At 42.5% G+C, this 144,179-nt stretch overlaps 1 protein-coding gene across 1 annotated transcript; it reads right to left on the bottom strand.

The window, feature by feature from the left end:
• Nucleotides 1-56,969: 56,969 nt before the first annotated feature.
• On the bottom strand, nucleotides 56,970-133,158 carry UMODL1 (uromodulin like 1). The gene is made up of 19 exons (XM_075197844.1): nucleotides 133,086-133,158; nucleotides 101,323-101,565; nucleotides 97,507-97,668; nucleotides 96,867-96,985; nucleotides 95,547-95,733; nucleotides 93,694-93,816; nucleotides 93,419-93,523; nucleotides 87,898-88,155; nucleotides 85,556-85,668; nucleotides 81,510-81,711; nucleotides 77,362-77,496; nucleotides 74,234-74,275; nucleotides 72,654-73,190; nucleotides 71,348-71,616; nucleotides 70,793-70,938; nucleotides 63,509-63,745; nucleotides 62,748-62,907; nucleotides 61,762-61,849; nucleotides 56,970-59,135 (listed from the first exon to the last, which is right to left on the bottom strand). The coding sequence occupies exons 1-19, from the start codon at nucleotides 133,156-133,158 to the stop codon at nucleotides 58,948-58,950; spliced, it is 3,387 nt and encodes a 1,128-aa protein (XP_075053945.1). The 3' UTR covers nucleotides 56,970-58,947.
• Between the last annotated feature and the right edge of the window lie 11,021 nt (nucleotides 133,159-144,179).

Raw genomic sequence — 144,179 nt, 5'->3', positions numbered from 1 at the left:
TCTTGAAAGACAGGTATTTGATTATAATTGTGCTTTCTGTTCAGCAACGCACTATGACATACGCAACATTATATAAGCTGCTATTTAAAAAAAACAACTCAATACACAGCGTATTTTCTTAAGACTATAGAACCTCAAAGGCCATGTTTTCACTGATGCCTTCAGCATTGTCAGCAAAACAAAGGCTTTTTCTTAGCTATCCTACCTCCACCCTGTAGTGTGACAATTGATTATATACTGTAAATACGAGGACATTCTAAGCTGCTGAATAAGAGTCATTACACTGTAGTAATGATGTTACTTGATGAAAGCTGAGGTTCCTATCTCAGACACAATGCAAAGAGCGCATTGTTGTCAGCATTTTAGAATAATTTTGGCAGGACACTGATGGCGAGCCTGCCCATCCGGTACAGAATTCATGTTTTCAGGAGGATGTTATATTCCATGACGTGTGGACTTTTAAATTTACAAATACAGAGCCTGATTCACGGAAACGTACGATTGGGTAGCGTATTTTGCCTTTTTTCGTGCTGCGCAGGCCCAGAAAGCGAACATACGCAAATGTAGACCTAGGACATTTTGGCACTTATGACTCCTTACTAGAGATGCTCAGGCTCAGTTCCCCAAGAACTGAACATACCCGAACTTAGCAGATCCAAGTACCGAGCCAGCTCGATACCTTCGTGCTTTTTCGGATTTGAAAACGAGGCAAAACGTCATCGTTACGTCCTCGGATCTCGCGATTTTTGGATTCCTTTTTATAATTCAACATAACGGTAGGTGGGAGGAAGGGGGGACCTTCATTTTTCTTTTCTGCCACTGCTGTGTGGAGGGCCATCTTTTCCATTGGGCACGATGGGCAGGTGCCCGGGGGCCCCACAGGCAAGGGGGGCCCATAGACAGGGCTCTTAAGTAAAATAAATAATTGTGCAAAAAAAAAATTTAAATCCTGCAAATATATCTATATCTATATCTATTTATATCTATATATGATACACATATATAGAGGTAGGGGCCCCGCTGCACTGCTTTGCCCGGGGGCCCATAATGTTGTTAAGGTGGCCCTGGCTGTGTGCCAATGTGTCCTAGATGTGCTAGGAACTGCCGTGTGTTTGTGTCGTTGCTCTGTCGCTTACCATCCAGCCAGGTCGCTGCAGTATTTGTCCGAAAGTGTATGAAAATAATATTGTGATCTGTGAGGTGGTCAAAATTGATTGCAAATTACATGAAATTAATGCTATTGAGGTTAGTAATAATGTAGGAACAAAAAAAGAGCAAAATTATGTGATTTTAGCATATTTTAGGATTTTTTCTAAAAAATCCAAAACCAAAACACACGAGGGCGGTTTTGCCAAAACCAAAACCAAAACACAAAGCTAATCCAGATCCAAAACCAAAACCAGTTCACGGGGGTCAGTGAGCATCTTTACTCCTTACAACTGAAGAGGGAGGGAAAGGGTCTCCTAATGTAGACTGAGTACAGTAAGGACGTGTTCTTGCAATACCGTTCCAGACTGGGAAATAGACGCAGATTCGGCTGAGTAATTTTATTTGCGTTTAGTAAGAAGCGGGTGAAGGTAGCAGATGATAATGATGGTGATAACCATAACTAGTGAACCGCATGGAAATAAATGCTTGCAAATAATTCGTAGACTCTTATTGATACTTTAGTAGTCGCTCGGTTATAGATTAGGATCTCACAAGCGTGTTTTAGCAATTAAAAAAAAGGTGGGGTTTTGTTGGAAAGCATAACGGGAAGTTGACCCTGCTGTATTAGGTAGATTATTCAAGATTAAATGATACCCCATTGCATTTGCATTCGTAACATAAAAAATATGTCACAAGTGGGACCTAATTCTGCCCACAGTGTGTAACGCCATTGTGCGGAATGACGAGGCAAAAGCAAAACTTGTATACTTTGCACCTCGAAAAAGGCTTGACCCACAACAAAACTCAATCAGTGCTACATCTCAACACAATTTTGCTTATCTGTAGTCCCTAGGCAAAGAACAATTTATGAGCCCCAATATATAAGCTTAGAAATGATTGACAGGAGGTAGGTGGTCACCGTGTATAAGAATGAGCCCAGTTCAAATGCCCAGGGACAGTTTAGTCTGCCTATTTTTGTGTCTTAATGTATGTTTGTTTTTTATTATTTTAAATCGTTTGCTGTTTAGAAAAGTTTTCATTCTATCATATTTGAAGCGCTAGGCTGCCCATGCTGTCCTCCCTTAAAAACGCCTGTGATGCCGTGCGCACCACTGCGCGTGGCTCCCGTTCACCGCTGCTCTGTCATGTAGATGTCCTTAACAGGGTGGCGGGAAAGAGCCCTCAAATCAGGACTGTGCTGCCTAAATCGGTATGTTTGGGAGGCATGCATAAACACATGTATTTTGACAAAATGCAAATTGTAAATCAAACACATTATTTAAAAAGAGAAAACAAACCACACATTGTAACTAATGCATTGCACATCTAACAATGTAATGTAAGATACAGGCAGGCGCGGGCTGGGAGAGGGAAGCCCTGGGGGCACACAGGCAGCCGCATCACATGTCATCAGATGCGGCCGCCGGTGAAAAGGTGGTATATTGCATCCGGCCGGCCTACCCCTGGCCCTAACAGCGGTCTGACGGAGCGGCCCCCCTGCCCCCAGGTCAGCCCGCCCCTGGATACAGGTTCTTCAAGAGCGTCCTAAAAGTAGCATTTTGGCACTTACAATTCTGGATTTCACATTGGCATTGTGCGTATTTATATGCGTAGAATTTGTGCTACATCTACGTGACTGATGTACATGTGAAAGGACCCTACGTCCTAACAATAGCCATGTTTGTCTCATGCCAGTGGTACTGCCTTAGTAAACTTTATTAATACCTTTCATATTGTTATTATTAATTTATAAGGTGCCGCCAAGGTTCCGCAGCACCATACAATGGAGGAGAGCAAACAACATTAAGTGACACAAAGACAATACATAGTGCATACATAGTGCAATCATATAACAGTTATATATTAGGGCAGAGATACTGTCAGTAAGACAATGAACAGAGCAGAAATTAGTTGCATAGTACAGATGGGGGACGGCTGTACAGAGGAGGAAAGGGGGTAAACAGGGAGCTTCCCAACGTCAATCAGGTCAGAGCCCAAGGGCAGAGAATTAAGGGCCAGGAGCACTGAGGAAAATTGGGCAGCACATTGGCTCAGTGGTTAGTACTTCTGTCTTACAGCACTGGGGTCATGAGTTCAATTCCCGACCGTGTCCTTATCTTTGAGGAGTTTGTATGTTCTCCCCGTGTTTGCATGTGTTTCCTCCGGGTGCTCCGGTTTCCTCCCAAAACATACTGGTAGGTTAATTGGCTGATAACAAATTGACCCTAGTGTGTGTGTGTGTGTGTGTGTGTGTTAGGGAATTTAGACTGTAAGCCCTAATGGGGCAGGGATTGATGTGAGTGAGTTCTCTGTACAGCGCTGCAGAATTAATGGCGCTATATAAATAAATGGTACTAATAATTACATGTATATCGCTATATTTAGTATGGAACGATATAACCCACCTCTCTCGATTAATCAGTAGATATTGAACTGTCCAAGAGAGTTGGGTGATTATTCTGTTACCATAGACACTGTATAATAGGCCAATATTAATCTTGAAGACATTCAGTGGAGAGATTTACCTATTCATGTACTACATTGATCGCTACCAAGAGTAGTAACAATTTTAAACTGAACTGAACTGAAAATTGTGCAGAGGATTTGAAGCGCTAATGAAAATGGACCCGATTTAATTTAATAGACTTTAATTGGAATCCATGTACTACTTCCTATCGTACAAATAAACGTGCAGTAGACTGTAAGCTTTCAGGAACAATGGTCGTGTGTTTAACCTCATCTAACTACACCAGCGCTCAATGAGTAAAATGTGTATGTTTTAGTTGTATAAGAACATTTATCCACTGATCTAAATGAAATGAATATATTGCTGTGTAAGAGGTAATAAGGAAAATGTATTTATGATCCTCAACTGTTACTAATTAATAATTCGTTTTTAGGAGTTAGTTATATAGTAATATATAGAAACAGGATTTTACAGTCATTTAAGATTAATTGTAGGTAAATAGAAATATTATTAATTGACGTAGGCAAAAATCCATCTTCGGCAGTGCAGCAACATAGAATTAGCAGGGTGATTGATCTATGGTTAGAGGTTAATTAATGGGATTAAGTAATTGACTCAAAGAAACTAGAGCATAAATCTATTATACTCTTTCTGAGATTATGATTGTTTTGTGGTGTTATGTTGCAGTTTCATTGGAACTGAAGAATTACATTGGTGAAATCTGCCGATCAGTCAGCAAGATAGCGATACAGCAGGTTAATACTACCTGTTAAACTGGTTCCCTTTACTGCTCCGTGGCAGCATACATTATGGGGTTAATCCCCCCTTGTACGTGAGTCAGGACAGAAAAGAAGACACACCCGGAGGGTATACAGGGCCAGGTCTCCCTCCTTCCTGTGTCTTCAGGTTCTCCCCAAGCTGGAAAATATCTTAATGCCATATAAGAAACAACAACAAAAACTTAGGGCGGGCAGTAGGGAAGCCAGTTTACCTCCTCCTCGTCCATGGCAGCATACACTATGGAGTGATGCCAAAGCTGCATTTCACATAGGGCGGGCACCATCATATAATTCAACTGAGGCTTAATGGGTTCAACTTGAACATGTATTATCTATCCATCTATATATATGTACAGATAGATAGATAGATAGATAGATAGATAGATAGATAGATAGATAGATAGATAGAAAGATAGATTTTTTATTTTCGTCATATTAACGCACTTAACAATTTCGGCATCTGCTGAAGCCTGGACATTGAACCGATTGGTGAGAGTATGTTTGGAGGACTCGACTGCTGCCTTCCATGACTCCTCCATAGAGGCAGATTTCTTATCTGCCCATGAAGTCTCCATGGTTCTTGTTGAATGAGCTCTTAGACTGTGAAGCTCGTCCAACCTCTTTACTATGTATGTATCTCTACTGCGAGATTTTATCCACTGATGCCTTTGAGGCTGGTTCATCCTTTTTATTTCCACTATTTAAAACATATAACTGGTTTGTTTTCCTGAATTCCTGAGTCCTCCTCAAATACATTTTAATGGCACGGGCCAAGTGCAAACAATGAAGTCTCCTTTCTTCTGAGTTCTTTGGTTTTGGACATAGAGAGTAGAACAATTTTTTGATTAATATGGAATTGTAACATTACTTTTGGCCGGAACTCTGGATTGGTTTGGGGTTGGTTTGTCATTGACAATACAAACTGAAATGATGTCATGAACCACTGGAAACGTAGGTCAAGTTACCTGCTAGTAGTTGATGCTACTGAGCAAAGAGGCGCACACAAGGAGTGTAGCACGCCCCCTGTGTTCACAAGGGCCCCCTCAAGGAGGTTTGGTGTTAGCTGCATGGGATGAGCAGGTCACGGATCTCAGTGCTGGTCGCTAACAGGGCCACCATCATGGTGGTATGGGGGAGGGATAGATGTAAGAGTTCCAAACTGCTCAGTGGGTCTGGACTGGTCAAAGACTGGTTAGAGGGCCTGGTGCCCCCCAATGATCCCGGCAGTGACCCAAACTGCTATTGTTCCTGGAAGAAGTCACAGAACCACAATGAACTGCATTGGAACAGGCACACATTAATCTAACATAAGGTGACCCAATGCTGTTTACCCACGTTGGTGGTTCATGGACCAGTGAATGTGGAACAGTATGTGTGTCCTCGATTAGCATGTGTGTAGCAGGCGCCCTAGACATCGCATCAAGTTTAGATTGCACTTCAAGGGGCATACTTAATAAAGCACGATAGTGCTTTTAACGGGTCATTAAGGTCCCACAGTGTCCTCCGCAAATTTATTAAGGGGGCATCGCAGCAGATATCATGGATATCTGCTGCTTTGCATTCCTCTTCGTTTTTGGGAGCAGTCACCATTCAACAGAATGGTGACTGCTCCTGGCCGCAATCTAACAAGTCTCGAAAAAGCTGCAGCTGGCGTACATCATCCGAATTGAAAAAATCTAATGCTGTCAGCTCTGCTACGGAGAGCAGAGCTGGACAGCGCATGTGTGGAGGGATCACATGATCCCTCCCTGTCACTCAGCGCTCTCTCTCTGCAACTATCGTTGCAGAGACAGAGAGGGGATCTGTGTGCGCATGTCCAGTTCTTGGAACTGGACATGCGCAATTGAAGAGTGAAGAGAAGACCCGAAGACATCGCTTCCGAAGAGGGGGGTAAGTATGATTTTTTTTTATCTCTGAAACAGCAGTTTTTCGGAACTGCTGTTTCTGTGCAGGGCTGTACATAAATGTGAGAAGTAGTTCAATCCTTATCATTGCGATAAGGATTGAAAACTACTTTTCACTTTATGTGAATATTGATAAATGTGCCCCCGAGTCACTATAGCTATCGGACTAACCTTATCCTAGATGCTTTATATATAATATAGTAAGGGGAGAAAATTCCATGTGTACCAAAATATGTCACACCTCCCCGTGGAGTAAAAACTCCATACCTCTTACCCAAAGTGACCGGACTTATGATCGGGTCCGTATGTGAGTCGATGGAAACCCAACACCCATTACTTAAACGGTCATTCTAAGACCTCTGACCTTTAGTCAGATGGCAAGCATCTCCACACTATATCAGTCTATAAATCCCATAGTTGTAGTCGAATCCCAGATTTCAAATTATTTAGCAGTAATAGTATCCTTTCAGTTAATTCTAACCGTATGTATAGGCACAAGAACAGAATAGCTTTACCAAAGTATAAGAGCAGACGATGTTACAATGTGATGCACATGCTAAAGCTCCTGAATGTTGTCATGTAAATTTACCACGAGATAACCTCCAAGGCATTCCTCTCCAGTAACATGAACCTATAGAATCTCAATGAATACAGTGGTCCAGCGAAGTTATTAATATGTGTAAAGTGCAGTGGGCAAATTTGGACCTCGGAACGTTCTCAATGTTATAGTATTTGTCTAGAATGTATGTAATGATATATCCTCAATATGGAAATCAGTGTAGGGTAAGAAAAATTGAGGTAAGCAGGTCCCTAAATTAGAAAATCAGCGTCAGCTAAATAAATGAGATAAGCTCCCTGGCTATCACTGAGTAAAGATGTATTTATGCTCTGCAATCACGAGATTGTTGAACAGCTGTGATTTTCTTTATTGAGTGACACAAGTTTAGATAATGGGCATATTAGTATCACCTCAGACTGAGCCAACTGTGTATTACAAATTGTATAGAACAACTCCAGGGCTCCCATCTGGTGTCGCGCAAGACGGGTGGCAGTAACAACTCGAACTGCCTGAACCCTCATATAGCAGACGGCAGTGAGACACGATGAGAAGGGAGATCGCCCACTCGTTGAAACAGTGGGACTCGTGGCCGAGGCCAAGTCCTGGGGGGAACGGAAAACGGTCCTGCGGCAAGGTACTATGGTTTGAATGACTGTAGGAGGTTGGATGGGAGGGAGAAGGGGCACTACAAGGAGGGAGGATGGCAGTGAAGGGGCACTATAGAGGGGGAGGTGGAAGAAGAAGGAGGAGTTTTGGTAGGGTAATGTTAATGAAGGAATGGAGCAGGGAAGTGAAAAATAGCTAGGAAGAAAAAAGAAGGGGGGGAGGTGAAGGGAAAATGAAAGGAAAGGGAAGTTGGAGGAGAGAGAAGGCAAAAACAACAGAAGAAGGAAGCAAACCAGAGGAAAAGAAGAGGAAAGAGAAAAGGCATATATAATACAAATTTAAACATCCACATGTCCCACTGAATTTGTGCAGCAAAAAAGAGGCCCAGCAACCACTGGGGGGAGAATATTTGGGCCAGACAAATGCCCCTCCCCTCTGGATACTATTGGCTGGAAGGTGACAGAAGGCTTAACCCCGAATAGGTAAGCGAATGACTCATGCACAAACATATGAGTTAAAGTGCGTTCGGCTAAGACATGTGTGGCCTTTACATATCGTGTATACACTTGGAGAGTAAGAGGGAACAAATAGAAACAGTTTCAATTTAAGTGGATGGATTCCTGTAGTGTTATAGAAATTATACTAGTTTATCATATTTATTATTAATACAAGAGTTTACTGCTTCATTTATTTATTTCTGTTCTTTTACTGTAAACCTTATTTCCTATATCCCTTTCTCACAAACTGAGATACAATCCCTCTGCTCTGGTCAGTCTCCTAATTAGAGCCATAAATATAGAAAATCCATAGATAGTCCTCAGAGATCCTTTAACCAAACACATTCTAGTTGTAATGGATTCTTTACCAGCATTGAAAAAGTGTGTTTACTTGTTGTAACCTTAACAGATACCAGTTATACCAGTAATGCCAGTTTTAAACTGGGATTTTCAAAAGGGAAGACATAATTGTATCTAACGTTTTATTAAGAAGGGGGTTTAATCTGACCACTATCTTAGGCTGGGAACGCACTATACAAAATTTCTCCTGATGCGATATCCTTAACGATTTTTGTAACGACTGGACTGGAATAACAATAGTCCTGATCAGCAGCCGATTTATGTGTATACACTAAACACGTTTTACATTATTTACCTTCAGAACTGTGCTCTTAATCTGTCCTAACCATTGGCTGAAAAGATGGTGACTCTGCACACTCCATAGAGATCTACGGACACTGCCGTTCCCGAGTACATACACACTGCAGGATTGTAAAGACATTGTTCCATTGTTGAACGAGATTTTTAGTCCGGTTTAAAAATTAAATGAAAGGATACGATGAGCTTTGAAACGATAATCGTTCATCTCTGCAGCGCACACACTAATATCATATGGGGCCGAATGGTTGTTTATCGTTTGATGGGTCCGATAAACAGCTGAAAACCCTGCAGTGTGTACCCAGCCTTGGAAGTTGTGCTCCGCCCCTCTTTTCACATTTTTATTTTGCTAACATCTCAAATAATAGTTTTTTGGTAATTGACTGCACACAGGTATGTTCACATTACATATGTGATAGTTACAAGTTACAGATAAAGCCCACGTCATAAGAAGTGGCACTGTTAGTTACACCAGTCAAGTTCAAAATAATGAAATATAATAAATGGGTGTGAACTGTATGTCTGTGGTATTTCAGACAATGAAGATTTGTTGGTTGTTGGATGTTTTTTATGGAAAACAGTTGTGCTGGAAAGATAACAATTGTTTAATTATGCACAGAATGGCATCAAGGAGAAACCATCTTGGGTCCTGTTTCCTGTTTGGGCCTATAATAGGCACTTCCTGGATCAGACATGTGCTTGAATATTCTGCCTGCTCAGCTCCTGCTACTTGCTACACTTCCTTGCATCTGTGATTACCTGCTTGTGTACCGACCCAGCAAACGTCTGACTATCTGGTTGTGTACCGACCAGGCAAACGTCTGACTATCTGGTTGTGTACCGACCAGGCAAACGTCTAACTATCTGGTTGTGTACTGACCCGGCAAACGTCTGACTACCCACTTGTGTGCCGACCCGGCAAACGTCTGACTACCCACTTGTGTACCGACCCGGCAAACGTCTGACTACCCACTTGTGTACCGACCCGGCAAACGTCTGACTATCTGGTTGTGTACCGACCCGGCAAACGTCTGACTATCTGGTTGTGTACCGACCCGGCAAACGTCTGACTATCTGGTTGTGTACCGACCCGGCAAATGTCTGACTACCCGCTTGTGTACCAACCTGGCAAACGTCTGACTACCTGCTTGTGTACCGACCCGGCAAACGTCTGACTACCCACCTGTGTACCGACCCAGTAAACGTCTGACTACCCACCTGTGTACCGACCCGGCAAACGTCTGACTACCTGCTTGTGTACCAACCTGGCAAACATCTGACTACTCGCTTGTGTACCGACCCGGCAAATGTCTGACTACAAACCTGTGTACCGACCCGGCAAAGGTCTGACTACCAGCTTGTGTACCAACCCAGCAAACATCTGACTACTCACTGGATATCTACTCGGCTATTGGGCTTCAGATAAGACCACCAGTATCTATTTGGTGATACTCTTTTCTAACCCATATGAGCAGTCATACAGAAAGCTTCAAGAGGATTCTTAATTCTGCAAATTCTGGAGGATTACAGGGCTGTCAGCTCATATTTGCACGATCTACCATCACAGCATTAACCCTTTCAGATATGAACATTTCCATATGGAAATTGTTATATGTAATTGAAAAATTGATAAGTTATTAATTTACTTTAAAGCCCTATATGTTATGACTGGCACTTCTGTGGTTACATAACCTTTTGATGTTACACACACATTCTAACTCCTCTTTCTTTCTATTATGGATACTATATACCAAGAGGTTACAGACTCCCCATAGACACAGTTCTGAAAGAAACTTATCACATTAGAACTTGGCACAATTCATTGTTATCAACCGCAGAAAATCTTAACATTTGATATGCGAGTGTAGCGCTAGGTACTAATTTGTTCTGTTTGTCTGAGGGGCATGTGGGGAGGTCTGATGGCATGTGGGTGATGAGGGATAGAAGGGGGCACTTCTTGTTTCATTTGTCCTGGGCCCTACAATCTCTGATGGAAGCCCTGGTCGCTAGGAGGGTAGCTGCAGGCCAGACGTAGTCAGGGAAGTAGAGGTCAAAAATAGAAGGTCCGAATGAAACCAAATCATGAAAGAAGATTGGTCAGGGTAGCCGGGGTCAAATCAGGAGATCCAACGGAACCAGAATCGCTAGGCCAAAGATAGATCAGGCACAGGCAAGGATTATCAACAGGAAATGCATAGATAGAGCAGAACCAGGAGAGTCCCAAGGAACTGACAAGGTACAGGAGCCAGAAATAGACCAAGTGGTGATTCAATACACTGGCAATGGATCAGTGCCAGAGTCTGCCTTCAATAGGCAGTCCCAATCACGGTATCGGCAGTCAGTGACATCAATACTGACTGCCAATACAGGAACTAAGGAAGCATCCCCTTGCCTAGCAATGGGGCGCGCATACCAGCAGAAAAAGCATCCATTCCCGCTGGGTGGAGAGAGCGGGGATGGCACCTGACCACTGCGTTGTGTGTGCTGAAGTTTCTTTTCTGTTGGATGTTGGAAAAGTATTTCCCGCTAGCAAATGTGAGCTCCCCCGAATTGCAGGGTTCCCTGGTACAAGACACTCCATGTTCTGTTAGTCAGAGGAAGGAGCAAGTTAGGTGTTTTTTCCGGAAGAGTTAACCTTTACATTGAGATGCGTCATGCATACGTATCTGTTAAAGTGGGCCCTCGCTAGCTCTTCAGTGCTCCTCTCTCTGGAGGTGAACACAGTCCTACAAAATAACACAGCTTAGTAACTCTGAGTTGCCCCAACAACTTAGAAGGATGTTCTAAGACATTGGCTAACTGTTCTCTAGTAGCTGTGGAACTACAAGCCCCAGGAAGCATTGCCAGCCAAACTAACACAATTTGTCTAAGGGTTTGTCTAAGGGTTACACGACAGATCAGATTTTCCACCATGGCCAGAACTGAAGCCAACAGAGCTAGTGAGAGTTATTGAGAAACTCTCACATGTCTCTTTGTAAATAGGCTATAGGTAATAGACTTATAAAAACCTTGGAACAGGGTGTGGGATTGGCAAATAAGAAAGAGAAAATGTGTTTTTAACCTATCAGCAGTAAAATTTTATTTCCAGGAATATGTAGTCATAAAAGCAGCAAATTTGGGACTAAGATTTAACTTGTAATTTTGCATTAAAATATTTTACTTTGTGACGATATGTAATATAAGCACAAACTGTGTTTTAAAATAAATGTAGGTAAATTTTTAAAACGCTAGATAATTTTTTAGCTGTACGAATGGTGGAACTTTTGTTTTAATGTGTTAAGTGCATTTACAGCAAGTGCACATGACTGTTGTAAATTAACGCCCCAGGTTGTTTTATTTTACTGAGAACCTCTATAGAATAGTAATGTCTGTCCTATTGACTGCATGTGCAAGAATTATGGGTTATTTACATGGGTACTATGTATAAAGAATAGAGACATAAACAAGCAACTGTGGAATGAAAAAAAAGCTCACCGGATCTGTTGCTGATATTGTGTCTGTTGCTGAGTCAGCCTTTTGTGCTGATAGAGGTAAAACAAGGTGCCTGATTCATTAAGGAACTTAAATTAAGAAGTTTCTTATTTAAGTCTCCTGGACAAAACCATATTACATTGCAAGGGGTGAAAACTAGTATTCTGTTTTGCACATAAGTTAAATACTGCCTGTTTTTTCATGTAGCACACACATATCAACTTTAAATTTCAGTGTACAAATAAGCTATCAAGTATTTGTGTGCTACATGAAAAAACAGTCAGTATGTAACTTATGTGCAAAACAGAAAACAAATTTTCACCCCTTGCACTGTAACATGGTTTTGTCCAGGAGACTTAAATAAGAAACTTCTTAATTTAAGTTCCTTAATGAATCAGGCCCAAGATCTTATTAGCTGAAATCTGAGGCTCTGTGCCGATCATAACAACACTAGAGGTATTCTTGAGACTGATTAAGAATCTTGTCCATGTGCTTCATGTGTTCATGGACCTATAGTACATAACTCAAAATGCATTGAGCTGAGTTGGACAACAAAATATGCCGTCGCGAGAGAGCTGAAGCTACAATAATGATGGGTGCAAATTCAGTTTGGAATTGGACTGTAATCAATCTTGTGGAGGGAGAAAAATACGCCCATATTGTGGCCTATAGCAGAGCTGACTTGCCTCTAATGCAACATAGGCACATGCCTAAGGCCCAGAGAGCGTTGGTACCTTTGTTGCATAAACACAATTGGTGACTAGCTCAGACGCTTGTTGTACTTCCGAATACCTCCACAATCCCTGCCAGAGGGATCAGAGCAGTGTCTGTGTTTTGCCCAAAACTTCAATGTGATGGATGTGCCGATTACAGGGAGGTTCCTGGGTCAGGTGTTCTCAGTGTTTTTCTACTTTAATATATAAATAGAGTGATTCTGATAGACATGAGTGGTCTTGACTCTCTATCATATCAGCACATCCTTTATGCAGATGTCTCAGGCAGAAGACAGACAGCAACAGCAAAGCTGAGCTTCCCATTACAAAGAGGAGTGCTGTCACTCACCGGACTGTGAGTGCTACTCCTCGTGTGTTTAAGAACCGTGGCCGTCCACCATCCTGAGGGTCTGCGCATGTGCAGCCCTTTCAAACCTTCAGTACATGTTCCTTTTAGTTAATTGGCTGATCAGGCAACACTCCCTATTTAAAGCACCTGTGGTCAATACCTCGTTGCCTGATCTTGGAGTCTCATTCCCCACGAGCCTCTGAAGGTGTTCCTGTGTTTCCTCGTGTATTCAGCTCCTGCTGATTCCTGTTGTTCGTTTGTGGTTTCCAGACCACTTCAACTCTCCTGTGTTTCATCGTGACTGCACCAGCTGATTCCTATCCGCTGCCTCCGTGCTTCTACAGTTTCCAAACCACTTCAACTCTCCTGTGTTTCATCGTGACTGCACCAGCTGATTCCTATCCGCTGCCTCCGTGCTTCTACAGTTTCCAAACCACTTCAACTCTTCTGTGTTTCATCGTGACTGCACCAGCTGATTCCTATCCGCTGCCTCCGTGCTTCTACAGTTTCCAAACCACTTCAACTCTCCTGTGTTTCATCGTGACTGCACCTGCTGATTCCTATCCGCTGCCTCCGTGCTTCTACAGTTTCCAAACCACTTCAACTCTCCTGTGTTTCATCGTGACGGCACCAGCTGATTCCTATCCGCTGCCTCCGTGCTTCTACAGTATCCTGCTCACCTCAACTCTCCCGTGTTTCATCGTGACTACACCAGCTGATTCCTATCCGCTGCCTCCGTGCTTCTACAGTATCCTGCTCACCTCAACTCTCCCGTGTTTCATCGTGACTGCACCAGCTGATTCCTATCCGCTGCCTCTGTGTATCTGCAGTGTCCTGCTCATCGTGTGTCTGCAGCCAGCCGATCCGCTGTCTCCGTGCCTCTACAGTGTTCCTGCTTGTGTCAACTCGCCTGTCTGCATCGGATCAATGCTCCGCTGCTTTCATCTCAGCTAGACCGCCTCAACTCTCCCGTGTTCTCCAGGTGTCCAGTTCTATATACTACTGCTTCCTGAGTATTGTTTACATCCTTGCTGGTCTACCTACCGTGCGCTGCACCTACTTGGTTACCGCTTCCACCCTCCTGGGACTTCGTATCCTGCCGGCCTCCAGCCGTTCAGGTATCCCTGCCCTTCTTTCTGACAGCCTGCTCTCCTGAACCACGGTATGCATACTTCTCATTGACTGTGCTGGTGTATTGCATATCTAGCTGGACTGAGTTGTTCTCCTCCGGAGTTTCCTATCCACTGAGACTATTGCTATCATTTGACTGTGTTACCTTGTAGCCTGGATAGTTCTTGTGACTTTGTATATTTGTGCAGTGCTGCTCAGTTATTATTATTTTGTGCATATCATCGTGGGATCAAGTTCAGTGTGCCCGTGTATACTCTGCATTGCATTTATCTCCCCGTGCTCCTCCTCACATATATATTTCAGTGGTACAACTTGCTAGAGGCAGACCACTGTTCCCTGTTTCCTGAGTCACCAGTTTCCAGTATCCTTTCACATAGCAGTGGTACAACCTGCTAACGCAGACCACTGACTCCCCGGATACCTTCACCTGGATTCCATTCCTTCACCCAGACAGCGGTACAACTTGCTATACGCAGACCGCTGACTCTCATCACCTCCTCGTTACTCCTGGACATTCCTCCTCACTATAGCAGTGGTACAACTTGCTATACGCAGACCACTGGCTACCCTCACGTTTCCTTGTCCATCCAGTTCCTCGTGTACAGTTATCTACCTATTACCAGTGCTGCTAGTCATAGACTTTCCTCGAGCATTCTCTTACCATCTGCTGTCTCCTGTTCCGTGATCACCCCGCTACCAGAGTACCATATTACCAACTATACTGCTCTGGTAAGTCTATCATCTGGTGATACCTGGGTAAAGACTCCTAGTGCCCGTGACAGTAAGATCAGGCCATGACAGACCCAGATTCGGAACCTACAGCTAAAGAGATGCTGCAGCATCTGGTTACCCGTATGGAGCAACAGGATGCTCGCCAACAGCTGTTGCTACAATGTTACCAGGCGTTAGCCTCCCAAGGAACATCTGGGCAAAATATCACAGCTAATGTTGATGCTCCTGTGCTTTCCTCCGTTTCCCCAGTGCCATCCCAGGTGTCTACGGCTTCTACGCTTCACCTGCCTACTCCGTCAAAGTATGATGGAGACCCCAAAACATGTAGGGGTTTTCTCAATCAATGCTCAGTTCATTTTGAGCTCCAACCTCAAAATTTCTCTACCCATCGTTCCAGAGTGGCCTACCTTATTTCATTGTTTTCTGGACAAGCTCTCGCATGGGCTTCCCCTCTGTGGGAAAGAAACGATCCATTATTACAGGATAGTGCCAAATTTATTTCCACGTTCCGAAGTGTATTCGATGAACCAGGTCGTGTCATCTCCGCTGCATCCAGCATTCTCCGTCTACGTCAGGGTTCTCGTACAGTAGGCCAGTACGTCATTCAATTTAGGATACTAGCCTCTGAACTTCAGTGGAACACTGAAGCGTTAATTGCCGCCTTCTGGCAGGGGCTCTCCGATAAAATTAAAGATGCACTGACTACTCAAGAACTACCTACTTCGTTAGAAGATTTGATTTCTCTTTGCCATCGTGTAGACATGAGATTTCGTGAAAGGGAGTCTGAAAAGACAACTTCAGTTAAAGCACCTCTTCGCTCAACTTCTCAACTTCGTCCAGCTTCATCTCCTGTGATACCCATGGTGATAGGATGCTCCAAATTAACCACTGAGGAGAGGAACTGAAGAGTAAAGAATAGACTTTGTATCTATTGTGCTGATTCCACACATATGCTCAATTCATGCCCTAAAAAAATCGGGAAATGCCAGGCCCTAACTAGTTCTGGAGAGGTGAAGTTAGGGTCCCTGGAGTCCTCTCCATGTTCTACGAAATTAAAAGTCTGCGCTTTTGATGTTACAATTTCCTTCGCTACCAAATCCTTTGAGTCCCAAGCACTTATTGATTCTGGAGCTGCGGGAAATTTTATTTCTAAATCCCTCGTGAATCAATGGTCCCTACCAGTGATTACCCTGAAGACACCTATAACTGTGACTGCTATTGATGGATCACGTCTTATTAATGGTCTCATCACCCAGAGTACGTCTCCAGTAACCCTTCAGTTTGGTATATTACACCAAGAAGAAATTTCATTTCTAATTCTTCCTGTTACTACAAGTCCGATTGTATTAGGCCTTCCATGGCTTCAACGTCACTCTCCCCAGATTGACTGGCACACTTCTCAAGTTACGTCTTGGGGAACTGAATGTCATCATCGTTGTCTCTCTCAAGTTGTTCCATTCAAATTACAGAAGTCGTCTATTTCACCGGGTCCACCAGGTCTCCCTCCACAGGATCCTTCATCTACGGATCTGTGCAATAAGGTTCAGTCTGAACGCCTTCCTCCTCATCGGGCGTTACTCATATATTGGATGCAAAAATTTCACAAGGAGTTCTCAGTTTCCTCGTTCATTGGAAGGGCTTTGGTCCTGAGGAGCGTTCATGGATCAAAGCTGAAGATCTCAACGCTCCAGCTCTTCTTAAGAAGTTTTATTCCAAATTTCCGGACAAACCCGGTTCCAGGTGTTCTGTGCCCACCTTTAAAAAGGGGGGTACTGTCACTCACCGGACTGTGAGTGCTACTCCTCGTGTGTTTAAGAACAGTGGCCGTCCACCATCCTGAGGGTCTGCGCATGTGCAGCCCTTTCAAACCTTCAGTACATGTTCCTTTTAGTTAATTGGCTGATCAGGCAACACTCCCTATTTAAAGCACCTGTGGTCAATACCTCGTTGCCTGATCTTGGAGTCTCATTCCCCATGAGCCTCTGAAGGTGTTCCTGTGTTTCCTCGTGTATTCAGCTCCTGCTGATTCCTGTTGTTCGTTTGTGGTTTCCAGACCACTTCAACTCTCCTGTGTTTCATCGTGACTGCACCAGCTGATTCCTATCCGCTGCCTCCGTGCTTCTACAGTTTCCAAACCACTTCAACTCATCATACACCAATGGGAGTCCATTGGTGTATGATGAGGGGTTCGCGTTGAGCCCACGTTCAAGTCCATCGAGATCCAACTTGAACATAGTTATACTGACCCAAGTTTTGCCAGTGGGGATAATGGGAGATTAGGGGATGAGAGTTCCAAGTTATAAACTAGTGAAAGCCATGAGGAGTTGTAAAGACATTGAATGCATTTGAGGGCTTGCTGGGACCAATAGTGCACCAAGCTCGATTCTGTTACTATTTCAGCCTGCTTTGAGAGTAGAAGCTGTAAGGATGGGATACCTGAGCCTAGCGACAGAGCCCGGTACCTGTAATCTGTATGATACACCTGTGAGAAGGACATGGAAACTAACCTGTTGTGGGGAGGTCACGGGAGATGCAGAGAAGGATAGTGTAGAGGTCGAGAGGTAGACTGACAATCCAGAAGGAAAATGAGTGTCAGTTCTTGTGCAGAACTTGTGAATTACTGTTGAACATTTATTACAACCATAAAGTACAGGGAGAGTTTATTGAGAGACGGTCCGGCACCATTTTATTGACATCTGTGACAGGAACTGAGCCATTACACGTGTGTCATCCAATCACTGACCTGGTGTCCAGATTTGCATGTGCAAGTTTTGCTTTCTGCACTTTAACCCACAGAAACTGGTGATACCAGAGAGATCGAGCCAGCCAGAACAAGCCTGAGTCACGTTCACCTACAACAACCCTGTCAGGTTATTTCTAACAGAATATTGTATCCACATTGTCCTGTAAATAAATGGCTCCACCTGACAATACTTACAGTATGTGACTCATGCTTTCCTAATTCTCAAAGCTCCTGTAATAGCAGTGGATGCCAACTGTAGCTCAATCCTCTCAAACGGCCCAGATAATTGCTTTGAGGATAAGATATCATAAGCCTACTTAATTGTCCGTTGACCACAGACTTCCCCAGTCACTAAAAGTTATCTGTCTTTCAGTTCCCTGTTTTCTCAGTTTATTGTTTGCCTGACCTTTCACTGTTAGTTATTATTAATATTATTTTTGAGTCTCTGTCAGAAAGAGTTTGTGTTGATTGACGTATTGCAAGACGAAAAGTCCTGCTTCAGGGTAAAAGGAAGTAGATGGCTGAGTGCTCAAACAGGGAGTAAAATAAATAGCTACCGTTGAGCTATTTTTGTCTAGGCCACTAATTGTGAACATTATTGGGCAATAAGAAAACAGATACCTTCTGCACGATTGAAAGGCTACAATACAGGAAAAAGAAGTTACCATTGTTATGTGCTATTTTTACATATTCAACATTTGAATCTGTTTGTTTCAATATCTATAGCCACGGCCAAACCAGGATACCACCTATGAACCACTGGGAGCCTGGAGACTATCTATGGGGATTCAGATTGACTTTCTCAGTTGCTCCCATTGTTCAGATTCTCTCTACATTATTTTGTTGCAACAAAAGCATGCTTAGCAGTGAATATAGTGATGTGTAGATGTACAGTACTACACGTGGCTCTGCAGATAATGACACTGTATCGGATCAGAGGCGCACTTTGGGGGGGGGGGATTACAGTGACCCAGAACCCAACCTTTTTCAAATCATGGAACCTCCCAGTTAGTAGGTATATTAAATTTACCATAACACATCTGCAGCCTAGAAAACATTTCCATGCGCACCTACTTAGATTTTCCTGATCATTGGCCTCGACAAAATGGCCTCCATCACTTTTGTTTCTAGTGTACTATATTTACAGTTTTCTATCTACTGCTCTAGTGTTTGTGTGACATAGAAAATACAGAAAGTAAATGACCAGTTATTATCTGCAGTCTGATGTGCAGCACTGGGTAAGTGACTATAATACTAATTTTAATACTTTTTAATTGGGTATGAGAGGAGATTAATATTAGTTTTGTAGAGTAATATTAATTTGGTTAGATGGTCAGATTTATTTTAAGCAGTGATCACATTAATGTACAGCGTACTTTATGCCTCATTCTTTTTTATGCAACATTTTATAACTATTTCTATTTCTAATTCTAGTTGTCATGCTCATATCAGAACACAGCACCGCTGCCTAATTTCTGGTTTACATGAAATTCTGAATTGTTTTGCTCTGCTGAATGCATGAACACTGCACAGTACTACTTCTCTTTATGTCATTTCCATGCTGTACACATATACATTGCACAGAACCACTTTTATTTATGTCATTCTCATGCTATACATTTTGGAAAATCTCCCCTACCCATACACCACCAAAAGTCTTAGACTCCCAGTGGTGGCCATGTTTTTCTTTAAAAAGTAGGTAAAGTTAAACTTAAAATATTAAAATAAGTTAGAGTAAAGGGGTTTCATGAAAATTTCCAGATACCCGGGAATAAAACCAGTAAGTGGAAGCAGTGGAGGAAACGCCTCTCAGCAGCTGCTTCTGCACCAATTGTTATTAGATTATGTCTTACACTCTGTGACTCAACCAAACTTCTTATTTACAGTTAAACAAAACAATTTCACTACAAAAGTGTCCCCGGTTTATTGCTGCAAGTTTGTTTTTGCTTTGTTCCAAAATCAAACATTTGGAAACCACCCCTCTAGAAACCATGCGTCCTGCAGATGTTGGGCCTGAGTCATTATGGAATGTATCTGCTGGTTTTCTGTGCATTGTCTGGATTTTTGCAAACAATACGCACAAAACCAGAACGCAGCCACGTCCAAGACACATATTATAGCCCACAATTTAGGGGAGTGAATGAGATGGGGAATGGGTAGATGCACGCATACAATATACAGTAAGAGTGCTCCCCTGCATTCACGTCCAAGTCACACTCAGGCGCACACAGAAGTGCGCTGGTTTTCTGCCGTATCTCTTGATCCAACTGGGGGGGCTAGTTTACCTCCCGAAAACTAGTGCTGACGGCTGAGTATGTATGCGAAACATGTGTCTGCAATTAGGAGCAACTGTAAAAATGTATTTTATGTACAGTAGACATTAAGGACAATCTAATAAATGTCTTTGTAATGGAAAAAAAATATATAGAAAAAACACAATTTATTAAAAAAAAAATCCATTTATAATCATAAATGACTATATATTATGGACAGGTAACAGTAATTGTTTAATAATTTTTTTGGTGCGTTCTTTTGAGATTTTATATATCAGATAGGTATTGTACGGATCCTGCAGTGTCTGGTCTAGTAGAGCGGAGCGGACCTAGTAATGTAGTCATCACCAGGGCCACTGAGTTTGCTGCATTGTGCAGGTGAAATCGCAAAAGGAAAAAGGTCCCCACCATCCTCCTTAATAAGTATTTCTAGGTAAATTCCCAAATATACAACAAAGGTTTGCTTTTCAAGCAAGTAGGATTATGTTGTCAAAAAGAAGAAAGTGCGGTTGGAACCCCAAAAGAGCAAAGGCGCTCCAAAGTCCAGTGGCGGAACTACCATTGGTGCACCGGGGCCCATTGAGATAATGGGTCCCGCTGCGTGGCAGATGCAGAGGGTCAGGGGCCCAGGTTCCCGTTTCCCCGCCTCCTTGTTACGGGGGCCCACAGCTCGCTACTTCCGCCTCTGCTTCAGTCCACTAATGTACATAGAAATATGTGAATTTAAATGTAATAAATTGAATTTAAATTTCACAGACAAATCTGATGTAGGGTTAATAGATTTCTTCATAGTTTTACGAATCTTGTTTGTTTTTCAGTTGGAGCAGAAAGAGGAACCAAGGCTTCAGCTTTAAGCTAATTTTTTATTTCATAATCTGAATCTGGGGTAGTAAAAATTAAACACAATTATCATAATATGCTTCTGCCAACAAATGTCGCTCTCTTATTCATCTTACGTTTCCTGGTCAATTTGTTTTACTAAGAACTGGTATTTTGTAAGTGATAAGAAAACTGCATATAGACAGACCCAATAAGAGGAGGAAAAACCCTTATATAACACAACTAAACACACAATACAATGTTCTAACGTGCAAACAAAAGAAACAATTGCACCATCATTAAATAAGGATGACGAAACGTTCATTAGATATGTTAGTGAATAGAGAAACCAGAGGGAGCAATAATGAGATTAAAAACTTTCAGGGTGGAGATATGTTGAAGCAGACAAATAAATTGTCAGATGTCTAATCATTATTTTGGTCTGTATTTACCATTGAAAAGCCAAAGAGGTCACCAAGACTAGAGGGGAAAGATATAAACTATAGTTCTTTAGACACAAATATAGTTTCTACAGAAGAGTTGTTACTTGAGCTATAAAAATGAAACGTAGGTAACAAGTACAGATGATATACCTCCAAGAGCATTAAAAGAATTTAGAGTAGTGTTCCATTGCTTCACCTTACCTTTGATCTGGACAATCAGTTATTTCTAGAAGCCAGAGGGGAGAGCATGTGATGGGCAAGTTAAAGAGCCAGAAGTGGAGTGTGTGTCGGGGGTAAAGAGCCAGAGAGAGGAGAGTGTAATGGGCAGGGTAAGAAGCCAGAGGGGAGAGCATGTGATGGGCAAGTTAAAGAGCCAGAAGTGGAGTGTGTGTCGGGGGTAAAGAGCCAGAGAGAGGAGAGTGTAATGGGCAGGGTAAGAAGCCAGAGGGGAGAGCATGTGATGGGCAAGTTAAAGAGCCAGAAGTGGAGTGTGTGTCGGGGGTAAAGAGCCAGAGAGAGGAGAGTGTAATGGGCAGGGTAAGAAGCCAGAGGGGAGAGCATGTGATGGGCAAGTTAAAGAGCCAGAAGTGGAGTGTGTGTCGGGGGTAAAGAGCCAGAGAGAGGAGAGTGTAATGGGCAGGGTAAGAAGCCAGAGGGGGGAGCATGTGACGGGCAAGGTGAAGAGCGTGTGCTGGGCAGGGTGAGGAGCTAGAATAAAGAAGCAAGCAGAGAGGAGAATGCAGAGAACCTAGGCAGCTTGGTACATTGTAGAGAAGTTGGCAGAAGGGAACAATGCAGACGAAAATTAATGAGGATAGTTTATGAGATTACATGTGCTATTATGAAGTATTCAAATCTCAAGGAAAAGTAATATCTGCAGAGATTACAGGTATAAAACTGCAATTGCCTAAGTGACTATTAAAGTAACCTCCACTTATTGTAAGGGTGTGACACATATCTACGACAGGTAAATGATTGAAATTTTTATGGTTGACGCCATAATATAGACAGGGTTGGATAATAATTACATCAACAGTATTATTAGATCGACAATTGAAATGTAGACAGTATTATTAGGTCGACAATAATATCTCCAAACCTGTCCCTAACTCTATTCTTGACCATAACCCTAACACTAACCATATAATACTGTCCACCTTTCAATTGTCGACCTAATAATACCATTGACATTTGAATTGTTGACCTAATGTTATCAACTTTCTGAATGTCGGCCAAATGAACACCTAACAGTCGACCACATACCCATTGTAATGTGATGTCATAAAACTATACTGATTATCTGTTTTCTGAATTTAAAAAAAAAAAGACTTAAAATCACTAATATTTGAAATGCTCTGTTAATACATCTTCACGTTATCACATTGTCATTTCTAGGGGCTTTATCCTTTAGGCTCAGTATAAAATCAAATAACATTCACAGTCATTTACCATACCGACACTTCTAAATTTCCACTTCGGTATTATATACACTGTGCTCTGTATGGGCAGATCGGTATTTATATATCTATCTATGGTATTTTATACACCGTGCTCTGTATGAGGAATTCAATGAGATATGAGTTGCATAAAAAAAGGGGAACCGTAGGAGAATAGGTGTAAGGCAAGCGGTAAATTACTGACCAGGGGGAGCATAGGCAAACCGAGAGGGGGAGTTACTAGTGACCGGAAACCCCCCTCCAAGCCTGGGGCACTGTATAATTGAGGTGGCTGGACCCTGCCCCCGCTTCACACGGCTCTGCTTGAAAAGGGAGAGCACCTAACAGTAGTGCACGCAGCATTGCCCATGTATGTTATGGGGATAGGAAGAGTTGGAGAGCAACCAAGCACTGTCTAATATTATAGCTACGCCCCCATGCATGCTTGTCACGCCCACTGGCGGCGTAGTGTGGAAACCGCTCTCTACAAATTTTGCGTTTGCCCCTGGAGAGGGAGGCTGAAAAATGAAATATAGGGTGGGGGATATTGTGACTGATCCCATTTTCCCGCACAGCCAGAACTTTATCAGGACTGAGAGATGGGAGGTATGACCCCTGTTGTGCAGCTCTGCAATGCAACACACAGTAATCAGTGCTGCAAACTGCATTACAAGAGAGAGCTGCAGATTAGCACTTAGTGCTACGCTCCATGAACTGGCCATGCTTCTCTATAGGACGACCACGCCCCTACACAATCAAGCATTTGGAAATCATCATTTACAATTCCCACATTTGCCCCTGCCTATGCTCCTTGGGGATAATCACTCTCTTCTAAGCTGTCCTTAGCCATAGCCAATGTCTTGACCCCTCTGTGATAGGTTATCAAGACAGTATTTAAGTGTCCATTTACCTCTAGACAGGAATAATGCACAGATTACAGTAGTATTTATTAACTCCAATCCTCACATACCCTAATAGCTCATATTTTGAGGATTTCTGTCTGTGGAAAGAGGTAGGATAATTAGTGACCTTGCCAAGTAGACTAAGTCACTTATGCATGATTGAAGAAATCCAGAAAACATGAGCTGTTGGGGGTGTATGAGGACAAGAGTTAAGAAACACTGGATTACAGGTACCTAGACACTATTGTTGAGTGTAGACTTCCTGGCTGCACAGTTTTACTGAGTGGGATCACCAGTGGTTGTATCCACCAAGGGTGCAGGGTGTGCCATGCAACAGGCCCATGAATCAAGGGAGTCATGCATCGGCCCCTTGGTTTATAGCCCCAGACTGTACCCACTACTGTGCTGGCATGACGGGACATTGTCTGTGGTCTAAGCTAATCAGGGCTTGCCCTAGTCTGTAATGGAGGCTAGTAATATATTGTAAGGGTGAATAATGCAGTGTCTTTGTATTTAATGTGGGGGCTAATAATCTAATGATGGTGCCAGTTGGGTGAAGGGGACAGGTGCATTTTAAATGTGTGAGTTTATTGATTTAATGTTATTTCTGTTCTGATTAGGGGGAATAAGGTCTATTTACTTAAGGTGGGTGTACTTGATTTAGTGTCTGTGCTGGTCCGGCGGGAGGCGGCATAGAATGTTCACTTATTGGTTGTCTTTTCAGGAGTGAATTCTCTTTTCCAACAGAGTCATAGAATTCCAAGATTCTCTCCATGTCACATACTATGGAGTGGTGGGGGCTGGGGAGGGCGCAAACAATACTCTTGAAAATAGACTCAAAAATTCATAAAACACCCCTCAGGTTCACAGATCGGTTTCCACATGACCCTCACTAATCTCTCACATAGATCTGTGTCTCTTTACTTCAGCTCTCTTTCTAACAAGCGTTGGTTCAGAATACCTGCGTCCAACTACCAGACTATGCGATGGACTTGAACCTGAACTCGACTTGGACACTACTTACAACAGTAACTTGGCCTGGGCAGTATATACTTTATTAGCTAAACCTTTCTACTACAGAGTAGGACCCGATTTTGCCCCCAAAACAGCTTGAATTCTTTGTGCCATGGTTTACCTCTTACTAAAGAGGAAGTCCATGCTTCCATATTGACCTGTACATAGCATCCACTTTAAGAACTATACTAAAAACTTCATATACTACTTTCTAAACACAATTTTGGTACCTGAAGCTTTCATGAACATCCACTTTCCTGTCATAGAGCTGTTCATCCACTAGCAGTTCAGAAGAACAGAAGACAAATCTACAGACTGTGGTTAAGGGGAACAAATTGATCGGCTGTCACGACTATGCGTTGTGTACCTGCTATCGTTGGCACTACTCAGAGGAAGGTGCGGAATCAACGTGCCCCTGGTATTCACCAGAGACCCCCGCAAGGAGGTATGGACTCCGCTGCAGGGACACGCAGGTCGCGGTCCTTCCACCAGTCAGGTAGCGAGGTACGTGAGAAGAGTGGCAGACTGGCCGGGTCTGTAACTGTGCTGGCAATGGAAGTACATGAGGAATCGTGAGACAAGCCGGTTCGGTAACGTCTAGAAGCGCAGTACAATAGGGAGATCCAAAAGGGGTGGTCAAAACGGTCCGGGTCAGGAGGCAGGTTAGACCCGATACTCTGGCACAGGTGTGCACACAGGAAGCTCCTTATAAATGCTAAGGAGCCAATGAGACAGCAGGGGGCCTCGAGTAGCGTCCTGTTGCCGCGCATGCGCAGACGGCCGGGCTGGGCGGCCGGAACTTCCGCATCTGGCTGCCTGGCAACCAGAAGCATGAGGGGGAGATGCAGGCGGCCGTCCCGAAGAGACAGAGGGACGGCGCCTGACACACCTGACATCGGCTTTGTTCATAGCTATTATACCAGATACAGCATATAATAATGTTCTTAGTGGCTTTTCCTACAAATCTGATATCAACTATAAATGTCCCTTTCCAGATCTTGAATAAATATTTCTTATCTGTTTTATGGTCTCATATGGTTATTGCTCCACAGAATGTGCTTATGTGTGTATATAACTCAGAACTTTGTTAGTAAGAACAAGCAGTTGTCAAAACAGCAGGAGGATGCATAGGAGTGACATAAATTCAAAGCTTCCCAATCCTATGTGGTAATAGAACAGTCACAGATACTTAGCTGTAGCACGCCTCCACGTGTGACGGAACAAGCACACCTCGCAGTTGGAATACAATGCAAGCCTCTGGTAGAGCAAAACGATGTATTAAACTGTAGACTATCTATTTGGAAAGCAGGATTCTTGATTTCATTCACCCCACATGTAGTTATGGTAGTGAGCACCACAATCTATTGCCGCAACGATAAGCAGAAATCTTGAAAAATAAACGGGCACCAGCTTCTTCTCAGCATGTCATCGTCTCTATTTCCTGACGCGTTTCTCAGCCCCATTTGCTGTGGTTGCTAGTTTCATCAGAGGAAAGCTTCAACATGTTTATCAGCACTATTTAATGTTAAACTAGCTTTGGGGGAGGGGATTGCGCAGACGATAATTAGAGGGGGTGCTGTTAATAGAGATAACTATGGGGGTACGGTGGGTGGTTTAGTTGCTGTCAATGGAGAGAACCACGTGGTTAATACAATTCCTTCCACCCGTATTGTTTCTGTCTACTTCTCTATTTCTCTTGAATGTTAACTCTCATGATTTTGGCCCTCTTTACCTAGTATCTCCTCATCCTCTTTGGAAGGTTTTCTTTGTTCTTTTTGTATCTTCTTATATATTTGCCTTTTATATTGTTTCTTCTTATATTGTTTTATTTTACTGATTCTGTTGTTTCTCTTGCCCCTTACTTATCTGTATATTGTTCTGTTTATTTTTTGTTGGTTGTGCGGTGCTATTGATTCTGTGGTGCCTTATAAGTAAACTTCAAAGTTGATATTCACTGAGACAATGTAATCTTTAAAAAAATGTCTAAAACTAGGCTTATGGATCCCCAAATAAAAAACTGGTATAATACACTATACACAAGGAAAATACATCTATAATTATCATGGTCATAATCCAGACTTAATCCCCAGCAAAAATAGGACATTAAGGGGGGAATTCAATTGGCCGCTTTACTGCCGAAAGTAATGCGGGCTGTGCACTATTACCAATATTACGGTAATAGTGCACGTAATTACCGTTATTACGGTAATTTCAATGCTAATTTTTGCTCGCAACTCCCTGAGCTGCGAGCAGAAAGCAGGGTTAAAATGACCGTATTAATGGTAATAGGATTAGAATTAACACTACAAGTCCCTGTGCAGAGTACACAAAAACAAACGAAAGTCATGCAAGCACATGAAACATAACAAAAAACTATAAGAGACCCATGCCTTTCTTTTTGGTTCATTGAAAAGTTTCATTCGTGACTGTAGAAAGAGTGTTCATAGGTGTTCAAGGACAATTTGTACTCTTATGACATAATTGTTTCAACTAATTGCAGTAGTGTTTGCATAAGGATTTTCTTGCAACCTGAACCCTTAAATATTTATACTGTGTTAGCAAATAGTACACGTGTGTATTATGTTAGCTGAGAGTTATATATTCTATCATGTAATACATTACAAATTAGGAAATAAATAGAGATGAACAGTGCTTCTTTAGTACTGTAATTTAGCCAGCTTTGAACACTCCTCACAATTTAATTAAAAATACAAATAAATCAAATGGCAGATATCACTAGGAGCAAATTGGCTTAGAATAAATGATAAAAAGTTTTCATTTGATCATATTAACAATACTGACATAAACATCAAATAGCATTGTAACAACAATAAAACATACCTTTAAGCCTGTACTGCATATATTCTTAAAATATTCAAACTCACCTTGAAGCCTATATGATAATTGTGCCATTAAGTGTCCATAATAATGTCCTGTATTCTGTTCAAATGCTGTTTGATCTATATATATTAAAACTATGCAGTTCCAGAGTTATAAACGTGTAAACCATGGTATGTCCCACTTCAAGCAGAACAATCCCAGTGTATGATGAGCAAAAGAAGTTAATTGTGCCAGTCTACAGATTTATAAAAGTTTGTATAAAAAAAATCTCATATCCTGTGCTGAGAAAGTGAGGTCCAAGAAATTTTTAATATGTGACCTGTAAAAATCAAATTATTATCATTCTTCTTGAGGTATATAGAACCAGGTTTAACCCAAAAGGTCCAGGTTTGCCATTATATAGATTAGCAAAATTGGGGACAAACCTGGTGCCCATTGCCATTCCCAGAGTTTGTAAAAAAAAAAAGAATGTAAAACAAAATATAATGATATGTCAATATAAACATATTGAAATCCAAAATAAAATGATGCTGTCCTTCTGAAGCTCCCATGTGCAGAGATAAAAAAAAGATTGGACTGCATCAACCCCCACTATGTGTGGTATATGGGAGTACCATGTCTGCACATCTAAAATTAAAAATATATATGTAGAGTGCCACTGTCACTCACCAGACTGTGAGTGCTTCTTCCCGTGTGTTTAGGAACCGTGGCCGTCCACCATCCTGAGGGTCTGCGCATGCGCAGCCCTTTCAAACCTTCAGTACCTGTTCCTTTTAGTTAATTGGCTGATCAGGCAACACTCCCTATTTAAAGCACCTGAGTTCCATACCTCGTGGCCTGATCTTGGAGTCTCATTCCCCATGAGCCTCTGAAGGTGTTCCTGTGTTTCCTCGTGTATTCAGCTCAGCTGATTCCTGTGGTTTCCTGACCACTTCAACTCTCCTGTGGTTTCCAGACCACTTCAACTCTCCTGTGTTTCATCGTGACGGTATTAGCTGATTCCTATCCGCTGCCTCCGTGCACTACAGTCTTCAGCTCACTTCAACTCTCCTGTGTTTCATCGTGACTGTATTAGCTGATTCCTATCCGCTGCCTCCGTGCACTACAGTCTTCAGCTCACTTCAACTCTCCCGTGTTTCATCGAGACTGCACCAGCTGATTCCTATCTGCTGCTCTCCGTGCTCAACAGTTCCAGCTCAGCTCTACTCTCCCGTGTTTCATCGTGACTGCACCTGCTGATTTCTATCCGCTACCTCCGTGTACCTGCAGAGTCCTGCTTGCTGCTACCCCTCAGTTCTACTCGTGTCTGCAGCAGCTGATCCGCTCTCCGTGCTTCTGAGTGTTCCTGCCGGTGTCAACTCGCCAGTCTGCATCGGATCTACGCCTCGCTGCTTTCATCTCGTCTAGACCATCTCTACTCTTCAGGGTTCTCCAGGAGTCCAGTTCTACATACTACTGCTTCCTGAGTATTTGTTTCTATCCCTGCTGGTCTACCTACCTGTGCGCTGCACCTACTTGATTACCGCTTCCACCCTCGTGGGACTTCGCATCCTGCCGGCCTCCAGCCGTTCAGGTATCTCTGCACTCCTGTCTGACAGCCTGCTCCTGAACCACGGTATGCATACTTCTCATTGACTGTGCTGGTTTATTGCATATCTTGCTGGACTGAGTTGTTCTCCTCTGGAGTTTACTATCCGCTGAGACTATTGCCATCATTGACTGTGTTATCGTTTGCCCGGATAGTTCCTGTTACTTTGTATTATTGTGCAGTGCTGTTCAGTCATTACTATATTGTGCATATCATCGTGGGATCAAGTTCAGTGTGCCCGTGTATACTCTGTATTGCATTCTCTCCCCGTGCTCCTCCTCACATATATATTCAGTGGTACAACTTGCTAGAGGCAGACCACTGATCCCTGTTTCCTGAATCACCTGTTCCAGTATCCTTACACATAGCAGTGGTACAACTTGCTAACGCAGACCACTGACTTCCCGGATACCTCCACCTGGATTCCATTCCTTCACCTAGACAGCGGTACAACTTGCTAAACGCAGACCGCTGACTCTCATCACCTCCTCGTTGCTGCTGGACATTCCTCCTCACTATAGCAGTGGTACAACTTGCTGCCGCAGACCACTGACTACCCTCACGTTTCCTTTGTCCATTCAGTTCCTCGTGTACTACTACCTATATATTACCAGTGCTGCTAGTCATAGACTTTCACGAGCATCTCTATCATCTGCTGTCTCCTGTTCCTTGATCACCCCGCTACCAGAGTACCATATTACCATCTATACTGCTCTGGTAAGCCCATCACCTGGTGATCCCTGGGTAAAGACTCCTAGTGCCCGTGACAGCCACTCTCGGACATGGGACCTCAGAGAGGTTACATATCCCTATAAGATAAAATCATCAAAAGCATATAAATTAGAGGTTAAAGACGCAACCCCAGAAATGATGGACTGGACATCACTTGTAAACTATAGTACGTGGAAAGGTGTATAAGGCCTATAGAGCTCTACTTAGTGGTTATTGGTGCTCAGCATGTATCAGAGATGTATAACATTAAATGGTGGGGGAATGAGTTTAGGACTACAGGTACAGCCAGGGTGCACAGACCTGCAGGAATTTTTCCTCCTTATCATGTATGCAGTAAGTAATCTTCTCTACCCAGTCAATAAACCAGATATATGACTTGCAGACATGCTGGGGGATGTCCCTCTGTTTCCAAAGCTTGGCAATCAGTCATTTGCATCGGCATGCTTATGAGAGGCTAGTTTTTCTGATTGTTTTTCTGATCTTTTGGAGTGGATAACAAGGAAGAATGAACAACAGATTCTTTTGGTTAGGCAACGGAAGGAGCAAAGAGAGGAGGGTACTGACTCCATCCCAGAAGGGGGCTATTTTTGGGCATGACCACCAGATATGAATGGATGTACCTTGGTTGCCACATCCGTGCCAACAGACTGAGGTGATAGAGGGGTACATTATGGCAAGCTTGTCAGGAGTTAGGTACCATGCGTGATAAATTTTGTATGCATTTGATTAGAGTGGAAATCAAACTAGTGACCACTTGTTCTCTGGCGGTTTCCCAATAGTCCTCCACTGGGGAAGGGTCTGCAGGTGCCTCTCCTACTCCCTCACATGTTTGCTCCCAGGAATAATAAAGTATTGAGAGCAATACTATATATGGAAGAGGTCATACCCCTTTAAAAAGGCAAAAAGATACACAACTTTTCAAATGCAGAGGCGGGCGGGGAGACCCCACAAAATGACAAAATTTCGGGTTGAGGTCAGGGAATTTGGTTCACAGATCAACCAAGAATGGAAAAGTTCCCTGATGAAAGAGTTCACCTTCAGGAAGACTTTTAAATTGGCTTTGATAATTTTTCAATAGAATCTGATTTCAGGGTTTGATCAAATCTACTGTTGCTCAGTTGTCTTAGAATTTCCTGATAATAGTCCACCCTATTCATTCTTCCATCCTTATGATAATAGATTGATATTGATATTCATTCACTGCCATCTTCTCTGCCCTAATCAGATTTATTCTACTTAGGTTGGATAACACATTGGTCCCGATAGATATTCGTTTAAAGTCGTCAAAAGTGCTCTTATAAAATGTCAATGGCTAAACTCCTTTGATGAATGGGGAAGAAGACAGAGTTTGGCTTAAACTTTGCTTTATTCTTCTTTCCAACAGTACATTTTATATTAAACTGGGACCACTTATGTACATTAGGTCCTAGTCTATTTCCTTCATCCTATAGACTCACAAGTATTGGCGTGACCATCTACATCTACTTTCGCAGGTTTTAAACCAGCATCATATTTCTTCAATGTCTTAGAGGCAAAATAGCGTTTAAAGCACAATTTATGAGCGTATCAATATAGCTCCACAAAGAGATAAAAGATATTTGGATATATTGAGCTTTGGGGATTGATGGTATTAAGGAGATGAGTTTGCCTGACCTGTCTTCACTATCGCTATGCTTTCTACTACAGCGTCAGCACCGTACCGCATTACAACTCGTCAGCTTCTCTCTTTGTGTTTGCTGCCATAGCTCCTTGAGTCCAGCTCATTAAAGGTTTAATGCTAGTCGTGCACATCATCCTGCAAGCAATGGTGCTGAGTTTCATTGCAGTGCTCCCATTTCATGTATTATTCTATTCTATTATATTCTATTACAAGTAACACCGCTGTAACTTCCTGCAGCCTTTCAACTTCCATCTGCATTGGGAGTTATGATCACCATTCTTGGTCTGAGAGCACCTCCTGGTTTATTCAGTATTATATGAACATATATGGTGACCAGCAAGAACTTGTTTTCCTTACTTGCTGGTGGATACATGAAATCTAAATACTGATGTTCTTTGAATAATCAAGAATAGAAATGGTGCATATATCTATATATTTCTACTTCTTGGGTAGTCTCACGTTATTATCAATGCACTGTGATCTATCTATACTTCAGGCCTAGTTGCAATTCTGTGCTATAATGCAAAAGGAATTTGGGAGATTACCTGCTATTCAAATTAAAGACTGAACTTTTATCCTCGTAAACCTGTTGTCTTGGTATTGTGCCAGAGGTAGAGGTTACCAGCAACCTGTGTCTAAACCTGCTTGAGTTCAAAGACAAATACTGCTTGATCTATATATATATATATATAGATATAGATAGATAGATATATATATAGATAGATTAAAACTAATCAGAGATATAAGCTGATAAACAACAGATACGTCCCTCTTCAAACAGAACAATCCTGGTCTGAGTATGAGAAACAAAACAAAACAAGTCCCAATTGTGGGTTAATAAAACCACAGTTGAATAGTCATCCACAACATGGGATCCTGTACGTTTGCTTTAAAATAGGGAGTACATTTGTCCTTATAATACACAATGTTTAATTAGAAGAGAATAATACACATAGGACTAGTGGCATCGACACTTTATATATAGTCATGTCAAGCATGCAGGGCTGCCATCAGAAACTGTGGGGCCCAGTACTAATTAATCTGGCAGGGTCCCGCTTCCCATGTGCACCTCTCCATTTTCGCCATACATGCCCCCCCACTCCCTCATCACAGTAAATGTTGCCCTGCCCCCAAAGTAAATGTTCCCCCCCTCCCCTCCCGCAAAGTGAATGTCTCCCCTCCCTGCAATCACAGCAAATGTTCCCCTCTTCCCTCCCCCAAAGTGAATGTTCCCCTCTCCCCTTCCTGCAATCACAGCAAATGTTTCCCTCCCCCTCACCCCAAAGTAAATGTTCCCCTCTCCCCTCCCCACCATCACAGCAAATGTTCCCCTCTCCCCTCCCCACAAAGTGAATGTCCCCCTGATGGCAGCCCTGCACGCGCGTGTGTGTGTGTGTGTGTGTGTGTGTGTGTGTGTGTGTGTGTGTGTGTGTTCAACATCTCATTAACACTTGGCCACTCATTTACTAACATTGCATTAAGGAAAGTATTCTGTATTGAACTTTGTTGGAATACCTTGTGCTGCTCTCTGCAATATGGCAGCAAAACACAAAAACATATTGTTGACATTTACTTAAGAATAATAGACCCTTTGTGTCAAGGAGGGTGATTTGTTGGATTCCAGGATCCACCCAATACATGTCAATCAGAGGAAAGAAACAGCTTGAGGCTTCAAAACCAGTTATAAGAACACTTATTTAAGTTCTCTGTGTGTTTGTTTATATTTATTACAAAGTGAGAAGAAATCGGTTGTGTTTTCCTGTAAAGCATATATATGTCTTTAAAGGGCAGAGATGACAAACTTCTAACTATCCAGATTCCACTGTCTTCCTGGTCAGTACTGAACCTACCATAAGATAAAACTTGGGTACATTTACCAGGACAGTAAACAGAGTCCACACCCAGGTGCATGATAATAGCCAATATCTGTAGCATCCTATGCAGAGGCCTCCAAGGGTCCAATCTGTTCCAGGCACCTAATGCTAACAGCATATGGGAGCTTTGCATAACAAGAGACTGTCTCTCAATTACTTTTTTAAACTAGGTCTGTACAGAGCCATTGTCTATGGGCAGCACGGTGGCTCAGTGGTTAGCACTTCTGCCTCACATCACTGGGGTCAATTCCTGACCATGGCCTTATCTGTGAGGAGTTTGTATGTTCTCCCCGTGTTTGCGTGGGTTTCCTCCGGGTGCTCCGGTTTCCTCCCACACTCCAAAAACATACTAGTAGGTTAATTGGCTGCTATCAAATTGACCTTAGTCTGTGTGTGTTTCTGTGTTGGGGAATTTAGACTGTAAGCCCCAATGGGGCAGGGACTGATGTGAGTTCTCTGTACAGCGATGCGGAATTAGTGGCGCTATATAAATAAATGGTAATAATAAAATAATAATAATACCATTATAATAATGGTTTCACAATATGGGACTTGTAAGTCTACAGTATGTTTTTAATCTGTCTTAAGCAAAATTGATTTATAGCTTAATAAATTATTTCCTTATACAATCAGTAACCTTTAAATTAATCTAATCATTTCATCAATCAGCAAAGGTATTTGGTAATATAAGGTTGTATAATATCATATTATCTCCAATCAATGACACCACACTATTGATTCAACTTATTCATATTTATATTCATTATCATCTAGTGAGTTAGACAAACTCCTTCACAGAATAAGCATAATATAGATTGATACTAAAGTCAATAGAGCTCATAATAACAACTGATCATAATAATATCATAATAACAACGTTATCAGGGAGGGATACCCTAATTATTGCAGCTCTTGCAACATTCGGGGGAGAGCGCGGTCCTACTGTATCCTTATCCGACTTTTATACATAATCACAGTTTTTAAACTTACTGTTGAATTTAATCATGTGTATAAGCAATGAAATCGGTTTCTCTAGTTCAAGTGTTCCCATGTATATTAGCTTAGGGAACGCTGAATTTTTCCGCTGTGTTTTCCTCCTGGCAGAAAAAGTGCTAAATTACAGACACAAACGCTGTCAAGGGCATTTCCATGGGCCGATTTATTAAAGGGCATCTCCCTATTTACCAAATATCCTGGCCAGTAAAGACCATCACCGGCTATCTCATGCTTTCCGCGCTGTCCTCTGATTGCCTTCTGTCCTCTGACTGCTAATGCCATCTCAGGATGGCATTACCCGGGAGTGCCCACAGAGAAATAAAGGCTTTATTGTTAATATAATGCATTTTGTCTGTTTTCTTTTTTGCTATTATTTTTTTTTCTTTTTTTTCTTTTTTTTCTTTTTTATTGAATTTATTCAAGTGTAGAAAATACAAAAACAAAGTACATTTTCATAGCCTCCAATCATATCAGGGTTAACATAGATGCTATAGCCGCTGGACCATGGTGAAAGAAGCCCGATTTATGTTCAGCAATCACAGCTGTGCTACGTGTTACTTTGAGGGCAGAGCTGGAGGGCAGAGCTGGAATAATTTATTATCAGATGTTCCATTCTGTGTAATCTTTCCATCTACTCCTGATGAACTCTCAGGATGCCTTAAGTCGTATCATCCACACTTGGGTACAGGAAGTATAGAAGGTTCTTGCCAGGGGCTTCCCCTCAGCAATAGTAGCAATTACCTGTACAGTGGTACAGGTAAAGGGCAATGGAACATGATTTGATATTATCTTCCGGAATCTTAACTTCCTTGAAGCGTACTTTTTGGCTCCACATGCTGGAGGCGGCCATTTTGGTGACTGCAGCTCAGTAGGAGCTGGTCACATCACTGGGGCATATTATATCACTGATTCCTAGTGAATTGATAGGCGGTTTCGTAACGAATATTTGTACAACCCACAAAGTAGCCGCCTCCCTCTGTGTAAGCAGCAGGCGCGCTTTGAAGGAGATCGCTGACTCCGTTTAATCCTGATATCTTCTAATTTCCTTTCATGTCATAGATTTCCAAGGACAGGCTTTTTTGCTTCTTTTTTTATTATTCCACTGGAATTCTGGGTAAAAAAAAATATTCTAAGTTCCAGAATGTTGATGCAGCTAGTTAGGGATAGAGATAATTGAATAGTAAATAGTCCTAGAGATCCCATTACCATTACTTAATGCTTTCTGATTGGAGATACTTATAGCATGGTTGTCCCTTCCTGTGCTCTGCCCCCCCCCCCCCCTCTTGTATAGCAATGAGCAAAAGACTTATCAGTAATACATGAAATTATTATTATTACTTTATATATGTAGCCTCACTATGTTATTCAGCGCTTTACAGAGAGTATTTACTATATCATTCACATGCATCCCTACTCCAATGGTGATCTTACAGTCTCTAAAACACAAATATGCATGAACACACTAGAGTCCATTTTGTCAACAGCCAGTTAACCTATAATAATGTTTCTGGACTGTGGGGAAAAACTCATGCAAACATGGGAAAAACATACCACAGAGATGCCACAAAAACATTCCACATGGAGATCACAAAAAACATACCACACAGATGCCACAAAAACATATCACACAGATACCACAAAAACATACCACACAGATACCACAAAAACATACCACACAGATACCACAAAAACGTATTACACAAATAGTGCCCTGGTCAGAATTGAAACCCAGTCCCCAGCACTGTGAGGCTGCGCCATTGAATCACCATAGAAGTACGGTTCCCCCAGCTGGTCGTCTTGGTGAAGGAACAGTGTGAGAGGATGAATATTTTATGGTAGACGATTTAAATGACTGTGAATAGTTTATGTATTATTTTTAATGAGAGAAATGAACCAACATTGCAAAATACAAAATTAAACAGATTTTTAAACAGACTGATCCTGGCCCGAAGCCAGTGGTAGTCATATTAATGACTACCACTATAACGCCATCGGTTAAACCTACAAAACAATTGTGATTTAAAGAATGCTTACAGAAGTAAAATAATGACTTACAATAAAAATGACAATGGCGTTAAAAAAAATCATACATATCGATGTGATGGGGCTGATAATAGGACCCTTGGATCATATGCTGCCTACTGTGCGCAGGAAAACAGCATATAAGCGCAGCGGTATCCTAGACTAATAAACGTAGCTGTCACAGAGCAGTGTTGTGTAGAGATGTGAATAGGCCATGGAGCACCTTCAAAATGTTGCTATGGTGCCTCTTTATTCCTAGTTATTTAATTACATCCCTAATATTCCCTTAGCCTACAGTTTTGTATGCAGACCACATCTCCCATTCGCGCACACATTAAATTACATATACTTCAATTGGAAAGTACTCAGTAATAATAAGTGCCGCGCAGTGTTTCCTTACCTCTCCAAGCCACACTCACTATTAGCCGCTCACTCTTCTTACCACTAGACCGGTAATTACTAGTAAAAAATAGTTCCTACAGCGCTCCACTATCAACTGCAGCCCCGAAAAGTCTTAAATAAACCATACACCAATTTAACACATATAAATAAAAGAAGGAAAGAAAAATTCAAGAGCTGTGTATATCTCTTATCAAATCCGTAATAAACCAAAATTTGGCAAAATGCAATAATGAAACACTGTTAGGCCTGTCAAGGTCTTGACAAAGCCTAACAGCGAAACGCGCATTGGTGTTTCTTGCTATGCGTGACTAATACTCTATATGTATTTCATATTTCAGAATTAAATATCATTTATTTAATTCTGAATTAGCACCCTCAATGACAGCCATAGGAAGGAGATTGCCCAAACCCCAAGCTAGATTTTGAGACAGGCAGTTAGCAATTAACTCCCCGTCACTATGATCTATCTATCCTTTCTGGTGGTGCTGTTGTTTCTGTGCCATTAACTTGTTATTTATAGTAACAAGGTATCTGCAGTTTAGTTTATTTGCTGCATCCACTTTATATTCTGTCAGCAATATTTGTTGAACCTGATCGGCATGGTGAAATCCTTTTACAATTGCAACTCTGAACATATGACAAATAGCCTGCTCTATTGGCCGTAATTAGGAGCAGATGGTCTTAACTAACAAATGTGATTATCATCCAACTATAATTGAAAAAACATACCAATAATATAATTAACATTGGAAAGGACTAGATTAGATATGAAATACAATATCTTTTATTCCAGGTTATGGATGATATTAGACAGTGATGTTTGAATAAATGATTTACTAATGAAAATAAATGCTTATTCAGAGGGTTGGCTGATAATTAGTGATAAGGCGTTCCATTAACTAGATATAAGTATGGAATAAGAATCATGCATAGCACGTTTTAAATCACTTTATTTCACATTTTCACTTTTTAATTTCGCTGTTTTTTATATACCACTTTCATTTTTATTTTGATCAATATTTTGCTTCATTTTAATTAATTGGTACATGCGTAATTGATTATTAGACTTATCACTACCTAGTGCACCTTTCTAGATCCAGTTCTCTTCTCTTTGTCTGTTCCTTTGAATATGTATTGACTAGATGGTAACACCTCATTGAAATAGTAGCTATAATATCCATCTCACAAATGTGAGAGTATGATATATACAATACCTTAATAGAGATATGTAGTTTTATTTTTTTAACTAGTGCAACAATTTCTCTCTGTCTGGAAAATGTATAATATATGCTTGGATGGATATTAAGAAGGGGAGATTTACTCTCAACAGCTATTACTCCTAATCGGGTGAGATCGCTACCAATGTCTCTCTTAATATGATTTTTCATTTCAAGAGTCCAATATAACGCACATATAAGATCAGGGGGTAAATGCATTATGCTCCGATTTTTGCGAATCAACGATATCCGGCGACTTTGACAGTAAAATTTAAAAAGGCAATGAGTTTAAATGCAAGTTTTGCCTTAAAAATCGGAGTATAATACATTTACCCTCAGGACATTTGCATATACAGGGTAGGGCGTAAAGATCTCCCATATTTGGAGGGGGCACTATGTGAGTTGTAGTGGGGGTAAAGAAGTGGGGTAGATTTAATTTGGTAGGTTAGGCTCTGCCGTTTTTAGTACCCATCATGAATTGGACCAGTGAACATCGGGGCTTTGCTGTTCAAGCGTATGATTCATACTTTTGATTTACATCCCATTAATAAAATGAGCTGGCCATTCACTTTGGAACACAGAGTTAAACTTTCTGACAGTGTTTCAAACAAGATCTGAGTTTGGGCCCTTTATCTGTGATCGAGTTTCAGCAGAGCTTATTATTTACATAAGGATTACTTGTCTATTTGGAGCAATCCGGGACACTTGGATACTAATTTATATCCATTAGTATTATTATAGTCTTTTGAGAATTTTTAATTACCTTTAGTGATTGTTTTCATATAAAGTAATACTGACTCTACAATATTTATGCTGGTTATTTTTATCCTGACATCTGATATCTGTTCAGTCCTATGGCGCACCTGTTAATGCATTTTTGAAACCAAGATTTATACTTAAATTCAATCAGTGTTGTTTGTAGTTCACCTATTTCTCCATCAAATTTTTCAAATATGAGGAAGCAAAAAACAGAATAGTAAACTGTAATAGTGCAACACTTTCCATACAATTAGTGGGCAAAGTTTTTAACAGTGTGACTTTCTTTACTGAAAAGTGCTTAAACATATTCAAGCTTTCCAAACATTGTGCTCCCCTTAGCGTGAAAAAATAGGATTTTCCTTTTATCTTTGAAGTTTGTGAAGACACTTTCCAGTTGTGCTGCCCCCTAGTGTTAGGAAACTTACTTTCTAATATTGTAGCTTCTATACAGGATAGTGCTTTTTATCCACTGTGATGTCCTTTCATAGGCTCCTTCTTTAAGGACGGACCCAACTCTACTCCTTGTAACCATAACCACTAGGTGTGTCCTCCCACCCCCAGAAATCAGGACTTGGAGATTACACACTAGTTTCGACCAGGACGCATGTAAAACAAATTGGGACACCAATTAAATAGTTTGTTTTAGAATGGTTTGTTGAAAACCTCTAGGATATTCCAACTCGTATAATAATTTCTAGAATTTTGGATTATTAGGCTAAAAAAACAGTGTAATGGAGAGGACATAAAGAATAGGTATATAGTGTAGGGTAAAAGTCTCTTGTTTACATGGTGACGCAGTGTTCACGTCATAAGTTTCTTATCTACGTTTGTGTGTTTATATTTGATCACTTTTGAGATACAAGCTTAATGTTTGAAGAAGAGATTGTTATCTTAGAGCAGTATACATCTATGCTTCCTGTGACTAAACAATAAATGCTCAAAGAATTTATGATTTAAGAAACCGCCATCCTGCTTGTGCGACTACATTCCATTCTGTACTGTTCACGTTGCTGGAAACTACATCCATTTATCACCAGCAATTCAGTTAGGCGAGAGTCACCCTACATTGTAGTTTCATCTTCACACTCCAGGCCTTCGGTACATCCGGAGTGTAGAATTCTAAAAATTAGTTCACATGATTCATAGTACTGAGGCTTGTACCAACATATGAAGATAGATAGATAGATAGATAGATAGATAGATAGATAGATAGATAGATAGATAGATAGATAGATATGTGAAAGATAGATAGATAGATAGATAGATAGATAGATAGATAGATAGAGCTGGTACACCAATCGGCCACAGCATTAAAACCAATGACAAGTGAAGTGAATAACATTGATTATCTTGTTACAATGGCACCTGTCAAGGGATGGGATATATTAGGCACTAAGTGAACTGTCAGTTCTTGAAGTTGATGTGTTGGAAGCAGGAAAAATGGGCAAACATAAGGATCTGAGCAACTTTGACAAGGGCCAAATTGTGATGGCTAAACAACTGGGTCAGATCATCTCCAAAACACCAGGTCTTGTGGGGTGTTCACGATATGCAGTGGTTGGAACCTACTAAAAGTGGTCCAAGGAAGGACAACTGGTGAACAGGCAACAGGGTCATGGGCGCCAAAGGGCCATTGATTCACCTGGTGAGTGAAGGCTAGCCCGTCTGATCCAATCCCACAGAAGAGCTACTGTAGCACAAATTGCTGAAAACGTTAATGCTGTCTATGATATAAAGATGTCAGAACACAGCGCATCACAGCTTGTTGCGTATGGGGCTGCGTAGCCGCAGACCGGTCAGAGTGCCCACGCTGAACTCTGTCCACCGCCAAAAGTGTCTACAATGGGCACATGAGCACCAGAACTGGACCATGGAGCAATGGAAGAAGGTGGCCTGGTCTGATGAATCACATTTTCTTTTACATCATGTGGATGGTCGGGTGAGTGTGCATCATTTACTTACATGAAAAAACAGTCAGTATTTAACTTATGTGCAAAACAGAACACACATTTGCACCCCTTGCAATGTAACATGGTTTTGTCCAGGAGACTGAAATGAGAATCCTCTTCATTTAAGATCCTTAATGAATCAGGCCCCTTGTGTTTCGAGGGGGTAGGGGATAGAGGAGCCATTCATCATTAGAGGAGGGCCTGAAATTGTTGCACCCATGTGCACTTTTTGAGATTCACTTTTTTGTGGTTTCACTTTTTGGCATTAGGGTGAAGAAAGCACCATCCCGTGCACACATCTCTAAAGACAAGCACTGATTAAAAATCCTACTTATTCTCTCTCTTGGCCTCTCTGGTTCTGTCCACGCCTGGTTCTGCTCTTACCTCGCAATCCACACCTTCTCTGTCTCCACCTCCGGCTCTTCCTCCGCCCCCTTCCCCCTCCAAGTAGGAGTCCCCCAGGGCTCCGTCCTCGGCCCCCTTCTCTTTTCGCTCTACACTTCCTCCCTTGGTGTGCTCATCTCCTCCTTTGGTCTTCAGTATCACCTTTATGCTGACGACATTCAACTCTACATCTCCTCTCCTGATCTCTCGTCCACCCTCCTCTCTCGCGTATCTGAATGCCTCTCAGCCATCTCCTCCTGGATGTCTTCACGCTTTCTCAAAATTAACATCTCCAAAACGGAACTCATTGTCTTTCCTCCTTCCAGACTCCCCTCTCACCACAACCTCTCTATCGTTGTTAACAACACAACCATCTCATCTGTCACCCATCTCCGTTGCCTGGGTGTCACCCTTGACTCCCCTCTCACTTTTGCCCCCCACGTCCAATCCCTTGCTCAAACCTGTCGCTTCCAACTGCGCAACATTGCCCGCATCTGACCCTTCCTCTCACAAGACGCCACCAAAACCATCATCCATGCACTCATCATCTCCCGCCTGGACTACTGCAACCTCCTCCTCACCGGCCTCCCTCTCTCCCATCTCGCCCCGCTCCGATCTGTACTCAACGCAGCTGCTAGACTCATCTTTCTCTCACGCCGCTCCTCCTCTGCCTCCCCTCTCTACCAGGCCTTACACTGGCTCCCTTTCCCCTACAGAATCCTCTTTTAACTCCTTACTACCACTTACAAAGCTCTCTCCCAGTCTACTGCTCCCTATATCTCTAACCTCCTTACCATTCATACTCCTGCCCGCTCCCTGCGCTCGGCAAATGACCGTCCCCTCTCCTCCACTCTTATTACCTCTTCCCACTCCAGAGTCCAAGACTTCTCCCGAGCTGCCCCCCTGCACTGGAATGACCTCCCTCGCTCCATCCGTCTCGCTCCCAATCTGTGCTCCTTCAAACGGGCACTCAAAACTCACCTGTTCCTGAAAGCCTACCAACCTTCCACTTAACCCCTCATCCTCTCTGATTGTTCTCCCCCCCCCTCTCCCCTGGTCCCTTTTTCTCCCTTGCACCACTGCCTCCCTTTGTGCCTGTTTTGTTCACCCTCCCTTAGGATATAAGCTCGCATAAGCAGGGCCCCTCTTCCCTCCTGTTCTCCATACCTACTTTTCTGCTCCGCCCTCTTTCCATTTGTCTGCCCGGAGTTTCTGAAGCATTGGTACTTAGTGTTTATTGTTCTGTATGGTCTATTGTTTGTACTATGTACGGCGCTGCGGAAACCTTGTGGCTCCCAACAAATAAATGATAATAATAATAATAATATTCCTGGAGCAAAGGTCTTATTGATAAATACCAGCATCTCCTCTCCTTCACTCTATCCTCTCCCCCTGCCCCCCCCTCCCGCCTATAACTACCCTCACCAGGCACAATCTTGATGCTATTGACCCTACTTCTTTCTCCTCCTCTCTCAAAACTCTCCTATCCCCTCTTCCCACACTGGTCTGCCCTGAGCAGGCGTCTTCTCTCTATAACCACTCCCTCACTACTGCCCTGGATACCCTTGCCCCTGTGTCTTCTGTACACCGGCTCCGCTTAATTCCCCAACTCTGACACTTCAAATTCACCAGCGTCCTTCAGAAGTGCACTCGTGCAGCTGAACGCCTCTGGAGGAAATCTCGCTCCCTGATGGACTTCCTTCATTTTAAATTTATCCTCTCTTCATTCTGTTCTGCCCTCTCCCTTGCTAAACAATCCTTCTTTAAGTCTCTCATTTCGTCTCAGTCCTCTAATCCCCAACGCCTCTTTGCCACATTCAATTCTCTCCTCTCTCCCCCTCCTCCTCTTGTCCCACTCTCCCTCTCTGCTATTGACTTTGCCAACTTTTTCTCCTCCAAAATTGAGGCTAATAAAATTGAAGAAAAAAAGAGACAAACACTAAAGGGAAATATAGAGTGGAGGCAATAGGCAGAAACAGGGTTAGGAGGGCAAGAGGAGCACAAACATGTGGGGTGCAAGGAGTCAGGGAGGGCTTTCAATGCTTGGGCTATGCTCAATGAACCTGTGCAAGTGATTCCTTCCCATAACAAAAGTGGCAATAAGTGATGCCGGATGATCTGCATCAGCATATTGCGTCTGCACAGTTGCTGCTAGGCAATCCGAGTACAGGAAAGGGGGGCGACACTGGAACCCCCGCCCCAAGTGTGCGCTTGCACACTCACTCCTCTTGTTTCAGCCGTACCCTTTTTCAAAGTAAACTCTCTTATGCGGAGGGCCCTCAATAACCTTTGTTTTCATGTCTGCATATATTTTGTTTACTTTGTATGTCCCTATTTTATGTGTGTCCTGTTTTTCCTACTGTGTGGCGGCTGACAAGAGAGATCTTTTAAAATATTTGCCAGTTATTTTTTGTGACGATTTGCACACGGCTGATGTATGAGAGAACTGGTATCAAACCGCTGGCAAAACGTTGCTCCCAAAAGCCCCACATCACCCTCCATGCTTTTAGCCACAATACATATCTTGAGGCGTATGCAGCAACAGTTTTGCAAATCACCGGGAAGACTTTGGAAAAACTGCCAGATAATTAGATTGTTCTGCTAGGCAACATTGAAAAAATCAGAATCCACTGTCCTGTGCGGGTCTACAATGTCCAACCAAAAGTGGTGGCTGCTGTAATATGGAGACGTTAGGCAATCTAGTAGAATCATTGGTTGCTGAAAGCATGATTTTAGATTTTGAGCGCAGAAGGAGGTTGGGACCCAGCATCTAGTACCAGCGCTCTGCCCGCTACCTTGCAGTTCTGGTCAGTGCGATAGGCCATGGGGAACCATCCACAGCAGCCCTGATCTAAAGGAAGTGAAGGTCAGGGGTACCAGACCAGGTGCCCAGCAAGGTGGTACAATAGCAGCAAAAGTTACGCAGAAGGGTTATAGGTGCCGACGAAGGAGCCTAGTGGTGGCAGCAGGGCCCTCCTACTACATTTAGAGGGGCGCGATTGGGATAAAGTAAGGGGACAGTGGCAAGGCAGGGCCAGCCAGTCCACAGCAACACGGACAGGGTGGCATAGGAGGTCCATCCTGTCAGGAGAAGGATCAACATCACCAGCGCCAAGGTTCGCGCACACTCTACAAATCACGTGTCTTCGGTTCACGGTTGACCATGTGCCCACTCTCAGATCAGGAGGTTGAGCAAATGTTTATGGGGTAGCACGGTGGCTAAGTGGTTAGCACTTCTGCCTCACAGCACTGGAGTTTGATTCCTGACCATGGCCTTATCTGTGAGGAGTTTGTATGTTCTCCCCGTTTTTGCGTGGGTTTCCCCCGGGTGCTCCGGTTTCCTCCCACATTCCAAAAACATACTGGTAGGTATTGGCTATTATCAAATTGACTCTAGTGTGTGTGTGTGTGTGTGTGTGTGTGTTAGGGAATTTAGACTGTAAACACCCTTGAAGCAGTGAATGATGTGAGTGAGTTCTCTGTACAGCGCTGTGGAATTAGTGGTGCTATATAAATAAATGATGATGATGATAACAATGCATGTGACAAAAAAAACATAAATACTGTAATAGATGAATATAGTAAAGACTGAAAATAATTACTAATGTAAAAAATAGAAAAAAAGAAAAGAAAACTAAAATAAATGATATAGTATATAAGAAAGTTGAGGGAAAAGCCTTGAGGTTCTTCATTTGAAAGTGGGCTTACAGAGGAAGTTACAACATTATGCAAGACACCAAGGGGCAGGGATGTTGAGCGGGGATCTTCCCTGGGTACCAGCGGTGGTTATTGGTGGGGTGTATGGCCCAAACTATGGCTGCTGCACAAACAGTTTTCTGAGGTGATGCATTTGTATTTCTTTTCTATGGGGAAGTGATTGTATTTCTGGCATCTGAGGGGGGGGGTTATAACATTTTGCACCCTCTAATGAGAGGAGCTGTGCGGATTGGGGGCGATCCTGGCTGAGTGTGAGCCAGGTGAATGACTGCACTTACTTATACACCCCCATGGGACAGTACATTTTAGTATGGCGTCACAGAATTATTTAAATTAGAAAAAGTTGAAATGATTGAAAGGGGCGGTCCTAAACTGGTAGTGGGTTGGACTTTGAAGTAATATTTTTATACTAGTAGGTTAATTGGCTGCTATCAAATTGACCATAGTCTCCCTCTCTGTCCGTCTGTCTGTGTGTGTGTTAGAGGATTTAGAATGTAAGCTCCAATGGGGCAGGGACTAATGTGAGTGAGTTCTCTGTACAGCGCTGCGGAAATAGTAGCGCTTTATAAATAGCTGATAATGATGATGATGTTTAGGCTCAACCGCACAAGCCTCCTTCATCTTTATGCACGGTTGAGAGATGATTTGGAGCCATTACCACGTGTGCTCTACACTTTTTGGCCATAGGGTTATTTCGGTGTGTAAGTTCACAAGTCATAGGTCTCCTGTAGGCAGCGTTCAGTGAATAAGTCAGATCGGGAGCAACCGGCAGCAGGTAAAGGCTCACCGGTCCGCTGGTGACCCAGTATTTATGATCAAGAAGTATTTACAATGCAAACAAGTGCACTACTATGACATTTAGCAACCAAAATGTGTTGAAGATCGCAGTGCTCCAAGGTCTGCGGATTAAGTATCGCTCGTACACTGCCTGGACGCCCTGGCTCTGCAGACAAGTGTCCCTAAATTACATTTTAAAAAATGTTGGCATCTATGAATAAACCCACTGATGCCCACACTTTCCAATCACCGAGACAGCGGGACAAGGCGGTGCCTGTTTCACTATAGTAATATAAATAATAGGTTAATTCAATCTGCTGATTTATGAAGCAGCACAAACAGCTGGGTGCTCTAATGCCATGACACATCATCGTCTCATGGGAAAAAGTCTACCCGCTATTCATCAGGTGGCACAATGCAAAATATATAATGTCAGGTACAAAGCAAGAGGTGGCACCAATACCACTCTATTTCTCTTGTCAAAGGATGATCTGTTATTTGAAAGTTAGCATTGTGTTTTCAGGTTATTGTCAAATATTACAATAGAAGAGACCTTGCATTCATTCTCATGGGTCTATTCATCTGACGTATCATGGGTCTATTCATACAGTATAATAGCGCTGATTGCTGTATTAAAGGAACCCTATACTGAAAAATTGGCATGTATGTGTTGGATGTAGTTTTCGGTTATCCCCCATGGGGATGTATAACTTCCTCGCCTTTGCCTGCTCTCTGTCATATTGTCGGACCCCGAGATCTGTCCGTACCTCTTTTGACATTATACCACCCCTGCGAAGACGTCTCACCCACCCCTCCTGCCGTCAAATAACGGCATTATAGGACAGAGTCTAAAACAATGGCTCTAGGCTCCCACAGAGTTATCCAGTCTGTAGAGACTAATTAAGGTGGGATAACAAAATTACACTCACAGATCCATCTCTTAATATATATTTTAGCTGTGAAAAGTACTCTCCCATATTGGCATTTTCTCACATGTTATTATTACTTACATAATAGAATCGAAATGTATTTATTCAGGATTTCTAACCACTGATCAACTTAAAATATTCTGTAATATCATTTTAAAAAACAACAACACTTTTTTCCGAATTTAATTACAAATCAGATAGACAATAATCATTTACATAAGTATTCCCCACCCGTGCTAAGATACACCTCAATATGTTACAGTCAGTTGTGTCACAAGTCACATAGTTAATAAATTGTTGTCCATCTGTTCACTATTATAGTTTTTCAATTGATTTAAAAACAAACCCATCTGTCGGTGAGAAGTTGGTTAACATATTTCCAGACAAAAGCACCATTTGCCCCATCAACATCATCATCACCATTGATTTATATCCACAATGACCTGGACAATATTTATACAATAACATTTTTTTCTTTTAATTAGCAAACTTTATATTGTTTTAGATTATTTTATTGTCAGAAGAGTTGTGGTTTTTATTTGACAGTATATTGGATTACATATATTTCTGTTTTTTACTAAAACAAATAATTTTTTTCATTTGCACCGCTAAATGGAGCAAGCTCCACGCTCTCTCCAGCAGCTAACATGACTGTGAGGGCTGAGGAAGGGAGGGGTTAGGTGCTCATAAATGTTTGTTTCTGCAAATAAACTTTTACTGAGATTGTTGAGACTCATTATCACAGCGTGACTGGGGCCGTGTCTACAGAGTCACATAGATACAAAGCTGAAGAAAGACACAGGTCCCAGGAGAGTTTAAGATCCCATCGGATATAATGTACAGAGAGTAGATGCAGCTACTGACAAGGGAAAGACTGCGTGAGAGACTGGGATTAGAGACATGGGGAAATATTTACTAAACTGCGGGTTTGAGAAAGTGGAGATGTTGCCTATAGCAACCAATCAGATTCTAGATTTCATTTATTTAGTACATTCTACAAAATGACAGCTAGAATCTGATTGGTTGCTATAGGCAACATCTCCACTTTTTCAAACCCGCTGTTTAGTAAATCTAGCCTATGGGGCCTGCTTCATTAAGGCAGGTATGCTGAGCACAACCCATATTCAGTATTATACGCACATATTTAGGCTTTATGTCCCTTGAATTCAGCTTGAACACTGCTACCCCTGTTTTTGTGTGAGCAATGTAACTGAGCAATGTCACTGGAGACTGGAGAGTGACAAGAACACTGTTACCCCTGTTTCTGTGTGAGCAATGGAACTGAGCAATGTCACTGGAGACTGGAGAGTGACAAGAACACTGCTACCCCTCCTGTTTCTATATGAGCAATGGCACTGAGCAATGGCACTGGACACTGGAGAATGACAAGATCTCTACTACTCCTGTTTCTGTATGAGCAATGGAACTGAGCAATGTCACTGTAGACTGGAGAGTGACAAGAACGCTGCTACCCCTGTTTCTGTGTGAGCAATGGCACTGAACAATGGCACTGGAAAATGGAGAATAACAAGAACACTGCTACCCCTGTTTCTGTGTGAGCAATGGTCCTGGATCTCCTGGGGAGGGAGGTTCTTATGGAATCCAAACAACGCAATGATGACGTTTTGCCTTGATTCAGATCCGAGGATGCGCGAAAGTACAGAGCCGGCTTGTGAGCCTACTCGGAACCCCTAAGTTCGGGTGGGTTCAGTTTTCCGAAAACCGAGCCTGATAATCTCTAGTTGTCCCAGAGATGACAGTTTCTCTTAAATAAAAGTGATAAATAAATGCATCAACAGAGTAGAGATTGTGTGAGAAGGAATAAAACAGGTCATGTATAATAAGGACCATTATAACAAAGGGGCATTTGCCCTATATTATAGCTTTATTGAGCCCCAGTAAGCTTAATTTATTACAATAGGGTCAGCTGGTGTGCACGAATGAATGATATTGCGTCTAAAGCGCACAACTTGGTATCCAGAGAGATATAGGAGACAAGTGAACAATACATAAGGGAATAACCTATCTGGATAATAACTGAGCCACAAATATTTTTGTGAATAAGAACTGTAAGAAACAATTGAATAAAACAATTGATGAGATATTATAACCTCCCTAGAGATGCAATTTAGGAGAAAAATTAACAGACTAAATGTGATTGTCAAAAACTCCCAACCGCAGAATTAATTTTAATCCCTTGTTTCCGTGACTTTATTGACTAGTACTATATTACTATCTTTTATATTTCGCTGACTTGAAACTATGTTCTGGTTATAAATTGGTATTTTTAATAATTTAATAATAATAATATGTTATATCTTACGTCAGTTTCTTTTTTTCTCTTTTTTGAGTATAGCTATAACTTGTACTGCTCCCTGTTTCGGTTTTGTGATACTCACGCATAGTCTTTCATCTGCTGTGTAGAAGAAAAAAATATGAAAGCAAGTTCGCCATCTATTGTCAAAAAACCAAACTGAAACTGAAATCCAACCTTTCAAAGCCAAGTAGCCCACAGGCAGTTTTTAAATGTGTTTGCACATGCATTATTAAGCATTGTTTCTAGTGTTAACAAACCCTCTGGCTTTTTTTCTGATTTATGTTGCAATAGTGTCGTTATAAGGAATTTAAGAATATTACTTCCTCTATCATTCTTTCACTACTGATTGTCTTTTGTTGCTCATCACCTCTGTTCTTTCTCTCCCTCCTATTGTCACGTCTTTTATTATGCTGCCTCGCTCCTGTCCTATACCCATCCTCTCCCCCCGAACCATCCCTACTCTATCTCTACCCCTCGCTCCAGCAACCCGGTCAATCTCTTCTGTATCTCCCCACTTTCCTCCCTCACCTTCTCCTGTGCCCTCTGGAACTCCAGATCCATCCATAACAAACTGCCTGCTATCCTGGACCTCTTCATCTCCAACTCCTTTAACTTCCATGCTATCACCAAAACCTGGCTCTCTTCTACTGAAACTGCTTCCCCTGCTGCTCTCTCCTATGGAGGCCTTTCCTTCACCCACTCCACCAGACCGGACGACCGTCCCAAAGGTGGGGTGGGCCTCCTCCTATCCCCTAACTGCACATTTAGGGACATTTCCACTGTTCCTTTCCTCTACTTCTCCTCCTTCAAAGTCCACTCTGTATGCCTCTTCTCACCAATCCACCTCCGTGTCTCTGTCATCTACCACCCTCCTGATCCCACCTCCCTTTTTCTCGACAACTTCGCAAACTGGCTTCCCCACTACCTTTCCTCTGACCTCCCCTCCATCATACTTGGAGACTTTAACATTCCTATTGATAACCTCTCTGACCACACTTACACCAGACTTCTCGTCCTTTCCTCTTCCCTTGGCCTCAATCAGTGGACCTCTTCCCCCACCCACACCCTTGGTCACTCCCTGGACCTCGTCTTCTCTCATCTTTGCTCTCTTTCTGACTTCTCCAACTCCCCCTTCCCACTCTCTGACCACAATATCCTCTCATTTACTGTGTCCTCCTCCCCTGCTCCCCCCTTGCCTAAAACTACCCTCACTAGGCACAATCTTGATGCTCTTGACCCTACATCTTTTTCCTCCTCTTTTGAAGCTCTTGTCTTCCCTCTTCCCACCCTCGTCTCCCCTGACCAGGCGCCCTGTCTTTATAACCACTCCCTCACCACTGCCCTGGATACTGTAGCCCCCGCCTCTCCCATCCGCCATAGCCTCTTAATTCCCCAACCCTGGCACTCCAAAACCACACGTTTCCTTCAGAAGTGTACTCGCGCTGCTGAACGCCTATGGAGGAAGTCCCTCTCCCTGGCTGACTTCTATCAATTTAAATTTATCCTCTCTTCCTACTGCTCTGCCCTCTTCCTCACTAAATATTCTGTTTTCTCATTCCTCTAATCCTCGTCACCTCTTTGCCACGTTCAACTCTCTCGTCGCCTCTCTCCCCTCCAAAATTGAGGACATCAGACTCAATATCTCCTCTTCCCTTCCCTTTCCTGCCACCCTCTTCACTCCACCTTCCTCCAACAACCAACTCTGGTGCTCCTTTCGCCCAACTTTGGGCGAAGAAGTCCACTCCCTCATTCTTTTCTCTCTCCCGTCTACCTGCAACCAGGATCCCATTTCCCCTCACCTCCTTCGCTCCCTCTTCCCCACTGCCTGCTCATTCTTAGGAGACCTCTTCAATCTGTCACTCTCCACTGGCATCGTCCCTTCCTCCTTTAAACACGCCTTTATCTGCCTTATTCTCAAAAAACTCAGTCTTCATCCCACCTCACTCACTATCGGCCTATTTCACTTTCCCCCTTTGCTTCTAAGTTACTCAAGCGAGTTGTCTGCAACCGCCACACCAGACACCTCTCGGATAGCTCCCTCCTTGACCCTCTCTAATCCAATTTTCGCCCCCTTCACTACACTGAAACTGCCCTGGCCAAAGTCACTAATCATCTCCTCTCAGCTAAATCCAGGGATCACTTCTCCCTGCTCATCGTCCTGACCTCTCTGCGGCCTTTCACACAGTGGACCACACCCTCCTGCTGCAGGCCCTTCTATCTCTGGCTCTATCCTATCTTGGTCCACCTCGCTAACCAATCCTTCTCTGCCTCCACATCTGGTTCATCCTCCCCCACTCCGCCCACCCTGTAGGAGTCCCTCAGGGTTTTGTTCTTGGCCCTCTCCTCTTTTCGCTCTATAGTTCCTCCCTGGGTGCTCTCATCTCTTCCTTCGGTCTTCAGTATCACCTTTACACTGATGACATTCAACTCTACATCTCTTCTCCTGATTTCCCCCCCCTCCTCTTTCGCGTAACTGAAAATTAGCATTGCTAAGACAGAACTCATTGTCTTCCCTCCATTCAGATCATCCCACCTTGACCTCTCTATAACTGTCATCGGCACCACCATCTCTTCTGTTCCCCAACTCAGTTGTCTGGCGTCACCTTTGACTACTCCCTCTCTGTTGCCTCCCATATTCAAACCCTTGCCTAATCTTGTCACTTCCAACTATGTAACATTGCCCGCATTTGGCCCTTACTATCTCAGGATGCCATGAAAACCATCATCCATGCGCTCATTATTTCACGACTTGATTACTGTAACCTTCTCCTCATGTTCCTTCTCTCCTTTGTTCTATACTCAACACGGCCGCGAGGCTTATCTTCCTTTCACACCGCTCTTCTTCTGCCTCCCCTCTTTGCCTGGCCTTACACTGGCTCCCCTTCCCCTACAGAATTATTTTCAAGCTCCTGACCATCACTTGCAAGGCCCTCTCCCACACTACTGCCCCTTATCTCTCCAACTTTCTCTCCATCCACACTCCGTCTCGCTCCCTGCGCTCAACCAATGACCGCCGTTTCTCCTACACCTTGATCACTTCTTCCCACTCTCGAATCCAAGATTTCTCCCGAGCTTCCCCTCTCCACTGGAATGACCTCCCATACTCCATCCAACTGTCCCCTAACTTGTGATCCTTCAAACTGGCACTTAAAACTCACCTCTTCCTCAAAGCCTACCAGCTTTCCACCTAATCCTCACTCCATGCTCATTCTCTTCACCGATCTCCTCCCGGCACCCACTCGATCCTCCTGCACTTGATCCCCTCTTCTGACTCCCTCTGTCTCTGATGTCTGTTTGCCCTCCCATTAGGATGTAAGCTCTTACGAGCAGGGTCTTCCTCCCTCCTGTCTCTACACCATTTCTTCTACTCCAGCTTTTCTGTAATTCTATGTCTGGAGCTTCTGGAGCCTTGGTTTACTCGGCTTTTGTCTGTACTGTTTTACCCTGTAATGTCTACTGTTTTTTCTGTGTGCTGCGCTGCGGAAACCTTGTGGCGCCATATAAATAAACTATAAAAATAATAATAATATCATATGTGTTTACCACATATAAATTCATCAGGAAGCCTACAGCGAGCTCCAAGGAGCCGGTATAAACACTCATCATTTTCCAGTGGGTATGAGGCCTACATTGATTTATAAAAAGTTGAGCAAATCTTTCAGATATCAATTTGTGAACAATTTGCAAGTTCAATTACAAAAGTTGGAAATTTGCAATTCAACAATCCATGGCTTGATTCTCTAAATGCACCTTAGGCACTATTTATTTTAGTTTAAAAGATGCTGTTATAAAATAGTACATTTATTGTTGGAATTAGAACACAGTGGGCCTGATTCATTTAAAAAAGCCAAAACAAAGTTAGTAACTTTGAACCTTGGCAAAACCATGTTGCATTGGAGGGGGAGGTCAATTTAAAATTATAAAATGTGAGGACAGATTTATAATTAGTGTAGAGCATGTCCTAGATCATCTTTTAACATCAGTGTAAAAATAAAGCTATCAAGTATTTGCGCCCTACATGAAAAATCAGCCAGTATTTTCCTTTTATGCAAATTAAGAAACTCATTTGCACTCCTTGCATTGCAACATGGTTTTCAAAAGGTTCAAAGTTACTCAATTTTTTGCTTTACTTTCCTTAATGACTCAAGCCCAGTATAGTTAAAGAATTTGAACCACACCAGCTGCTCTATTTGAGTAAAATTTAGTATTACAATTAAAATGATGTGTGTTAGAAGAACATAAATCACACCTTCTGCTGTTTTTGTGTAAAAAAAAAAGAGATTTTGTATAGGAGAGATGATTTCTATAAAAATTAGAATAAAGTGCATTAAAATAATTTGAACCACAGCTGCCAAGGTATTTTTTGAGTGGGAAAATTATATTTATAAGAGACAATGTTTTGGGTATATAAGCATAAAATATGTATATACAGATGTATACATATACATTTATGGTGTGCATGCACAGTATGGAATCTTACGCAAATAAACAGACATACGTCCACTTCTAAATAAGGCCCAAAGAGTATTCTAACAGTATAATATTGAGAAGTAGAAGAATCAGCTTCTAAATCTAAAGTATATTATTACATTATTATTTGATATAATTCTTTGCTATATTTATAGCTATGTTGGATAATTTGTGCTTTATGTTAAATTTTATTTGAAAGTCAGCTGAGAAACAGGTATGTCAATAAAAGAGAATAGGTGTCTTTTGTTTAAAATTTTGTGTCGTTCTTAGACCACAGGAAATGTCATAAGATTAAGCCGCTGTGTATGCCAATATCGTTAAATATTGATAAATAGACACCTTTAAGGGTTTAGAAGAATTTGCAATGTCATCATCTAAGGGATTCAGGGTCACTTGTTCTTTAACTATCTAACTCTAAAGTTTCATATATTGTATAATACATGTAATTATGACTGGTGGAAGATTTCTTATGCTATTTTGTTTTATGAACTTGTGCCTAAGTTCATGTTCCCACTTGTTGCTTTTACTGTAGCTATAACTTCTATGACTCCCTATTTCGGTATAGTGAAATTTATACTTAGGGCTAGATTTACTAAGCTGCGGGTTTGAAAAAGTGGGGATGTTGCCTATAGCAACCAGTCAGATTCTAGCTGTCATTTTGTAGAAGGTACTAAATAAATGAAAGCTAGAATCTGATTGCTTGCCGTAGGCAACATCCCCACTTTTTTAAACCCGCAGTTTAGTAAATCTAGCCCTTAGTCTTTCATTGGCTGTGTAGAAGAAAAAATATTAATGCAAGTGCGCCATCTAGTGTCTAAGAAACTAACTGAAGCCAACACTGTATAGGCCCATACAACTATCAAATCACCATACCCACTGGTATTAATCTATTTTTTTGTGGTGATGGTGTCACTGTACTGAGTATCGAAATGCTACTGGTTCTGTTTTTTTGTGTTTAGAATATGCAAATTCAATCCCAAAACTTATAAATCTGCAATTTGATTAAAAAATCTTCCAATTAAAACAGCATTTCCTACAGAGCATTCATTTATTGCAATTGTTCTGACTTTACACTTTACAGATCAAGTTTATTAGTTACAAATAAAATTTATAACACCCCATTCATACTGCGACAAAAACCTGGGTCTTTGCCGGGCAAGCCCAGACGACCCGGGTCGAAGCGCAGTATGAATGGTGCCAGGTCTAATTCCCGGATATGATGACCAGGAATTAGACTCGGGACTTTTGGTCGCCTTCACTATGAATGGTGAGACCCGGGTTTTTCAACCTGGGACTCACCAAACACAATTATAAAGTTGGAAGGAAAAAAAACACATACAAGAGGAGCCAATCAGAGCTTCTCTTGTGATGTTGCCATGGAGACCCGGGCAGACCCGTGTTCTTTATGAACAAGGTCTACCCAGGAATTTCTCTCCGTGGGAGCCTCTGTCCCCCGGCAATATTCCAGGTTCATAAACCCGGGATATTGCCGGGGCGGCAGTATGAAAGCAGTATTAGTTACATTTTATTTTATTAAGCATATTGTTGCTCTTAAAACGTAGCCAATTTATTGTCACAATAACAATAATATATATTTAAAGAGTTTGTACCACATCTCTGTCTTTATGTTAAAAAAAGGATCTCATTGGACAGACACACTTAAATATTTGTGCATGGCCCCTTCTCTGGGTTTGCACATGGCATTGTCATGCTCCTTCCCTCCTGTAAAGAGTTACGTGTCCAGGTCTGAAGAGTGATACCAAAATAGTGGTCTAAGAATCCAGCATCATAGGTGAAAGGTCCCCTCAGGGGTGTTCAGCTCTAGTAAAGTATGTCCTCACTATTTGTCAAGCTCACAGGAATTATGGATGTCTAGCTTGATGGTGCTATAGTGAAACCTTACGTCAATGAAAGGTTGTCCATCGGCCAATGCCATGAGGTGTTAATGACATGGATTTCATTTTCTCCTTGATGTCAAGTAAACTATGAGCCCCCTATTATACCCATCTGGCAGCTTTCCAGGTGCCGAGCAGTTGACCCATGTTAAGGTTGCCCGTTGGTCCTTTAATCATGGCCAATAAAAGTGTATCCCCTTTTGCCACTCAAAGGGACCCACACGACAAATAACAACCGAGAAACATGTTTCTAATGTGTTTATTAACTCACACAAGTCTGATGGAGGTTGTAAATTACGAGCAGTTTATACACATTAAGCAGTACAGAATAGAAGTTGATTTTCAGATATTTTAAAATAATTACATTGTTTTAAAGTAAAAATAGAACTGTGTACTCTCTCTTATATATGCATTTCATTTATAATAGTTATATCAGCAAATCTTCCGGTCATTCATAAATGTACAGTAAATATTGCTGACTGATTGTTAGCAAGTGTAGAGCAGGTCATCATATGATCATCAACACCTAGAGGCATTCATACATAGATACAGCGTATTCTCAAAAGTACATTTCCGGTTCCGGCCTCTAAAATACATCCTAGGACTTTACAAACCAGAGCACAAGGGTCATGTGAGGGTCTGCAACGTCAGAGTCTATTTGCGGACTATGCATTTATTTCTGTAGAACGGCGTGATGATGCTACTTCAGTGGTGGAAAAACGGCATCACAAGGCTACATAGAACTGGGGCTTCACTATACATGCATTATGGTACATGGTAATATCATGTTCACTGAGAGCAGAGTGGTGTCCTCAGGGGAGTGACCTGGCATTGCTGACTCTGCACTGCTTGCATCATCCCGCCCCTGCACATCCAGAGTTAACTTAGGTGGGCGTGGCTTGATACCGCTATTTGAGTCAACACTCCACTCCACACCCTCCCAAACAATTTGAGCGAGAATTGCCCGCTCCACCAGGAGGTCTCCCCTTAATTTGGGAGATTCCCAGAAATTTCGGGAGAGCAGTCAACTATGATGTATATACGTCTAGGTGATAGGTCCGGTCGGTCTAATTCAAGTATTCAGCTATCTTGACTGACTGCTGTAGAGGCCCAGTTTGGTATGTACAATATAATATTCCTGTTAAATAATAGTATTGTAACTCAGACTGGAGTTATCTCAACTTGAAAATTGATTATCCGAACAATTGATTAATCCCAAAGCAACAAACATTAATCTATATATTTCATATATGTTTGTGTTTCAGTAAATTGTCCTGTCTAGATTTTTCCAACTGTCCCCAGACCCTTTTTAAAATAATACCGCTTTCATACTGCCGCCCCGGCAATATCCCAGGTTTTTCAAGCCGGGTTTTTGCCGGGGCTCGGAGCGTCCCAGCTCAGAAACACCATTCATACTGCACCTCGGACCCGGGAATTTCACGGGTTGACCCCATTCATACTGCACAAGTCTGTGCCCTGGCAATTTGTGGGAGTCATCACCAGAGCAGTTTTTTATTGGTTGAAAAATGGTGATGTCATTGAAAGGTGACTGTTTTTTTTTTCTTCCATGGGCTCCCACCGATGACATCATCCTCCAGAGACAGGCAGACAGCCAATCAGCTTGTTTTCTGTGCAACCCGGGTTGAAAAACATGGGTTGCACCATTCATAGTGCAGGCAACCCGGGTCCGACCCGGGAATTACCCCTCGATAAATCCCGGGTTTTTAGACCCGGAATTTTTGACTTGTACCATTTTATACTGCACCAAGACCCGGGTCGTTTGAGCTTGCCCCGGCAAAAACCCGGGATTTTGGTGCAGTATGAATGGGGTATAAGGGGATACAGAACTGCAACTGTCATGCATGTATAGGTTCTCGAACTGGTTGTTCAATTGGCTCTAAAGTTAGAAAATTCATGATAAATTAATATGAACATTGGAGATAACACGTTCCCGCTTAAATGGCGTCACTATATAGTATTTTTACAGTTTTAAGTTAATGGTGAACTTGAACTTTGAACTTCAACACAGCATTCTTCTCTGAATGGAAACAAAATGGTAAATACACTATAAATGTAAACATTTAAGTTCATAAAGACATGAAACATTTTATAGTTTATTTTAATGCTTTTTGTTTTAACTGCAATCTTGAATGGTGTACTAGCACTCAATCTGCGAACGCAGCTACGGGAGTCGATCTTAAATAAATATCATGATCATGTTGCGAGCAAGTCCAAGGCCTCTGAACCGGATTGGTTGAATAATTTGAGCATTTCTACTCTCCACGGCCATTCATTCTATGTCAGAGCTATTATTATTCTGGAAAAGGTATGTTGCTCTATTAACGCTGCCTTATTTTCATAGAAGTTATGGCTCCCATGTGTTTTGCAACAGGAATCCATTTTTTTTTAACCTGATATTTTAAGTTCTGAGTTTATGACCTAAGAAAACTTCAAATGGGTGTCCCATTTTTTCATTAAAAAATGATAGGAGCCCTCCTGAGCCATCCCACATCCAGGGCCGGCACTACCATTAGACAGTTGCCTCGATGGACAGGGGTTTGAGGGGCAGTGACATAATGTCAGTCATCCAGTGTTTTTATTGTCTCCACGAAGAGCACCCGCAGCTGACATGGAAGAGAAGCAGCCAGCAGTTTCATGTCAACGATGGGCTGGGGGAGTGGCGCTGGACTATGATGTCACTGCCCAGCGACACTCTCCCACTCTGAAGATGTTGCCCCTCCTCCTTCCCATCTACTAAGGTAGGAAGCAGTGGGGTGCGTGGGGGATTGGTCACTGTGGGCTGGAGGGTGCCGCCTAGGGAGCCCCCAATTCTTCCGTCGGTCCTGGCCATATCCTATTGCTCTAATTCAGGTCAATCTATAAAGCGCCCTGTTTAAAGATAATATACTACAGCAGACTTTACAGACCTATTGTTTAAAAAAATAGACATATATCAGAGTAAAGCATTTCCATACTATTGTATTGGTTCCCAGTATTGCACTTGCTGTGAGAGATGTTATTATGGTGACTCACAGGTAACAAAAGCTGCTACTGCACATGTAAATGAATATATATGACATATCACCTCCACACGTTTCAAAAGATCCTCCATAAGATACACATGCAGTTGGCATGGGCTAATCCAAAATGGCTACCCACACACGTGTGTGTGTGTGTGTGTGTGTGTGTGTGTCTTTAAATAATGTCTTGTATAAGTGTGTCCCACCATCACATAAATGGGATTGCTCTGCTCACATATGTACTTCTGAATCTCCCAATAAATACATTGTTTTTTCTCTCTAGTGTCCTACCATGATTTCCAGCCATGACTTTATATCATCTGGCAGAGCTGTTTGTTTCCATTGCCCTTGGATACTACTGAGAACTGGTCTCTGCATATAGTTGTGTTCAATGTAGAGCTGCGTCATATTTGAGGGAGATGTAAATAAGCAACCTTGCCTGGTGATATAAAGATGTGGCTCAGCACAGATGTTAGAAATATAGAAGAGTGATATTAGTAAAAGCTGAATGAGGGCACGTAAAAATTAGAATTCAACTTGCAGGTGGATAGACCCAATAATAATTCCGCAACATTGCCATGCGTTTATATTGCTTGTGTTGCATTTTGTTATAAATATATTTGTACCTATTCAGCTGGATCATTTATTCTCAAATGTTCTTAGTTTTATAGCAAGCTCTGGATAGTCAAGTCAAAATTCAAATTATAATCGTGTACTCATGGGCGTCATGTGAGATTTAATGATCCTGTCGCCTCTAGTTGGAGAACACTTGATACCCGACATCTTTAGACTTCAGCTTGAAGTTGTAGTTTCCAGTTCTTCTTTGATGCCAGAAGATCAAACCGGCCACCACGATGGCGACCAGCACGAAGACCCCAATGATAATGAGAGCGATGTATCCAGGGCCCAGTGCGGCTTCCGATGAGGAAGCTGTAACATGTGCTAGGAGACAATGTGAACATCACAGTTTAATATATGTGCAGCCAAAGAGGAAGCATCGGTTCAATTGCTTTTCTGTTTGGGAATATGTTGCGGAAGGTACCTACAGAATGGCAGAGTCGGCAACTAGTGTTTTCCATTACTCTCAAAATAAGTGATATTTTTTAATATTTTAGTCAGGTTTTAATTTTATTTAGCTTCAATTAACAGTATATCATATATATGCATTCATTAAGGGGCATCTGTCACATGTATGTAGTGGAACCAGCCATTTTTTGGTCTGAACCAATATTCATGAAGATTAAGCTTACCCATTCACTAAGAACCATGAATATTTAGCTATGCTGTGTCTCAGTGATGTCACTGGATCAAGTCTCATTAGTTCTGATAGAAGCATATATTCCCTGCTACTGTATATTCTGCTTGCTTCGAAAGAAAAACATATGTAGGAGACAGTGATGAAAACCATATAATTGGCGCAGTATTTGTTACTCTGTGTATGGTTGTAGCTCAGCACTAAGCAATTATTTTTTATCAACTGGCCCCTAATAAACCTTAATTTGTTTTCATAATATAAAGCGAAGAGAGATTACACAGACCATTGTAGCACTTAACTTGTTGACCTTTTTAATAGTCACCATTTATTTCTAATTTTAGCTTTTATGTTTCTGGATATAGTTCTACTGCCACCTACTGTCTCAGCCATAACCCATTTTTCCTTTGTTGAATTGCCAGGTGATTTATGAACTAAGGTCTGTTTTTTTCTGGTATATAAGAAGCTGTACAGCCTGACAATGGAAGAACTATATCATATGATGTGTATGTACAATATTTTCGATATCAAATTGGTATAATAAACCATTATAATCTGATAAAAAAATTACTTGTAATTCCATTTTCATCATAATTGCCTGGGGCACCTGAGGAATTTCGCCCTATGATCTCTCACGTGACTGCAGGTGTAGCCAATCATTTCCAATATTTGTGTGAAATGTTGCACGGGGCACTAGAGGTTAAAAATTTTCCAAACAGGTCATATATGTTTTGAACCCTGCATTTCTAGAGTGTTTTAAGGGCATGCTGGAAGCAGTAGTATAGCCACACCCGACCTCCTCCCTTTTGTGGACATATCCAGAGGTGGGGGGAAGCATTAGCTTGTCTATTGTCCAGAGATGGTAAGTGTTAGGCTGGGTACACACTACAGGGTTTTCAGCGGGTTATTGGGCCAATCACACAATAAACGACCGTTAGGTCCAATATCTCATTAATGTGTACGCTGCAACGTTGAACGATTATCATTTTAAAGCACATGGTATCGTTTCATTAAATTTTTAAACTTGTCTAAAAGTCTTGTTCAATGATGAAACAATATTGTTCCAATTCCACAGTGTGTATGCACTCAGGACCTGTAGTGTTCATAGATCTCCCACTTAACTTCCTACCGTATCTTCTGCCTCTCCCCCTTCATTCCCCTTCCCTGCCTCCATTCCCCCTACTCTCCCTCTCTCCCCTGCATCTCTCTGTCTGTCCACCCCACCCCTTAGATTGTACTCTCCTCTGAGCAGGGCCATCTCTCCTCCTGTTTCCACCACTTCTAACTCTGCTCTCCAGCTACTTGCCCTCCTCCTCGAGGACCCTCTCCCTCCTGACCCGTCTGGCTCCCACCTTCCCCCTCTGAGGGTCTCCCTGTCTTCCGCACCCTCCCTCTTGGGCTCCATCGTATACGTATCTTCCCTCTCCCTTCCCCCGCCCTCCCTAGCATTGAGCATACTAAGTTACTGTGCTTACTGTTTACTGTACTGTGCTGTCTCACCCTGTATTGTAATTCGTTTGTCCCTGTACGACGCTACGGACACCTAGTGGCGCCCTATAAATAAAAATTAATAATAATAATAATAATAATAATCTCTATGGAACGTGCCACGATCTTTTCAGAAGATGGTTATAACAGATAAAAAGCACAGATCTGAAGATAAATCCTGTAAAACGTGTTTAGTGTGTACACATGAATCAGCATGCGGATGAGGATTTTTTTTGGGGGGTATCTAAATCAACCTGCGGTGTGGTATGGTTTTTATTGATCTCTGTGATGGGAGACTCTGAGAAGTTGTTGCTTTTTTATGTGTTGTAGATAAATGTTATACGAGTAGATGGGTTGTAAAACTCTTATATAAAAATAGAAATTATTCTGTGGAGCAATTTCAAAAATTGTGCTCAGCTTGATAACAAATTCATTGGTTTGGAGAGCTCAGAAAAGTAAATATTGCATTAGCCACCCATGCAATAAGAAAACAACAGAATTGTATGAATTCTTTTCTATATATTCTTAACCATATTGGAAAGTTAGGGGACTGGTCGCAATTTAATCCAATCTTTTTCAGTTTAAAAAGTTTGTAAGCTATTTCTTTCGCTCTGATTTGTCTCTAAGGATATTTTTATTCTCATTCTTGGAAGCATTTGCGCAACTTTAAAACGGGTCTACGCACAACTTATTTCCAACATAGTTTCCTAGAGACCTTAAACTGGACATTGGGACTTTTAGTGACACTGCAACGCTGAGCCACTCATTCTTCTATTAAGCATGAAATAACTACAATTATAAAAATAAAAATAAACAAACAACACTTACACTGTCCGGCTCGGCGCAGGGGTCCCATTCGAGTAACCCCAATAAAGACATTCTCACCACTCCTAACAGATCGGACACCGCTACATGACTGAAAAATAAGAACAGACAAAAAAAATAATTGATTAAGATTATAAAATTCTCAATTCAATTCCATAATAAAAAATGTAACTAAATGTCAAAAAAACTCAAACCATTTCAAGTGATGCATTTATATCTCCGAATGTTTTTATAGATGACATATTTGTTTCGGTACTTTAAAAACATAGAGAGATAGGGCATATAACACATGTTAGCGAGTGCGCAAGGTCTGACCTCTCCCTTTTCCTACTCCTGATGATTTAAAGTTTACCGGTCAAAAGAGATTAGAAAAGTTGCAGCAACTTTTTGTGAAAATGTAATTGCGAGACAGAAAAGGCCATTTCGTAGAGGGGCAAATTTCCGAAATACAATGGCTATTTTGCAATGCATTTGTAGATTCTGCGTTTTACTGAATTTATTGTCTACAACGCTGTCAATTCATTCTGCTCTGTGGTGTGTAAGGGACATGTCGGTGCTGGATACAAAACAATGGGTAGATTCAGTAACACTTAAATTGAGATATGAAATTTTCGCAGAATGATGTGACTATTCCGTGGAGCTATCACTATGAGGTCTATGTATTGCAGTCCGATCAGCCATTAAAACGGACAACACAGCAGTTTTCTCCGTAAAAGGGCAATGGCAAAATGTTTGAAGATTTTTGCTGCCATAACTCACTTAACGTTTCTTAACGCAGACCCCACAGATTAATACGGGGACTGCCAAGTTCTGCAATGCATCAAGCTTTGAAAAATTTTGCATTTAGCAGAAAGGTAACGTCATCTCAGGTCAACCACCGAGTTAACCACCAGGCTCCATCCCGGTGGTTGACCCAAAGGCTCTACAGAGATGGGGAAAATGGGGTTACATCTACATAAGTACCATTATGTTACATATACACTGCATACCGGTTTACAGGTTGCCGGAGGATCCTCCTTGCATACATGAAGTCGGCAGTGCAGATAAACAATGGGATTGTTGACAAAGGAAAAGATCTTTGTTTGAAACGTAGCATTGTTGGAGATGCCGTTGGTCTGGATGGTGGTGAAGGTGTTTGTCAAAGCACAGCTGAAAAACAGAAAGCAAATAGATCATATAGGGAACAATGCAAAAAATTTGAGGCAAGTGACTCTAAAATAATTAAAGGTCCCTAAACACAGGACAATCTGGTCGTTCATACAGTGTGCAGTGAAACCTGAAAGATTTATACATTCGGCACTAGATCAGAAATTGTCTTCTGCTAGAACTTGAGACCAAATAGGTTTGGAACAAGATAATTTTCTGCCAAATTGCAGCATATTTGGGCACCTTATGTTGCTGGAGAGTCAAATTCTGAGACTTATCAGCACTGATATTATGATGAATTGGAAACATGATAACCATCTCTTGTGAGTGAATTGTGGAATGGACATATCATTTATGTGTAGTCTTCCTACTATGTTGAAGCAAATAACATGCCTTGCTTCATTTTTGGGGACCATATGTAGTAAAATAGTTATAGGAACCCATGTCCAACATTCCCCAATTAGAGGTAAATTTATTAAAGGTTCTAAAAAAAGTAAAAGTGGAGGTGTTGCCCATAGCAACCAATCAGATTCTAGCTATCATGTTCTTGAATGTACTAGATAATTAGAATGGGAAAAGAGGTCCACAGGGGACAATATGTTACCTGTTATTGATAAAGGGAAAAGACACTGGGTCATTGGCGTTATCGGTCGGAGTTGCCCAGCATTCGTTGATGACAACTTTATACTGACTCTCCTCCGTCTTTATCCGGATCTGAACGATTATGTCGTCTGTGGCTGAGAGTGTGAAGTTGGCCGGGATGGACTGGTCACCAATGAACAACTGAAATTCTGGCAAAAACGAACCGCCACCTTCTAGCTTCTCAACGATGGTGAAAAATCTAACACAAATAAAAGTTTAAAAATAAAGAAGTTAAGTCAAATGTTACTGTTGGGAGGCTTAGTCTGCAGATTTTATAATCAAAGCTAATTGGTGCAATAAACATATTAAAGTATCTCCAAGGGTAAATTGGATTTTATATATTTATGATTTAGTCTCACAGATTGAAAAATATATATATATTTCCACCACCCGTTCACCCAGAAGAGTAATCTCATGATAGCACTGATATTATGTGGGCAGCACAGTGGCCTAGTGGTTAGCACTTCTGCCTCACAGCACTGGGTTCATGAGTTCGATTCCCAACCATGGCCTTATCTGTGTGCAGTTTGTATGTTCTCCCTGTGTTTGCGTGGGTTTCCTCCGGGTGCTCTGGTTTCCTCCCACACTCCAAAAAACATACTGGTGGGTTAATTGGCTGCTATCAAAATTGACCCTAGTCTCTCCCTCTCTGTCTGTCTGTGTCTGTGTGTGAGTGTGTGTCTATATTAAGGAATTTAGACTGTAAGCTCCAATGCGGCAGGGACTGATGTGAATGAGTTCTCTGTACAGCGCTGCAGAATTAGTGGCGCTATATAAATAAATGATGATGATGATGATAGCTCTGCTTGCTAAACTTTACTGACGCACATAAGGGAGTCTGGCACTGGAGTGATATATAGCTTGACTTATTATCATGCAAACCAGTGGACGGAGCTTTGGTCTCTCTTCTTCCTTATATCATCTCCTCTCCCCAGTTTCTACTGTTTGGAAGAGTTGACAAAGAGGAGGAGGCTAACAGAGGTAAGAGAGCGTTAAGCACTTATGCTGTTTAATATATATGTGCAAAAGGCTTTTAGTGCTCATAGACAATTCATACCAAGTGATTTCAATAGACCTTCAACCGTTAACTAAGACGTGGATTGACTCAAAATATCTGTATCTTCTCTCCAAAATAACAATAAGTAGAGATGTTCACTGACCACCGTGTTCTGGTTTTGGTTTTGGTTTTGCATCTGGATTAACTTCGTGTTTTGGTTTTGGCAAAACCGCCCTTGCGTGTTTTGGTTTTGGTTTTGGATCCCGATTTTTTCTAAAATCCCTATTTTTTTTTTGCTAAAATCACATATTTTTGCTTTTTTCCCCCCTACATTATTACTAACCTCAATAACACTAATTTCAAGTCATTTGCAGTCAATTTTGACCACCTAACAGGTCACAATATTATTTTCATACACTTTCAAACAAAGACTGCAGATTTAGAAGACCAAGCCTGCCAGACCTATTATTTGTATTTCAGCAATGGAGCAATGGAGCAATGGAGCTCTCCTGAATGTCACTGGAGAATTTGAAGAACTCTGCTACCCCTTCTCTTTCTTTTCTACCTATGACACCGCCCATCTGCTCTACAGACTGTGTTACCCCTTCTGTGTCCCTCTGTGAAAGGGCGCTGAATCGCTGTGGAGGGCGGTACTTATAGAATCCAAAGCTCACAAAATCCGAGATCCGACGACGTAACAATGACGTTTTGCCTCGTTTTCAATTCGGGGGTGTACAGTTTTCGGGGAATCGAGTCTGAGCATCTCTAACAATAACAGTCAGTTAACATAGAAATATAGAATTTGGCAGCAGAAAAGCATCTACAGGTCCATCTATTCTGCCCTTTTCTGTGAATGTTTGCTTTGAGGGGATATGGTTTTTTTGGGGATGGTGGGGTTTGTTTATTTTGGCACTGTGACTGGTGTTAAGTTTCTTTGCTTTCTTAATATTTTTTATTAACAATAGGTTTGTTCCTTTCATTCTTCAGTTTTTTTTACTGTATGAGTCTTTTCCATGGATCTATCGTCCTTTCTATTAAAAAGGTTTTTTTCCCCTTATGTTACCTTTTAGTCTTAGTGCCTCCAATTTAAAATTGTGCACCCCCTTGTTCTAGAAATCTTAGTTTTTAATTTTTTAAGAAATATTACTTTCCTTAGCTCTATTAATACTTCTGATTAATTTTAATGTTTCCATCATATCACCTCGGTCAATTGCGTTCTTATACCTGTCTCTTCAAGTCTTCTCGGATAAGTTTTGTTATGTAGCCTATGTACCATTTTATAAGCCATTCCCTGATTTTTTTTTTTATTTTGTTTAATGTATAATTGGAAGTAAGACCCCCAGAATTGTGCACTGTACCCAATATGTAACCTCCCTCTTTCTGCTACTAATACCTCTTCCTCTATAACCAAGTATTCTACTGACTTTCCCATTGCTTGACTACAGTGATTGCAGAACTTCATATCTGCTGAAAGAATACCTCCAAGGTTCCTTTCCTCTGTTGTTACTTTGAATGTTTGTATCCAACATGCATTATTTTACATTTTGATGTAGTCCAGACTTTAGTCCCCTCCTCTATATTATATAAATCCCTACACAGTTGTTCTACCCCAGGTGTCCTCAAACTACGGCCCGCGGGCCACATGCGGCCCGCTGAGGACATTTATATGGCCCGCCGGGTGTTTATGCCGCAGCTGCATGTCATTTTTTTTACATGAGAAGGACGGTCATTGGTGGAAGAGGGAGAGGGGGCGGCGGCCGCCGCCGATTGGCTGGCCGGCTGAAGCGCTGGATCATGAGAATTGTTGTCCGGCTGCAATCTAGCTTCAGGCGGTGAGAGGAACCGAACAGCGCAGCCGGACTACAACTCTCATAGTTCCCATTGAAATACTGGTAAATTTGTCGAATTAACTTTACTTCATTTTAAATATTGTATTTGTTCCCGTTTTGTTTCTTCACTTCAAAATAAGATATATGCAGTGTGCATAGGAATTTGTTCATAGTTTTTGTTTTTACTATAGTCCGGCCCTCCAACGGTCTGAGGAACAGTGAACTGGCCCCCTGTTTAAAAAGTTTGAGGACCCCTGTTCTACCCCTTCTGGGGGTATAAAGCTTGTAGACCACAAGCAAGATCCCTGAGGTACTCAACTAGTTACCATCCCTTCATCTGAGCTTAATCCATTGACTACAACACTCACATCCTGTAGCCAAACCCTGATCTAGTCCACTATCTTGCCTTGCTGAACCTAAATCAGCTATATCCACTGATCCTCCCTGAGCAATCACTTAATACACAGAGTCTGACAAATCTATGTCTCAATTTGTGAGAACTAAACCTTGGAGTATTTTCTTGCATGTTGGTTTCTTAAGAGATGCCCCACACAAGCAACCCAGAATGGAACTAGTTCTGCCATTCAATTAATTGGCAGATTACAGTCCACATCATAAGTCCTTCATAATTATCACCTCACCACTGATTTCCTCTATTAATAATCTTTCCAATTTTTAATTTTGTCCTAGTGGTCTATAAATTGTTCCTATTTACATTAACAAAAACTCTCCCTTGTGAGTTTCTAACGTTAGCCAAATGCTATCAATCCTATCTGCAGTGCTCTGTATTAAAATTACTTTTTTTAAATTATTTACAATTCCAACCCTCCAACTTTATTTCTAATGTCTTTTATAGCAGGATGTAGTCAGGAATAACTATGCCCCAACCATGGCTATCATTGTACCCAGACTTAGTAATAATGTAATAAACTATCTCATGACATGATAGACACCAGTTCAGGAAGCTTATTTCCTAAGCTGTGAGCATTTGTACACATAGCATATAAAACTGTACGACTTTTCCTTCAATCGGCATTATTACTGTATACATTTTACATCATCTTTAGGATGGTAGTGGAACCTACTATTTTTCAGCCCGTTAACTATAAATAACAATAAATAAAACATCAAAACTCCTCACTAATCCCCTCTGTTCCCTAGTACCAGGATGTAAGAGATCTCTCTTAAGCAAAATCTTATGTTTCCAAACTACCGTGTCATGACAGACACATCCAAACCCTTCCTCCTAGCACCATTGTTTAGCCGTGTCTTAATGTGTTTGGTGGTTGGTGCCTCCTATCTTCCGACATCTTATGAACATGAGAAAAGGACAGATTTGAGAGGACTGTCCCACTGCCTCGTGTATCAGGGCTTTGGTCCTGATTCCAGGACACTAGGGAGATGTATGATGCCAAAGGGTGCCCCTTCAAAGACACGTGAACCACTGGCAGGTGCGCTTTGTATTTAAATCATCACTGTCATGAACACGCTCCCAGCTGCCGTGAGTTTGGGGTGTTCGCTGTATGAAGTCACACACGATTCCAGCCCGCAGTCTCTCTCTACCTATCACACAGGTTATAGACCTACTGAATCGCCCCCAAGAACAGCGCTCTGACACCCCCACACACTTCAGGCTTGCAACCACCTATTGAATACAGGCAGTAGGACCCCAATTTCCTGTCCACACTGGTACACAAGGCTTCTAGCTAACCACAATCAAACAAAGCAAACAAAAGGTTAACCAGCAAGCAAAGGGTTACCTCTTCACACCTCAAGACTGTTACACAAATGTAAATGCAAGCACATACTAAGCTTGTTAATTAAATGTATCAACAGATCACACACTGGCATTCAAAGGGTTAACTTGGTCGAGCTATTTCTTCTTAACAGGCTAATGGATTCGTTAGAGTATCAAGGACGCCACATATTAAATTATAGGTTTAATATACAAAAGTACAGGGCATTCAGATATAAACTAAAATAATTAATAAACAACTGATTGTCACACACTGATACTAGCTGGTATTGGTGCAGCCATGCGAGGAGGTCTAACGCACCCCTGGTATTCACCAGGGACCCTCGCAAGGAAGTTTTGGCTTCGCTGCAAGGGATTTGCAGGTTCCGGTTCTCCAAGACGGCCACCAGCATAGGAACAGAGAGTAGTCGATCAAAACGGGTCTCCGGTACTTCAGCTGAATTAACAGGAAGGATCCCTGAAGGGTATCTAGGTGGGAAACCACTCCCTGAAAGCACTGTAAGAGCTGGGCTTGATTCGATTCCTGCTGCTCCACTCTCTGAGCGAAATGAAGCAGAAGATCAAGAGCGGAGGGTTCATCCTGACCACTCATCTTCTTGGCCAGAGTATACTGTCACGCACTGATATTAGCTGGTATTGGCGCAGCCGTGCAAGTAGGCGCACGCGGCGGCCCGGAAGTAGAGGGTAGCGTACCGTTGCTAGGCAACGGGGCGCAAGGACCGGCAGAGACAGACGGCCACCTCTCGCACATAGAGAGGTGGCGCCTGACACTGATATAATATACACAAGCAAAACAGTTTGAAATAAAAAGGATTACATTAAGAGTATAACTTACATCGAAGTGGTATAATCTGAGCCAAGGGAAATTAGCTTAAAGATGGACAGCTTATCAATGAATAATTGATTTCCCAAAAGACTAACAATCTGACAAACTGCTGTAACTGGTCGCATCCAGTCTTCTCCACTCCCCTGGGGTTGTGGTCTGTGATACTTTTTCAATCACCATTTGAATGTTGTCTGATTTACTACCCAATTCTACTATGTGACCTAACTTTTCTGTGGAGTGTCAGAGAGACACAATTTTATTATTAATAAGTCCCATATTAATTTGTTCATCTTTTGATACCAAACACGCCTAAATACATTGTATTCGTAGAGCTTACACTCATTTCCTTAACTTCTCTGTGGGGCAGAATTCTTAATTTGACATATGAGCTGCCCTTCATCATGCTTTTGAGGAATATGTGGTTGATCACTACTTTTAATGATTTTAAGTGGCATATTTTAAATTCTTAGTCAGCACATGGCCTCTTTGTGCCAAACACCATGTTAAGCGGGTCCTAAAAGTCTATTCAGGTGTCAAAACTTCATCCCAGGTCAAGATATATCTCACAGCAGGGGGTCTTTGAAGCTGCCACAGGTGACACTCCTATCTTCTCAGACTGGAATATGCAAAACTATCAAATCAGACTTTCTGTCATCACATTTTACACTTTAGTAGTTCAACTTATCAATGAATTCATTTGATATAACATATTTACACTGCAGTTATGATTTAGGCCTTATTCCCCACAATTATGTGATGGGTTATCCCTTATAAATAACTGTAAGTTCTCTATATTTACGACAATCACCATCATCTATTTATTTATATAGCGCCACTAATTTCGCAGCGCTGAACATCAGTTCCTGCCCCATTGGAGCTTACAATCTAAATCCCCTAATATACACACACACAGACCGAAGAGACTAAGTGCAATTTAATAGCAGCCAATTAACATACCAGTATGTTTTTGGAGTGTGTGAGGAAACCAGAGCACCCGGAGGAAACCCATGCAAACACTGGTAGAACATACAAACTGCACACAGATAAGGCCATGGTCGGGAATCGAACTCATGACCCCGGTGTTGTGAGGCAGAAGTGCTAACCACTAAGCCACCATGCTGCCCTGTAAGGGTGTTTTCAGAGAAGAGGAAGGGGCTAGAGGCCCCAAAGTGATGTAGCCATGCAAAGCCACCCCGACCTCCCATGTAGACCACACCCCCAAAACTACAGAAAACTAAATGTTGGGCGATCAAGTTGCATCTTCTGATGGGAGTAGCTGGGAGGATGGCCGTGTCCCTTGCTGGATACAGATGAACACATTTAGGCACCTGGCATTATGCCCACATGCAGAATTGAGATTTACCCTAGTGGGACAAGATGTTTAAATGAAATTTAAGGGGTGGAGATGGTGCATTTCGGGGACTGTTCTCTGGTTAGCAGGACAGATGAGGACTGAAACCTTTTACTTCCCCATAAAAGGACTTATTTTTGAAGATCCCATAAGTCAGGCTTCGGTCTTTGCATGGGAAAGAACATTTCAGCCAATGTAACAATGACATTTGTTAGTTAATTAATACTTATAATAAATACAGCCCTGATGTCTTCTCACTATATTATGCAAACCAGGAAAAAAGCAAAAATAAGCAATATATTAGGAAAAAAAAGTAAAAATGTGTGTGTGACTTTTGGAAATGTCCTTTACAGTTGCTAATACATGTACTGGAAAAGTCGTATTTCTCCAAGACATGGCACACAATCGCATCCATCCTTCCCAAAGCCCCCACTTCCAAGCCTGGGAACATCCCACTCTGTTATTAAATGACAGTATTATACATTACCCTCCGGCAGGATTGGATCCACTGGACCATAGGATATCATTGTGGAACACGCAACGTATTGTGCTGATAGGTTTTGGAGTCATGTTTAGAATTGATGATGACAAGTCGATGTACAGTGTAGAGTTTATCACTATATGAGTCTTGTTCTGAAAAAGAAGAACATAAACATAAGAAGTAAATAATAGCCAGTGCTAGGTACCACAATCACAGAGGTTGCATTATATATATATATATACCACGTGGGCAGCTTTGCCACGTTAATTGAAGGCATATCACATCCCCCAGTGGCCCTTCCCCTAAAAATCCCTGTATGCCGTGACCACCAGTCTTAGGTGTGCATGGTGGACAGACCCCCAGCCATATATATTCAGAGAGGGAGATGAAACACATATTATTTGACCCGAGGAGCAATATAGAAAAATGAATCAATGTATTTAGTAAAAGATGCTGGAAATATTCAGACTATTAATAAGTAGTTGGACCTTAAGCCTTTGTTTTTGGTGCCGTCTGGTAATCGAACCTGGTGAAAAAGTAGCACGTTTAAAGCATACTTACACTATAAACATTAGTGTTGCATTCTTTCCACCCTGCATGTATTAGGATAAAGATGTTTGTGCTGCAGTTTAAAGAGCACTCAGGACTCCCGAGGAATAGAGAATGACTGTCAATAGACATCATCTTCAGAAAGGCCTTCTGTATGGTGATTCCAATCTTCTCTGTCTCACATATGACCTTACTGGCATCTCTCAAGCTCAAGCTGGGGGACATCTGTTGTGTTGTCATCTTGGTAGCTGCAGCTAACAGAAAGGGTATATTGGTGGCTTCTGTATAAAGGGGAAATCATTAGCTATTATTAATACATTTGCATAAGTGTTCACATATTTATGGAAATTTCTGACAAACACAATCAACTGTCTCTCTTCTAACCAACACTACCATCTGTCTCTTTTAAGACCAACACCACCATCTGTCTCTCTTCTGACCAACACCACCATCTGTCTCTCTTCTGACCAACACCACCAATTGTCTCTCTTCTAACCAACTCCACCAACTGTCTCTCTACTGACCAACACCGCCAACTGTTCCTCTTCTGATCAGCACCACAAATTGTCTGTCTTCTGACCAACACCCATAACTGTCTCTCTACTTAACGTCACCACCAACTGTATTTCTTCTGGCCAACGTCACCAATTGTCTTTCTTCTGACCAACATCACCAATTGTCTTTCTTCTGACCAACACCAATAACTGTCTTTCTACTAAACGTCACCACCAACTGTATTTCTTCTAACCAACATCACCAATTGTCTTTCTTCTGACCAGCACCCCTAACTGTCTTTCTTCTGACCAACACCACCAATTGTGTTTCTTCTGGCCAACACCACTAACTGTCTCTCATCTGATCAACGCCGCTAATTGTCTATCTTCTGACCAACACCACTGATTGTCTACCTTCAGACCAACATCATTAATTGTCTTTCTTCTGATGAACACCACCAACTGTCTTTCTTCCGTAAGGGGCAGTGTAGCAATTTTACATCTTGGCAAAACCATGTGGCACTGTGGGAATGGGTTTGAAACTGTGAAAGATTTACAGTTGGGAGGGGGGTATGTGAAGTCTGTCAGCTGACTGGTTAACAAAAACTCTTTACCGCACCAACCCTGGTCCTATATACATAGCTTGCAACATTCATGATTTAAAAAAAAAAAAACTTAGGACACTTTATCCCAAACAAAACATCCAGACCACACCACCAAAACAAATACCTAGATCCTTAAAGAAAAATGCAAATATACAGGCATGCCTTGTGACAAATAATACTTGAGATATTGTTTGTGCCACGCAAACAAAAAATACATACCGACGTTGGAGTTTGTAGACATGTCAGCTAAAGGACATGAAATGTCACTGGCCGTATGTGTTGTTGGGACGACCACTTGGATGATTCCCTTATTATTAGTGGATGAATGAATTGACCCGTGCTCAGTAACTGAGAGGGCGTTGCTGCTGGTATGACTTGAATCTTTGTTCGCAGTTGTGCTATGATCTGTAGACTCAGTTGTATTTAACATGATCTTGTGGGTAGTTGAGAGCAACTGGTCATGTGCCGTTGTATTGTCTGAATTAGCTGGACCTGTTTTTAATGTTACAGGTGTATTTAACCCAGATTGATTTTTACTGGCTTCTCCAGAAACAAGCGCAGTGGGTGTGACTTGTTTTGCTGGCGGCGTTGGGTCCCGGAGCACCGTACTTGTTTCTGTGGTTGCTGCTGTTACATTTGCAATGTGTCCTGTGGTTGATGAGATTGTTGGAGATGATTTATCTATGGGGCTTGTAGAATATACGTCACTCCTGGGATCTGTGCTTGTCCAAGGTGCCACTGATGGGCTACTTAGATCTGCGAAGAACATGCAGACTCCGGTAAGAATTAAATCAGTAAATGAAAAGAGATGAGAGAATATTATCACAATATCCTGTGAACTATAACCATACTTGCCAACTCTCCCTGAATGTCAGGGAGACTCCCTGAAATAGGGGTGATCTCCCTCACTCCCTGAAGAGTCTGGCATTCTCCCTGATGCTGAGCCAGTACAAGACGTGGTTCAGAAATTGTGTCCTATGTACATGCATTGATGCCTATGGAGGTGGCCATTTTCATGGAGACCAATATTTAATCAAAGACTGACAGGTAAGACAACATGACTTAAGTAATGGAGACAGAAATGTAAAAGACACTTCAGTGTCTAGAGATTCATTAGCTGCTTTTCTTTAATGCATAGTTGCCTACTCTCCTGGAATGTCTGTGAGACTCCCACATTTCTGGGAGACCTCCCGGAAGAGCAGGGCAACCTCCCGCTTCTCGCTCCTAAAATAGATAAGTGGAGGGCTTAATGATGCAAATATTGTCATCTTAACCCCGCCCCCTGCTGTAATTTGCCAAAATTGTGACAATCGTTTAGGGGCAGTGCCAAAATGATGCAATTTGTCAAGCCCTGCCCCCACACACCCACCTCCCCCGGGATCTCCCTGAAGCCAACGAGGAAAAGTTGGCAAGTATGACTATAAGGCAACAGAAAGAGAACAATATTTGCAAACCATCTTATTATAGTGCATGAGTGGAGTAAATACTACAGCTATGAAAGATATTCTTACGTTCTAACGTGTCTAACCATGAAAGAGAGTAATCTCTGTCACCAAGGTGTCACTTTAGGACATACTCTATCCATTCAAGGATAATTTACTTCACGGTTGTTCATGCATTATGTTTGAACAATACCTACAGCTTCTTTACTTCATTCTTCTCTTCCTCCATAAAATTTACCTCAGCCTAACATTACACTGCATAGCTTGCAGTCCATACACTCCATTAAATCACACTTTGTAGACATAATAGCAAAAATGATCAGATTATCTTTCTTAAGAATTAGAATTGTATCTTACCCAAGTTAGTGGAATATAGGGCTGTTGAAAGCATTGCTTCACCTAAAATATATAACAATATCTCAATTCAAAACCAAAGCAACTTCAATTTGGTGTACAAGAAATAAAAGATACTAACAAGCGACAATGTTAATTATTTAACCCGATTTCTCTAAAATATGTTTCCGTGATCTAAAATGCTACATAAAGGACTGTCCAGGATGTGAAAATGTGCAATTGTCCAGTTGTGAAGAGCTAGTGCAAGCTTCTGAAAATAATCATGATTATGTAATAAAGAGCAATAAAGGGGTGAATAGAGTTTAGTCACATTTTGATAAAGATACAAATGCAGAAAGTGGGGGTGGTGATGATGACAATGGATCAGTTAGTTTTTTATTTTCTCACCAGTCATTATCTCAAAGTCTGTCATATCCCCCCCAATACAACAGTATACAATACTTCTGTACAAAGGGCCTTCCCCCTCCTCCTCAATACAGTGCTGCTTGGTGTAATGACGTCATTACAGCTATGGCTTTGCAGCCAACAGTGATGAAAACAATGATGAACCAGCTAGCCTTAAAATCGTTAACTAATAGTAAAAGGGATTATAGCATAGTTGCTTAGTCTCCTGGAATGTCCGGGAGACTCCCGAATTTTTCAGAGTTTTCCCAGAGCAACCTCTGCACTCTTGTCTAGTGAAACGGGAAGGGGAGGAGTTAATCGGGTCATCTGGCTACGCCTCCTGCTATAATAGGCCGAAATTGGTATAGTTTGCCAGAGGGGCGACGCTGCAGCTTTGGATATCTATGGATAAATGTGGGCAGGACGGTGGCTAAGTGGTTAGCACTTCTGCCTCACAGCACTGGGGTCATGAGTTCAATTCCCGACCATGGCCTTATCTGTGTGGAGTTTGTATGTTCTTCCTGTGTTTGCGTGGGTTTCCTCCGAGTGCTCCGGTTTCCTCCCACATTCCAAAAACATACTGGTAGGTTAATTGGCTGCTATCAAAATTGTCCCTGTCTGTCTGCCTGTCTGTGTGTGTATGTATGTTAGGGAATTTAGACTGTAAGCTCCAATGGGGCAGGGACTGATGTGAGTGAGTCCTCTGTACAGAGCTGCGGAATCAGTGGCGCTATATAAATAAATGGTGATGATGATGATTATAGAATATAGTGATAGCAATAGTGATGACATCATGATTGTTAGAGATAGAGAGGACGAGATAAGCAGAAAAGAGTTTTAGCTGCAAGGAGTGCAGCTTGAAACAACCTTTCAAAAAATTAAGGCAAGAACTCCCAAATAAATTGCTGTCTTGCTGCTCAACAGCGCACACTGAATAGTGGGTCTCTTTGTACGAGTCCTGGGGAAAGGTTGCCCTTAGGAGATCATTTTTGGCTTCAATTTTTTTCACACTATAATTGGTACAATATGATTTTGTGAATGTTTCAGGGCTTTTCTGAAAATGTAATTAGTAAATCTGTTTTATTTACTTATCGATAAGGATATGAAGTATTTTGACTTAATCTTTAATTAAAATAGATATAAAATTATTCGTCTCTGGGGCATTTTTCACATTATAATGATCTATAATACTCATCTTGGAATTAAAGTGGATTTACTCAGAAATAATTACCGCTGATCAACAGAAAATACTCTGACATGTCATAAAAACAACTGAAATTTTTAATTACAAAGTGGGGTCATGATGATGACAATGGATCAGGTAATTCCCACCCAGCATCTGTTTGTCCCTTGTATCTTGAGCTTTAGAGAAACTCTAAGGTTAAAGTCTACATATTGTGTATTCATGAGACCATTGTGGACTATGCACTGGTTATAGTGGCCCCCGGACTATGCACAAGTTATAGTGGCCCTTGGAGATAAAAGAACTGACAGACAGAAGGGCCAGTTCACAGAGAGCTAATGATCCACCGCCAAATTCAAGAAGTATCTCTTCATCTTATGAGAATGGCCATTATAAAAATAAAATCTGTTTCCAGAAAAATCAACATTTGGTGACTATGACTTATACTGAGGCAAATATAAACTTCCTTTTGTTAGATGTGTCACACGATATTGAAATGTTACTTGCACACAGTGGAAGAAGCCATTTTATGGGCAGGGCCATCTTAACAACATTATGGGCCCCCGGGCAAAGTGGTGCAACGGGGCCCCTAGATATAGATATAGATATATAGATGTATACAGATACAGATATAGAGATAGAGATAGATAGATATACTTGCTCAGTGACCCTTGAAGGTTTTTTTTGCAGGTTTTTTTCTTTTGCAGGATTATTTATTCTCATTAAGAGCCGTGCCTGTGGGGCCCTCTTGCCCGTGGGGCCCCTGGGCAGCTGCCCATCATGCCCAATGGAAAAGATGGCCCTGTTTATGGGCCGAACCAATGGTTCTTAGACTGCAGCCTATCAATTCACAAGGAGTTGATGACATCACTGAGGCATGAGGCACCGTCACGTCTCATTCCTCAGTGAAGTCACTAGCTCCTGACGGGTTGATTCTGATAAAAAAATATATACATTGCCCCTTTTAACAAGAGAGATCCCGTCCCCAACAAGCAGCCTACTACTATCACCCTGTCAATAAGAACTCACTAGGTTCTGCTTCAGGCCCCACCCACTGTGGGTGTGACCAAGGGACATGTGACTTGTAAGTGTCTTCTGATTTAATTTATTTTATTAGGCCCCCATACAGTTCCAACCAGTGGTCAAATTGGAAATTTAGAAGTGACGGTATGGAAAATGTAATGAGAATATAAGTGACTGGAATTTGATAGTTTTACAATTAAAGCAGTAAGAGAAGTGGCGGTATGGCATACCACCATATACATCCCGCTTCCACCACTGGTTCCAATCCCATATGCATTCCCGCTAGAAGATAAATACATAAAAACGATTCATCCCTTGCTGAATATCACCCTGATAACTTTGTCGCCCTAGGCTCTTGCCTGTTTTGCCTTTCCACAAATTATGGCTCAAAACGGGAAAGAAAAAGAGGAACCAACTTTGTGCAAAATGCCCATTAATATTTAAATTTACGAAAAAAATCAGGTATCTGATCTAATATTATATTTTTAATTTATTTCAATTTTCAGTCTGTTAATTTAGGGGAGAGTCCCTGCACCCTCACAATTCCTCCCAGGTCTGCTGGGGTCTGTATCGACAAATGCCGAGTGACATTTGCAGGTGTATGATGGATCCAGGTTGACGCAGTCTGCGTGCAGGTGACAGTCATTATCATCAGATGACAGGCATTCATTGGAATCTGCAACAAAATAACACAATTAGTAAGGTAAGTCTAGAATGGTGTCAGAAGTATTATAATAATAAAGTAATTACTAATAATGTACTCAGGTCTTTCTAATTTTGTGCCTCTTGTAATTCAATTTCATGGTCAAGTGTATAAAAATAATTGGAAACTATTGGAACACTACAATATACATCACTTACATCTATGGAACATTAACAGGTGTACAGATTGGTGCTATATGCTGCTATCTCATCTGACAACAATGTTTATTATTATATATACATATATCTCCATATATGGGCAGCACTGTGGCACAGTGGTCACCATTGCTAATTCACAGCACTTGGACATGAGTTTGATTTCGATCAGTGCTCTATCTGTGTGGAGCTTGCGTGTTCTCCCATGTTTGCGTGCGGTGCTCCGTGTTCCTCACACAGTCCAAGAACATGCTGGTAGGTTAACTAGCTTCTTCCAAAATGGACCCTACTCTGTGAGTGTGAGTGGTAGGAAATTAGAATGTAAGCTCTGATGGTGCAGGGACTGATGTGAATAATTACATCTCCTCTGTACATCGCTGTGGATATGATTGGAGTTATATAAACAAATATCTATTATAGCTGACTGAAGTGAAAGACTAGAGAGGCCTGAAGTCATCCCGGGATGTGATGGAAATCATAAAAAAGAGAAATCTTTCAAAATCTTGTTGCGTCCAAGACGAAGCAACCACAGCTGCCTTGTATTATAGCGATAAAAAGTGTATTAGGAGCTGTATATTACTCACATAAACAGTGATTTTATCTGAACTGCAGCTCTCATTGACAGGAGTCTGAAGCCTGTATAGTATATATAACTGTATAGTATATATAACTGTATATAAAAGGGGAGGGATCAGTTAGTATTTATCTGGTTTCAGTGCTCTCTTTTTTTGTTTTTTGCATCATAGCAGACAATATTTTAAAATAGTTTCCCAGGTTACTCTGCTGCTGAGTCAGTGCATGTAACGATATCTAACGTGATACTGTCACAGCCGGCCTTGGTGCTCTACAATAGCCATCAGAGGAATTTTATAGAGCAGCTGTTCAATAATAAAAATCTCCCTTCTTCCCTTACCCCGGCTCCTCTCCCTTCTTCCCTTACCCAGGCTCCTCTCCCTTCTTCCCTTACCCAGGCTCCTCTCCCTTCTTCCCTTACCCAGGCTCCTCTCCCTTCTTCCCTTACCCAGGCTCCTCTCCCTTCTTCCCTTACCCAGGCTCCTCTCCCTTATTCCCTTACCCAGGCTCCTCTTCCTTCTTCCCTTACCCAGGCTCCTCTCCCTTCTTCCCTTACCCAGGCTCCTCTCCCTTCTTCCCTTACCCAGGCTCCTCTTCCTTCTTCCCTTACCCAGGCTCCTCTCCCTTCTTCCCTTACCCAGGCTCCTCTCCCTTCTTCCCTTACCCAGGCTCCTCTCCCTTCTTCCCTTACCCGGGCTCCTCTTCCTTCTTCCCTTACCCAGGCTCCTCTCCCTTCTTCCCTTACCTAGGCCCCTCTTACTTTCCCTTACCCCCTGCTCCTCTCCCTCCTTCCCTTACCCAGGCCCCTCTCCATCCTACCCTTACTCAAGCCCCTCCCCCTTCTTCCCTTACCGCCTGCACCTCTCCCTCCTTCCCTTACCAAGGCCCCGCTCCCTCCTTCCCTTACCCCCTGCCCCTCTCTCTCCCTCCTTCCTTTACCCAGGCCCCTCTCCCTTCTTCCCTTACCCCCTGCTCCTCTTTCTCCTTCCCTTACCCAGGCCCCCTCCCTCCTTCCCTTACCCAGGCCCCCTCTCCTTACTCTCTTAGTCCTGTTCTTCTCCCTCCTTCCCTTACCCAGGCCCCCTCTCCTTCCTCTCTTAGTCCTGTTCCTCTCCCTCCCTCCCTTACCCAGGTCCCCTCTCCTTACTTTCTTAGTCCTGTTCCTCTCCCTCCTTCCCTTACCTCTGCTCCTCTCCCCCATTCTTAACCCTGCACCTCTCATTCCTTCACTTTTGCAGGATCCTCCCCTTATTCCCTTGCCCCATGCTCCTCTCCCTCCCTCCCTTACCCCTGCTCCTCTCCCTCCCTTACATCCTGCTCCTCTCCCTCCGGTACCACCTGCTCCTGTCTATCCCTGTCCTTTCTCCTATTGTTCCCTCTTAATCACAACAGTCAAGATGCAGATTGTCACTGTCTCACTGAACCTTTATATAAGTCCAGGTTATCTACCCTGCTGGGAGCAGTTGGAATGTGGACATGTACTAATACTGATCTGAACAGAGGAATGAACCATTGAGAACTAATGAATGAACAATATCCAAAGGAGTTATTCAACAACCATAAATTGTTACTGCTGCAGAGAGTATAATAGCTCAGATACACGTTCACGATGCATAAGTATATAGTACGAGTCTAGAATATCCAGATATGATTGAATATTTTGGTGTAAATGAATACTCTAGAAACATTATATGTATGCTGGACAAGGCCCATCAAATGCTACATTAAATTATATATGTTGAATCAGACAGGATATTAGCGATTAATACAATAGTCATCTGGCACAAGGTTAGTATTAATGATAGCCATACAAATGGTTAGTATAATTTATGTAATGTTTTGAGGGGTTCTGTGGACCTATCTTAAAATCACTATAAGAGACACAATTAGTGTATGGTGGTTCCATTGTGAAAAGGATGGAAAAAATATTCTGTTTAGGGGCCAATATATTAGTTCATTAAGATTTAAAATAAAAATTAATTTGATTAAAATAATATATATACTGCCTAGTAGCCCATGATTATGGCAAAATATATAAAAACAATGAAAACCCGTTATTTGTGATTCTGTGCATTAACTTATTAAAACCATAGAACCAATAGTAATCGGTCTCCTACTTATTATAGAATACTAAAGTTTCATCTATTATTTTGGTTTAAACAAATGACATTATATCTCAAGTTTTGATGTATTCAGTTTATATAATATCTTCCTTTACCTGCTGTAATGAATTATTTCTAGTGACTGTCTCTGATACTAACATTAATTATATATGCACCTTGAAATTACATTTATCGTCTGTCTCTTATTACACTATTGTATTATAGATTTTATTCACTATACTAGTCACACCGCAATATCAAAGAGATATATTATTTTAAGATCCTGATCTCAGTCACCATATATTGTGCATTGTTACACTTAAATAGCTGATTATTAGGATATATAATCAGACAATCTCCTTAGGATCAGCTGGAGTCGGTCATTATACAATTATTATATATCATTGTACCACCATCTCATAAATCATCTTATTATTGCACTGCAAGCACCTCGTGTTACATTTAAATCACACTACAATCACTAAATACATTGTAACAATGTAATTTTTCTCCCATCCATAGGGAGGTATTCAATTGACCTTGAGATATTTTTTTTCGCGCCGCATAAAAAAAAAATCAAAAAAAATCACCCGCGGGTTTTCAACTGGTATACCGATCATTTTTAGTTAATCATTGTGTTTGCGAGTTTTTAGGGGAGTGAAGGAGAGTTTTAACCCGGTCATGTAAAACACCAAAAAAAGGACTGGCATACATTTTCATACATTAGATTGCATTACACAACCATTCTAGTTGATAATATCTACATTAAAGTACTTTCTTTAGCATATTTTTTTATTTAACTATTTTTTACTATAGAATCATCTATACCATGTCATTAGTATATACCAACACATTAGTACAAACAAAAAAATATGTTTTATGGAAACAGTGAATGTATAATAAGATATTTAATATGCTCCTATTTTAGTACTTCACTATTGGATGTTTATTATTATTATCATTGGTTATTGTTTGTTTTTACAATTTGCCTTAATTTTTTAATGTGTAAAAAAAGCAAAACAAAAACATCTTCAAGGACCTTCGGGTGTCCTGAGATAGGGAACATAATTAATTGAATTATAGATCACATTAATTAAATTTATCTCAAGTTGGCGGAATTTATATCCTGTTTTCTCTTCAACCTGTTTTTAGTTACCTGTGATTATAATGGATTTCAGATCAACTGTAAACACCCCGCTCTGATTGAAATGAGAGAAGGACGATGCTGTGAGGTTGATAGGATCCTTAGAGTCATCGATAATTATTTGGAAATTGACAATAATGCTCCCAGGTCTTAGTGACTGAACCTCCACTGTCACCCTTTTCGGAGGAATCTCATTAGATAAAGATTTTTTTACCTAAAAAGAAATGAGAGAAAAGAAAACACATGAAAAAATAGTATGCATATTATAGTCAACATTTTAGCAAGGGTTGGGGCTTTGTAGTATAGGACAGAATGGCATCGTTTGGAGGTGGGGTTTGAGGGGATCGGTACATAGTCTAGGTGACTTGGAGACCTGATATAAAGTGTCCTTATTTCCAAATATTAAATGTTGGAAGGTATGTGTTATATCCTTTCTTTACAATGGACTACTTGACTGTACATTAGGATACTTGCTACTGCTAGGACTCATAACTAGACTGAGAGAATTTTATTGCAAAAGAAAAATGTAACAAAAAATTAAATTAAAAATGGTGTTAAATGAACTTCATATAAAATGCGGTGGACATTCTTTACCTTACATAACCTCTCTTTCCCCTCTTAGCATAAACCTAAAAAAAATTGACACCAAACTTGAATTTGTGTCAAAATCAAAGGAATTTATTTTGGCAAAATAGATGTTGGAGGAGAAAACAGCAGATATCCCAAACCCGGATATCCCAACGCAGGTCAACTCCCCTTTTGGATATCAACAACATGGGTACCAACTTTTAATCGGATGCACATATCTACCTTAACGGGAGCAATTATCCCGGGCAATACAGAACATGTACCCCCTCCGTGCTGAAAGGAGGAACTAAAACTATAGCCCACTCTTAAAAGGTAAACGATTCAAAATGCCCACCACTTTAATGTCCGCCCACCAATCATTGGTCGCCGACTGCACTGCGTTTTCCAGCAACAAAAATATCCAGGATCTCCAAAAATATAAACACTATACCAGGCCAGGAATCGGCAAACAAAAAGAAAATAATGGCACAAAAATAGAACCCTCACAAATCCGTAACAGATAGGAGAATACATCCAATACTAGGGAGGGTGGACAGGGCAACGTCCTGGTTCCTAGAGAATGATTTTCACTTTGCCCCTCACTTTTTATTGATTATTCATTAACCCTCCTCTAGTGACATCAGGTTGGCGTACCCCATCTCCTGTTAACTTTTAACCTTTAGAGAGGTGAACTTTAGTTAATGAACACAACCTCAGATTTTAATTCCCCTCATGCTTATATCAGCCCTCAGTTCTTATTCCATTACAAAAACACAAACTCCAAATCACAAATGATGAAATGAGATAAAAAATAAAGAAAAGAGAGACAAGAAAAGAGAATGTGGAGTTGGACGACTTTTATGTAAAAAACGCAGATGTAAAATACACACCAAAAATAACCTGCAACTACTGGGGTATGCAGAGCTGCATGTGTCTTGTGATACAGAACATGGGATTCAGCGCACTATGTGCAATATGTATGTTGTAGGAAGATTCGCTTATAGCGTATCATTCGGTAGAGAGACGCCTGGGTCCCCCTGTCACAATGTCAACCTTCCCAAGCCTGTTCATGTATCAATGATCTCCATTGTATTATATTATTGTCTCGCCACTACTGACGAACACAGAGCTGCTTTCCCACGCTCTGAACCAATCAGGGCGAAGCTTCTCTGTATACAAGGTATGTCTATTAAATAACGAGACTGTGACTCCACCTAGTAAACAAAGCAGTTAGAACTGGTTATAACTGCATACGTAGTAACCTTAAACATGTCTGACCCTGCATGACAAGCTGCAACACTCTATGACGTTCAGTTGATTGCCATTTAGTTTGGTTGTGTTTTCCGTAGAGTGCCAAAAAAATGCTAAGTTTAAAAGTTGAACAACATGTCAATTTGAAATTTTTGGTAAAATTGCACAAAACACCAACAGAATGACACAGATCCACAGGGTTCCAGAAGACACAACAGTTAATCAGTATTATTATAAGGACGTTTTGAAAAAGCTGATAGAAAGACTCAGAAAGAAATGGGTGCAACTGTGGAAAAATGGATTCTTTCCTCACCAGGACAATGCGCTGCTCACACAGCACTGTCTGTGAAGCAGTTTTTGACCAACAAACGCATAACTACACTGGAATATCCTCCATATTTGCCCGATTTAGCACCTTGTGATTTTTATTTTTTCCCAAAAGTTAAATCGGTGCTTAAAGGGACACATTTTGAGTGACAGAAAATTATTTGCTCCGTGCCTTCGACCAGTGAAAAACAAGACTACAGCCATGTATTAGTACAAATGGGGAGTATATTGAAGGGGACAAACATTAAATTTGTACTACCAATAAATAAAGGTGAGTTATTTAATCAGTCTCGTTATTTAATAGACATACCTCGTACATTAGATTGACAGACTCATTGACAGACTCACAGCCTATCATTCATGTTGCATGAATTTCTGATGGGGGTGGGGACTTTTTTTGTGATGTCTGTGTATTTGTTACAGGTCCCAGCGAGTCCTGGATTCCAGGGCATGCTGGCACTTTTAGTTCTACTAGTGCCAGCATACCCAAGACGTTTAGACATAGCAGAGTTTACTGAGAACAGTAGTTCACCAGCCAAAAAAATACATTCTTATCAATTACTCTTTATTATCCCACACCCACTGCTCCAGGGGTATGGTACGGGCCCTTGTGCTTTAAGCATGGGGATAGTTTTTCCTAGGGGAGCCCGCGTTGTTTTTGTGGGCTTGATTCCCCTAGGAAATTCAGCGCTGTGCCTGTGTTGAAATACTCCTTTCCTCCGCTTCTCCACCCTTCTAAGACTAGAGAGATGTGTCTGAGGCTACATAGGGACTTACTCTCACGCATTTTACCTACATAGGGAAATGAGTACTAATATTGTTACATTTAAAAAGGAACAGTGCTTTTAATATCCTTATTTAAACTAAAAGATAGGTTATGCCATATAATTTGGTTGCACACTTGACAAGTCATGACAAAAATCTCTACTCCCCATTCTGTTTATGTTTTAATTTATTATAGTAATAAGTCCAACACCAAGAGTCAAGAACTCACACAATGGGGGGGTATTCAATTGTCAGCAAGTTGTTGTTTTTTTCCCCGTTGTCATTTTAACTCTGTTTTTTATCATTTTCGAGTGGGTTAACTTTACCCGCAATTCAATTCCATTTTTAACGCTACATTTTATTTCATGAAACGGTCCTCTCGCGCTCTAGTAGAAGGTCGCGTTAAAAGCTATTCAATTGTCTTTTTAACGCAGCGGGTAAAACAAGAAAATATGCTGTTTTATCTCGCACCTCCTTGGGGTGTGTAAAAAATAAAAAAACCTCTGAAAAGTATTTCAAATCATGTAAAAATGTGGAAAAAAGTTCAACTTATGTTTTTCACTAATGCCTAACTTGTGTAAGTTGATTTTCTTGGGAAAAAATAATGAAATGAAAAAAATTAAATAAAAAAAAAATGTAAAAACCACTAATTAATTATATTTATGTATGTTTTTGGTACAAATATGAATGCAGTAATGTGTTTTGTCATAGTATAGATGATTGTATGGTACAAAATAGTACAATTAAAAAATATGCTAAATAAAGTACTGTAATATAGATATTATCAATGTGTATTGCAATCTAATGTATGGACATGTATGCAAAACCTTTTTTTGGTGTTATACATGACCGCGTTAAAACTCCCCTTCACTCCCCTAAAATCTCGCAAACACGATTGTTAATGCGCGGGCGCAGCGTTCCCTCTTTTTCAATTGAATTGCACATGTTTTCCCGCTGCGCTAACTCAAAATGGTCGCTATTGCCGTCAACCTGCGGTAGATTTTTATTTTTTTTTACATGGCGGGGAAAAAAAGAACTTGCTAACAATTAAATACCCCCCTATGTACGAAATAAATCCTACAAGGACTTCTGTTTATCTTAATTCTGCTATAACATTGATAATAGATTGTTGACCTTTATGAATTTACCTCTGACACAAATGCCTCTACGAATGCTGTATAATCTGTAGAATTGGGGTCCAGCAGAGACTCTGTGAGGTTCCAGTTTTGGATCCTCAGAGTTCCGTTAAGTACATTTGCTTCTGTAAAGAGACAGGTGAAGGAGATAAATAAGCAATGTAACTAATTGTGTTACAGAAGAGCATAGCACAGCCATCAATGAATACACAGGAAAACTATTTATTATCTGGAATGTTTGGTACTTGAGGGGTTTTCAGATAATGTTTTTTTTTTTCCGTAAGTTGGAGCACAATCCATAAAATGCAACATTTTATGATAATGACTTTGTCTTTCTTTTTAAATTGTTTAAAATTGCTCCTCCAAGTGACTGTCGTGGCGGGCACTTGGTCATCATGTCACATCATACGAGAGGTGGGAGAAGTATAGGTAATTTAGTAAACAGTAAATAAAATACACTTTAAGCAAAAAAGGCAGAGAAGTAAACTGTCATTTCATAACCTAACCTGATGACACTTTCATTTATTTAAACTTGTGTTTTAGTATAAAACAAAAGTTGCCCAGTTTACCTTCACAAATGTCTTAAATTAATCATAAGAGTGAGGAGATATCAGGAACACATTTATTACATGTGTCACTTTTGTGTGCTTGAGTGTTGTTATTGCATCTTTTGAAATGCGCCAAGAAATTCACTGATCCATATAAGTGCAGCTGGAAATTGCGAAATGCGTCTCATTTTAATTATAGAATTAGATCTAGGGGTATATTTACTAAAATGTGGGTTTGAAAAGTGGAGATGTTGCCTATAGCAACCAATCAGATTCTAGTTATCATTTATTTAGTACATTCTACAAAATAACAGCAAGAATCTGATTGGTTGCTATAGGCACCATCTCCACTTTTTCAAACCCGCAGTTTAGTAAATATACCCCCTAATCTTCACCAGATTAGTAGTGGTGGACAAATCAAGACCTTCTGCAGGGAGAAAAGGGCATCCTCCTTCAAAGCAGAAAGCACCCCCCAAATTTACCCCCCTCCACTCCTTTATCTCATTTAGGTGCTCTCATCCTGCAAAATGAAATTCTTGGATGCGTGTGCAAAACTCGTCCTATCGGAGGATGAAAACTTTACACCCCCCAGATGTTACCATCCTAGTTGGCATTAATCTGCTGTTACTCATAAAACTGGGAGCATTTGAACAAAAGTAGGCGCATGTCATTCATAAAAGAGCACTTGCTCTTTCGTAAGTGAGCCTTACTGGTTTGTCAATAGTTTTATTATCCAGAGTATATGAATAAAATAAACTGGTTTAACATTTTTAAAGAAGAAAAGTAAATTTTAACATATAGTTCCGCCAGACTGGTTTATTATTAAAAGATATAAGACACTTTGTTTTATGCATAAATAATTCTCCTAGTCTCACTAACAGAAAACACCTGCAGAATTCAATACAGAATATTAGGAATACTGATCAGAAGTAGATATTATTGAAATGTCTACAAATTTCCCATGAAATAGGTTTCACAGTGATGTGAAGTTCCTATGATGCAATCTTCAAGTTCCAATTGTGCTTCACAAAATGCCATGATTGGGGGTACGGATTGCCGGGGCCTTAGACAGGTGGCGAGAGCAGCTGAATCAAGGGCTGAAGTCAGGGTGTGGTTGAAAAATGGAAGAAAGCCTCGTTGGGACATGTCAGGGTAGTTAAAGGAGATAGAAGAGTTTCAAGTGAGGAAGACCATGTGCCAGAGTTGAAGGCATCAAGATGACACATGGTAAATGTGGATTTAGGAGCTGGGATGGGTAAGGCAGGAGAGGAGATATCCCAGAGTTAGGAGAAGACCATGTCGAGAGAGAATGACCATTACAGTGGGCGGGAGAGGAAGTCCACTGGGAGAGGCCAAATGAAGCAGAGAGAGAGAGAAGTTTGGAGGTAGGAACATTGGAGGGATTGTAAATATGGATATTGAAGTCACACATGGTGAGTGAGGGAAGGTCCGAGGATAGGAAGTAGGAAAGCCAGGCTTCACAGAATGGTCTTCTGTATGGTATTTGTAAAATCGCATTTTGCAGAATTTATAGTCTATCAATAGTTGGGATGATGACTGACAATTCATTCATGTATTACTATGCCCTCTAGCGGCAGGCAGGGAGCACTGCTGAGCAGTGGCTAGTGCATATATTTTATTAGGTAAATATAAGGTGGTGTTATTATATGTTTTCTTTGTTTTCAGATTGGATTAATCCTTTGGCATTTGTTTTTCTATTTAATTTTTGCATTTGGACTTTATTTTGCTTGTTTCTGTTAAAATTATTTCATAAAAATATATATATATTTTTTTAAAATAATTTACCTGTTTTTACTCTTTCCTCCCATATCTGCTTCTGTCCAGCACAGTCCTGAAATGTGACAAGCACATGATATAATTCTCCTGCATTAAGTCCATTTATATTCATAGATGTTTCAGCGATGGTGTTCTTTCTGTGAAAGCCCTTTGATGTCCATATTTCTATGTTATACAAGTAATTTTCCGGGCAATCAGTATTCCAGTGTATCTGAAAAGCACTGGCAGTCACATTACTGACACTGTGATTGAGGAATGTGGAGCAATCTATAACGACATGAAAAGAGGACGGTTAGAAATGTATCATTGTCTTTACTCTGATGTACAGCTGGGTCTCCGAGCCTACACAACGCATTACCTCAAACAAGGGGTAATTCTGTTAGATGTAACTCAAAATAAATAGTTAATGTGTCCATAAATAATAACATATCAGCGTAGATATTACAATCATTTACAGACCAGCAGGGTTACTTAGTATCAATGTATATACATTAGGGTGTCCTTGATAATGTTTACAGATATTTGGGGTACTTTATAAAACATTATACATATAGAACCGGGCAGGAATACCAACTCTGCCCTTGATGTTTGTACCAATCAAACCAATCCTCACAAGTAAAGCAAATGATACCAGAATTTAAAGGGCTGTTTACTTTAGACTAGCTCTCCCTCTATAATAGGTGCCCCGCTGTGTAGGGATTTAGTGAGGGTTCCTCCGCTGGGTTGCCATTTCCTATGGAATCAGTGCGGCCTACACTGTTGGCGAACATACAGAGAAGACAGGCTTCAGCAGTGTCAGACTGGGGTATGAAGGACCCACTAGGGAAAATGTGGCCCACAATATAGTGCGCTGTTTGAGGGGGCTTGACAAGTCCGCAGAGGAGTATCGCCTGCCCATGGAAGGTGTTACTAATGCTTAACTAATGCTTAACTAATGCTTAACTAGTCCACCCTTTAACCACCTCCCTCCCCCTCCATTATACTCATGTATGCTACAAGTATCAGTGTTTGGTGAGGCCAAGGAAGGTGGAGAAGGAAGAGGTTAGGACGAGTTGAGACGCAAGGTATGGGAGGAGCCCACATGCAGTGGAGCCGGACAGGGATTTCTCTAATATAACTGTGGTCCAGTCCAACACTTGGTCCCACTGCTGGAGCTCTGGAATGAGTGGGAGATTAAAATGTATTCTGTATTCTCTGCATAATCATGGACAGCAATGAAAGGCAGCGATAACAATGCAGTGAGCGATCCCCATCAAACTGCTGCAAAAAGTAACTACTAAAGAGAGATTGTCTGATCCAAATTGAACAATTCCATTGGAGAATTGTAACTTTTATTTATTAGTTGAGTTTTATCATAACCAACCCAACAAATTCTAACCCAAATATGATTTTAAAGTCATCGTTATTTAACAAATGCAAGACAGAGAATTCAGTCGCCACTCACTGATGGTCATTTACAAAGAGCGAGATTTATGAGCTATAGTGCATTCACAGAATTGCGCATATCTGTAGGGGTTTGCACACGTTCACACCCATTTCACACATGGTCACTGTCTATCTGCACACTCAGGGTCTGATTCATTAAGGAACGTAAGTTCATTTACATGGTGAATTTTGCATATTTTACCCTCTGCACATGTGTGAAAATGAGACTTGCCATAGACTGCAACTACATACAACTGGTAAATGGCAATTCCTACTGCCTATGATCTGAAGGGCGGAATGGGGAGGGGAAGGGCAGGACTAATGTAGACAATGTAAGAATACGGACCGGGGAGGGGAAGGGCAGGACTAATGTAGACAATGTAAGAATACGGAACGGGGAGGGGAATGGCAGGACTAATGTAGACAATGTGAGGAAATGGAACGGCAAGGGGAAGGGGAGGACTAATGTAGACAAAGTGAGGAAACTGAACGGGAAGGGGAAGGGCAAGATATGTAGACAATGTGAGGAAACTGAACGGGTAGGGGAAGGGCAGGACTAATGTAGACAATGTGAGGAAACGGAACTCGGAGGGGAAGACTAATGTAAACAATGTGAGGAAACTGAACGGGAAAGGGAGGACTAATGTAGACAATGTGAGAGTACGGACGGGGAGGACTAATGTAGACAATGTGAGGAAACGGAACTCGGAGGGGAAGACTAATGTAAACAATGTGAGGAAACTGAACGGGAAAGGGAGGACTAATGTAGACAATGTGAGAGTACGGACGGAGAGGAGAAGGGGAGGACTAATGTAGACAAAGTGAGGAAACTGAACGGGAAGGGGAAGGGCAGTATATGTAGACAATGTGAGGAAATGGAACGGGAAGGAGAAGGGGAGGACTAATGTAGACAATGTGAGGAAACGGAACTCGGAGGGGAAGGGGAGGACTAATGTAGACAATGTGAGGAAACTGAATGGGAAGGAGAAGGGGAGGACTAATGTAGACAAAGTGAGGAAGATGAACTGGAAGGGGAAGGGCAGGATATGTTGACAATGTGAGAAAACGGAACAGGGAGGGGAGGAGGAGGACTAATGTAGACAATGTGAGGAAATGGATCGGCGAGGGAAGGGGAGGACTAATGTAAACAATGTGAGGAAACTGAACGGGGAGGGGAAGGGGAGGACTAATGTAGACAATGTGAGGAAATGCACCGGCGAGGGGAAGGGGAGGACTAATGTAGACAATGTGAGAAAACTGAACGGGAAGGGGAAAGGGAGGACTAATGTAGACAATAGGAGGAAACGGAATGGGGAGGGGAAGGGAAGGACTAATGTAGACAATGTGAGGAAATGGACCGGCGAGGGGAAGGGGAGGACTAATGTATACAATGTGAGGAAACTGAACGGGAAGGGGAAAGGGAGGACTAATGTTGACAATGTGAGAATACGGAACGGGGAGGAGAATGGGAGGACTAATGTAGACAATGTGAGGAAATGGAACAGGGAGGGGATGGGGAGGACTAATGTTGAGAATGTGAGGAAACAGAACTAGGAGGGGAAGTGGAGGACTAACGTAGACAATGTGAGGAAACAGAACAGGAAGGGGATGGGGAGGACTAATGTAGACAATGTGAGGAAACTGAACGAGAAGGGGAAAGGGAGGACTAATGTAGACAATGTGAGAATATGGAACGGGGAGGAGAATGGGAGGACTAATGTAGACAATGTGAGGAAACAGAACAGGAAGAGGATGGGGAGGACTAATGTAGACAATGTGAAGAAACGGAACGAGGAGAGGAAGGGGAGGACTAATGTAAACAATGTGAGGAAACGGAACAGGGAGGGAAAGGGGAGGACTATGTGATTTGGTGACTATGTGATTTGGTGAGGAAAGTCACCAAATCACATGGTTTACCTAACAGAAAACATCAGCACAAAGTAAAGCCTACAATCAGAAAACATTTTTAAACAGGCTGCTAGCTATTTGTGACTTTTATACACCAATACAGGATCATTCTGCCTTACTTGTGGCCTACTTGCAGATACATGTGGCTTAGGACCCCCAATAGTGTGCGGGTGTCAGACCATTTTGCACAGCCTAAAATGTCTTTAGGCCCCAGCAAAATCAACGCCTTAGTGCAGTTTCTACTCCTTCATGATCATTTTACTTATAAGTATCTGCTCTTTTTTTTCGCCTCTGACAACAAGAACTATCCCCCCTGTTCTGCCTATCAACAGGGACAAGATTGCACATTTAATAGCTTGTATTAAGATCAAGGGTGCACTGCCCCCTTTTTTCTTTTCAAACCATTGATATTGTGTTTCTTTCCCTGGTGGTCTCTCATGCGGAGATGATGCCGTTTTGATAAATTATACCATTGCATAAACGGCAATGTGAGAACTCATATATGGTGTTTGCCATACAATCTGGACATGTATTTCAGCAAGAGTCTAACATGATACTCTACATTATATGAGTCCCTAACAAATTGTGTCATCCCCACTTTCATTCCATTCATCTATGGAGTTTATTGACTTTTATTAATATTGGTTGTCATTTCAAATAACTGTCCAAGTGCTCATAGCTGATAGTGCTGTGATTTTTTACCTGCTCTACCCAAGGTATAGGAGCCTTTGTTAAAATCCCTATTTAGGGAATATATGTTCCTGGTATATGTTTATAACAATAAATGTCAATCATTTTTTAATCAAGTAATTACTAGCGCCTCTTTATCTGTTTTATGTACATTTAATAAATGGCACCACCTGGCAACACAAATACATGCCTCTTCCTGTCTATGCCCATGGCTTTGTGATATGACAGTCTTATGCTCTGCGGGATTCCTTCGTAAATGACCCGGTTGTCTTATAAGCACCTAAAAGATATTAGTAACTTTACCTGGATAGAGACTTTTATGAAATATTTGGGCACAAGATTTGTTTCTTTCTGTTCAGAGTTTGCTTGCAAGCAAACAATCAAATTATATAAACACTTAAATAATAACTCCATAGTTAATAATATCTGTAATAAAGTAATTTGCCCAATAAATATGTCCATGTTTTACCATTAGGACCCTGGGAATTATTTTGCAGAGGTTTTTGTGAACCCCAGTAACAGATTTCTGGCTTTGTATATTTTTCTAAATATAGTCCATGTGGGGGGAGGACACAGTATGCAATGATTGTGGCAAACAACTACAGATACAATCATGCATTGCAGTATGTATATCTCCACTGTGGCATTAACATAAATCTGCTTGGTTGCATCAGCTGGTGTATCATGGTTTACGCACAGGGCCAGTGCTACCACTAGGCGGTTGCCTAGGGCGCCAGGGTTCTAGGGGGCAGCCAGTGTTCTAGGGTGCCCCGATGGCAATAAAGAAACTGAATGAGAGACATTATGTAATATTTTCAGTGTTTTAGAAGCCCCCTGCACACTGGCGCCCTATATACCAAGCCTACACACAGAGAACCAATTTGATCCAATACAGTTGCTTGGCTTTCATCCGTATGGCATGGTCGGCAGTGGGTACAGACACTGGCAGACTGAGGTAATCGGTGAGCAGACTCTTCTCCAGCCCTGATTAATCATTGGTTATTTTGACTCCACACACTCAATGATTTGGGGTCGATTAGATCTAAAAGGACCCAATCACCATCCAAGTGTCAGGTCTTTAGTGACTGGATTTGCATCTGCCTCAGTGATGTCACTAGTTCCATGTGAATGGATTATGAGTACTGGCTATTGGTTCTACCCACAAATGCCCCCTCACCCCCACCCCACATGTGCACTTCAAGAACAGAGTTTACGTTGCATGTATACTAATATACAACAAAGCTCCCAGACTGTCTTATGTGACACATTACACTTGTTTACTACTAAATCCTCCATATTTTTACAAAAATTAGTAGAAAAAAACCCAGAAAACATTAGGGTGAAGGTTTGATCCTGATATTAGTGACAATAATTGGTATTGTAGGCGGGGCTTAGCATTGCAAATCTGTCAGCCAATAGGTCATTCATGACGAGGATAGAAGGTGCATTTATTGTAAAGAAACTATATTTCTAAAAGCACTATGTTAAAAAATGGAGATATACTTACAGCAGGGGGGAGGAGTCGTTGTGCCAATCATGGCGTTAGTTGCATTAGCGGTAAAAGGTCTTGTAAAGTCAGGTGAATGAGGCAGATTTGGGTTTGAAGTGTTATCTGTAGTTGAAGAAGAGATTATAAGTAAAACTATCACACCATTAATTGCAGAAATTACAGGACATATAACCTGTACACAATAAATCCATATTCTTTTGATGGCTGAGTCTGTTATCAACTATATATTTAATATATATTCTATATATATAAGCACATTTTGTTAAAGTTACCAGGAGGTATATGGGTAGAGTTTGGTTTGTGTTTATTGCTGCAGTTGTAGGAACTCTCCATAATAATACACCGTTGACGCGGTGGGCAGGCGCCAGGCTCCGGGAAGAGGCAGGAATTCACATCTAACAAGATAAAACATGCAGATTTACTTTAAACTTCATAACTGCCCATTTCCCCCCTTTACTAGATATCTGTCCAGAGCTAGTTTCATTTTCAGTAGTCTTGTGTGCGTGCAGCAGAAATCTGAAAGGAAACGCACAATGTTCTACGTACCGGACGCATTTCGCTGTTTAGCCATGGCATCGCGCGTTCCACTGACACCCAAGCATTCACCCCACCTTTCAAACTTTCTGCATTAGGCACAATAGCGTTATGGCTATTTTTACACCCGATCAATCAATTACTTTAAAGTTACAGAAATATTCATCTTGTACCAGTAGCGTTGCTAAATTTTTAAAGGATTAAAGACACATCCCAGATCCAGCTCACCACATCTCTAGTCGCTTCTGCTCTGATGTAAAGGGAGCACCTCGCTTCTGGCGGAAAACTGTGTGAGGCAACAAAGGGCCTTACATTTTTCAAGAAAAAATATTTTACTTTCAGATGAGACCTGGGGGTATATTTATCAAGCTGCGGGTTTGAAAAAGTGGAGATGTTGCCTATAGCAACCAATCAGATTCTAGCTGTCGTTTTGTAGAATGTACTAAATAAATGATAACTAGAATCTGATTGGTTTCTAAATGGAACATCTCTACTTTTTCAAACCTGCAGCTATGATTGTAGAAAGTGGTAGAATTTTGGACTGGTTCTACACTGTAATAATTTTTACTCAAACACCTTTGGGTGGGGGATAGTTATTTACTAATTAGAAACAAATGAGGTCCCGCAGCCCAGGGATTGCAGTTCCGGATGGTAATATGCATGATTGAAACAATAAAATCAGCGCTCCAAAGTCCTGTCCACTTTCACACCCTTCCTTAGTTTCAACTAATTAAAGCCCATTGCACACAGAGGGCTTCTGTTTTAAAAGACAAAAAGATTTGTAGCAATCATGATCACAATACTATAGATTATTTCTTTATGAGTGTGCAGGCAACATCCTATCCATTCCTGTGATTGTGTCATTGGGGACAGGGCTGCATGTGACATGGGCAGTGACATGATGTGAGGAGGGGAATGGAGGCAGCGGGAAGCCACAGACTGAGAGTTATATAGTGGAAGGAACAGGGTCCTCAGCAGCACAGAGTATATCAGGAGATGAGTGATGTGTTAGTGAGGACAGGGCTGCATGTGACAGGGGCAGTGACATGATGTGAGGAGGGGAATGGAGGCAGCGGGAAGCCACAGACTGAGAGTTATATAGTGAAAGGAGCAGGGTCCCCCAGCAGCACAGAGTATATCAGGAGATGAGTGATGTGTTAGTGAGGACAGGGCTGCATGTGACAGAGGCAATGCCATGATGTGAGGAGGGTAATAAAGGCAGCAGGAAGCCACAGACTGAGAGTTATATAGTGGAAGGAGCAGGGTCCCCAGCAGCACAGTGTTGCTATAAGACTCAATGTAAGTATAAGCTGAGGCCTGATCTCCATCTTCGCCAAGAAAGTCCTTCTGTTGGGCAGGGTCCACGGTCACGTCTGTGTTAACGCACTAACCCAGGGATGCCCCCGTTTATGTTTCACCAACAGACACTCATTTAACTCTTTCATCCCAGAACACAAAGTGTTGTTTGTGCTCTACCAGGCACAGGAGCGCAGCTAGACGACGTTAAACCAGGGATGCTCTAATCTGCCCAGTTGAAGCCAGCTCCTCCAATCAGAAGATGCATCAGTATTATATTCCTTTAAGAAATTACCGTCTATCTGTATGTTGATCACTTCTGGTAAACTAGTCACAATGTTGTTCAGCATCGTTGTAATGTCTGGCAGTGAATGGGATTCATTTAACCCAATGAGGATGTGGGACAGGACAGAGAAGGTCCCTGCAGGCTTTGTAGAGATGTGGTACACCGCTGCCTCTAGTGGCCACAATTCTCCAGTTACCTGAAACAAAGAGATGTGTAATTCATTTTATTTGCTCTTCCATTGGGCCTTAGTCACTGTTCCTGGTTTAGGCTACAGGTAAACTTTGAAGGGATTTCTATATTTGGACAACCCCAGCTGATGTCCACTGCACCACCCACTTATAGGGGGAATTATTTCCCCCTCCACCCGTAAAGGAAACCGAGAGTACTATACACCATCTACAACTCATCGAATGAGCTGAAATGCTATGGACGGACTGAATGCAAGAAAGGAGCAGCGTTGGAGCAAACTACGATGATCCTGGGGGATCCCTATTTAGTCTGCGGGAGAGGTGTGATATATCATACATAGATTGTCCAAAACTGCACAACCCTGTTAATTGGGTCCATATTAAATATAATGTATGTAGCACTGAATATTGCATGGATAGATTAGATACTATATTAAATACACCTATCTGTCATTTTACTATTTTAATTGATTTTTTTAGGTGTACTAGAGGGTTTGGACAAAGGGGCTTGAACATTTGGGGAGGTTGATTACAAACTTAAGGCAAAATTCAATGGGGCGAATTCAGTTACACACTCTATACACACACTCCGTCTATAACACTGTACCAGTGTTATAGACGGAGCTTCCAATGACACCAAGACAGATATTATTGATAGTACAGGTTTACAGCTAAAATGAACTCTCAGCTGTGTTTAACCATTTTTTAGATTGTTATATGATCGAGGTGCCAAAGTGTGGGGGCAGGTACAATGTATCCTTGTCCATGCTTCCCCTGAAGGCCTAGCATTGGTGATAAGGTGGGGGCGGATGGAGATCCAGGGCCATCAGTGGCCCATTCAGAGCTGGATTGTAAGCTGTTGGGGAAAGTGACATCGTAGACCAACAGTTGGTCACAGCCAAGGGTGCACACACAGCATCGGCTTCTGCCAAAATGGAACGTACAGCTTGGAGGAGGGAGGTTTCTCCTGCCTGGGGTGCGGCAAAAGAAGCAGCGACATGGTAGCTCAGGAATTCTCTTATTTTCCCTGTATATGGTACAGTATAGGGTTATATACAGGTTTGTATTTTTTATAAAGGTATAGGGTTTTATAGCACTCTTGGTAAATTGCAGCGCAGAAATCTGTAGCTCTTATACAAACCACTGAGTGTAACAATCTTGTGTGATTGACGAGGCCCACGTCCAATCGGATCAGTTCATCAAAGGACATTTTTATAGTGACTGTTCCATTGTACCAGTACGTTGTATTCCTGCCCAGAGCTGCATGAGATACAGAAAAGATGTTCAAGGTTAGATGTGAATTAATTACAATTAAGGCCTCAGCTCCTAGAGAGAGTGACCATCAGAAACACAATTTTCTAGTAAGAATGATAGCCAAAGCATATTATTATGCTGCTATAAACAATTTGTAATTGACAATGAAAGGCAGAAAAATAACATAATTTTAAAGCTAAGATGGGTGGACCAGCTTAGTCACCTGGGAGAGACAGTCAAAGTGTATATGGGTTCATGAGCTACGTGATTAGTGAAACATGAGCAAGGTCAATAGAGTCATGGAATACATCATTAAGGAGGCATGAGCAACATCAAGAGAGATACACAAGAAACTTCGCTATGTAGGTACATGTCATGTCAATACAAAGACATGAAAAATTGCCAAAACGACCTAAGTAGTTTCAAAATTCTCTCAGCATAGAAGCCTGACGTGCTAAAACTAGCACTGGAACATGGCTCTTGAAAAGTGAGACAAAATATTCTGAGGTAGACAAACAAAATCTGACCTTGAGGTCCAGGAGAACCACAGAAAGATCCATTGGAAGACATACAACACTTCTGGAATCCTGGGCAATCATAGTCAAATGTACATCGGGAGTCCGGATTCCTCTCAATTATGTTGGGACATATACCAGGTCTTGAGGATAATGTACTGGACCTCTCTGTAGCTGTGGTTTACAGAAGATAATATTCAATATCGAGCGCAAAAAGGCAACAAATTGACATATATTACCAAATTAAACAAGCATTTTACCTTAATATGCTTAATATATTACAGCTTTTGGGTTTACCTTTAAAAAGTGGTAAGCAAACTGTCCAAAAGAAAAGTAAACAATATATAGGTTTGGTGCTGTGTAGAAGTACATAATGGACCTAAGTAGGACGTGAGAATTTAGAATTTGGGCCGCCGTGGAGAGTTCAGCCGTAAAATGTCTTAGAGGGGCAGTTGTGGGGAATCCATAGATATTACACCACTGTGATAAGAGGGGACATGAACAAAAGTACTGTCAGACTTGCAATGCGCTGCTGGGGGACCTGCTTGTAAAACTAAATATTAATTTCCTACAGGTAAGAAAATGTTGCAGCTTTTCAGTATGTTTCTATATTTATGTACATGTACTAAGAATGGGTTAGGGCCTGCACACGTGTTATACCAGACTGTATTACAGTCAGCAAAAATAATAAATCACAGGTAGGGTTTTAGTGTTTATAACTAGGTCTAGAAAACTGTAAGAGATACATTCAGCTATAAGCACTTTTTATATTTGCATTATGGCTGGACCAATATGCAATATGTAGCACTTAACCTCATGTACTCCCATTGTCCTATAGATTGCAAAGTGTGGGCAGGGGGGCTCCTCTCACCTCTCTGTATTACCCAGTATCGTTTTTATTACTGTGTTTGTTCCCAATTTGTACAGCGCTACGGAATTTGCTGGTGCTATACAAATAAATGATGATGCTTATGATTAAATGTACAGAACAATGTTTTCATCTCCAAATGTTCATTTGTATGTTTTCCCCGTGTTTGCGTGGGTTTCCTCTGGGTGCTCCGGTTTCCTCCCACACTGCAAAAACATACTAGTATTTTTAATTGGCTGCTACTAAATTGACCCTAGACTGTCTCGGCCTGTGTGTGTGTATGTTAGGGGATTTAGACTGTAAGCTCCCATGGGGCAGGGACCGATGTGAGTGAGTTCTCTGTACAGCGCTGCGGAATCAGTGGCGCTATATAAATAGCTGATGATGATGATATAGCAGAGAGATCGGGAAGAGTTATTTTCTATAAAACTGCTGCTCTTGTTACCATCCTGCTATAAGGTGACAAGTGATGCTGTTCAGGCCAGGAAATAATATGTATACATAAGGTTAAGATAAGTAGTATTATAGGGGGCATATTCAATTTGCCGTGTTATTGTCAAAAGTAACACGGCTTGCGCACTATTACCGTTAATAGTGTGCGTAATTACCGTTATTACGGTACCTTTAAGGCTGGCATTCTGAAATCCGGGTTAGAATTACCGTAATAACGGTAATACTTTTAACGCTGTGCTACTTTTGCGAATAACGTGGAGGGCGGAGAGGACATGTGGACCCTGTTCTGCTCTGACCCACCCGTTGATGCTTATTTTGCACTAAAAGTCAAATTTAATAACAATTACAGGTGGAGATTTCATTGACTAATCTAGCACATGAGTTTTATATGTCTGCCACAAATCACTGGAGGAACCAACATGACACAATACACACAGAGGGCCTGATTAATCTTCTGCCGTCTCTTGTGTGAATTCGCTCTGTGCAGGCGCCAGAATGAGACTTACGCCATTGAACGCAATTCAATGCAACTCATGTCCGAATGGAAGTGACACTTTACGACTGCCTATAAGTTGAAAAGCGGAACGGGGGAGGGAAGTGGCGGACAAACGTAGGGAATGTACAATAAGGATGAGACAAGGGTGTGCAGAGGGCGTTCTGAAGCAGATGCGGCCGATTGAAGTCCTGGGTGCCTCGTATGAACGTTTGTTTTAGCCGTATCATTGGGACCAACTACAGCATAGGAAAACCAAGGGGGGGGGGGTTCTTAGTGCCTGGAAACTCCCCTCCAAACCTGGGGCGCTGTATAATTGAGGTGGCTGGACCAGTGCCGTAACTATACATTATGGTGCCCAGGGTGAGACAGGGCAACGGCGCCCCCCATCTAAGGAGAGGGGTGGGGGTGGGGAGGTAAGAGGAGAGAAAGAGAGAGAGATTTTAAGTTACCAGAGTTTGATTCTTCAGCCGTTAAGTTCCGCCATGGAACGCATGTGCATTCCAATGACAGGAAGTTCGGCATTTGGAACGCAAATGCCGAACTTCCCTGTCAGTGGAACGCACATGTGTTCCACGGCGGAACTTAACAGCTGAAGAATAAAACTCTGGTAAGTTAAAATCTCTCTCTCTTCAGCCCTTAAGCGGAACTTAAGGGCTGAAGGCAGGTAGCGGGCGGCTGCTGCGTCCCATTGGCTTTGCGCCCTGGGCGACAGCACCGCCCGCACCACCCTCATTACGGCACTGGGCTGGACAATGCCCCTGCTTCACACGGCTCTGCTTGAAAAGGGAGAGCTACATGTACCTAACAGTAGTGCACGCAGCATTGCCCATGTATATTATGGGGATAGAAAGAGTTGGAGAACAGCCAAGCACTGTCTAATATTATAGCAACGCCCACTGGCGGCGTGGTGTGGAAACCCCCCTCTACAAATCCTGCGTCTGCCCCTGTACAGGGCAGGTGTAAGTCATCACAGTCATCATCATCATCAGCTATTTATATAGCGCCACTAACTCCGCATCGCTGTACAGAGAACTCACTCACATCAGTCCCTGCCCCCAATGGAGCTTACACTCTAAATTGATGATGATTTATGTATTTAAGGTTAAAAATTATTTGCTACTAATGATTATAGTATTATGTGTTGTTCATTTATTTCTTTTGCATGCATTCTGATGGGACTTTACATTGCACATATGTCTGTGTGTATCCTGCAATCAGCACTGTCTACATACAGCACAGAACGTCTAGGCAGAGTGTACTTAAACCCAGATTTAAAAAAGAAACGCATCTTGAGATCAGCATGAACATGAAGCAAAATTAGTCTCAAGTTCTGCATTATTTTTCAACTGTAAGATCATACTTGCCAACTCTCCCTGAATGTTAGGGAGACTCCCTGAAATAGGAGTGATCTCCCTCCCTCCCTGAAGAGTCTGGCATTCTCCCTGATGCTGAGCCAGTACAAGACGTGGTTGGCTTCCCCATCTATGGCATGATGACACAGTTCAGAAATTGTGTCCTATGTCCATGTATTGATGCCTATGGCCATTTTCATGGAGACCAAGATTTAATCAAAGCCTGACAGTAAGATAACATGACTTCAGTAATGGAGACACAAACGTAAAAGACACTTCAGCCTCTAGAGATTCATTAGCTGCTTTTCTTTAACGCATAGTTGCCTACTCTCCCGGAATGTCTGGGAGACTCCCGCATTTCTGGAGAGCAGGGCAACCTCCCGGTTCTCGTCCTCGCAAGAGATAAGTGACGGGGGCAAGGCTCAATGATGTAAATATTGCGCCATCTTAGCCCCGCCCCTTGCTGTAATTGACCAAAATTGTGACAATCGTTTAGGGGGCAGGTCCAAAAGATGCGATTCATCAAGCCCCGCCCCCGGGATCTCACTGAAGCCAACGAGGAAAAGTTGGCAAGTATGTTGCATCTGAAGATGAATTAGGCACACAATGCTAAAAAGGCTTTTGTGGCAAAGAAGATGTAATAATTTGAGGTTACTTACTCATCGCACAGTAATGACCCACAAGCTCATAACCTTCACAGCACTGTTTCACAGCAGTGGTCTCCGGCACATATATTGTCCGGTACTCCGTCTGATAATAAGTTCTGGTGCACAACTTCCACGGTATCCATCCCATACACAGCGTCTTGTCTTCACGTGGCTTTTGGAATGCTACAATCTTCGAGACGTTTACCGTCACTGTGCCGCTGCAGACATGGTAACTTGAAGGAGAAATCGTATTGTCTGTTAAAAAAAAAGAGTGAATGGTTAAATGTAAGTTATTCCTTGTAAGTGAAACCAATCACAGATGTTATACAGAGGGGTCATATAACAAGATTTGTTAGAAGGGGAGTCAGCAAATAGTATTTAGCAGGAACAACAAGGTTAATGAAACTTTATTTGACATAAGTCTCATTTCTAAGAGGTTTTTTTTAAAACATTGGGTGAGTGATACACACAAAATAGTTTCTAAATGTTATGTGACAGGTAGACGGAGTCTGTATATTGAATACAGGTGAGTACAAAAGACACTTTTTGCCTTTAACAAAACACATCTTAAATGTATTTAAAGGACCCCTATGTATGTATTAACGATAAAAATATATTTACCAATCCACGGACCAATCCTGTCGTTCAATCAATAATTGATAAACAGGATCGTTCAGTTTAGGCATCAACATAAGTGGCAGAATCAGATGGGATCTGGCCATTTAGCTGGTTGAGCAGCCAGTTTCCCACAGATGATGTTACTGCCAACCACATTTTCTGCTATGTATGATAATGATTCTAGTGATCTACATTATATCAGGCGTTGGAATCGTTTCGGGTCATGCACATCGCTGTAGTAGGACAATTGCTCAATTTTGGCTATAATGTTACAGTGTGCGTGGCCAACTTTAGATAGCTATAATTAATGTAGTTTACAATAAAAGTAATTTTGTGGGCCTTTTCCTATATTCATTTTTAATGTTTTCAAGCATGCAAGCTGATTCAGGCAGTCACCAGCTGAACTCCATTGTCTCACTAGCTGATTCAGGCAGTCACCAGCTGAACTCCATTGTCTCACTAGCTGATTCAGGCAGTCACCAGCTGAACTCCATTGTCTCACTAGCTGATTCAGGCAGTCACCAGCTGAACTCCATTGTCTCACTAGCTGATTCAGGCAGTCACCAGCTGAACTCCATTGTCTCACTAGCTGATTCAGGCAGTCACCAGCTGAGCTCCATTGTCTCACTAGCTGATTCAGGCAGTCACTAGCTGAGCTCCATTGTCTCACTAGCTGATTCAGGCAGTCACCAGCTGAACTCCATTGTCTCACTAGCTGATTCAGGCAGTCACCAGCTGAACTCCATTGTCTCACTAGCTGATTCAGGCAGTCACCAGCTGAACTACATTGTCTCACTAGCTGATTCAGGCAGTCACCAGCTGAACTTCATTGTCTCACTAGCTGATTCAGGCAGTCACTAGCTGAGCTCCATTGTCTCACTAGCTGATTCAGGCAGTCACCAGCTGAACTACATTGTCTCACTAACTGATTCAGGCAGTCACCAGCTGAACTCCATTGTCTCACTAGCTGATTCAGGCAGTCACCAGCTGAACTCCATTGTCTCACTAGCTGATTCAGGCAGTCACCAGCTGAACTCCATTGTCTCACTAGCTGATTCAGGCAGTCACCAGCTGAGCTCCATTGTCTCACTAGCTGATTCAGGCAGTCACCAGCTGAACTCCATTGTCTCACTAGCTGATTCAGGCAGTCACCAGCTGAGCTCCATTGTCTCACTAGCTGATTCAGGCAGTCACCAGCTGAACTACATTGTCTCACTAACTGATTCAGGCAGTCACCAGCTGAACTCCATTGTCTCACTAACTGATTCAGGCAGTCACCAGCTGAACTCCATTGTCTCACTAGCTGATTCAGGCAGTCACCAGCTGAACTACATTGTCTCACTAGCTGATTCAGGCAGTCACCAGCTGAACTTCATTGTCTCACTAGCTGATTCAGGCAGTCACTAGCTGAGCTCCATTGTCTCACTAGCTGATTCAGGCAGTCACCAGCTGAACTCCATTGTCTCACTAGCTGATTCAGGCAGTCACCAGCTGAGCTCCATTGTCTCACTAGCTGATTCAGGCAGTCACCAGCTGAACTACATTGTCTCACTAGCTGATTCAGGCAATCACCAGCTGAACTCCTTTGTCTCACTAGCTGATTCAGGCAGTCACCAGCTGAACTCCTTTGTCTCACTAACTGATTCAGGCAGTCACCAGCTGGACTCCATTGTCTCACTAACTGCTTCAGGTAATCACCAGCTGGACTCCATTGTCTCACTAACTGCTTCAGGCAATCACCAGCTGAACTCCATTGTCTCACTAGTTGATTCAGGCAGTCACCAGCTGAGCTCCATTGTCTCACTAGCTGATTCAGGCAGTCACCAGCTGAACTACATTGTCTCACTAACTGCTTCAGGCAATAACCAGCTGAACTCCATTGTCTCACTAGCTGATTCAGGCAGTCACCAGCTGGACTCCATTGTCTCACTAGCTGATTCAGGCAGTCACCAGCTGAACTCCTTTGTCTCACTAGCTGATTCAGGCAGTCACCAGCTGAACTCCTTTGTCTCACTAGCTGATTCAGGCAGTCACCAGCTGAACTCCTTTGTCCCACTAACTGATTCAGGCAGTCACCAGGTGAACTACATTGTCTCACTAACTGCTTCTGGCAATCACCAGCTGAACTCCATTGTCTCACTAACTGCTTCAGGCAATCACCAGCTGAACTACATTGTCTCACTAACTGCTTCAGGTAATCACCAGCTGAACTCCATTGTCTCACTAGCTGATTCAGGCAGTCACCAGCTGAACTCCATTGTCTCACTAGCTGATTCAGGCAGTCACCAGCTGAACTCCTTTGTCTCACTAGCTGATTCAGGCAGTCACCAGCTGAACTCCTTTGTCTCACTAGCTGATTCAGGCAATCACCAGCTGAACTCCTTTGTCTCACTAACTGATTCAGGCAGTCACCAGCTGAACTACATTGTCTCACTAACTGCTTCAGGTAATCACCAGCTGAACTCCATTGTCTCACTAACTGATTCAGGCAATCACCAGCTGAACTCCATTGTCTCACTAGCTGATTCAGGCAGTCACCAGCTGAACTACATTGTCTCACTAGCTGATTCAGGCAGTCACCAGCTGAGCTCCATTGTCTCACTAGCTGATTCAGGCAGTCACCAGCTGAACTACATTGTCTCACTAGCTGATTCAGGCAGTCACCAGCTGAACTACGTTGTCTCACTAACTGATTCAGGCAATCACCAGCTGGACTTTATTGTCTCACTAACTGCTTCAGGTAATCACCAGCTGGACTCCATTGTCTCACTAACTGCTTCAGGCAATCACCAGCTGGACTCCATTGTCTCACTAGCTGATTCAGGCAGTCACCAGCTGGACTCCATTGTCTCACTAACTGATTCAGGCAGTCACCAGCTGAACTCCATTGTCTCACTAGCTGATTCAGGCAGTCACCAGTTGAACTCCATTGTCTCACTAGCTGATTCAGGCAGTCACCAGCTGAACTCCATTGTCTCACTAGCTGATTCAGGCAGTCACCAGCTGAACTCCATTGTCTCACTAGCTGATTCAGGCAGTCACCAGCTGAACTACATTGTCTCACTAACTGATTCAGGCAATCACCAGCTGAACTCCATTGTCTCACTAACTGCTTCAGGCAATCACCAGCTGAACTCCATTGTCTCACTAACTGCTTCAGGCAATCACCAGCTGGACTCCATTGTCTCACTACCTGATTTTTACACACCTGTATAATGTTAGGGCATTAAGTTAATTCATTATTAGGAGTAATTAACGACAATGGAGCGCAGTGCAGCAAAGATCTGGACAATGTCACATTGTCGTTTATGTGCACAATGTTGGCAGTTTTTGCTCAGACGTAAATAATTTGTGCATATAATAGGGGGGATACTAGGTAGACACTGTTTTAATAGCAAAAAAAACCAATCAACTCTCCCTTATAAACCAACTGGTTGGATTTTACTCTAGTTGGTATTATTGTCAATGGAAACCTGGACAAGCACCTACAGACATAAAACTGATATTCTTGTATGTATGTGCACTGGAATGTTATTCAGTAAAAGGTGTTAGCTGACAAACCAGAAACACTCAGTAAACCCTTCCATTAATTTCTCTGAGTTGTTTATGAAGGTCATATGAGCAGTTTAAATACATTACTTTGGTAAAGCTGCTTTAACATAGTAGAATCATAGGAATAGTAGGTAATGTTTAGTTGTGATTCGCACCTATAGTACACAGGTAAATGCTACAACCCACCACCACTTATGTTTTCTTGTCACAGTCCAGTTTTGCAGATCTACTTGCCAAATCTTGATAAGCCATGCAATGAGACAGAGGGCAGGCTGATGGGCCAAGCAATGAGACAGAGAGCAGGGTGATGGGCAAAGCAATGATACAGAGGGCAGGGTGATGGGCCAAGCAATGAGACAGAGGGCAGTGTGATGGGCCAAGCAATGAGACAGAGGGCAGGGTGATGGGCCAAGCGATGAGACAAAGGGCAGGGTGATGGGCCAAGCAATGAGACAGAGGGCAGGGTGATGGGCCAAGCAATGAGACAGAGAGCAGTGTGATGGGCCAAGCAATGAGACAGTGGGCAGGGTGATGGGCCAAGCAATGAGACAGGGGGCAGGGTGATGGGCCAAGCAATGAGACAGAGAGCAGTGTGATGGACCAACAATAAGACAGTGGACAGGGGGATGGACCAAGCAATGAGACAGAGAGCAGTGTGATGGACCAAGCAATGAGACAGAGAGCAGTGTGATGGACCAAGCAATGAGATAGAGAGCAGTGTGATGGGCCAAGCAATGAGACAGAAAGCAGTGTGATGGGCCAAGCAATGAGACAGAGAGCAGTGTGATGGACCAACAATGAGACAGTGGACAGGGTGATGGACCAAGCAATGAGACAGAGAGCCGGGTGACGGACTAAGCAATGAGACAGAGGGCAGTGTGATGGACCAAGCAATGAAACAAAGGGTAGAGGATTATGAGCCAAGCAATGAGACAGAGAGCAGTGTGATGGGCCAAGCAATGAGACAGAGGGTAGAGGATGATGGGCCAAACAATGAGACAGAGAGCAGTGTGATGGACCAACAATGAGACAGTGGACAGGGTGATGGACCAAGCAATGAGACAGAGAGCCGGGTGACGGACTAAGCAATGAGACAAAGGGCAGTGTGATGGACCAAGCAATGAAACAAAGGGTAGAGGATTATGAGCCAAGCAATGAGACAGAGAGCAGTGTGATGGGCCAAGCAATGAAACAGATGGTAGAGGATGATGGGCCAAGCAATGAAACAGAGGGTAGAGGATGATGGACCAAGCAATGAGACAGAGAGCAGGGTGATTGGCCAAGCAATGTGACAGACAGCAGGGTGATGGGACAAGCAATGAGACAGAGGGTAGAGGATGATGGGCCAAGCAATGAGACAGACAGCAGGGTGATGGACCAAGCAATGAGGCAGAGAGCAGAGAGTATGGTCATATGTCCTTATTTTCAAATAAGCAATGTTGAAAGATAGACAACTGATCCCCTAACATCTTCAGTTGCAAAACCACATTTCTACACTAACTAACTACACTAACTCATATAGTAAAAGGCAAAAACCATTTGTCCAACTTATACAGACTTCTGTCTCTTTTCTAATCATAGCCTTGCCTGACTGTTGTAATGCGCTCTCTTAGAGTAGCGCCCAACTTTCTCAGTTGTGGAAATCAGGACACCGTACACGCACAGCTGTGAATGATAAGGGCGTACTGGTCATGCCACACAGGTTCATGGTGAGGTCATATTAGGGATTACGACATTCACAAGGGAGTGTGGCAAGCTCTTCCGAAGCACTGGGCCCTTCCCAAAAACACCTGCATAGCATTGAAGGGGCAACTGACTGTGGGACATACCTCCCAACTGTTCTGGAATCAGGATAAAAGTCTTGGGGCTAGATTTACTAAGCTGCGGGTTTGAAAAAGTAGGGATGTTGCCTATAGCAAACAAACAAATTCTAGCTTTCATTTATTTAGTACCTTTTACAAAATGATAGCTAGAATCTGATTGGTTGCTACAGGCAACATCCCCACTTTTTCAAACCCGCAGCTTAGTAAATCTAGCCCTTGATCTGTAAGGAATAGTGTCCTCAAATTGGGACTGTCCCACCTAAAATGGGACAGTTAGGAGGTATAGAGTTGGCAGCACTATGGTGTATATACTAAGACAAATTGTATAGCATGCACTGCTGTACAAGTTATTGTGTAGAATTCACAAGGATGCTCTCTGTATTGTGTAGTTGTCACAAGCATGCACTCTTTATTGTGTGGTAGTCACAAGGATGCTCTCTGTATTGTGTAGTTGTCACAAGCATGCACTCTTTATTGTGTGGTAGTCACAAGGATGCTCTCTGTATTGTGTGTTAGTCACAAGGATGCTCTCTTTATTGTGTGCTAGTCACAAGGATGCTCTCTGCATTGTGTGGTAGTCACAAGGATGCTCTCTGCATTGTGTGGTAGTCACAAGGATGCTCTCTGTATTATGTGGTAGTCACAAGGATGCTCTCTGCATTGTGTGTTAGTCACAAGGATGCTCTCTGCATTGTGTAGTAGTCACATAGATGTTTGTATTTGATTACAGCTCTTCATTTTCATATATGTTATTGGCTATATATAACCACACTCAGAATAGACAAACCACATCTGTACTCTTTTCATCAAGGTCCATTTTTATGTTGCTGACACATAGGTAGAAGAGTCTGGGTCTCTTTCTTGTATTTGCCCCCTAAACCAAAAGTCGTCAGCCCTCACCTGCCAGTCATCCAGCACAGAGCTCCCCTGTAAGCTTATACAGATTGTCCCTGATTCATTAAGGAAAGTACAGCAGCAAAAAACAAAATGAGTAACTTTGCACCTGGAAAAAAACCATGTTGCATTGGAGGGGGGGGGTAAATTTAAAATGTGGGGACAGATTAATAGTTGAGGTACGGCATGTCCTAGTTCAACTTTAGTGTAAAACTAAAGCTCTCAAGTATTTGTGTGCTACATGAAAAAGCATCCAGTATTTATCTTATGTGCAGAATAATAAACTAATTTGCACTCCTTACATTGTAACATGGTATGTCCAGGAGAAAAAAAATGACTAATTTTTAATTACTTTCCTTAATAAATCAGATCCATAGTGTGTAATAAAAATGATATATAAATATAGTACATTATATACTGCCAGATCAGTGTTATGTACTGTGTTATGTGATTGACTTTCTGTATTTCATGCACCTTTATGTTTTCTAAACAGGCCCCAACATTCCAGGGTCCAGACAAGAATCCAGCAGCAGGCTGTGAAAACTGCAATAACAGGTAGGAGAAAGCAACACAACTCTACCAACAACCTTGTCATTTAGCTCTGCTAATTTTGTTTCCTAACCTTTCTCTCACTAATTTTTCCTCCCCCACAACCTTGCTGTTGTCACTCACCGGACTGTGAGTGCTTCTTCCCGGACATTTAGGAACCGTGGCCGTCCTCCATCCTGAGGGACTGCGCATGCGCAGCCCTTTCTATACCTCCAGTGTATGTTCCTTTAACTTAATTGGCAGATCAGGCAACCTCCCTATATTAAGCACCTGTGGTCATCACCACATTGCCTGATCTTGGAGTCTCATTCCCCATGAGTCTCTGAAGGTGTTCCTGTGTTTCCTGTTTATTCAGCCCTGCTGATTCTGTGGTTTCCAAACCACTTCTACCTCTGTGGTTTCCAAACCACTTCTGCTACTGTGGTTCCCATACCACTTCTACCATCTACTGTATCATCGTGACTGTGAGCTGATTCCTATCCGCTGCCTCCGTGCACTACAGTCTTCTTATCACTTCAACTCTACCAGGTATCATTGGGACTGTTAGCTGATGCCTATCCGCTGCCTCCGTGCATTACAGGCTTCAACCACATCCACTCACCTGTTCATGATTGTGACTGCCAGCTGATTCCTATCCGCTGCCTCCGTGCACTACAGGCTTCGACCTGCTACTCGTCTGTGTTTCATCATCGTGACTGTTTGGCTGATTCCTATCCGCTGCCTCCGTGCACTACAGTCTTCAACCTGCAACTCGTCTGTGTTTCATCGTGACTGTTTAGCTGATTCCTATCCGCTGCCTCTGTGCGCTTCAGTCTTCAGTCCTTGTCTACTCTACCGTGTTTCCTTGAGTCTGCTGCCACTATTGCTACCCGCTACTCTCCGTGATCATCTGTTCCAGTTCAACTCTGCTCCGGTGTCCCATCGTTACTGCACCTGCTGGTTGCTATTGGTTACCTCCGTGTTCCCGCAGAAACCCGCTGCTGTTACTTCTCAGCGCTACTCATCCATCTACTGCTGATCCGCTCTCCACGCCTTCCTGTGTTCCCTGCTGGTCTACCTACCTGTGCGCTGCACCTGCTGGTTGCTATTGGTTACCTCCGTGTTCCCGCAGAGACCCGCTGCTGTTACTTCTCAGCGCTACTCATCCATCTACTGCTGATCCGCTCTCCACGCCTTCCTGTGTTCCCTGCTGGTCTACCTACCTGTGCGCTGCACCTGCTAGACCCCTGCTTCACCCATCCAGGGACTTGTATCCTGCTGGCCTCCTGCCCTTCAGGTATCTCTGCACTCCTGTCTGACTGCCTTCTCCTGAACCACGGTATGCATACTTCCCATTGACTGTGCTGTGTATTGCATACCTTGCTGGACTGTGTTGGTTCTCCTCTGGAGTGTACTATCCGCTGAGTCTATTGCCATCATTGACTGTGTTATCTTATGCCGGATTACTTCAAGAGACTTTCTATATTGGCAGTGTTGTTCAGTCATTTATACATTTATATTGTGCATATTACTGTGGATCAAAGTCTAGGTGCCCGTGTATATATTGTGTTGCAGTCTCTCCCCGTGCACCTCCTCACATATATATTCAGTAGTACAACTTGCTAGTGGCAGACCACTGACTCCTGTTTTCAGTTTCACCTGTTCCAGTATCCTCTCACATAGCAGTGGTACAACTTGCTAACGCAGACCACTGACTCCCCGGATACCTCCACTTGGATTCCATTCCTTCACTCTGACAGCGGTACAACTTGCTATCCGCAGACCGCTGACTCTCATCACCTCCTCGTTTCTGTTGGACATTCCTCCTCACTATAGCAGTGGTACAACTTGCTACCGCAGACCACTGACTACCTTCACATGTCCTTTGTCCATACAGTTCCTCGTGTATTACTACCTCCATATTGCCAGTGCTGCTAGTCATAGACTTTCCTGAGCATCTCATCATCTGCTATTTCCTGTTCCGTGATCACCCTGCTACCAGAGTACCATATTACCACCTATACTGCTCTGGTAAGCCTATCACCTGGTGATCCCTGGGTAAAGACTCCTAGTGCCCGTGACAGTAAGATCAGGCCATGACAGACCCAGATACGGAACCTACTGCTAAAGAGATGCTGCAGCATCTGGTCAGCCGTGTGGAGCAACAGGATGCTCGCCAACAGCTGTTACTTCAATGTTACCAATCGTTAACCTCCCAAGGAACATCTGGACAGACTGTTACAGCTAGTATTGAAGCTCCTGTGCTTTCCTCCGTTTCCCCAGTGCCATCCCAGGTGTCTACAGCTCCTACGCTTCACCTGCCTACTCCGTCAAAATATGACGGGGACCCCAAAACTTGTAGAGGTTTCCTTAACCAATGTTCAGTCCATTTTGAACTCCAACCTCAAAATTTTTCTACCCATCGTTCCAGAGTGGCCTATCTTATCTCATTGTTTTCTGGACAAGCCCTGGCTTGGGCCTCCCCTCTGTGGGAAAGAAACGATCCAATTCTACAAGATAGTGCCAAATTCATTTCCACGTTCCGAAGTGTGTTCGATGAACCAGGTCGTGTGACCTCCGCTGCTTCCAGCATTCTTCGTTTGCGACAAGGCTCCCATACAGTAGGACAGTATGTCATTCAATTTAGGATCTTAGCCTCTGAACTTCAGTGGAACACTGAAGCATTAGTTGCCGCCTTCTGGCAGGGGCTCTCCGATAAAATTAAAGATGCACTGACTACCCAAGAGCTTCCTTCGTCACTAGAAGATTTGATCTCTCTTTGCCATCGTGTAGACATGAGATTTCGTGAAAGAGAATCTGAGAAAACAACTTCTGCTAAAGCACCTCTTCGTTTAAACCCTCAATTTCGTCCAGTTTCACCTTCTGTGATTCCCATGGAGATAGGACGTTCCAAATTATCTTTAGAAGAGAGGAAACGAAGAGTAAAGAATAGACTCTGTATCTATTGTGCTGATTCCACACATATGCTCAGTTCTTGCCCTAAGAAATCGGGAAATGCCAGGCCCTAACTAGTTCTGGAGAGGTGAAGTTAGGGTCCCTGGAGTCCTCTCCATTGTCTATGAAATCTAAAGTCTGCGCTTTCGATGTTACGATTTCCTTTGCTACCAAATCCTTTGAGTCACAGGCATTGATTGATTCCGGAGCAGCAGGAAATTTCATTTCTAAATCACTAGTGAATCAATGGTCCCTACCAGTGATCACTTTAAAAACACCCATTACTGTGACGGCTATAGATGGATCACGTCTCATCAATGGTCTCATCACCCAGAGTACGTCTCCAGTAACCCTTCAGATTGGTGTACTACACCATGAAGAAATTTCGTTTTTAATTCTTCCTGTTACGACAAGTCCGATTGTCTTAGGCCTTCCATGGCTTCAATGTCACTCTCCCCAGATTGACTGGCGCACCCCTCAAGTTACGTCTTGGGGGCCTGAATGTCACCATCGTTGTCTCTCTCAAGTTATTCCTCTTAAAGTACAGCAATCTTCCATCTCATCTTCCTCCCCGGGACTCCCTCCTCAGTATGCTTCATTTGCCGATGTGTTTGATAAAGCTCAGTCTGAACGTCTTCCTCCTCATCGTTCTTGGGATTGTCCGATCGACCTTCTACCTGGCAAGACTCCTCCCAGGGGTCGGGTCTATCCTCTCTCGTTACCTGAAACTCAAGCCACATCTGAGTACATACAGGAGAATCTCCAGCGTGGGTTCATTCGACCTTCCACCTCTCCCGCTGGAGCTGGGTTCTTCTTCGTCAAAAAGAAGGATGGATCATTACGCCCTTGTATAGATTTTCGTGGACTCAACGCCATTACTATCAAGAATCGGTATCCCATTCCGCTGATCACTGAGCTATTTGATCGCATCAAGGGAGCTCGGATATTTACTAAGTTGGATCTTCGTGGTGCCTACAATTTAATTAGAATCCGTTCCGGTGACGAATGGAAGACCGCGTTTAACACCAGAGATGGGCATTACGAATATTTAGTAATGCCCTTCGGGCTGTGTAATGCCCCCGCGGTTTTCCAGGGTTTCATCAATGAGATCTTTCGGGACTTATTATATGTATGTGTCGTTGTCTACCTGGACGACATATTGATCTTCTCACAGGACCTGCCTTCTCATCACCAACATGTGGCAGAGGTCCTCTCCAGACTACGGAAAAACTCATTGTTCTGTAAATTGGAAAAATGTTCATTCGAGTTACCCCAGATTCCATTCTTGGGGTATATAGTTTCCGGAGTTGGCCTGAAGATGGATCCAGACAAAGTAAATGCTGTACTACATTGGCCTCAGCCAACTACTCTTCGTGCCATCCAGCGTTTTTTAGGTTTTGCCAATTACTATAGACGCTTCATTCAAGACTTCTCATCCATTGCATCTCCCATTGTGGCCTTAACTCGGAAAGGGGCTAATACTAAGCAATGGTCATCTGAGGCTCTCCAAGCCTTTCAAATCCTCAAAGAGTCCTTCTCGTCTGCTCCCATTCTGCGACAACCTGATGTGACACTCCCCTTCTTCCTAGAAGTAGATGCCTCTAATGTGGGCTTAGGAGCTATTCTCTCCCAACGCTCGGAGCAACAAAAATTACATCCTTGTGCCTTCTACTCTCGGGGTCTTCTGCCCGCAGAGAAAAACTATACTATCGGGGACAAGGAGTTGCTGGCCATCAAAGCTGCATTAGAGGAATGGAGATACTTGTTGGAAGGAGCTCGCCATCCGGTGACGATCTTCACGGATCATAAGAACTTGTCATATTTGCAATCTGCTCAATGCTTGAACCCTCGTCAAGCAAGATGGTCTCTTTTCTTTTCCCGTTTTGAATTAATTATAACCTTCAAACCAGCTGCTAAGAACAAGAAAGCTGACGCTCTATCTCGAGCTTTTGTGACGTCCTCTGATGTAGAAGAGGTTCCCAACCATGCTATTCTAGACCCCAAATGTATTTCTCTGGCTGCTTCATCCACCAAAATGCTACCATTTGGGAAGACCCTCGTGCCTCCTACTCTGAGGAGGAAAATCCTTTCGTGGTTTCATGCCTCTCGTTTTTCTGGACACGCCGGTGAACATAAGACCTTTGAGATTCTCTCTCGTAGTTACTGGTGGCCTTCAATGAGGAGAGACGTCAAAGAGTTTATTGCTTCCTGTGATTTATGTTCTCAGTTCAAATCCTCCCGCAGAACTCCAGCAGGGTTGCTGCGACCACTACCCATTCCGTCCAAGCCTTGGACCCATATTAGTATGGATTTCGTTACTGATTTGCCACCAAGTAAGAATCACAATACTATTTGGGTAGTGGTAGACAGATTTTCGAAGATGGCTCATTTCGTCCCTCTGTCCGGTTTACCTTCCTCGTCTACTCTGGCTGAACATTTCATTAAAGAAATCTTCCGCATCCATGGATGTCCGTCTGAGATTGTGTCAGATAGAGGAGTACAATTCGTTTCCAGATTCTGGCGGGCCCTTTGTAAAACCTTGGGCATACGATTAGCACTCTCATCATCGTACCATCCGCAATCTAACGGACAAACGGAACGAGTCAATCAAGATCTTGAGACTTTTATTAGGATGTTCTCTTCAGCCAACCAAGACAACTGGGTAGAATTGCTCCCTTGGGCTGAATTCGCCCATAACAACATGTACCATGAGTCATCATCAAAAACTCCATTCTTTGTGGTCTACGGTCACCATCCGTCTTTTCCGGAATTTCCTGCCCTCCCGCCCACCCAAGTTCCTGCTGTGGAGACTGCTTGTCAGACCTTCAAAAATATCTGGTCTCAGGTCAAAACCTGTTTAAAGAAGACATCTAACAAATATAAGTCTTTCGCAGATAAGAAGAGGCGGGCTATTCCACCACTAAAAATTGGAGATCGTGTCTGGTTATCTACCAAAAATATTCGTTTGAAGGTTCCATCTATGAAATTCGCCCCTCGTTTTATTGGTCCATATAGGATCATTCAAGTTATCAATCCAGTATGTGTTAAACTTCTTCTTCCTAAGAATCTTCGGATCTCCAATGCCTTCCATGTGTCCTTGCTCAAACCTCTCATCATCAACCGTTTCTCGACTCCTTCCTCAGCACCGCAGCCAGTTCAAGTTCATCAGGAGGAGGATTTCGAGATTACTGAGGTATTGGATGCAAAAATTTCGCGAGGAGTCCTCCGTTTCCTCGTTCATTGGAAGGGCTTTGGTCCTGAGGAGCGTTCATGGATCAAAGCTGAAGATCTTAATGCTCCTGCCCTTCTGAAGAAGTTTTATTCCAAAAATCCGGACAAGCCCGGTTCCAGGCGTTCTGTGCCCACCTTTAAAAGGGGGGGTACTGTCACTCACCGGACTGTGAGTGCTTCTTCCCGGACATTTAGGAACCGTGGCCGTCCTCCATCCTGAGGGACTGCGCATGCGCAGCCCTTTCTATACCTCCAGTGTATGTTCCTTTAACTTAATTGGCAGATCAGGCAACCTCCCTATATTAAGCACCTGTGGTCATCACCACATTGCCTGATCTTGGAGTCTCATTCCCCATGAGTCTCTGAAGGTGTTCCTGTGTTTCCTGTTTATTCAGCCCTGCTGATTCTGTGGTTTCCAAACCACTTCTACCTCTGTGGTTTCCAAACCACTTCTGCTACTGTGGTTCCCATACCACTTCTACCATCTACTGTATCATCGTGACTGTGAGCTGATTCCTATCCGCTGCCTCCGTGCACTACAGTCTTCTTATCACTTCAACTCTACCAGGTATCATTGGGACTGTTAGCTGATGCCTATCCGCTGCCTCCGTGCATTACAGGCTTCAACCACATCCACTCACCTGTTCATGATTGTGACTGCCAGCTGATTCCTATCCGCTGCCTCCGTGCACTACAGGCTTCGACCTGCTACTCGTCTGTGTTTCATCATCGTGACTGTTTGGCTGATTCCTATCCGCTGCCTCCGTGCACTACAGTCTTCAACCTGCAACTCGTCTGTGTTTCATCGTGACTGTTTAGCTGATTCCTATCCGCTGCCTCTGTGCGCTTCAGTCTTCAGTCCTTGTCTACTCTACCGTGTTTCCTTGAGTCTGCTGCCACTATTGCTACCCGCTACTCTCCGTGATCATCTGTTCCAGTTCAACTCTGCTCCGGTGTCCCATCGTTACTGCACCTGCTGGTTGCTATTGGTTACCTCCGTGTTCCCGCAGAAACCCGCTGCTGTTACTTCTCAGCGCTACTCATCCATCTACTGCTGATCCGCTCTCCACGCCTTCCTGTGTTCCCTGCTGGTCTACCTACCTGTGCGCTGCACCTGCTGGTTGCTATTGGTTACCTCCGTGTTCCCGCAGAGACCCGCTGCTGTTACTTCTCAGCGCTACTCATCCATCTACTGCTGATCCGCTCTCCACGCCTTCCTGTGTTCCCTGCTGGTCTACCTACCTGTGCGCTGCACCTGCTAGACCCCTGCTTCACCCATCCAGGGACTTGTATCCTGCTGGCCTCCTGCCCTTCAGGTATCTCTGCACTCCTGTCTGACTGCCTTCTCCTGAACCACGGTATGCATACTTCCCATTGACTGTGCTGTGTATTGCATACCTTGCTGGACTGTGTTGGTTCTCCTCTGGAGTGTACTATCCGCTGAGTCTATTGCCATCATTGACTGTGTTATCTTATGCCGGATTACTTCAAGAGACTTTCTATATTGGCAGTGTTGTTCAGTCATTTATACATTTATATTGTGCATATTACTGTGGATCAAAGTCTAGGTGCCCGTGTATATATTGTGTTGCAGTCTCTCCCCGTGCACCTCCTCACATATATATTCAGTAGTACAACTTGCTAGTGGCAGACCACTGACTCCTGTTTTCAGTTTCACCTGTTCCAGTATCCTCTCACATAGCAGTGGTACAACTTGCTAACGCAGACCACTGACTCCCCGGATACCTCCACTTGGATTCCATTCCTTCACTCTGACAGCGGTACAACTTGCTATCCGCAGACCGCTGACTCTCATCACCTCCTCGTTTCTGTTGGACATTCCTCCTCACTATAGCAGTGGTACAACTTGCTACCGCAGACCACTGACTACCTTCACATGTCCTTTGTCCATACAGTTCCTCGTGTATTACTACCTCCATATTGCCAGTGCTGCTAGTCATAGACTTTCCTGAGCATCTCATCATCTGCTATTTCCTGTTCCGTGATCACCCTGCTACCAGAGTACCATATTACCACCTATACTGCTCTGGTAAGCCTATCACCTGGTGATCCCTGGGTAAAGACTCCTAGTGCCCGTGACAGCTGTCCTCTATCTCTAACCTTCCATAATGTACTGTCAAGCCCCTGCTCTGTTTCTACCTTCCATCTTGCTCGCTTCCTCCCTCACTCTCCTAGTGTGACCATGCTCCCAACATCATATAGCCATGCAATTGCGTCTGAACACCGTCACAAACTCTGTCCTCCTGCACAACGCAAGGACGGTACCTGCCAGGTCAACTGGACTACAGGAATTACAAGAACTTATTTTATTTTTTATTTTATTTTTTATTTTTTTAAAAAACACTGTAAAGATCTGTACTGACCCGTGCTTCCTCATGGGGCATGGCACTCTTGCATGTGCACGTCCTTACTGTACTTACCTTACTGATTTGCACATGCATGCCCCCGATCCACCTCTCCAGGTGCAGTGTGCCACAAGTGCAACGTAAGTGGAAATCTAAGCTCCACATTGTAAAAGGAAGCAGAGTTGGACATTTTTCCCCCAATTGCTTTCGATTACACAGAAGAACACTTAGATCTGTCTGCAGTGGTCGCAGAGAGTTGGGTGGGGAGGTGGAGATTATAATAGAGGTCGCTGAGGCACCATATGAACTGGATTATGGGCAGACGAAAGTGACTGCACGAACCAGCAGTTTCCTTTAAATCTGCACAGTCTCACCCCTCCTAGGCCACAAGCACAGTAGCTGGGAGGGCACCCGCGGACCAGCCGCAATGGAGTCCAAGATGTCAAAATAACCTGGTTTGCCGCAAAATGTGTAATTTCAGCCCGACCACCCATGGTGAAATGAAGAGATTGCCTCGCCCCCCTCTACACGCGCCATTCACCTCCCCTAGTCGGGAAGTATGGATATCCCCACTCTCAAATGCACTAATTGGGTCAAACTATTAGAAGAATCTTTCATTCTATGGGGAGACGTATGTGGGGTTAGACGTGTGTGATTTCTGCACTAAGTGGGATTTTCTCACAAAGTGGACGAAAATGCACAGTTAGACAACACAGCAACTAATCCTCATCTTTCTCTTCTCTTTTCATCTTCAGGTATGTTCATCCATGCTGCTACTACTACTACTCTGATCATTATTCTGTGAATTTCATCCCTGCAATCTGTGTTTAAGTATGTTCATCCATGCTGCTACTACTACTACTCTGATCATTATTCTGTGAATTTCATCCCTGCAATCTGTGTTTAAGTATGTTCATCCATGCTGCTACTACTACTACTCTGATCATTATTCTGTGAATTTCATCCCTGCAATCTGTGTTTAAGTATGTTATAGGAAACTGTTATCTGTTTAAACTTAGGTTGGCACAGTCTTTTATTGCTGCCTAATTTATGATAGGTATCTGGCCTCTATCCTTTTCCACAAATGTTTTCTTTTCCTTTGATTAGCTGACCAATTAGCACATCTGTAGTGTATTCCTAAATTAGACTGACTACATCTTAGCATCATTCTATGGGGAGACGTATGTGGGGTTAGACGTGTGTGATTTCTGCACTAAGTGGGATTTTCTCACAAAGTGGACGAAAATGCACAGTTAGACAACACAGCAACTAATCCTCATCTTTCTCTTCTCTTTTCATCTTCAGGTATGTTCATCCATGCTGCTACTACTACTACTCTGATCATTATTCTGTGAATTTCATCCCTGCAATCTGTGTTTAAGTATGTTCATCCATGCTGCTACTACTACTACTCTGATCATTATTCTGTGAATTTCATCCCTGCAATCTGTGTTTAAGTATGTTCATCCATGCTGCTACTACTACTACTCTGATCATTATTCTGTGAATTTCATCCCTGCAATCTGTGTTTAAGTATGTTCATCCATGCTGCTACTACTACTACTCTGATCATTATTCTGTGAATTTCATCCCTGCAATCTGTGTTTAAGTATGTTCATCCATGCTGCTACTACTACTACTCTGATCATTATTCTGTGAATTTCATCCCTGCAATCTGTGTTTAAGTATGTTCATCCATGCTGCTACTACTACTACTCTGATCATTATTCTGTGAATTTCATCCCTGCAATCTGTGTTTAAGTATGTTCATCCATGCTGCTACTACTACTACTCTGATCATTATTCTGTGAATTTCATCCCTGCAATCTGTGTTTAAGTATGTTCATCCATGCTGCTACTACTACTACTCTGATCATTATTCTGTGAATTTCATCCCTGCAATCTGTGTTTAAGTATGTTCATCCATGCTGCTACTACTACTACTCTGATCATTATTCTGTGAATTTCATCCCTGCAATCTGTGTTTAAGTATGTTCATCCATGCTGCTACTACTACTACTCTGATCATTATTCTGTGAATTTCATCCCTGCAATCTGTGTTTAAGTATGTTCATCCATGCTGCTACTACTACTACTCTGATCATTATTCTGTGAATTTCATCCCTGCAATCTGTGTTTAAGTATGTTCATCCATGCTGCTACTACTACTACTCTGATCATTATTCTGTGAATTTCATCCCTGCAATCTGTGTTTAAGTATGTTCATCCATGCTGCTACTACTACTACTCTGATCATTATTCTGTGAATTTCATCCCTGCAATCTGTGTTTAAGTATGTTATAGGAAACTGTTATCTGTTTAAACTTAGGTTGGCACAGTCTTTTATTGCTGCCTAATTTATGATAGGTATCTGGCCTCTATCCTTTCCCACAAATGTTTTCTTTTCCTTTGATTAGCTGACCAATTAGCACATCTGTAGTGTATTCCTAAATTAGACTGACTACATCTTAGCTTCATTCTATGGGGAGACGTATGTGGGGTTAGACGTGTGTGATTTCTGCACTAAGTGGGATTTTCTCACAAAGTGGACGAAAATGCACAGTTAGACAACACAGCAACTAATCCTCATCTTTCTCTTCTCTTTTCATCTTCAGGTATGTTCATCCATGCTGCTACTACTACTACTCTGATCATTATTCTGTGAATTTTATCCCTGCAATCTGTGTTTAAGTATGTTCATCCATGCTGCTACTACTACTACTCTGATCATTATTCTGTGAATTTCATCCCTGCAATCTGTGTTTAAGTATGTTCATCCATGCTGCTACTACTACTACTCTGATCATTATTCTGTGAATTTCATCCCTGCAATCTGTGTTTAAGTATGTTCATCCATGCTGCTACTACTACTACTCTGATCATTATTCTGTGAATTTCATCCCTGCAATCTGTGTTTAAGTATGTTCATCCATGCTGCTACTACTACTACTCTGATCATTATTCTGTGAATTTCATCCCTGCAATCTGTGTTTAAGTATGTTCATCCATGCTGCTACTACTACTACTCTGATCATTATTCTGTGAATTTCATCCCTGCAATCTGTGTTTAAGTATGTTCATCCATGCTGCTACTACTACTACTACTCTGATCATTATTCTGTGAATTTCATCCCTGCAATCTGTGTTTAAGTATGTTCATCCATGCTGCTACTACTACTACTCTGATCATTATTCTGTGAATTTCATCCCTGCAATCTGTGTTTAAGTATGTTCATCCATGCTGCTACTACTACTACTCTGATCATTATTCTGTGAATTTCATCCCTGCAATCTGTGTTTAAGTATGTTCATCCATGCTGCTACTACTACTACTCTGATCATTATTCTGTGAATTTCATCCCTGCAATCTGTGTTTAAGTATGTTCATCCATGCTGCTACTACTACTACTCTGATCATTATTCTGTGAATTTCATCCCTGCAATCTGTGTTTAAGTATGTTCATCCATGCTGCTACTACTACTACTCTGATCATTATTCTGTGAATTTCATCCCTGCAATCTGTGTTTAAGTATGTTCATCCATGCTGCTACTACTACTACTCTGATCATTATTCTGTGAATTTCATCCCTGCAATCTGTGTTTAAGTATGTTCATCCATGCTGCTACTACTACTACTCTGATCATTATTCTGTGAATTTCATCCCTGCAATCTGTGTTTAAGTATGTTCATCCATGCTGCTACTACTACTACTCTGATCATTATTCTGTGAATTTCATCCCTGCAATCTGTGTTTAAGTATGTTCATCCATGCTGCTACTACTACTACTCTGATCATTATTCTGTGAATTTCATCCCTGCAATCTGTGTTTAAGTATGTTATAGGAAACTGTTATCTGTTTAAACTTAGGTTGGCACAGTCTTTTATTGCTGCCTAATTTATGATAGGTATCTGGCCTCTATCCTTTCCCACAAATGTTTTCTTTTCCTTTGATTAGCTGACCAATTAGCACATCTGTAGTGTATTCCTAAATTAGACTGACTACATCTTAGCTTCATTCTATGGGGAGACGTATGTGGGGTTAGACGTGTGTGATTTCTGCACTAAGTGGGATTTTCTCACAAAGTGGACGAAAATGCACAGTTAGACAACACAGCAACTAATCCTCATCTTTCTCTTCTCTTTTCATCTTCAGGTATGTTCATCCATGCTGCTACTACTACTACTCTGATCATTATTCTGTGAATTTCATCCCTGCAATCTGTGTTTAAGTATGTTCATCCATGCTGCTACTACTACTACTCTGATCATTATTCTGTGAATTTCATCCCTGCAATCTGTGTTTAAGTATGTTCATCCATGCTGCTACTACTACTACTCTGATCATTATTCTGTGAATTTCATCCCTGCAATCTGTGTTTAAGTATGTTCATCCATGCTGCTACTACTACTACTCTGATCATTATTCTGTGAATTTCATCCCTGCAATCTGTGTTTAAGTATGTTCATCCATGCTGCTACTACTACTACTCTGATCATTATTCTGTGAATTTCATCCCTGCAATCTGTGTTTAAGTATGTTCATCCATGCTGCTACTACTACTACTACTCTGATCATTATTCTGTGAATTTCATCCCTGCAATCTGTGTTTAAGTATGTTCATCCATGCTGCTACTACTACTACTCTGATCATTATTCTGTGAATTTCATCCCTGCAATCTGTGTTTAAGTATGTTCATCCATGCTGCTACTACTACTACTCTGATCATTATTCTGTGAATTTCATCCCTGCAATCTGTGTTTAAGTATGTTCATCCATGCTGCTACTACTACTACTCTGATCATTATTCTGTGAATTTCATCCCTGCAATCTGTGTTTAAGTATGTTCATCCATGCTGCTACTACTACTACTCTGATCATTATTCTGTGAATTTCATCCCTGCAATCTGTGTTTAAGTATGTTCATCCATGCTGCTACTACTACTACTCTGATCATTATTCTGTGAATTTCATCCCTGCAATCTGTGTTTAAGTATGTTATTGGAAACTGTTATCTGTTTAAACTTAGGTTGGCACAGTCTTTCATTGCTGCCTAATTTATGATAGGTATCTGGCCTCTATCCTTTCCCACAAATGTTTTCTTTTCCTTTGATTAGCTGACCAATTAACACATCTGTAGTGTATTCCTAAATTAGACTGACTACATCTTAGCTTCATTCTATGGGGAGACGTATGTGGGGTTAGACGTGTGTGATTTCTGCACTAAGTGGGATTTTCTCACAAAGTGGACGAAAATGCACAGTTAGACAACACAGCAACTAATCCTCATCTTTCTCTTCTCTTTTCATCTTCAGGTATGTTCATCCATGCTGCTACTACTACTACTCTGATCATTATTCTGTGAATTTCATCCCTGCAATCTGTGTTTAAGTATGTTCATCCATGCTGCTACTACTACTACTCTGATCATTATTCTGTGAATTTCATCCCTGCAATCTGTGTTTAAGTATGTTCATCCATGCTGCTACTACTACTACTCTGATCATTATTCTGTGAATTTCATCCCTGCAATCTGTGTTTAAGTATGTTCATCCATGCTGCTACTACTACTACTCTGATCATTATTCTGTGAATTTCATCCCTGCAATCTGTGTTTAAGTATGTTCATCCATGCTGCTACTACTACTACTCTGATCATTATTCTGTGAATTTCATCCCTGCAATCTGTGTTTAAGTATGTTCATCCATGCTGCTACTACTACTACTCTGATCATTATTCTGTGAATTTCATCCCTGCAATCTGTGTTTAAGTATGTTCATCCATGCTGCTACTACTACTACTCTGATCATTATTCTGTGAATTTCATCCCTGCAATCTGTGTTTAAGTATGTTCATCCATGCTGCTACTACTACTACTCTGATCATTATTCTGTGAATTTCATCCCTGCAATCTGTGTTTAAGTATGTTCATCCATGCTGCTACTACTACTACTCTGATCATTATTCTGTGAATTTCATCCCTGCAATCTGTGTTTAAGTATGTTCATCCATGCTGCTACTACTACTACTCTGATCATTATTCTGTGAATTTCATCCCTGCAATCTGTGTTTAAGTATGTTATAGGAAACTGTTATCTGTTTAAACTTAGGTTGGCACAGTCTTTCATTGCTGCCTAATTTATGATAGGTATCTGGCCTCTATCCTTTCCCACAAATGTTTTCTTTTCCTTTGATTAGCTGACCAATTAACACATCTGTAGTGTATTCCTAAATTAGACTGACTACATCTTAGCTTCATTCTATGGGGAGACGTATGTGGGGTTAGACGTGTGTGATTTCTGCACTAAGTGGGATTTTCTCACAAAGTGGACGAAAATGCACAGTTAGACAACACAGCAACTAATCCTCATCTTTCTCTTCTCTTTTCATCTTCAGGTATGTTCATCCATGCTGCTACTACTACTACTCTGATCATTATTCTGTGAATTTCATCCCTGCAATCTGTGTTTAAGTATGTTCATCCATGCTGCTACTACTACTACTCTGATCATTATTCTGTGAATTTCATCCCTGCAATCTGTGTTTAAGTATGTTCATCCATGCTGCTACTACTACTACTCTGATCATTATTCTGTGAATTTCATCCCTGCAATCTGTGTTTAAGTATGTTCATCCATGCTGCTACTACTACTACTCTGATCATTATTCTGTGAATTTCATCCCTGCAATCTGTGTTTAAGTATGTTCATCCATGCTGCTACTACTACTACTCTGATCATTATTCTGTGAATTTCATCCCTGCAATCTGTGTTTAAGTATGTTATAGGAAACTGTTATCTGTTTAAACTTAGGTTGGCACAGTCTTTCATTGCTGCCTAATTTATGATAGGTATCTGGCCTCTATCCTTTCCCACAAATGTTTTCTTTTCCTTTGATTAGCTGACCAATTAACACATCTGTAGTGTATTCCTAAATTAGACTGACTACATCTTAGCTTCATTCTATGGGGAGACGTATGTGGGGTTAGACGTGTGTGATTTCTGCACTAAGTGGGATTTTCTCACAAAGTGGACGAAAATGCACAGTTAGACAACACAGCAACTAATCCTCATCTTTCTCTTCTCTTTTCATCTTCAGGTATGTTCATCCATGCTGCTACTACTACTACTCTGATCATTATTCTGTGAATTTCATCCCTGCAATCTGTGTTTAAGTATGTTCATCCATGCTGCTACTACTACTACTCTGATCATTATTCTGTGAATTTCATCCCTGCAATCTGTGTTTAAGTATGTTCATCCATGCTGCTACTACTACTACTCTGATCATTATTCTGTGAATTTCATCCCTGCAATCTGTGTTTAAGTATGTTCATCCATGCTGCTACTACTACTACTCTGATCATTATTCTGTGAATTTCATCCCTGCAATCTGTGTTTAAGTATGTTCATCCATGCTGCTACTACTACTACTCTGATCATTATTCTGTGAATTTCATCCCTGCAATCTGTGTTTAAGTATGTTCATCCATGCTGCTACTACTACTACTCTGATCATTATTCTGTGAATTTCATCCCTGCAATCTGTGTTTAAGTATGTTCATCCATGCTGCTACTACTACTACTCTGATCATTATTCTGTGAATTTCATCCCTGCAATCTGTGTTTAAGTATGTTCATCCATGCTGCTACTACTACTACTCTGATCATTATTCTGTGAATTTCATCCCTGCAATCTGTGTTTAAGTATGTTCATCCATGCTGCTACTACTACTACTCTGATCATTATTCTGTGAATTTCATCCCTGCAATCTGTGTTTAAGTATGTTCATCCATGCTGCTACTACTACTACTCTGATCATTATTCTGTGAATTTCATCCCTGCAATCTGTGTTTAAGTATGTTCATCCATGCTGCTACTACTACTACTCTGATCATTATTCTGTGAATTTCATCCCTGCAATCTGTGTTTAAGTATGTTCATCCATGCTGCTACTACTACTACTCTGATCATTATTCTGTGAATTTCATCCCTGCAATCTGTGTTTAAGTATGTTCATCCATGCTGCTACTACTACTACTCTGATCATTATTCTGTGAATTTCATCCCTGCAATCTGTGTTTAAGTATGTTATAGGAAACTGTTATCTGTTTAAACTTAGGTTGGCACAGTCTTTTATTGCTGCCTAATTTATGATAGGTATCTGGCCTCTATCCTTTCCCACAAATGTTTTCTTTTCCTTTGATTAGCTGACCAATTAGCACATCTGTAGTGTATTCCTAAATTAGACTGACTACATCTTAGCTTCATTCTATGGGGAGACGTATGTGGGGTTAGACGTGTGTGATTTCTGCACTAAGTGGGATTTTCTCACAAAGTGGACGAAAATGCACAGTTAGACAACACAGCAACTAATCCTCATCTTTCTCTTCTCTTTTCATCTTCAGGTATGTTCATCCATGCTGCTACTACTACTACTCTGATCATTATTCTGTGAATTTCATCCCTGCAATCTGTGTTTAAGTATGTTCATCCATGCTGCTACTACTACTACTCTGATCATTATTCTGTGAATTTCATCCCTGCAATCTGTGTTTAAGTATGTTCATCCATGCTGCTACTACTACTACTCTGATCATTATTCTGTGAATTTCATCCCTGCAATCTGTGTTTAAGTATGTTCATCCATGCTGCTACTACTACTACTCTGATCATTATTCTGTGAATTTCATCCCTGCAATCTGTGTTTAAGTATGTTCATCCATGCTGCTACTACTACTACTCTGATCATTATTCTGTGAATTTCATCCCTGCAATCTGTGTTTAAGTATGTTCATCCATGCTGCTACTACTACTACTCTGATCATTATTCTGTGAATTTCATCCCTGCAATCTGTGTTTAAGTATGTTCATCCATGCTGCTACTACTACTACTCTGATCATTATTCTGTGAATTTCATCCCTGCAATCTGTGTTTAAGTATGTTCATCCATGCTGCTACTACTACTACTCTGATCATTATTCTGTGAATTTCATCCCTGCAATCTGTGTTTAAGTATGTTCATCCATGCTGCTACTACTACTACTCTGATCATTATTCTGTGAATTTCATCCCTGCAATCTGTGTTTAAGTATGTTCATCCATGCTGCTACTACTACTACTCTGATCATTATTCTGTGAATTTCATCCCTGCAATCTGTGTTTAAGTATGTTCATCCATGCTGCTACTACTACTACTCTGATCATTATTCTGTGAATTTCATCCCTGCAATCTGTGTTTAAGTATGTTCATCCATGCTGCTACTACTACTACTCTGATCATTATTCTGTGAATTTCATCCCTGCAATCTGTGTTTAAGTATGTTCATCCATGCTGCTACTACTACTACTCTGATCATTATTCTGTGAATTTCATCCCTGCAATCTGTGTTTAAGTATGTTATAGGAAACTGTTATCTGTTTAAACTTAGGTTGGCACAGTCTTTTATTGCTGCCTAATTTATGATAGGTATCTGGCCTCTATCCTTTCCCACAAATGTTTTCTTTTCCTTTGATTAGCTGACCAATTAGCACATCTGTAGTGTATTCCTAAATTAGACTGACTACATCTTAGCTTCATTCTATGGGGAGACGTATGTGGGGTTAGACGTGTGTGATTTCTGCACTAAGTGGGATTTTCTCACAAAGTGGACGAAAATGCACAGTTAGACAACACAGTTGGCCAAACATTGGACTACATTTGACTTGATTTTACTCCCAGCAATAAGCTGTATCTGCCACAGCCTATTTCTGCACTACTTGTCTATTTATATGGAAGACTGCTAAGAGGTAATTCTTAAAATACCCTTGCTTTTTGCTTTTACCCCTTTTATCACAATGTTTCACAAATTGCTTTTCTTAGTCTCATTTCATGGCATGATCTTTAGGACTGTGTCATCTTTCACCCCTCCACCAACACACAAATTTGTTCATATTGCACCTGCATTACTCCACTCACCTCTATTTAACACCCATGAACTGTTGTCCTATTTATTATCTCTAACCAGTACAGCCTCCACCTGTCGCCAGAAAATAAAAGGCCACACATCTTACAATCCCCTTGCCTATCTTTCGCTCACTCTGCTTCTATCAGCTGGTGATATATCACCTAATCCAGGTCCCCCACACTCCTCACACACACATACATCAGAACACTACCGTTCTATAGCAAACCTCAAACACATCACCTGTCTACCCTCTCTTCCCAAGTCCTTTAAATGTGCCCTTTGGAATGCACGATCCGTTTGTAACAAACTTACCTCCGTTCATGATCTCTTCCTCTCAAAAAACCTCAACCTTCTGGCAATAACAGAAACATGGCTCATGCAATCAGACACTGCCTCACCTGCAGCACTTTCACATGGTGGCCTCCATCTCACCCACACCTCCAGACCTGAAGGCAGACAAGGAGGTGGGGTTGGACTACTTCTCTCCCCACAGTGCACATACACAGTTCTACCAAATGTCCCATCACTCACGTTCACATCTTTTGAAGTACATGCTATTCGCATTTTTAATCCATTCTCCCTACGTGTTGCGGTGATCTATCGTCCCCCTGGAGCACACCAACAATTTATTGAGGATTTCTCTGCATGGCTCCCTCACTTCTTATCTTCAGACATCCCCACCATCATCATGGGTGACTTCAACATCCCCATTGATAACCCACCTTCCAAAGCTGCTTCCAAACTACTCTCTCTAACATCCTCACTTGACCTCTCCCAGTGGATTGAATCATCTACTCATAAGGATGGCCACTGCCTTGATCTTGTTTTCTCTAGACTATGCTCAGTTTCTAATTTTATTAATACACCCTTCCCCCTCTCGGATCATCACCTTATCAGCTACACTCTCACCCCCACTGCTCTAACCTCTCTACTGTCTAACTCTACCAAGCCTCCTCATACTCGTAGAAATCTTAATTCTATTAATCTTCAACAATTTTCCACCTCTCTCCAACACCTTCTCTCCCCTATCTCTACATTCTCATCCCCTGAGATGGCAGTACCTCATTTTCACCTAACCTTAGCAACGGCCCTTGATCAAGTGGCTCCAGCGACACTTCATACTACACGTCGACTTCGATGTCAACCGTGGCACACCAAAGCAACACGAAATCTTCAAAAACTGTCCCGTAAAGCAGAACGTCACTGGCGTAAATCTCGAAGCTCTAATGACTTCTTCACATATACTTCTGTCTACCACTCCTATCGAAATGCTCTGGACACTGCAAAACAAACATACTTTCAATCTCTTATCTATGCTCAGGCTTCTAACCCCAAACGCCTTTTCAATACATTTAATCATCTTCTCAATCCTCCCACCCCGAACCCTCCATCTACTATCAGTGCTCAGGATCTTGCTTCCTACTTCAAGGACAAGATTGACAAGATCAGACTAGAAATGGTATCCTCCTCCTCAACAAGCCATCAGCTCATTTCCTTCCCACTACCCTCTGACACCCTTTCTTCATTTGACCCCACAAATGAAGAGGAAATTTCTACGCTCTTCTTATCTTCCTACTCTACCTCCTGTCCTCTTGATCCTATTCCCTCGCAAATTGGTAGATCCCTGTCTTCTGTGCTCATTTCACCTCTAACTCAAATCTGTAATCTCTCACTCTCTACTGGCATCTTTCCATCACTATACAAGCATGCAGTGATTACTCCTATTCTAAAAAAACAAAACTCCGACCCAAACTCTCTCTCAAATTACCGTCCCATCTCTCAGCTCCCTTGCCCCTCCAAGCTTCTAGAGAGACTTGCCTACACTCGCCTCACACGCTTTCTTTCCGCAAACAACCTGTTGGATCCTCTTCAGTCTGGCTTTCGTTCTCAACACTCCACAGAGACTGCGCTGACCAAGGTTGTTAATGATCTGATCACTGCTAAGACTGAACGCCATTACTCTCTCCTAATTCTCCTTGATCTCTCGGCTGCATTTGACACCGTTGACCACTCTCTTCTCATACAAACGCTGCAATCCCTAGGTCTTCAAGACACAGTTCTATCCTGGTTCTCATCTTACCTCTCTAATCGCTCTTTCACTGTTAATTTCTCTGGAGCCACATCTGCTCCGCTTCCCCTATCAGTTGGAGTACCACAAGGCTCGGTGCTAGGTCCTCTGCTGTTCTCTATCTATACCGCTTCTCTTGGAAATCTAATAAGTTCCTTTGGCTTTCAGTATCATCTCTATGCGGATGATACCCAAATCTATCTATCCTCTCCTGATATCTCGACATCTGTGTTGTCCCGTGTAACTGACTGTCTTTCTGCCATTTCATCTTGGATGTCCTCTCGTCAACTCAAACTTAATCTTTCTAAAACAGAGTTAATAATATTCCCACCCGCCAACAAGAGCATACCTGACATTTCTATCTGTTGATAACATGACCATAAATCCCACCCCACAAGCTCGCTGCCTAGGTGTAATCCTTGATTCACGCCTATCCTTTGTTCCCCACATTGACTCTATATCTAAATCATGTTACATACATCTAAAGAACATTTCCAGAATCCGCACATATCTCACACAAGACACTGCTAAAACCTTAATTCATGCACTAATCATCTCCCGCATTGACTATTGCAATTCCCTCCTTACTGGTCTTCCCAAAAACAGACTCAAACCCCTAAAATCTATTTTGCATGCTTCGGCAAGACTGATTTTCCTTGCAAATAGCTATTCCTCTGTTGAATCACTCTGTATGTCTCTACACTGGCTGCCTGTCTTCTACCGAATCCAATATAAAATACTTTTACTAACCTACAAGGCCATCAACAAAGCTGCACCAACATACATCTCCTCTCTTGTCTCAAAATATCTCCCAACTCGGCAACTCCGTTCTGCAAAAGATCTGCGTCTCTCATCCACCCTCATTACATCCTCCCATTCCCGGTTACAGGACTTTTTTCGGGCTGCACCCACTCTATGGAACTCTCTCCCTCGCACAATAAGACTCTCCTCTGTTCTACAAACTTTCAAGCGTTCTCTGAAAACCTACCTATTCAGACAAGCTTATAATATTCCTCAACCACCATCTTAACCTCACTACCTTTAGCCTGTTACACAATTTCACACAAGACAACTACCCCCGGACCAACATTGTTGTGTGACAGGATCATTTAGCTTATGAGTCACCCTACCTTTGCAGTCTGGCTGGGCCAAGATGCAAAATGTATACTTAACCTCATGTGTCAATCTCCCATTGTCCCATAGATTGTAAGCTTGCGAGCAGGGCCTTCTCACCTCTTTGTCTGTTTTACCCAGTTTGTTTATTAGTTTATTACGTTTGTCCCCAATTGTAAAGCGCTACGGAATATGTTGGCGCTATATAAATAAATGATGATGATGATGATGATGATGATGAAGAATCATGCATAAGTATTTTTTTTTCCTTTGCTGTTTTTGCCTGTTTGCCTTTATAATACATATATATATATATATATATATATATATATATATATATATATATATACATTTATATTACCATGCTAACAAAGAAAGCCCTATGTGAAAAGAAATAGTCAGATGATCAGCTACAAAAGCATTCTCAGATCAACCAAGAGCAAAACTATGAAACCTGATCTGGGGGTGCAGTTACTAAAACCTCTAAAAAAGGCAAAAATATAGGTGTTCACCATAGCAACCAATGAAATTCTAGCCACCATTTATCTAGTACGTTCTAGAACAGTGTTGGCTAACCTGTGACCCTCCAGGTGTTGTGAAACTACAAGTCCCAGCATACCCTCCCAGCAATAAGCTACTTTTGGCAAAGCATGCCGGGACTTGTAGTTTCTGAACACCTGGAGTGTCACAGGTTAGCCAACACTGTTCTAGAACATGATAGCTAGAATCTGATTGGTTGCTATGGGCAAAACCTCAACTTTTCCTTTTTAGATGTTTTAGTAAATCTATCCCTTGGTCACATACCCCCAGTTACGTTTGTTATTTCTTACTGTTAATTTTTACCTGCCACTTCCTCTCCCTTCTGGCATTTCCTAAATAAATGAGATGGTGAGAAAGATTCATCAGGTATTCTATTAATTTATGCCCCTTCCGCTCAGAGCTGGTTAAGACCAAATGGGGCCATAGACGTGTTAGATCTCTTGGTAGCCCACATCAGATCTCGTCCTTGAGCTGTTCATGATTATACCGGCATTGTGCCCTCATTATTATAGCATTACCAGCGGCATTGCACACACACCAGTCACAGGCATCAAGAGGAGGAGGTGGGCAGGTACAATGTACTGACTGGCCTGTGCCTTGCTGGGGGTCCTGGCCTGTATATGTAGTGCTAGGAGCCACTGAACTGGTGTGGCCCCTTCGACACCTATGAGAAAAGTCCCAAGAAATTGCTTTACTTTGGCCCGAAAATCCCCTTGGCAGCCCTGGCCCCAGTGCACAGGCCTGCACTGCCACACACGTTGTGCAGACTCAATTTCACAAAAACCCTAAGTCATAGACGCCCTTCTATTTGCACATGTCGTACAGACAACCCCATTCTGCTTGCTCCCCACACTGCACGTACCCCTCTATATTACCCAGCCCCCCAATACTACATGGGACCTGGGAGGAGCTCAAGCCATCGACCCTCGCTATACAGACTTTTTTCATGCCTGACCACATAATAAAACAATCATGTATTGAACACTTATTACGGACAATCACTTATTATTATACATAGGTAACAATAGTCCCTATGGTTCTCTGAACTTCCTGAGGAACTCTGCAAGATGTACATGAGCTTCTCCTTGGAAGTCCACTGCTTTGCGCTATATAGAGATGTGGTAACCCTGACAGACCTGAGAACCTTATACACTGTGTAAACAGGATGTGGAGGTTCTGGTAGAATTCCTAAGCTCTACACCACCGGAACCAATGGACCCCAGCTCTTGTCTCTGACTGCAAGTCAGTAAATGCTAGGGAGGGGGGTACCCAGAATCTAGCTAAGCGGTGGAGAATGTGAAGATGCCTGCAACTGCACCAGGCAGATCTGCTTGTCCCAAAGACTTGAATTTGGGCCTCCTAAGTCCCACCAAACCTTAGGCCGCTGCCTGTACTGCCTTGTTGGTAACCTGACTTTGTTAACATGTACTTTAGTGGAGAACATTTTGCTAAATAGCGGATTTGACCAATGTGGAGACAAAGGGGTAATTTTATCAAGCTGCGGGTTTGAAAAAGTGGAGATGTTGCCTATAGCAACCAATCAGATTCTGGTTATCATTTATTTACTACATTAAACAAAATGACAGCTAGAATCTGATTGGTTGCTATAGGCAACATCTCCACTTTTTCAAACCTGCAGCTGGATAAATTTACTCCAAAAAGTCCACTTCTTCTACAATAGGAAAATCCTTAACAATAAGTTCCATTTTGATGGCTGAAGACCAGGGTTTAGGATGGTTATATCGGTGGCAGACCTAGGGCTGATCCCAAGGTAAGATGAGTATCTTTAATCAGAGGCAACAGATGAAATACATAGAATCCTCTTCACTCTGTTCCCTCTTATGTCATTATATTTAAATAGAACCTTTTTCTTGCAAACTGTCCTGATATTACCCAGACCGTTCTATTTATCTTATTCCATTATGCCGTCCTTGCTGGAACTGATGTCTGGTCTGTAAAGAACCTGTGACAAAAGGACCAATATCCCAGCTCCCTGACCAGAGGCAAATGGTACCAAGTATGAGATAACCAGTCGCTCAATGTTCCTAATACAGATTGAAAAAATCAGGGTCCCCAATGACTTGGTGACTAATCATCCGACTGTAGTTTCCATGTAAGAAAGAAGTAAAGACTCACCAAAGATCTGTCCACTTCCCAGTCCTGAAGCCAGACAGAGAGTAACGATGTACATGAGAATGATCCTGTCCATTTCCCTTCATCTACTGAGATGCCGCAATAATTATATGAAATAAATGAAATCTCAAACTCCGGATTATACAGCCTCGTTGGATGGGAGGTTTGTTATTCTTGTCTCGCAGCTTGGGAAGACTGGATACAGAAGAGAAGGTCCACTGGGCATTCCGTGATCGCTCATTAGTTCCTTCGGCTTAGCCCCACCCCCACGAAACACCTGTGTCTCTACATGGTACCATAATTATACGCTGTGCAACGGTAAAGTGTCAGGAAACAAGCACACTGCAGCAGGAATTCAGAAAGGAAGTTACAAGTGAATAAAACTGCAGCATACTATATCCACACTAGCAATTTTTAGTCCAGCGATTTTTAGTCCAGCGATTAAATTGCATGTGACTAAGTGCAATTTTATGTGATTAGTCGCATGCGTTTTTATTTTGTGGCCGTTGGTTTTGTTTCTGTTATTCGACTTAATATGACATAATGTGATAACCATGGGCCTGATTCATTAAGGATCTTAACTTGAGAAACTTCTTATTTCAGTCTCTTGGACAAAACCATGTTACAATGCAAGGGGTGCAAATTAGTATTCTGTTTTGCACATAAGTTAAATACTGACTGTTTTTTCATGTAGCACACAAATATCAACTTTAAATTTCAGTGTACAAATAAGCTATCAAGTATTTGTGTGCTACATGAAAAAACAGTCAGTATTTACCTTATGTGCAAAACAGAATACTAATTTGCACCCCTTGCATTGTAATGTAGCGCCCCTGCAGGGAAACAGGACAGACGCAACACAAAAGAACTTACCTTGTAAACGATGGTCACCTCCAGTCCGCCTCCGATATCCCAGCTGCGACCCGATCCCAGCAGATCCGCAGCCGCAACCCCTGTCACCTCCAACCACGTCCCTCTAAGAAAGAGACAGAGATTACGGCCGTGCCTACCAGGTAAGGGCTGTCCGAGAATACGGCAATGAACAAGGACACTCTCAGTCCAAGCTCCCTTGCCGCCTCCTCACTTTGTTCTTGCCTAGGCACGGGGGACTACAGGCACTTGAGACCAGGACTAATCCCGCCTCAAGAACCTCGCACACCACCCGGTGAGGGCCTAACCGAAAGGGGGAATCAAGCGTGATACTCACCGGGACACTCCCACTTCCGATCCTGCTCTCCTGCACCTCCCTGACACCTGCGGATGACAAGGAACACACAGCCTCCCTCTACGCTCTCAGTGTGACTAAGATGGGCACCCACAAAACTAAACTGACTACAACAGCGACCCGACCCTAACAACGCTCTAATGGTCGGCAACGCAACTAAGTCAAACAACTATGACTAACTAGGTGTGGTGCACTAACGGAACTGCTCACTACACACTACGGGGAACACCAGCCGGTGTTCACGGACTAAACCGGAGGGCGGTTCCTAACCCCCTCCCCCAGGCCGTACCAAGAAACTGCCTTCTTGCTATGGGGTCACCCACGGATCCTAAGGACCGGCTGCACCAGGCCCGACTGAGGCTCACTGGAACAGCACACTAACCTGTGTACAGACTGCCGCCCGGAACAGCCGATCGAAACTGAACCGCCCGACTGCCTGCACCCAGATATCGAACACGTATCCCACTTCGGAACCGCCAGGGAACCTGCACGGAACTGAGGACTGGGACACTCAATCTGAACCACGGGACGCCCCCTGGAACTGCGTTGAGCTGTGCTGCACTGCCACTGACTCACTCAGTCACCCCCTCTGGAAACCAGTGCGACCCCAGGGACCTAAGGGACGGGAAAACTACGTGTGTTCTTCCCTGACTATGTGTAAGCTGGTAACTACACTTGTCCCCACAGCACGGGTTAGTACAGGAAAACACAGGGAACAAGAGCCTACCTTTAATGGGGGCCTGACGTCTTGCCCCTGGACACAATTATGTAGCACACCCAAAGTTACAGTAATACAGACAATACTCGCCGCACAGACAGAATACAGTAATATAGTACTTTGTACGCTACTCACCAGAGCACAACGCTGCTAGCCAACCAGCCGGTTGCTACAGCATCCACAGGAGCCTCCGCTCTACTGTACCTCCTAACTCCGTGTGCTCACCTCACACAGGACCGCACCTACACTCACAAGGCTCTCACACCTCTATCACACCACCAGGGCCTTATGTCCTACACACCATGTGCCTCGTGCACAGCTGCCTACAGAGCCTTGTGCTCTGACTATGGGCCTCAGCCCCCTCTCTAACTCAGGGCTCTGAGCCCACTAACTAGGGCCTTGTGCCCTGCTACCTAGGGGCCCTAGCCCCTGCCTACTTAGGCCTTGTGGCCTCCTAACTATCTACTAGGGCCTTGTGCCCTTCTCAGACTATGGGCTTTCAGCCCCCTAACCAGGCCCTGTGGCCTTCCTATGGCCTCTAGGCCACTACCTACCTAAGGGCCTTGTGCCCTTATACCTGGGGCCCTCACGCCCCCTACCTAGCTAACTAACAGGGCCTTGTGCCCTTTATCAATATGGCCTACTGGCCCACTACTTTATAGGGGCCTAGTGCCCAGTTCCCTGGGCCTTGTGCCCCTAATACATGTCCCACAGGCCTTATGCCTGACCGTGGCCACGGGCCTAGTGTCCGACCTAACGTTAAGGCTACTTGCCTGCTCCGCGCAGGATACTCAACTTGCCACGCCGTCTTCTGCCTTCTTTTCCGGGTCTTCCAGACCCTCCAGCTGGCGGCGCCTCTTCTCCCGTTCGGCGTGGGTCTTCTGGCTGCTCCGGAGGCGGGGGCGCTCTCAGCCCTTACAAGGGCTCCCCGCCGATGATCTCCGCTCCGGCGGCTTCTTTTCTTCTTGCACTCCGGACGTCCCACGACGTCCTTCTCTCTCCGCCGCCGACTCTCTTCTGACAAAATGGCGCCGCCCGGCGACTTATATAGTCGCCGGCACGACGTCATCAGCAGGCGCCGCCGCGAGCGCTGATTGGCTCGCCGCGGCGCCAATCTTTCAAACGGGCGGGCGCGAGCGGCTCGCGTATCCGCCCGCTGATTGGCCAGCGGGGAAAGATGAGCCCTGATTGCCTCATCCTTCCTCTGCTGCCAGAACCTGCAAGAAAGAATGAATACTTACCGCCGCTGGATCGCCGGACGGGTAAGTAAGTTCTTTCTTCTTTCTTCACCCTCTTGCTGGGCACCGCCACCAGAGGACTCTTCAGCCCCTGGCGGGGGTCTTCTCACAGTAACATGGTTTTGTCCAGGAGACTTAAATAAGAAACTTCTTAATTTAGGATCCTTAATGATTCAGGCCCAATGTCTGTAAATAGATCTGATTTCTCACATTAGACTGGATGCCATTCAATGATATTGCAGCACACAGGGATTGTGTAGCGAATACTGTTACCTGGGCTGAATTCATTACTTGATGAGCAGTGTGCTTTTAAACATAAATTAGTTAAAGCAGGAACTGAAATAGTTAATTAATTGGAATTTCAGGAGCAGAGCATTTTGGTTTTCGTGTGGAAGGGGGCATGTTGAAGGGTCTGTACAGAACAACAACTTATCCACGTAGCTGGGTACATTCACAACAATGTGTTAAAGACTTGACAAATGGTTTCATGCAGGTAAGGGCAGTGCCAGATGGGCGTTTTAGAATGCCTCTGTTTTAGAATGTTGCCTTAACAGCAGCATTCTAAAACGATGACACTCAACCAGTGTGAAATGAAACTTAATGGCTTTGTCACACCAAAGGGATTCCAATGTTGAAATTGCTGCAGGTGATGTTTTCACAGTTAAATCACTGTGTTGTGACAGATTTCATTTCACTTTCATGTTACATTAACTGAGTGTGTCGTTGAATGCTGCACTATCCTGGTCTCTATCCTGAGACACGGAGCCAAGTCTATGCACTCTTTTCATGCACCCACGGTTGCACATGATCATGGATCTGAACCATCTGCATAGTCGCTCCCTAAGCACTACGCTGGATAGCAATTTTTACTCACTCTTATGCAATGGAAAATGTATGTGTTGTACAACAGTAAAACAGCAGAAATATAATTGAAGACAAAAGGAACCTTTCGCCAGAGTAACACCAGCCCGTGTGGCCAATAACAGATCGAAAGCGGCAGTACGGGTATAGGAGGCTACTGTATAGGACTAGAGTCTATAAAGACTCTGGTTTCCCCACAAAAAAGGTGTGCTGTCATAGTGAAGACAGGACCTAGGGGGAAGGAGGGATGTCCCAGTTAATTAAGGGAAGTCAAGGGCCCTAAATTATTAGAAGCCTCATACAGTAGGGGCAGTGAGAGAAGGGGATCCCCACCTTCAGAGGTACCCCATGAAGAGAAACCTTACGTGAATGAAGGCTGGCATAGTGTCAAGTGTGGTCAAGAGGGGGAGAGAAGCAAAGGTTCCAAAGAAGAACAGAGGCTTTGGATGAGAATGTCTGGATAAAATTGGAGGGTGTGGCGCTGAATGTATATGTTTGGAAACAAGAGGGGATGAGAGAGAATCCTGTATAGAGCCGCCTTGTAAAGTGCCCCCATACATTGAGGGGGGGGGTCACTGCATACTCAGTGTGGAAGGCAGCAGGAGCTGAACTAGGGGAGGGGGTCAGGGGAAAATGCAGGATTTGTAGAGGGGAGTTTCCACACCATGCCACCAGTGGGCGTGACCAGCATGTATGGGGGCGTGGCTATAAAATTAGACAGTGCTTGGCTGCTCTCTGACTCTTCCTATCCCTATAATATACATGGACAATGCTGTGTGCACTACTGTTAGATGCACACAGCTCTCCCTTTTCAAGCAGAGCCGTGTGAAGTGGGGGCAGGGTCCAGCCACCTCAATTATACAGTTCCCCAGGCTTGGGGGGGAGGGGGTTCCAGGCACTAGGAAACCCCCCACCATCGGTTTACCTATGGAGGTTTCCCTGTATGAGAGCCCCTTGGTAAATGCCCCCACACTGTGACAGCAGGAGATTTTGTGACAGGTTTGTCCAAGTAATATGTTGACGTCCATTTCATTGCACAGTTGCAGTGTGGGTCCCAAGATACCAATGGTCACTGACTATTGGGATGTGGGTTGTGAAAGGAACAGTGTGGAGGACAGCAGTGGGACTGGGAGTAGGAGGGACCCCCAAGACAAGGAGAATCCATGGATAGTGGGATGTTGCTGGAGCTGAAGAGGAGGGCAGCAGCGAGGGGGTACTACACTACATCTTGGCAAGTGAGTGTTTCACGTCAGTATACAGTAGAAGTCGGGGGGTGGAGCAGTGCACTGCTGCATGGGGCGGAGCAGTGTACTGCCGCGTGGGGGCGGAGCAGTGTACTGCCGCGTGGGGGCGGAGCAGTGTACTGCCGCATGGGGGCGGAGCATTGTACTGCCACATGGGGGCGGGGCAGTACACTGCCGCATGGGGGCGGAGCATTGTACTGCCACATGGGGGCGGAGCAGTACACTGCCGCATGGGGGGGAGCAGTGTACTGCCGCATGGGGGCGGAGCAGTGTACTGCCGCATGGGGGCGGAGAAGTGCACTGCCGCATGCCTCTGCACCCACTATAGTCCCGCTCCTGGTGGAGGCAACCGTTTTATTAAACAATTTTCAGCCTATCAAATCGCTGAGAACTAGTGACATAACTGAGGCATAAGATGCATTGTCATGAGCCTTGTTATAAGAAAAGGCCAAATACAGTTTAATAATAAATACAGTAAAATGTAGCAATTTGTTATATTAGATAAAAATTTATATTCTTCACTCAGTGCTTGTGGCCATTGGGTATAATCTTCATATAGCCAAAAACAAGGGCATAACTAGACATCACAGGCTACGTAACTGCAGACCCAGAGAAAAATATCTGCCTCCTGTACCTGCTGCATATTGGCATATTTATTTGACAGTTATACATGTAAATACTGGATTGAAGTATTGACAGATAGCAGAGGCTAGGGAGGTGTTATATAATCTATGTGATATACTCCAGATTACACAAATTTAACATCTACCTCTCACCTAGACACAATCATCATCATCTATTTATATAGCGCCACTAATTCCGCAGTTCTGTACAGAGGACTCTCTCACTGTTCCACTGGAGCTTACAGTTTAAATTCCCTAACATACACACACAGAAAGACTAGGGTTAATTTGATAGTAGCCAATTAACCTACCAGTATGTTTTTGGAGTGTGGGAGGAAACCAGAACACCTGGAAGAAACCCACACAAACACAGGGAGAACATACAAACTCCACGGATAAGGCCATAGTCAGGAATCAAACTCATGACCCCAGTGCTGTGAGGCAGAAGTGCTAACCACTGAGCCACCGTGCTGCCCATACACAATGAAGACATTCTGTGGGCTCACCCAGTGTTCACGAGAGCGCATGAGCCTAGTTACCAGTCAACTGATCAGGGGCATTTGCATTATTTCATTTTGGTTCAGTCTACAAAGTGTCCCCTGTAATGTGCACAGTTTACATGAACATCCTACATACAGAACTGCAAGTCGCTGCTTTGCTTGTCATTTCAACAACACCTTTAGTAATGAACGAGACCGAAATTAATTCCCAGCAGCTCCATTGTTGTTAGCAACCTGGCCCCATGGCTCTCTTGGGGTTCTAATTAAATACTCTATTTCTTCATGGCCTTCCCATTGGATTTACAGATATCTAATGACCCGATGTGCTGAAATTATAACATATCAATCAGGGATAGGTTTATATTTAGACACATTGGGCCTGATTCATTAAGCAGTGTAAATGACGATTTCTGGCGTTCCCCAGCAGATACGTGCGATTCAAACTCCGGCGCAGGCAGCAGTACGCTCTTTTTGAGACGTACGGCTTACACCTGCCCGAGGTCAAGTCTGTATCATGGATGATAGCGATGACGAAACACAATATTCACATACTCCTCAACTAATGGGAGAGTGGACTTTTCGCCTGCATATAACTAATCTCGTTATATACAACACTGTACAAAACTGACAGAGGGAGATTACTTTGATGCCATTTTGTCTCATACAGAATGTTTACAGTATTGTTTGCTGAGGATTATAGGATTGTTATATACCATAGAGGTAGCTGCATTCTTTTATACTTTACAAACACTGCATACTTGTGCGAATGTTAAAACTGTCATTGTTTTTAAAACTATTTAATAAAATTTTAACATTTTTAACACATTACCAATGCTTGTTTGTTTTTAAATGTTATTTGCGTGTTGTATAGTTCCTACACACTTGCATACATTTATACTGTTTTTGTGTACTTTGAAAGCTTTCAACAATTTTGTCTATGTCGTCTACTATGTATGCCTATGTAGTACCCTACATTTCTACACTGCAGCCATAAATGTAGGTCTACCACCTTGGCAAATTATTATCACTCTTTGCATTACGGTGTACTTGTAGAATCAATTGTCAAATATTGTAGCGTTACCGTAGCACCTTTTAAAGGTCAGATTCCGCTGCCTCTGGCGAAGCTCTTATGTATGCGCCCAATATTGCGTGCGACATAACGGGTCTGTGTTTGGTATTACATAAGATCGCGATCAGGAGTGGGGTTCCACAGATGGAGGAGGCCGAGAGTGCTGACCAGGAGGTGGATGACCTCAATCCTAGTCCTCCAGATTCCCAAGACTATAATACGTGATTTTATCATACTTTACATGTAGGTACCTTCTGGGCTTTGATCAAATGTAATCCTTAAAGCAAATTGACCAAAAACAAGGAAACTAGTTCTCTTTTTCAAATTTGTGTATTGTGGATAAAAAACAAACAACAAGAAGTGACAAAATTTTTTTCTTCCTTGCTTTCCCCCTTGGAAAACATTGGGAGTGGTGGTTCTCTTTTCTTGGCTTCTCGTTACCTGTGATGTGGATTGCAACAGTGATGGAGATGCAAAGGGCAGTGGGGCAACAGAGGGTGGAGAGCGAGCAGAGGGCAGTGGGGCAACAGAGGGTGGAGAGCGAGCAGAGGGCAGTGGGACAACAGAGGGTGGAGAGCGAGCAGAGGGCAGTGGGACAACAGAGGGTGGAGAGCGAGCAGATGGCAGTGGGGCAACAGAGGGTGGAGAGCGAGCAGAGGGCAGTGGGACAACAGAGGGTGGAGAGCGAGCAGAGGGCAGTGGGACAACAGAGGGTGGAGAGCAAGCAGAGGGCAGTGGGACAACAGAGGGTGGAGAGCGAGCAGAGGGCAGTGGGACAACAGAGGGTGGAGAGGGAGCAGAGGGCTGTGGGACAACAGAGGGTGATGTAGAGGGCAGTGGGACAACAGAGGGTGGAGAGTGAGCAGAGGGCAGTGGGACAACAGAGGGTGGAGAGTGAGCAGAGGGCAGTGGGGCAACAGAGGGTGGAGAGCGAGCAGAGGGGCAACAGAGGGTGGAGAGTGAGAAGAGGGCAGTGGGACAACAGAGGGTGGAGATGTAGAGGGCAGTGGGACAACAGAGGGTGGAGAGCGAGCAGAGGGCAGTAGGGCAACAGAGGGTGGAGAGTGAGCAGAGGGCAGTGGGACAACAGAGGGTGGAGAGCGAGCAGAGGCCTGTGGGACAACAGAGGGTGGAGATGTAGAAGGCAGTGGGACAACAGAGGGTGGAGAGCGAGCAGAGGGCAGTGGGACAACAGAGGGTGGAGAGCGAGCAGAGGGCAGTGGGGCAACAGAGGGTGGAGAGCGAGCAGAGGGCAGTGGGGCAACAGAGGATGGAGAGCGAGCAGAGGGGAAACAGAGGGTGGAGAGCGAGCAGAGGGTGGAGAGTGAGCAGAGGGCAGTGGGACAACAGAGGGTGGAGAGCGAGCAGAGGGCAGTGGGACAACAGAGGATGGAGAGCGAGCAGAGGGGAAACAGAGGGTGGAGAGTGAGCAGAGGGCAGTGGGACAACAGAGGGTGGAGAGCGAGCAGAGGGCAACAGAGGGTGGAGAGCGAGCAGAGGTGAACTTGTTAGAGCATCTGAAGTATGATTACATAGGAGTGTACCCAGCTTTACCTGTAAAGACTAAAGATCCTGGTGGATGCACCAATTCTAATCAAGTCAAACAGGTATTACAATACCAAAAAAAATCAATAAATATGTAGAACCTTTTGTAACGTACTTTGTCCATAACCGCATACTTACATTAGCCCCTTAAAAGCAGCGTTAACAGCGTTGCCTATGTCACTGACGTCATCAAGTCGCGCTGGCGTCTTCCTTCATCGGGATTGGTTGAAGTCGGTTCACAGAACAGTCGTCATGGGTCCTCGTCGGAAAGCAGCAGTCTGGACTGAAGATGTCGGGGTAAGTGCTGTCGGTGTATTCAGCACCGTTATGCCGTTACCCTACCCAATTAACTCAACATGTAGGTGTTGGAGTATGGGAGGAAACCTATGTAAAACACAGGGAGAACATACAATCTCCACACCGATCGGGCCCTAGTCAGAGAATCAAACTCATGACCCCAGTGCTGTGAGACAGCAATGCTAACCACTGTGCCACCGTACTGCCGTATGATAATTTAGTTGCAGAGTTTCGGCTCTAAACAAAAATGTTTGGTTATAATAAAGACATTAAAGAAACATATATCAGACCTGGATACATTGAGAACATCCACCACTACATTGTTTTGGGTCTTGTAGTTTTGTTTGAGCTTCTTTGAAGGGTCCTGATACTTCTGATTATTGATGAGTCTTTTTTAGTATTACTATATTCAATACAAACCTCATCCACTGCATTCATTAGATACCTGATGGGTCAGAGCATTTTCTGATCCTTCATTAATCCTGAGGCAGTATCTCACTGAGGGGACTGGGTGCAAAGGACAGGAGTCATCGCTGTGGCCAAAGGTCTAATTTGGGGTCTGTTCCATAATAGTTAGGTGTAACATTATAACATTATATTGATTTAGAACAAAGGAAAATTCTGTGATTCCATTAAATATTAAACTGTAAATACATTTATTGTCCCAATCTCTTAGGCATTAGCCTGTAGATACGTTCACTTAAACAATTAGGAGGTAATTTGCGATGCGTAAAACTGCCAAGGTGCAGCACATAATCCTCTTTGGCAATGCCTCGTGCCTCGATTTGACCTGGTGTGCCTCCTTTTCCGTCAAAGTTCCGTGGGTGTGCCGGGCAAGCTGGTGGCTTTTCCATTAGCCTATGACATAAGATGGGCAGAGGGAGGGTATTCTTACTAAGTGCAGACTGCGCCTGGTTTTGCAGACTGCAAAAGAAAAAAGATCTTGCTTTGCAGAGTAAGATTGTTAAAATGAGATACAGAATAAAAGAGGTTGCACTTTTAGGGGCGGTCCCTGGGGACGCATAGTAATTTCCACCCCGCAAAAGTATTTGCTGAATTTTGACAGCAATGGTATGCAGAGTGTGGCAGCATAATCCTCTCATAGTAACCTCCGAGCTGCAGAAATCATATGGATAGTAAACGTGGCATACCACAGGGATTAATACAGTTTTATGCTGAGCTATTTCCTGGTGCTTTTCTTGCACTGTGCTCCGTTTCGAAAACTTTTGTACAGTTGTGTTTTATGTCTATCTCTATATAGACCTTATGTATCAATTGTTATCACCAATCTCTTAGATTGTAAGCTCATGCGGACAGGGTCATCTTTATCTTATGTTTCCTATCATCATATGTAATTTACTTCTTTCATGATCCCCTTAATGTATCATCATCATCATTTATTTATATAGCGCCAGCAAATTCCGTAGCGCTTTACAATTGGGAACAAACATTGATAAGACAATACTGGGTAATACATACAGACAGAGAGGTAAGAGAACCCTGCTCGCAAGCTTACAATCTATAGGACATTGTATAATGCCGAGTAAACTACTGGTGCTTAAGAAATAAAGGAGGATGATTCTAATATTGATAATGTTTGTGATTTTATCTGCCAGCACACTGAATACTGTGTATGTGTTTATTAGACACAAACGAAGACATTGACATTCCCACGCGCATATATCTCTTCCCAAGTTGCAGGAAAAGTTATGAGGCGTGAAGCAGAAGAGACACCAAAATAGAATCTCATGCAAGTTATTTCACCAGGATGCTTGCA

This window comes from Mixophyes fleayi, chromosome 2 (genome assembly GCF_038048845.1).
Source record: "Mixophyes fleayi isolate aMixFle1 chromosome 2, aMixFle1.hap1, whole genome shotgun sequence".
NCBI lineage: Eukaryota > Metazoa > Chordata > Amphibia > Anura > Limnodynastidae > Mixophyes > Mixophyes fleayi.
The sequence above is the reverse complement of the archived record's forward strand: the minus strand, read 5'-3'. Positions and strand labels throughout refer to the sequence as shown.

Bases quoted from the DNA above. Each gene is read 5' to 3' on its own strand.
- UMODL1 (XM_075197844.1), bottom strand. From the start codon at position 133,158: ATGGACAGGATCATTCTCATGTACATCGTTACTCTCTGTCTGGCTTCA. The intron at 101,566-133,085 runs GTGAGTCTTTAC...TTTTTTTAACAG, and splicing joins GGGAAGTGGACAGATCTTTG to ACAATACGATTTCTCCTTCA. The intron at 59,136-61,761 runs GTAAGTGTTGTT...ATTGTCTCCTAG, and splicing joins CCTGCGCCGAGCCGGACAGT to CACATGTTACAGCTTCCTCA.